Source organism: Engystomops pustulosus, chromosome 7, assembly GCF_040894005.1.
Source record: "Engystomops pustulosus chromosome 7, aEngPut4.maternal, whole genome shotgun sequence".
Lineage (NCBI taxonomy): Eukaryota > Metazoa > Chordata > Amphibia > Anura > Leptodactylidae > Engystomops > Engystomops pustulosus.
In genome coordinates, this window is record NC_092417.1 from 96,721,394 (window position 1) to 96,865,572 (window position 144,179).

Consider the following 144,179-nt stretch of genomic DNA (forward strand, 5'->3'; position numbering starts at 1 on the left):
TAGCGTCAGAAGATGGCAAAAAAAATTTTTTTCTTTTTTGTACACATTCGTTTAATTTTTGAAAATGTATTAAAACACAATAAAACCTATATAAATTTGGTATTGCCGTGATCGCACCGAACCAAAGAATAAAGCAGGCGTGTTATTTGGAGCGAAGAGTGAAAGTCGTAAAAACTGAGCCCACAAGAACGTGACGCATGTGCGTTTTTTTTTTCAATTTTTCCACATTTGGAATTTTTTTTCAGCTTCACAGTACACGGCATGTTAAAATAAATAACATCACGGGAAAGTAAAATTTGTTACGCACAAAATAAGCCCTCACACAGGTCTGTACATGGAAAAATGAAAAAGTTATGGATTTTTGAAGTTGGAAAGCGAGAAATGAGCCGAAAAACCCTCCGTCCTTAAGGGGTTAAACTGTACCATAAATACTCTACAAATGAAGTTCACAGTATATATAATTTATTTTTTCAGTATAAAGCAGCTTAGAGCTGTGACATGGTGTAGACAAGAGCCTCTAACATGTACGTATCAAACATCTTAAAATCAGACAAATCCCAAAAGTTACACAGATGTCCCATTGCCCTGACTTGGTGCAGTTTCCTTCTTGTTGTCTTCTGGCTTCATAGCTGGGAACAAAAGCACCTCCTAAAGAAATTGAAAGAATTGTGTTATACCAGAAATTACACCACTGTAGACTTATGTTAGTATTACCTTACATATGATAATGCCCTGGCCATACCTTTATATTATTGGAATCCGTTAGGAACATTGTCAGCCTATCAATGCCCATCCCCCAGCCAGCAGTAGGTGGCAGGCCATATTCCAATGCAGTACAGAAGTTTTCATCAATGAACATGGCTTCATCATCTCCGGCAGCTTTGGCCTAAGGAAACAAACCACTCATGAAGCAGATTTAGGGTGTTCTATTGATTATTGCTAAGATTATTGCTAAATGTTCAGACCATCAGTCATAAGCAGTGGCCTGCCAGTAGGTAACAGAACCAACATTACTTTAAAAAAAAAATGGTTGTCATAATCCTGGGATGCCATCTGATCAGTTTCCATGGCTATTTCCAGTCATTTTCATGAGAAATGAGAATAAAGCCATAACAGGACATGAAGAAACTTACCTTGGCTTGATCCTCAAAAAGCTCTCTCTGCCTGATGGGGTCATTCAATTCAGTATATGCATTGCAAATTTCTTTCTTCATGACAAACAGCTCAAATCTTTCTGTAAGTCCCTTCTCCGATCGATGCCTTGTGAAAACAAAAAGGTTATAAATCTACAAATAACTAAATAATACAAATATCACAAAGCATGACAGGTCAAGACTTACCATTTAGCAAGGGGGCTCATAATTTGCGGATGGTCACAAATAAAAGTTGGGTTAATGCAAGTTACTTCCAGGAAATCACCAACGAGCTAGGAAATAAATAAATAGCACCATTATACAGACCGTCACTACAAAATAACAAGTGTCACATTGTCTTGCTAATACAATGAATTGAATACCTTATCTAGTAGCCTTGCTGTGGTCCTAGGAGGAGGACACTCAACAGCTTTCTCCACACAGAGATCATCTAGGAACTTACGGGTTTCTGATTAAGAAATATTTAAAATATGAATAAATACCAGAATTTACAGCCTTCTATAAACTATTCGATACAAATCTGTTTTTAAATGGGGTTTTCAGTCCCAAAATAATTTGAAAACATCCATAGGACGGATCATTTATAGTTGGGGAGGGCAACAACGGGCGCCGCCGATACAGTCAGAAATAACACACCTAGGTCAGTAGTGCATCAGCTGTCTGGCCGCACTCCATGTGCTAGCAGTGCAACCAATACCATACAAACAGAACTTTGTAGTGTAGAGTGCTGGGTGGCGCACAGATAAACTATCAATGTGCAGTACTTTGAATAAGTACTTCCTTTACGCAATTTTCAGTTCTTGGGGTTTGGGTTAAAATGGAGATATTCATACATTTTCCCTATTATTTTTACCTTCGGTGTCAAATTGGTCTGTTGCTGGGAGCTTCTTTCCCAGGACCTTTTCTAGTTCATGTACCATGCTGATTCTTCTGAATGGTGGAGAGAAGTCTAATTCTTGTGCCGGTCCTTCTGGACCCTCAGGGTGGTATGTCAGTTTATAGCCACCAGTGATGTGTTTCACCATACCTGCAAAATATAATTAAAATAATACACTTTTTTTTTTTTAAATAAAAAGGAGTTATTTGTTAAACCCTACAATCATGAGTGGATAGACGGGTTGTCCAGCATGACCAAGAATATTTCCAGTCAAGGATACTGAGAAAGGTGCCATATACTTAAAATATATATAGACTTTTTATTTAACTTCGCCATTTCCAAACACATATTTTCCAATAGTACAATGTGTATTACATACCCGATAGAAGCTTCTCTGTGATTTCCATGAGGTCATTATAGTCAGCATAAGCCATGTAAAATTCACAGGTTGTAAACTCTGGATTGTGAGTCAAGTCGATTCCTTCATTTCTGAACTGTCTGCCGACCTCATAAACACGGTCAATCCCCCCGACCACCAGCATCTGCACAAACACACTAGTTAGTTATAGATATAGGGGGTTTACCTCAATCCAAATAGGGAAACCAACAAGATACCTTGTGATACAGCTCTGGTGCAATTCTCATATACAGGTCCATGTCTAGTTCATTGTGATGAGTGACGAACGGTTTGGCTACAGCTCCTCCAGGAATAATATTCATCATTGGAGTCTCAATCTGTTAACATATAACTTGGCTAAATTTCACTTCACCTGGCAATCATAATCTAGATAAGAAAGCTTTACTTACCTCAAGGAATCCCAAATCATCCAAAAATCTGCGAAGGTATGTGATAATTTTTGATCTGACAATAAACTTCTGTCGTACATAGTCATTGAGAATGAGATCAAGATAACGCTGGCGGAAACGGGTCTCCTGTTAAATGGAGCAAGAATGCAAATGAGGTTTATGGTACATTACATTGATGGCTCAGTAACTAAGCAAAACATGTTCTACACCTAGAAGCATTAAGATAATTCTTAAGAGTATACAAATATTGGGAAATTGTTCTTCTATGCTTAGGTCAAATCAACCCTTAAATTGCCCTTTTCTGTTTTTACACAATGCCCTAGTCAGTTCTTTCATAATTAAATTTTTTTTGGAAAGCTATGCAATAGAAATTATGACTAAATACTGTCTTCAGGGGTTTTGAACCAGGTTTTCACTTCCATTCATGGCACAATGCATCCCAGACTTCTATGCATAAGCAGACAATAGCAGCCCTAAAGTTATTTTGCAAACATAGGCTCATTTCCTAACGTGCATTTTAAACAACTAAAATTCCCAGCGCATATGTGAAACAATTCTCTAGGGCAGTAGTGGAAAGCCTATGGCATAGGTGCCAGAGATGGTACTTACGGCCCCCTCTGTGGGTACCCAGGTCATTGTCCCCAAAGAGTTTACCAGACAGGATTTGAAGGCGTGGACATGGCTGGATTATCTTTCTGTACAAAGGGACCCTGGAGAGAATCTATAACGATAGCCTGAATTTGCCCTCCTACTTTCAACTGTTTTGGTGGCCTCAGTGATTGAAAGTTGTGTAAGAAGAGGGAGCAATAAGTTACTGCACAAATTGCTGTGTCGGCACCTTGCGATAAATAAGTGGGTTTTGGTTGTATTTTGGGCACTTGGTCCCTAAAAGGTTCACCAGCACTGTCATAGGGTTTCATTGACCCAACAAATTCCTTTCTGGAATGTGTAGTCTTCTGTGCTATAGTAAAATGGTGATATATGGCAATGTATGATTATATAGTAGTTAAAATATAGACGCATTACCAAAGCTTTATGCTACAGACATGGTCGAACAATGACATTTTTTTGGACAAGATGGACTAAACCCAAATCCATAAATTAGTGTTCTTGTTATCAGCAGCATCCAATCAAATGCATCTTAAACTTTGAGCAAAGACTGCAAAGTGGAAATCAATATTTCACATAGGTCACATCCCTGTGTTTTCTTACCTTGTCTTTCAGGCCGAAGTGCAGATGAGGCAACATATGTAGACAAGGGGACAGAAGACTCATTTCGTTGGGTATGATACTCAGTTCACCCTTTTTGGTCTTGCCAGGGTTTCCCTTTACTCCAATAATATCTCCACGTCGCAACTTGTTGTTTACGGCAAAGAATTCTTCTTCAGATTTGTAAAATCTATAGTAGGTGGCAAATATAAAATGGCCAGATATTTACTTTCATCTTATAGAGAACACTGCATAGTAATGAGAAGCAAGTATTAACATTAAAGGGAACCTGTCAACACATTTGCACATATACAGACAGGGACAGGTTCATAGAGAGCTCCATTAACTGACTGACACCTTTCTTATAGCTAATAATAGTTTCACTTACATCCACATTAATCACCTTTTATCTTATATTATCCGGCATAAGAGGGGCGTGTCCTGCTTATCAGGCCCCTCCCATGTACTCCTGCCCATGCCTTATTGGTCACAGTTCATGTCATGTGACCAGAGTCACATAATCTTGGGTCCTTTAGTCTCTTAAGAATAGCAAGCTGTACCCCATGTATCTGACCACATGAAGTCACAGCAGCCTCCATGGACTTCTACTCTTCTCAATCCTCCATGGAGGCTGCTGTGATCTCATGTAATCACATACATGGTGTACAGTTTGCTATTCTTGGAATAGCTTAGAGGCCTGCAATGATGTCACTCTGGTCACATATCATGAATGTAACACAAGGCACCATGTAAAAATATTGACACAATATTTCCATGGTCATAGAGGTTTATAGGTCTGTAGTTGAATATTAGCAGCCGGTCCCTAGGTACGAGGCGGCAGAGCAGGGATTTTAAGAGACACAGAGCTGTCAGTCAGAATAAGGGGGTGTGGCTCACTGGTATCTCCGACTCTCCTCTCAGGAGAGTCAGGAAAGCTAATTTGCATATCACAAAATTTTAGGTGATATGGGGAGGACTTGTAATTCATAATCAGCAAGCTTTGTTAGTGAGGGGGGCAAAATCTGGTGACAGGTCCTCTTTAAAGAGTCTTTCCACGTGCACTGACTTTTCCTCTCCGAGATGCTGCTTGGGGAGGTGGGTCGGTCGGTAGGGAGGGGGAATTGAACATAATCTGTGCCCTAATGTGCCCCCAAACCATCATCAGCCCACTAAAAAGGACAATAAATTCCTTCTTACTTTCTCAGCTGCTATGCCACTCAAACAAAAAACGTTCTGTGGATAACTTCTTTTTTTCATTAGCATTCAAACATAACTTAAATTTGACATGCCTGTGCAGCGCTGCGTAATCTGTGTGCGCTATATAAATAAAGAATTATTATTATTATTATTAATAAATTTGTATTTTACCACCACGTGGATCCATAAATAGGGAGCTTTGCACATGTACCACCTCCTTCACATGTGGCTTGGCTGGAAGGGGAAAGTCATAGAACCCCAACCCAGAGGTGGCACCCATGCCCATGAGTTATCTATTCCATTCAGGTAAGAAAACTCCTTCAACATCTAATACAAGAGGTTATGTATTAAACACCCATATAAAAAAATAAATATTCAGGGCTTACTTAGAGTTTGCCATAACCTGCAGCTTCATGCCCTCTCCACGAAGATCATAAAAGATGAGCTTGGCCCCAGAAATACGTTTGGCATGGATGCGACCTAAAATAAGACATGAAATACAACAGGTGATCGAAAATGGGAAAATGTTCACAATTCAAATACAGATAAATACTTTATCAACTCTTTACATCCTATTAAAGGTACAAGAGGCGGCCCATAGTCCATTATATTTCAAACCCAGGCTCCCTCACCATTTTCAAAATGGTCAGACTTTGCGCTGCCATGGCATTATTGCCCTCATATTTTATTGACCAGAACATATGCTTTTAAATGTATGCAGACAACTTTTTATTCTTAAAATACGTCCTCTTGGCATCAAACCGATATTTTGGACAGAGGCAGAAGGTTCCATCTATTGTATAGCAATTGTATAGCTTCCTATTCAATTGAATAAAAGTGATATGTATAAATAGGTTTGTATAGATCTGATTTAGGTATATACACGGATACATATATGTCCTTTGCCTGTCCTGACTGGGGAACCTGGTTAGATCATCCTCTTATAAAATATGGGCCACCACATTCTTAGCTCTCCCCTAGCCAGAGGTTCAGGTAATGTCTGTATACGTGTCACAGACCTGCATTCTGGGAGTTTCCCTCCCACAAGTGGTTTCAAAAAAAGCAGTGGGCTGTCTATTCATACTGCAGCCTCCCAACTTGAAGTAGGGTCTTGTAACTGCAGCAGAGTTTATAGAACAGCACTGTTAGAGGGGCCAGATCCATCGGTACGATCGGGCTGCGACGCTGACAGCCCGAACTTGTACTGTGACAGGGGCTGATATCATCAGTCCCATCACAGCAGCCCCTGTATACAGCAAGAGGCATGCAGGGAAGATGCTATGTGCATCTTCTCTGCACGTCTCTGTAGTGAGCTCCCTGATAACAGTCATCCAATGGGCTGTTACGATTAGATAACTGTTATACGTTATCTGCATATAAGAAAAGCAGGAACCACATTTAAAAGTGTGCTTGTAATATTTAACAAGTAAAATAAGTTAAAGCGTTATGCCCCTTGCCCCCACAAAAAAAAATAAAAATTTGTCTGCACTCGCCCCAGTCACACCTGGGAGGTCAGATGCGCCAGCCCCAGTGCAATCTGTAGGTTAAAATTACTGAGGAGATGAAAAAAATGGTTGTGCCCCTTAGTTAATGCACAATATAAAATTACTAGAATGGTCTCAATTAGCTATTTAAGCAAAGAAGAGGAGGGTGTTACAAATTCTTGTATAAATAGACAGTGTCTTTTAACACTATATACGCATAAAAGTTATTTACTTGTATTACTGGAAATGTCACACTCCTCTACGTCTAAAAACACTGTGAGGAGGAGTATTATTACTCTTCTGGAAAATATGTTAGTTCAACCTCTGCCACCAGTGTTCAGATTGTGTGTCTATGAAGCCCAAATCCACACTGAAAGTGTCAAATCAGATACACTCCTGTTCTCTCCAGCCCTTTATTTTAATTTGATTAGATTTTTTTGGTCAATTTATTTTTCCTTTTTGTTATCAGCAAAAACTCACCAGCTACAGTGACTACTTCCTCCAAATGTTCACCGATCTGCAGGCCGTCATATTTCTGGATAAATTCAGTGAGAGACATTTGAACGTGAAACTTGTGTGGATAAGGATCATCCTTGGTCCCCTTCAGCTGTTGAATAGCTTGGGTTCTAATTTTGTAATATTGCTGACAGAGGATAAATAAAAGGGATAAAGATTAGTGAAGGAAAGGTTTCCATCACTTTCTACATCATTATCTAAGAGACACCTCTATTACACAGCCAAGTAAGCAAGTTTTCTTAATGATACTAGTTAAGTGGGTCACTAAAAAATACCTCTTTTGACAACATAAGGTTAAACATATTAAAATCCAAGTGAATACGCCCCCATATACATTTGTTTGATAATTTTGCACACCGTGTACTCAATATGTTTGATCAGCTGACATCTAGGTTAATGGTCTCCAGCTTTTGGAAACCAACAATTCCCAGGCTAGTACAAAATCCACCCTTGGAGAAATATAACCTATTTGATGATTTTCAGATTCAACAACTTACATTGGGGTCAAGTGTCTCCTCATCCACCACTTCTGCTTCTGGTTTCTGAACTTTCTCATTGTGATCTTTTTGCTTTGCTTCTTTTTCCGCTGCCTTTTTGTCGGCTTTCATTCGCCGTTTGAGCTCACTAGAAATCACATCAGAGAATGATTTAATGAAGTAAATAAGTTTTCCATCTTTCTATAGACCCAGGAGGTCTTGATACATCAAGCACAGTAATAAATGTTCTGCCCTAATTCCTCCAAGAGACCACAGAGTGGACGGAGGAATCGGCACACATGAGAATCATGCAGCGGTTGTAGAGTGGCCATACGGAGCAGAATAGCATACACACAGCTTGCTATCAGAGGTTGATCAGTAGAGTATTGGAGAGGTGTCTACAGGAGTTTTCCTTTTTTTTTTTTTGACAGAATTTAAATACCCCTTCAGCTATTGAGCTGCAGGCAGAAAGGGAATCCATTGTTTATCAAACCTTGCGGACTGCAGCAGTCCTTGACTGGAAACCTGTGTTTCATCCCTAGAAAGGCACAAGTTATGGAAACATGTAAACTGGATCCCAATTCTGGATGACTGCAGTGTGAATACAATACCTGCCATGTAAGCCATTACCCATGTGGAACTTTTGTACAGCAGAAGACTGGATTATAAAGCACTAATAGTAGGTATAAGACAGGAGGTTCATGAAGAAAAAAGTTGGTGGGGTGCAAAGAAATAGAACCAACCTTTTTTTCCCATGAAGTGCCTGGTCCTTGTAGAGAGGAGAGAAAGTAGAGACATATTTTCCAAGGATATTCTCTTTAAGTGCTCTCTGTGCCCATATTGGGCTCCTAAGCAGCCCGAGGAGAGCCTGTGCCATCACAGCACATTACTCCTAAACCCCAAACAGCATTACCACCTAACAGGAAAACAAGGCAGAAGACGTTATCGATGAACAAGAACAAAACACCCGCGTCATGCATCACCTCTATAGGTGATTCACACACATCACAAGAAGAGCAGCCATCTGACCTGTAATCTCACCAGAGCAGTCATTTATGTGCGGCTCTCTTCTTTTTTTTTTTTAAATCCAATCTTTTTTTTATTGAACATTTTTCATTTTACAACACACAGTAACATAGAAAAAAGAAAACACAAAACATATGCAGCTCTCTAATAAGCAGTCAGGACATTCTGTTAGTTGTAGTTCTTGAAAAAAGTTGTAGGAGTAGCCACGTATATAGACATGGCAATATGCATGTGTAAACACTTATGGGCTCATGTGCCATAACCAGTTAGCTCTGACCATGAGCAGAATCGTCATCCCTGCACATCAAGTGCATAGGAGTGGCCAGCCAAGGAATATGTTATAGTCTTCAAACACTCAATTCCAGGTTTATGATATACAATGTTTGACTACACTTCTATTTCAACTCCAGCTGTTATATAACAGGACATGCAGATAACTGGAAAGCAGAAGTGGAAATAAACTCCTCTTGTACTTATGTGTGTCAAATGTTCCCAGATTACATGAAATCACATGACCTATTCTGTACTGGGGGAAAAAAAGTGCATCAGAAATACACTAACCTAGGACTGGCCCTAGGAAACAAGTTTCAATAGATGCATTTAATGCCAGGGCAAACAACTACAAAAAGGGCTGTTTGGGACACCTTACCATGAATTTCCATCACAGCAGGTAACACCTGTTGCAATAACCGAAAACCCTCTGCACTGCTTTTCAGTGTGTGTGTGAATAAGATAAAAAAAGAAGATTGGTTTGCTCAACAATTGACTAAACATGCAGTAATAGAAGGAAGTTAGTGTGAATAAGCCTTAACAGTGTTCCTATGGACCTAGACTGAATGCCAGCTAAGTGCCCATGGCCAATTTAGGGGACTAGAAGAATTGGGGATCATCTGATGTAGATGTCCGACAATGGAAAAATCAGATGTAGATATTTACAGGCAGTCTATAAAGTCTCTCTTATTGTACTTGATTATTATTAAGATATAAAAAAAAGCAGACACTCCTCAACTTAAAACACTTTCAGACTACTTGTACAAGGCAGATAAGATGAAAGAATGACATTGCGGCTTATCTCTCTCATACAGATCCAGTTTCCTAAACATCTGGGATCTGCATAAACCATGCTACAACTGTACTGCTGTCTGAACCTATGGACTAATCTGGTGGATAGTTATTATTGGATATATTTTCATACTGTAAATACAGTGCTGTTGATTGACATTCGCAAGTCTTTGCCATAGGTTACACCCACCTAAGGGAAGTCTACCAGCCAAAATTACATAATTAGTGAAACAAGCACTTTATAGATTACTTCCTGAAAAATTGTTCCTGATTCCCATATAGCCAGGGGGGATTTATCATATACTGCCGCCTGTGCAGGTTACTACTACAACCATCATCTCCTGTAAACCATCCTCTGTAAACACAATGAACCAGCACCACAAATCTATGTCCAGATATTTTGTTGCATAGCATTAGCATGGAATATAGTGAGGATTCACTGAGGTGACAGCAGAACTTTGCAATCATTATATAGTACTAAGCATGATCTATAGGAAAGCGCTTGCCCTGAATGGGTTACAAGACCATATACTGCATCTTTCTGTATTCACTCCTTGCCTGACCTCACGTTTCAAATCACTGAACCCCTCTGCTAGTTACATCAGCCATATCTTCGTTCTTGGGAGTTGTAGTCTCCCATGGAAATCTCTTCATTACAGCCTATTGCTTGACATCTCTAAAAAACTACAGTTCCCAGAATCGCTCACTGTACACCTCAGGCATGGAAGCGGAGAACAGATCACATGTTCCTGCGATAAGGGCTCAGAAGGACTCGCTACAGGAGCCGCACCGCGTACGCATCATGAAGACCTCTATATAGCGCCCCGTGCTCACTTTTTGCTCAGTTTTGCCTCACAGTCCCCAGGAGCAGCTGCCTGAACGTCCGCCATGTTCTCAGGCCGGTAGAAAGAAAGCTCTTCCGCCTGCGCGGAGAGAAGCTGCGAAAACTACTTCCGCTACGGGGGTGGGGCTTAGTGACGTGGCGACGTGTCGTTGGCTGCGCTTGTGTTATGCCTTGTGTGGGGGAGTCACGGGGCAGCGAGCATCGGTGACGTATCTAACGTTTATGGTAATTTTATTATGCGGCTACTGGGGCGTGGAGTAGCCGCATCTGAGGTTACACGAGGCGGCTACTCCACGCCCCGGTAGCCTCTTTTCTCCTCCTACTTACCATCTTCGGCGCGCAGCTGCTCGTAGCGCGGTCACTGCCTCGAAGCTGGGGTGACACTTTGTACTTCATGTTAGTTGAAAAATGTTTGAGGTATGTTTCGCATTTATTTATGAGAAAAACAGATCTTTGGTGAAAATTTGGAAAAATTCTCAATTTTTGAAATTCAAAATGTTCTACTTTTTCCACACATAGTCATAACCGCAAAATAAACATAATATCTAACATTCACTAAATGTCTAATTTATGTTATAGGTTTTTTTAGGTGCGATTGTTCACATTTTCATAAAAAATGCAAAATAGCACTTTTGAGGGACCTGCTCAGGTTTCAAGTCACTTCAACAGGCCTAAATAAAAGTAAAACCCCATAAATTACGCCATTATAGAAATGACATCCCTCAACGTATGTAAAACAACTTGCATGAACTATGTTAACCCTTTAATTGTTTTACAGGGGTTAAAACAAAATAGTGTGCAATTTTAACTTTTTTTTTTTTGGCTAATGAATGTGTTTTTCATAAAATGTACAAATTCTCAGTGGATAAAATACCAAGACGCTCCACAAAGTTTGATACCCAATCTCTTCCGAGTATAACAATACCCCTATGTGGTGGTAACCAGCTGTATGGGCACACGCCAGGGCATCGAAGGGAAGCTGCGCCATTCAGAGCAGATTATACATTGCCCCGTTTTAATGGCTATACAATATTTTTTTGGCAATTTGGACATAGCGTATATAAGCCGAGTTTTTCAACACAAAATTTGTGCAGAAAAACCCAAACTCGGCTTATACTCAAGTCAATTAAAAAAATTAACACTGTACTCACCTTTCCGACGGCCCCCATAGGTCCTCTTCTGCTTCCGATGTTCCAGTGCCTCCTCAGGTCCTTTTGGTCCTCTTTGGATTCTTCTGCTCCTCTTTGTGTCCTCTTTAAGTCGTTCCACTCCTCTTCGGGTTATCTTGCGATGCCAGTGGCTCACAAACAATGACGTTGGCAAGCAGCTGACTTCATTATCTGTTTCGGGCGAGCACGTAAACCCGAAGAGGAGCGGAATGAGCTGACGAGGAGCCGAAGAAGACCGAAGGAACCGAAGAGGATCCGAAGCAAGATGTCATTTTGGGGCACTATGAGGATGGCAGGCTATATACTACAATGGGCTGGCAAGCTATATACTACAGAGGCTGGCAGGCTATATACTACAGGGGGCTGGCAGGCTATATACTACAGGGGGCTGGCAGGCTATATACTATAGGGGCTGGCAGGCTATATACTACAGGGGCTGCCAGGCTAAATACTACAGGGGTTGGCAGGCTATATACTACAGGGGCTGCCAGGCTTTAAACTAGGGGGCTGGCAGGCTGTATACTACAGGGGCTAGCAAGCTATATACTACAGGGGCTGAAAGGCTATATACTACAGGGGCTGGCAGGCTATATACTACAGGGGCTGGCAGGCAATATACTACAGGGGCTGGCAGGCTATATACTGGGAGGGCAGGCTATATACTGGGGTGGCTGGCAGGCTATATACTACAAGGGCTGACTGGCTATATACTACAGGGGCTGGCAAGCTATATACTACAGGGGCTGGCAGGCTGTATACTACAGGGGGTGGCAGGCTATATACTACAGGGGCTGGCAGGCTATATACTATAGGGGCTGGCAGGCTATATTCTGGGGGGGCAGGCAGGCTATATACTACAGGGGCTGGCAAGCCATATACTGGGGCCTTGCTGGCTAGATACTACTGGGGGCTGGCTATATACTACAGGGGCTGGCAAGCTATATACTACAGGGGCTGGCAGGCTGTATACTACAGGGGGTGGCAGGCTATATACTACAGGGGCTGGCAGGCTATATACTACAGGGGCTGGCAGGCTATATACTGGGGGGGCAATCAGGCTATATACTACAGGGGCTGGCAGGCCATATACTGGGGCCTTGCTGGCTAGATACTACTGGGGGCTGGCTATATACTATAGGGGCTAGCAGGCTATATACTACAGGGGCTGGCAGGTTTTATACTACAGGGGCTGGCAGGTTATATACTACAGGGGCTGACAGGCTATATACTACAGGGGCTGGCAGGCTATATACTACAGGGGCTGGCAGGATATATACTACAAAGGGTGGCAGGCAATATACTACAGGGGCTGGCAGGCTATATACTACAGGGAAGCTTTTACATGGGACTGCATGTTAGGAGGCTGGTGGAGGGATGTATCTACATGATACTATGTTGGAAAGATTCAGGGAGTGCCTTATGTTAAGCACTGTATGTTGGGCAGGTGAGTTTTTAAAAAAAAATTTGTTGGTGGTTTTAAAGGACACCTGTTATCAGGTCTCTGTCACTAGTCCTGTCACCTCTACCTGTTGGAGCAGCTCACAACGATTCCATCACAGCCTTTATCTAGTCAATTCATACATTAATCATTTTAAAATCATCTTCTCTTTATTATGTAAATGAGGCTGGGCACATGGAGAGAGACAGTGATGTCACCCCAGTTACCCCCCCACCCTCCTTCCCCTGTTCATGTCTGTGTGTAATGTATAGTAAAGCATTGATCGTGTCAGTACTTTACCTGCTGACATGCTGTGTTCTGTTATACACATGTGTGAGACACAGACATCAGCTACACAAGTACCTGAAATGTTCTGCTATACACATGTGTGAGACACAGACATCAGCTACACAAGTACCTGACATGTTCTGCTGTAACATGGCTGCCTGGAGCTGTTGTATCTCTCCTATACACACACATACTGCAGGGGACATGGCCAGCACCAGGAAGCACATGGAACATGGACGAACCATTACACCATTATACCTCACATCATTATACACACTATCAGTCATGTGTATAGGAGTATCTCATACACACAGGCTGCTGGGGGCGCCAGCATCGGGAAGCACATGGAGGAACCATTACATCATTATGCCTCACATCATTATACAGGCTGTTAGTCTTGTGTATAGGAGTATCTCATACACACAGAGGCTGCAGTGGGGTTCGCCTCCAGCACCAGGAAGCACATGGAGGAGTAAGCACCAGGAGTGTCATATCATTATACAGGCTGTCAGTCATGTGTATAGGAGTATCTAATACACACACAGGCTGCAGTGGGTGCCAGCACCAGGAAGCACATGGAGGAGCCATTACACCACTATACCTCACATCATTATACAGACTGTCAGTCAAGAACTATGGGGGGGGGGGAAGCTATGTCTCCCACTCCTGAATAAGCTGGACATCTGAATATGATAATGACTCATTGGACATCTCTCAGGTCATTTGCATACAGCTTTAGTAACTGATTGCTTAAGTTTACAGGTATGTAGAGAGACAATGACCGGATAGGGACAATGCTTTCTAATGGCAGTTTATGGTTCAATAAACTTTATTGCAAGTGAGCGAGAAGCCTACAAGTCAGGCACATGTTCGGGTCGCAGCCCCATATTTAGCTATGACAAGGAATCATAATCAAGTAGGACTCAAGCTCAACCAAGCAAATATAAACGTATCTAACATTAACTAAACATCTAGAAGTGGAAAAATAAGGGGGGTAGGGAAAGAAGGGGGGGGGGGAAAGGGGAAGGGGGAGACAAGGAATCAATCACTACACATCAAGGTTAGGGGGTACCCCCTGTTGCTGAAACAGCGGTGCCCACGATTACGACGTCTATATCCAAGAGGTTAGAGCAGGTGAGTTCCTGAACGTGTCCCATCTGTACCAGGTTTTATGGAAAACATCATATTGATTGTTATCTAATGCTCTCAGTTCCTCCATTCGTCTCAGTCTGTCCATCTCCTCCACCCACAATAGTCTGGTAGGTGGAGAAGTGGATTTCCACAATCTAGGGATTACCTGTCTCATTGCCACTATACAGTGTCGCAGGAGGCCTTTTTTGATGTCTCTAAGCCGCCCTGGGAGCATTGATAACAGAGCAATATCAGGAGAAATGCTCCCTGTGGAGCCGTATAGCTGCTTGTAGAGATCCCAAATGGCGTTCCACACTGCTGCCACCACTCCACAGTCCCACCACACGTGAAGCATGGTGCCCCTGTCCTTGTGACAACGCCAGCAAATAGGAGAAACTGAAGGGAACATGCTATGTAGGCGAGTGGGGGTTCTATACCATCTAGTAAGGATTTTAAAATTAGTCTCCTGGATTTTGTTGGACACCGACATCTTATGGGTTAGAAGGAGGGACTTTTCCCATTGTTCTTTGGTGAAGGTTTTACCCAACTCCGTTTCCCATGCCTTCATATATGGCAGTGGTAGGTCCTCCCCCCCGCAACCCGACAACATCACATAGACTAGAGACACTCCATGAGGAGTCAGATTTCCCAGTAAGTCAATTTTAAGAAATATGTAACGGCCTTCCGTGTCTATCTCCGTGGCCAATATGGTCGGATGGAATGACTTGTGGAAAGCTATGGAAACTCCACAAGCCTTCCTAGAGGGGTGGGGGCAGTGGTGCCATACAGGGTAATACTTATTATGCAATTTGGGAATGCTGTCCACTTTAAAGTGAGTCTCTTGAAACATTGCTACCAGAACTCGTCTCTTATGGAGACGATATAATATTTGGCTTCGTTTCTCCGGTTTATTTAGACCCCTGGCATTGTATGTACAGAAAGTTAATACCGCCATAGTTTAGGTAAAGGAGAGCTTAGATCATGTATAGATGATGTAGTGAGGGGAGGGAGGAGGTTAGACCAGGAAAGAACGGGGAGGGAAGAAAGGGGTAAACAAACATGACAAACATAACATACATGAGAAAATGTACAACCCAGGCCCCTAGTGAGCCTAGTAAATCTAAGATAAGGCATAAAAAGCCAAGGCGATGTCCAGCACCGCAACCCTAAGGGGGAGACGAGGAGACCAATGGGGGGCGAGTCTCCCGGCACATCTCCGCCAAAAAACAATGTATTCATAATACAAGAGAAAATATACTAAGCGCTTCTGAGTTACAATTTCAAATAATTAAAGACTATAAAAGCCCCTGCTAAACTCCCAAAGGTATCGTAACCTGTGATAAATCGAGGAGTACAGGTATTATTATAAAACCACGTGAAAAAAGATTATAACAGCATGGTAAGGAAAGTATAACAGGTAACACCTATCAAATAGAAAAGTATACAAAAAACCGTTCAGGTTCCGGTAGAGTGATTCGTAGCTCGGTCTGAGCCTCTTCTGCGTGCTTCCTGCCACTTCTCTCTCGGCGGTTGAACCGGGGCCGAGTTGATTGTAGGCCACTCAGGTAGGGCTATCTGTGGCAGCTCGAACGTCCCCAGAAATTTCGGGAGGTCTCCGAGGGATCTGAAGACAGCCGACTTCCCATTTTTCTTAGCGATCAGTTGAAACGGGTAGCCCCATCTATACGGGATGTCCCTGGATTGTAATTCCGTCAATAGAGGACACAAGGCCCTTCGCAGTTGAAGGGTTCTCTTCGCTAGGTCTGGGAGAACAATAATTTTGGATCCACGGAACGTGATGTCCTTGAGCTCCCTTGCACGGCGAAGTATCTCCTCTTTTTCCTTGAAAAAAATGGACTCGGCATAGGATGTCTCTAGGGCGCTCAGAAGCCGCCGGCTTAGGGCCCAGTGTGCGATGGATACGATCCAGTTCAATTGGAGAGGCAGAAGGTTGGTTCAAGATCTCTGCAAATAACGCTTGGGCCCACTCCTCAAGTTTAGATGGTTCCACGTCTTCATTTACGCCTCTAATCCTCAGATTGTTACGGCGGTGTCTGTTCTCAATATCTTCCAGATGTGTCAAAATGCTAGAGATATGGGATGCATGTTCCTGTAAAACTTGTGAGTGAGTGTCCAATTGATCTAGAATTTTCTCCTGGGCAGACTCCGCTTCTGCCACCCTGTGGCCAATGTGATGTATTTCTTTTTGCAAACCAGCAATGTCCCTTTTGTGAGATTCCTCCAGCCTTGAAAAAAGGTTATTAATTTCATGCCTGGTAGGCATGGCACGTATATGAGCCTTCCAGTCCCATTCTTGTTGGGAGGCACTTGCCCCCTGGGATGGGGAAACATTGCCCCCCTGGCTTGCAGTGGGGGTGGGAGGTAGGGCCCTGTGAGGAGTGGAAGGCCAGGTTAATGAAGGGGAGGCCTGGGATGGAGGCACTTCTCCTATGCTCCCCGATAGTGGGGGGTAATCTTCATGATGCCCCTCTGAAGGGGCACTCACCGTGGTGCCCGGGGACTGCGGGGCTGACTCCTCCACTTCACTCAGCTCCTGCTGAGAGGGTGGCGCTGCGGTGTGGGGATGACGGGCGGTCGCGGCCGCCATCTTGGAAGCCTCGTGCGCCTCGTCCTCAGGCAGCTCCGCTGTCCTGAGGAATTTAGTTATGGCTCCCGGGTCAGCTGCTGAGGGTGCCGTGGTCCTCCTCGGTCCCCTCCTGTGGACCATGATGTAGTCGGGGCTCTTTGCGCTCTGTGCCGCGGGTGTCTGGCAGGAATGGCCGGGAGCTCGCAGTCAGTGCGACTTACTCCGCCATCGCCAAGCCACGCCCCCCTCTAATGGCAGTTTATGAAAATGGTACTAATCGTCAAATGCCAACCGTGTGCCTTCCTGTGCCACCGAAGCCTGCCTGCACGTTCACTCTCCTCTCCCGGCTCCAGCGGCGGTCTCCACGCTCCCCGCGGGCTGGCTGCCAAGATAAATGCCTGCCCCTTCCTGTGTCCCCTGCCGGATCTTTGTGCTTCTGTGCCTAAGGGAAAGCTTTGTTCCATGCCCTATGTGATTATCCTGATTTCCCGTTGTGACCTTGATTCTGTTCTTGACTCCAATCCCGTGTTGCCTGTCCTGACCTACTGCTACGTCCCCGACTCTGATCCTGTGCTGCCTGTCTCGAACTCCTGCCTGTCCCGACCACAAGTTTGCCTGACGATTCTGTACTATGCCTTGGCCGCCACCGCGAACAAAGTCGCGTCTGTGGTACGACCTGGTGGTACCATGCCGCAACAAGTTGAACCCACTTTGCAGTAGGCTCTGGTGAAAACCGGGTACCACTTACACTCCAGTCCCAGGTGTCGGCTTACGTCATCGTCCACGGTGGTCCAGGGGGTCCACTACCCCTGGTTCCTGACATATATGACTATGACTAGAGGCTAGTCATGGGTGGGAGCAAAATGCTCAAAACGGTTTGACTTTTTATCTGTGAATACAATTTTAAAGGGAACCCATCATCAGACATTTGCCTAGTTACTAACAGAACCAGTAAGTTGTCAAGCAGTTGAGCAGGTTCTATATCATGTTTCTTTTATGGGCCTGCTTGGTGGCATCATTCAGCAAATCAACTTTGAAGTAAGAAATAAGTTAGATGTATAAAGTCAGGAAGGCGGAGAGTTTAACACTGAAGTTAGACTCTGCCTTCCTCTGAACACCTCCTCCCATATGATTGACATCATGTGCCAGACTTCAGGAAGTTGGATCAACAATGTCCCACGAGGCAGTACCATCAATAACAGTGAATGGCACGTTCTAAGGCAGAGAAAGATTGACTTCTGTGTTAAACTCTCCGCCTCCTTGACTTCATAAAACCAATTTACATCTCACTTCAAAGTAGATTTTCTGGAAGATGCCATCACACCAAGCCATGAAAGAAACATTATCTAGAAGCTGCTCAGCTGCTTGACAACCTGGGCACCCCCATCTTGGTGAAGACCATCAAAGGCTGAAAATAACAGACAGCATAGAGTCACTGGGACATATTTATCATACGTCTGCGCTCGTGCACAAGCTTATGATTGGGGATACATCAAGAGGCTACCAGGGCAGGCAGCTGTGCACCGTTTATTCTACGCCAGTCAGCAGCAAATGCACCGGTGTGGGGACAGTAAGCTAGTAAGCAATAAGCTAGCATTTGAGATTATTTCAGGGCATCTATGCCACTGACATGGTGCAAAGGCCCTGATAAAAATGCCCAACTGTGTGACTGCATACAGAGTCTGTTGTAGTTCGTGTCGACCCCAAACCACACAAAGGGGCACATTTACTTACCTGGTCCTGCAGAGTTTATGAATGTGCATTGTCCGTGTATAATGCACTGTGCCGCGATTCACGCAGATTGTGCGCCCGATATCCTGCATGTCACGCTTCCTCACTCAGGTCCGCCGGAGTTCACCTTCTTCCTGGTGCATATAAGTGCTTGATCTTGCGACGCAATTTGAAAGTTAAATCCTGCGCTCAGTCCGAACCAGTTGGATCGTCCGACGACACGGCCCCCAACCCCCGCCCCCCCCGTTTTTGTTGAATGAAAGCCAGCACAGCCGCTCCAAAATCCGATCTTAAGGGGAACCTGTCACCAGGGGCCTCATTTTTCACTAAAGACAGGTTGCAGAAGCTTATTACACCTGAAGTGCAAAACTGCCTTACTGCCTTTTCTATGCATTTGCATTACAATATAATTGTGTACTATAACTTACCTTGCATCCTGACAAAATCCTGGGGTAGTCACAGGGGCTGCACTTTGGTTTAGATGCATTTAAAAAAACATGTGCCTTGTCTGTGTTACTCCTCAGAGCTTAGCCCCCACCTTTGTGCTCCTGTCTAGCTTCTCCTCCTGCTTCTTCACAGAGGTCACAGCCTGGTGAGATGACATCAGTGGGGGAGGGACAAGCAGTACAGGAGCACAAAGATGGAGGCAGCCTGCAGCTCAGACAAGTCACATGTTGTTTTTTGAAATGCATCCAAACCAAAGTCCAGCCCCTGTGACCAACCCAGGATTTTGTCAGGATGCAAGAATAAGTTATAACACACAATTATATTGTAATGCAAATGCTTAGAAAAGGCAGTGAGGCTTTTAGAATCTGTGTTTAATGAGCTCCCTGGTGACAGGTTCCCTTTAAAGTGGAATCTTTATGTAATAATGGTTAGTAATGGTTAGTACTGCTTTATAACATCACTTTTTTATAATCTTGACTATATGCTGAAGTAAAAGTGACAATGTGATTTTTGGCATACAGTTGTCTTTATTAGTATTGCCATATAGCAGATTAGATTGTGATTTAGATTGTAGGGCTTAATGTGTATGTGAGATATTGGGGCACATTTACTTACCCAGTCCTGCAGAATTCATGAAAGTGCATTGTCCGATGATCATGCACTGTGCCGCGATTCACTAAGATTGTTCACCCAATATCCTGCATGTCTTGCTTCCCCGTTCAGGTCTGCCGGAGTTCACCTTCTCCTTCCTGGTTCATGTAAGTGTATTGTCTTGCGACACAATTTGAAAGTCCGACTGCCAGCCCCCCCCCCCCACTTCTGTCGCATGAAAGCCAGCGCAGCTGCACCGCAGTGCCATTGAGTGTGACACAATCCCCAGATAAATACCTGTCCCAGCTGCGTAAATACTGAAAACGTCGGAAAAACCAACGAAAGTGCAGCTGCGAACCCTTAGTAAATAAGCCCCATCCTGTTTGTTATAGCCTTTATCTATTAAATGCTTTTTAATTTGTTGGGACATCTGGATATAACAATCATTGTGTCATGGGTTCTCCTACGACCCATGTCCCGGGTCACAGGCTCACCCGTTTTCCTCCCTGTGCCCCACCACGCCAGCAGCAGCTTCTCTCACCTGTCCTCGGTCCAGCATTGGTCTCCACGCTCCTGCATGCGCGTCCCCGCCTCCTGGGGCTCGCGTGTGCCGTCTTTCTATGGTTTAAAGGTACAGCACGCCGATGATTGGCGCTGGCCAGCCGCCGTCCTGTGTTCTCTGCCGGATCTTTGTGCCTTGTGCCCTAGAGAAAGCTTGTTCCCTATGTCCTATGCTTGTATTGTGATTCCCATTGTAACCCTGATTACGGGTTCCTGACTCCTCTACGACTCTGTATTTTGCCTTGGCCACCACCGCGAGCAAGTCGTGCCTGTGGAGCAAACTGGTGGTATCCCACCACAGCACGGCCATCCCACTTTGCGGCGGGCTGTGATGAAAACCGTGTGCCACTTAGAGTCCGCTCCCAGATGTCGACTTGCTCACGGTGGTACAGTGGGTCCCCTACCCCTGAACCTGACACATTGAGGCTCATTTACTAAGGGTCCGCGGACCACATTTCCGTCGGGTTTCCCGACTATTTCCGATTTGCGCCGCATTTAACAGGGGCCTTTGGTGCACGAGATCGGATTTTGGTGCAATTGCGCTGACTTTCATGCGACACAAATCGGGGGGAGATGCGTCAGACAACCGACTGATTTGAACTAAGCGCGAGATTTAAAATTCAAATTGTGTCGCAAGACATGCACTCACATACACCGGGAAGAAGACAGTGAACTCCGGCAGACTTCAGCGGGGAAGCGACACATGCAGGATATCGACTACACGATCTTGGTGAATAACGCCGGACTTCATTCTCGTCAGACCGCCTGGATCAGGAATTGCGACAGGACTGGGTAAGTAAATTTGCCCCAATGTCAGAACAAAAACATTTAGCATGAATTTACTCCCCGTAAGGCAAATTATAAATTACATAATTACTTTATCTGATGCTGGATGATTAATCTGCTGCAGTATAAACTGTAAGCTGTGAGCTGTACTCTGTTGCTCCTATTAGTTTGTCTATTTTGCTTCCCCATAATATTACATTTTCTGGTGCTAAGGCTGTTTCCTGCTAGGCCATGCCCCCTTTACAAGGGACACATCCCAAGTCAGAAAATTGCCTAAAATGGTCTAAAACCCACAATAAATGTGTAGTACAGCAATTCAAGTGCAAAGTACTCCAGTATTCTGGCATAGACATATTAATAGATCTCCCTCTTTGTGTGCAGGTTTAAAGCATCTTTAAAGGGAACTTGTCATCAGAAATTGGCCTCATAAAACCCAACAAGTATGTTGTCCAGCAGCTGAGCAGCTTCTAGATGTTGTTTCTTTCATGGCCTGGTGTGGTGGCATCATCCAGAAAATCAACTTTGAAGTGAGATGTAAATTTGTTTTAAGAAGTCAAAAGTTTAACACTGTCAGTCAGCTTCCCCTGCCTCAAAATACACCCTTCACTGTAATTCATGTTCTGCGTCCAGGGACATTATTGATCAGATTTCCTGAAGTCTGACGCATGATGTCCATCACATGGGTGTAGGTGTAGGTGTTCAGAGGCACGTAAGCTTGACTTCAATGTTAAACTCCCTGACTTTATACATTTTACTTACATCTAACTTCAATATTGATTTTCTGGATGATGCCATTAAGCTTCGTCATGAAAGAAACAGGATGTGGAAGGTGTTCAACTGCTTGACAACATACAGGTAGCGATTTATTAGGCCAATTTCTGATGACAAGTTCCCTTTAATAGCTAACTTCTAGTTAGTGAACAATGACCATTAGTATTCAACCGTTAGCGTATATACTCGCGTATAAGCCAAGTTTGGCTGGCAGGCTATATACTACAGGGGGCTGGCAGGCTATATACTACAGGGGCTGGCTGTATACTACTGGGGGCTTACTGGCTATATACAGGGAAGCAGTGACCCATACATTTCCCACCCTTGGCTTTTACTTGAATCAATATGTTTTCCCAATTTTTGGTGGTAAAATTAGGCTTATACTCAAGTATATACGGTACATTGTATTTAGTACTGTACAGTTATAAACATCTACATATTACTGCTTTTTTAATATGAATTTTCTTTATTGAAACATATAAAAGTGAGTAAAAAGAGTAGATGTACAAAACAGTGTACGCACATATATGTTATTTATAACAGTGTCCACACTAGTTCCATCTTCAGTTATTTCATCAGTTCTTTTGCATCTGTTGTAGTGAACCTTAACCGGGTATGGAGACTAAACAGAGATAACCTGTAATGAATGTAATTGCACCTGTTCTGTGCATTTGACCACTGCTGTTTTGAATCGCAAAAATACAATAAATATGTCTCCCTTTCTCTCCAAGAAAACATTTAGAAATGAGAAATCCAAGGAAACACAAAACTGTTAATGTGTAAACATTATTAATAATATGAGGCCATTCTCTAATGCAATCCATTTTTCAAGAGGGTGGGTAAAATATTTGATCTATATTGATTAAAAGTGCAGGCTACAACAGGAAATTTTTCCTTAGTTTTGGACTATACAACTACCATATTATATATTAAAATTCAATCACAAGGTTAATAAATACCATGCAACTTTTTGAAAAATCTACTCTACAGGTTGAATTTCATAAAAGTGCAGAAGTAATAAAAATATCTAAAATGTCCTTACATACATATCCCCCCTTATAATTTACTAATACATTTAGTGCCTGCTATAATGAATTCATACATTACCCCCTGTAGGGTATTAGTACAGTTCCCAGTGTACTGAATATATACTGTGCCACCTATAATAAATGGACACAGTGGCCATTGTAATAAATTAATATAAACTTGGCCCACACATTCTTCAATTGGCCAGGTAGATATGTGACTCCATGTACACTCCCACCTGCTCCAAAGAATACTAGAATACATAGAATAGTGTTGTATATTTTTTATTAAACTTGGTGCTGGTACTCTTTCTATATACTAAGCTGGGTTCTGGTGCTGTATTAATGTACTAAGCTTGGTTCTGGTGTTCTTTTATTATAGATTTGCATCCAGTGAAAAAGGATATAGATATAAGAACAAGTAACACAACAATCCTGGTGCAGGACCAGACACAAAATTGTGTGGTGGACATAACTAGCAATATAAATTAATGTCACATTGGATGGACAAGCTACAATATGTACCCGCAAAAAATTATGGGAAGCACTGTATATACTAAAGGGGTTTGCCTATAAAAAAAGATCTCAAAATGTAATCCCTAGTGATGTTTACACAATAAAGATAATTTTAACCCCTTACTGTACAAATGTACTCACTTTTATTTTAGCTCCTATAACTCATAGATGGTCAGTATGTAGGTGGGGTCTCTCCAAGAAGGAAAGTCATGATACCTTTAGTGCTATGAAATGATGTTTGCTGACAATGTGCTTAGATTCTTAGGGTACTGGGGTTATCTACACTTTTATTTAGCTTCTGAACATTCTACTAGTATCTGACACATAGAAAAAGAGAGATGCCACAGAGATAAGAGATCCATGAGTTGGATATAAGGCAAAATGACACTCTCAGCTCTGTTAACTCACCTATAACACACAGTAAGTCTCTGCACATTGTTACTTGCTGATAGGAAGTGTCTGAGCTGGTCTTCTTATGCAGGGGAAGGGGCAGGAGGCAGAGAGCACTGCAGTGTGCAGACAAGAAAAGCTATTCATGAGAGGAATCCGACCATAGTCAGAAGAATTCCAGGGGCAACCAAAACACCAGGACTGATAGATACAAGTCGGAATTATATCTGGGAAATGCTTTATTTTTGTTAATAACAATAAATTAGAGAATGTGTTTTTTTGTTATCCTTAGTATATTTAAGAATCTTGTATTTTTCGGAATACCCCTTTAATGACTTATGAGGAGGAGGCATTCTTTTGAGATTCGCCAGGTAGAGTAAATTTGACAATTTCGTGCCTCCACAACTGTAAATTCACACCGCCCCCTCTCCTTAGTAATGCAGTGAAGGCTCCTGCTCCCGGTACATGTAGCGCTGACAATGTCATTGTGTAGTCGATGACGCCACCTAAGTAATACAGAGGGTCCAGACAGCCATTGATTACTTGAAGTTGGGGTGGGGGACTGTGGGCCACAATTCAGGTAACAGGATGGCGCCCAGGGCTATTGCCTACCCTCGCCTAAATGTCGTCCAAGCCCTGCCTCCATAGACATCATTGAGTGCTCTGTAGACTGTTGCTGACAAAAAAAATCTACAATTACAAAATATAAATAGATTAGAAAAAAAGGATATGTTTCAGATATATGTGATTTTATAGAGCAAAAGGCAAAATTGGTGGCACATTTAAAAAGAATTTAAAAAATTAGCATAAAATTATTTATATCTTGTATTAAATAAATAATATTCTGCCTATATTTATGTATCTATCTTAGTGATAACTTAATAATGCCTTGCTTATCCTTGTAGTTCAAATTTGGAAGGTTTCTCACTAGTCTTTGCCCATTTAGGTATAGGCAGCAATAATTCATAATCCAAATCATTCTGTTCTTCTTTGTTTTTAAGTAATTTGTACCCAAATACTTTCATTGCCCTTGTGCACAAATTTTGTATTTTTTGTACAGATTCAAACTGTAAAGACTTCCGCCATGCCTTAGAAACATTGACTGCATTTCTGGAATTGATAACAAAATTGTTCCCATTTCCTTTTCCATGAGTTAAATTGTGTATCCAGTCTTTAAGCTTGGGGTTGAAGTTAAGATTACTAAATTCATACATCTGCTTAGCTTTCCCAATAGGATTTTGTACTATATCTTCATAACGTAGCATCATATAGCGACTAGCCAAGGCACTATGGCTGCCATTGGTGGCTGAAAGATAAATGTCTGCTTGGCTGTTACAGATAGTTTCCATCAGTTTGTAGGGTACTTCTGATGTTTTGATAGACTGGTTACTTGATAAACCTTTTTTGATGATAGCATTGTCATATGAAAGCTCTGAAGATGCTTTCTCTCGAGACTGAAAGACAGCACGAGGATCCCGCACCAAGTGGAGTACTTTGAGGTTAAGAGATGGATCTTTAAGCAATGGATAAAGACTCTTTAAATCAAAGACTCTAACTTCTTTTATCACAATATGATTGTAGGTTTTACATGATTTTTCAACAATGTCAAATGAATATGATTTACAAAGTGTCCTACAAGCAGTCTGGGAGATGATGTCCCTACGATGAAAAATATGGCACGCAGGCGGAGAACATAAAGCTCTACTGGTTTCCCATTGAAACAAAGTTGATTTAAGCCTTTTCTGTGGCATATAGGCATCAAATACAGACATGTCACATAAAAAGACAGATCGGACCAAATCCCGCACAGCCATTTGTAACACTGTGATTTTATTATTTGGAAGAGTAGACCATATGTGCCATGCAGGTTCCATCATGTAGAAGACATCAGGATGCTGACTGAAGATTTGACCAGTGAAGGAAGAACCCGATCGCCAGGTAGAAAGAATAAGGATATGCATTCGCTCAGGTTTCTTTGCAGGAGAAGGTGGCTTGCCGTACTGCAGTCTCATTATAACAAAGAGGAATCCCATACACTGAGCAATTATCAGGAATAACAGGAAAAACTTGCCTCCTGAAACCTTCATAATCTACATCAGCCCTATATACAGGAAAAAAGGAAAACATTAAAAATGAAGCATAATAGTAGAGATGGGATTATTTTATTACTCCAATAATTGTATTGTATAACTCCTAATAATAATAGGGCTAAACAGCTTTCAATGCTATAAAACAGAATATTAGTTTGGGTGTATTTCCTTCAGTGTCATGGTTTGGAGCTGCTTGAGTGCTGCTGGCTGTGGGGAACTACAGCTTATAATAGTGAAGATCAAGTGAGTTAGTGCAGTGTTGAAAAATAATGGTTGCCACACAAAATATTGACACTTTGGGCACAGTGGGGCAGATTTATCAATATTTGTAGTTGCCCATGGCAACCAATCACAGCTCCTCTTTAAAATATTCACGAGCACTGGTAAAACTAAAGCTGAGCTGGCTCCAGCGGCGGTCTCTGTGGCTCCTGCAATCCAGCATGCGCGGCCCTGTCTCTTAGGGCGCGCGCGCCAGCTCACTGAAATTTAAAGGGCCAACACGCCGATAATTGGTACTGGCCGGCCGCCTTACCTGTTAACGTCCCAACCCCTTCCTGTGTCCACTGCCAGATCTTTTTGCTTCTATGCCTAAGAGAAAGCTGTTTTCTAAGCCCTTTGTGATTATCCTGATTTCCCGTTGTGACCTTCATTCTGTTCCTGACCGATCCCCTGCTGCCTGTCCTGTCCAGTGGGTCCGCTACCCCTTGTTACTGACACCTATATAGCTGGCTTGAATTGGTGAAAAAGAGTCATGCTGAAGGTACCTGAGATAGTGAATGAGCACTTAGTTCTGGGAGTTTTGATGTGTGAGGGAACATCCCGACCTCAAAATACACTTAAAAGAGGGTATGGAGACTATTTTTTAAATTCCTATTTAGTTTAGAAAAAGGTGCAGAAAAATCTGGTTTTGCTCAAAACCAGGGCATAGCAGGGAAGGGTTAAAGTCAGAGCCAATGGGCCCCTCGGGTTTTATCAACTTCGTTGCAAGGTTTCTTGTATGACGCTCACTTAAATTGACTCCAGTCTCCTGCTCATATAGTGTCTCTGTGTTTTTGCCTTATAGATGAGACTCTTATACTCTTATATATCACAAATATTAGGCAAAAACACTGGTATTTATAAATGCCAATGAGATTCTTTAACCCCTTCCACACCTTGAAGTAACTTTACGTCATAGGATGCGGATAGTTCCTGCACCTTGACATAGAGTTATGTGAGAACTTTAAAGTGTCACTGTCGCAGGTGACAATGACACAAAGTTATGATTGCCGCCGAATCTGGTATCATAGCAACCGGCCAAGGGACTGCTACGATAGGTACAGAAATGTATCTGTATGGCCAATCAGACAGCAATCATGTGTGAAGAGGAGGGAAGAGGAAGGTTACAAGCTCCGTTCTCCTCAAACAGTGTTGTGAAAGTGAAGAGATTTGAGCACCAATTTTTAACCCCTTGATCTATGAATAGTCCTCATAATTCCCATACTATAAGGGAGCTTATAGCACCAATTATCGGTCCAACAGAGCCATTGCTGGAACACGGACAGACAGCGTGGGTCCTGGGGAGCAGAGATAGCATAATGACCCATTGATTTCTATGGGTCTGTTCACATGTCCATTTTTTTTTAACTGATGTGCAGATTGTGAGACAAATGTTGCAGCATGCAATATTTTTTTCCCACATATGGACCACTGGCCAAAAATACAAATGGTACATGGATGAAATCCTTATGCGGTCAGTTTTTTTCCTCAAATGTTGCTAGGCAATCAACTGGGCAAGGCAGAAAATTAAAAAAAATCAACCGTCCGCAAAAACATTAATGTCCGCAAAAAAACGAATGCATGTGAAAAATTGTTGCTGATACAATACAGACTGCAACATCTGAATGAGCCTTTCCTTCTAAAATTATGCTAATGAGCCTGAAAGGTGTTACCAGAGCCCCTCAGGTCATAACGCGACGCTAGTGCACAGGGGGAGGTCCTCGGCCCGAACGCACATGCGTTTCCAGAGAAACGCATGCGATCGGCTTAACAATCGCATGTGTTTCCCTGGAAACGCATGTGCGTTCGGGCCGAGGACCTCCCCCTGTGTGCTAGCGTCGCATTATGACGGACGCCTAGCGGATTGTGTGAAACGCATATACAACAGCTGAGGAGGGGTGATTTGCCTAATTACATCACTGTTAACATTTCCGTTTACAAAACGCATCGTAAATGCAATGTTAACGCATGTGTTAACAATGCGTTAACACATGCGTTTTGTTAACGCATGCGTTAACATTGCGTTTACAAACGTAAATGGTAATGTAATTAGGCAAATCACCTCTCATCAGCTGTTGTATATGCGTTTCAAACGCAATGAAAACGTGACCAAAAGGCAACGTGTGAACGCGCCCTAAGATTGAAGACACATGTGGCGTTTTTGGGCCGTTTTTAATTAGTGCGTTTTCAGATAGTTAAAAATGCATCCGTTTTTTTAAAAACACATGCGTTTTTGTCCGGCTTTCCGAATTTGCACAATTAAAAACTGACAAAAACGCATACGTTTTCCAAGAACGCATGCTTTTTTAAAAAAACGGATGCGTTTTTTAAGTTTCTGAAAACACACTAACTAAAAACGGCCTAAAAACGCCACGTGTGTCTTCACCCTCAGGGCGCGTTCACACGTTGCGTTTTGACCTGCGTTTTCATTGCGTTTACAAACGTAAACGGTAATGTAATTAGGCAAATTACCTCACATCAGCTGTTGTATATGCGTTTCAAACGCAATGAAAACGCAACCAAAATGCAACGTGTGAACGCGCCCTCAGGAACAGGTAAGTAAATGGGCCCCAATGTCTCAACCTCCCCCTGCTCTCTCACTACCCCCTCTGTCTGTGTAATCTAGCATCAGCAGGCAGTGCATTTATAAATATATAGGAAAAGATTACAATCTGCAAAAATGTGTGTCTTCAAATGTCCCCATCTGGATTATAAAGGTGTAAAAGGTGCAACACTGAAAAACTCAGGTGCTGCAAACTCTGCTGGGAAAGTGGCCGTTCTTTTCGCAAACGCTGTAAAAAAGTCACAGATATAAGCGTAAAAAAACTAACTATAAATGACCCCCCAAGTGTCCAAGCTTGAATAAAAGAATATACTTCCTATTTACTTCTCTCTGCTCATATAGTTTTTATAAGTTGAAAAATGGCACAGTATCTGAGTCACTTAATCCCACAACTAGTAAAGATCCAGTATATATCACAGTTACTCATCTGTGGCAGATTCACTCCAATCAATGTATCGAGGGTGCAAAGTCTCTCCTTCCTGGACCTCGATTTGAAAATCACTGCAGTGGAGGTTTAGTTTCTCTGAATGCTTAGGGGCGCAATGGTATCCTGTGTCTTTGTTCTGGATGTGATCTTCCCATGGTTCAACCCACCTTTACATCAAGTTCTGGTAACATCTCACTGGGATTATCAAGGTAAGAAGCTTATATAGTGTAAATCCAAACGACCGTTAAATTCATTATATCGTGTTTCAGCCTTTGGCTTTGTTAAAGGAATGCTAGTTATTTACTCCATCTATCCATCACCTTTTCCCCTGATGAAGTCACCTTGAGTGACGTAACGCGTGGGATACGTTTCACACCCTGGCTGCTTTGGATGCCTTGCCTTTAACTACTGAATCCACCCTATTTTTTGGTATAGTGTAGATATGTACACTTTTTAAGTGTTTTTGTCTGTGTATGTTTTCAGGTTTTGAATACTAAGAAACTATTTCCATTAAAAGGAGGCGTATTTATGACACATTGGGGCACATTTACTTTACCAGTCCGTGGAGTTCACAGAAAGTGCATTGTTCAACTATAATGCCGCAATTCACTAAGATCGTGCGCCCGATATCCTGCATGTGTCGCTTCCCTGCTCAGTTTGCGCCGGAGTTCACCTTCTTCTTCCTGGTGCATGTAAGTGCATTGTCTTGCAACACAATTTGATAGCTAAATCAACGCCCCCCCAATTTCTGATGCATGAAAGCCAGCGCAGCTGCGCCAAAAACCAATCACATGCGACACAATCCCAGCGTTGACACCTGTTAAATACCTGTCAAAGCCGTGCAAATCCCGAAAACAGCGCAGGGTCCGACGAAAGTGAGCAGCGCTACCCTTAGTAAATAAGCCCCATTGTCTTTTCTTGTGGTTTATAGTATCTACTCCATCTAAATATTTAAAAGTACTTCCTACTCAGGTGTCCCACATAGTTGCAAGTTCAATTTAAAATAAAATGAAATTTATAGAAATTTATAAAAGTCTCCATGTCGATTTTCTGACAATTGCACTTATAGTGCAGTATTTATTATAAAACAAAGATTTTAGTACTTGTGATACCACGGGAGTTATCTGCATTTGGTTATACTCATGTAGATTGTAGGGAAAACCTGCTTCAAATTGAAGATGGGATTAGGCAAACATTTTTGAATTAGGAGCGGAAAGTCCAATCATTTGCAGTCTCTGCACATAATGATAACTGGATGTAAATCTACAAAAAATGGGGACATACCCCTAACAATAACAACAAAAGAAATCTAAAATATAGTCCATTTATTTGATCAATTAAAAAAACAAACAAATACTTATAGATAAAGTTATTCTAATCAAGAACAGTGAGGGTATGAACTAACACTAAAAAATGGGGGAAATAACACACTTGACCACTAGATGGCAATACATTTCTTTTTTCAATATAAGCACAGTGGTAGATGAGCTGGGCTACTGGTGTAACTAACAAAGATGCGTCTCTGGAGAGGAATAGCGCGGAACACAATTCAATGTCCAAAAAAGAAGAAAACTGAATTGGCCTATTATAGAAATAAATATAGTATGGGCATAAACTAGTGGGACTTCTTCACCCAGTGGAGGTCTGTTTGTATATATCCCCTGCCCTACATAAGTCACTAAAAGGTAATTGGAGGGTGCAAAACAGGGTTAAAACTTCAATCTATCATTTTATTAAAATAAGAACAGAACGCAGCATCCTTTAGATACACACTGACGTGTGGGGAAATATATTGGTGCCATGGATGCAATTCCCTGTGAACAGATGAATACCTCCTAACTGTGCGCGATCCAGCAGAAAAGTCACACGTCTCCATTTCGTTTTTGCAGTATTTTGTTATGCAGTAAAGTGAAGCCTCCTGTTTTTTTACCTCATCAGCCAGACATTCCTGACAATAGAATGGCCACAGTTTGCTGGTCATGTCATCTCTATCACCCTGCCCGGACCTTATGATAGTATTCTTCAGTATAAGATCATGGTCCTGGCAGGAGGATTCAATTTACATATCAATAAAGCGGTGCAGAACTTTTAATAGATGTATATTGGTAAACTACCTAAAATCCTGCCCCCACACCAGAAATCATGAGGTAAGGTGGCCAACCCTTTTAAATCAGACAGAAGCAATACAGGCAGTTCCCTACTTAAGGACACCCGACTTACAGACAACACATAGTTACAGACAGACCCCTCTGACCTCTGGTGAAGCTTTCTGAATGCTTTACTATAGTCCCAGACTGCAATGATCAGCTGTAAGGGGTCTGTAATGATGTTTTATTGATAATCCTTGGTCCCATTACAGCAAAAAATGTTTAAACTCCAATTGTCACTGGCGCCAAATTTGTTTTGGTCTGGATCTATAATTATAAAATATACAGTTTCGACTTACATACAAATTCAACTTAAGAACAAACCTCCGGACCCTATCTTGTACGTAACACGGGGACCGCCTGTACTAGAGTTTTCTGAGCTGCTTTTGGTAGGTGCTGCTGGACCTACAGTAGACAACTGTTTATTTGAAATCAATCATTCAGTGAGCTGTCTACATCTGTTCACTGCAAATTGCATCTGGGCCACCAATATATTTCACCACATTTCAGGCAATATCTAAAGGATTCCTTTTTCTGTTCTTATTTAAAATATAATGATAGATTGAAGTTTTAATCTTATTTTGTAGAATCCCAATATCTCCCAGTGCATACCTCCCAAACGTCCCGGAATCAGTTGCGGTTTTCCAGCTCTGTCCGGCGGGAGGTATGTGCCGGGACATCAGCTTTCTCTGCGTCTTTTGTACCGTTTTCTCTCCTACAAAAGTTTGGAGGTATGCCGGTGACTTATATAGCGGAAGCAGTACCAAAAAATCTGCAAGGCGATGATTTCATTAATTTAAAAAAAATTGCCAAAAAAGAGAGTTAGGGGATTTTAACGTTAGAAAATGTATACTGGTTGGGTTAAATGCAGACTTTAAGGAGAAATAGCTTTTGTATAATGTTAATTTTAGGAATCCAAGGGAAGTGTTCACACATGTCATCTTATTGTGTTTATATTCATACGCACTATAACATTTTTAGGAAAGTTACAGTAATCAGCTATTTAGGAAAATATTCCACTTTATTTGTAATATAAACAAAATGGATAATTTTATATTTTTCTGTATATTTTATTTTAAACTGCCCTTGTAATTATCCATGCTATGTGGGACACCTGAGTAGGTGGCCCAGTGTAATTGGTGGCCCAGGGGTTGAGTACATAACTAACATTCCCATGTCAAAGAAAAACTTGATTGTTGTGTGAATTCATATATGCAGTTTTTAAAAAAATATTTTACAGGCCATTCAAATTTTTATGAGCATAAGTATAATAAATAAAAAAAGAAATCCAATATATTGCTGGCGTGGATTTACACTACTGTATATATGCTTCTTACCTTGAGTCTTCCAGTAAGATGTTACCACCATTTGACAAAAACGTAGGTCAAAACATTGAAAGACTACACCCAGAACAAAAACAGAGGATACTATTGGGCCCTAAGCATTCAGAGAAATTAAACATCTAGTGCAGTGATTTCCAAGCGATCCAGAAAAAAGTTATTTTATACCCTTGCTTCAATGAATAGAGTGACTTTACAATTCAAGAAACAGACGCACAAGGCTGTGCTGTAATACCTTTCAGTGGATTCAGGCACATGTCTGTTATTTTAAAGGACCGTGTGTCCATTGTGTGAAGAGGTAGAGCTTTTCCTAGTCATATCCATATGACGGATCCATTTATCCTATTGAAGTCATTAAGGGATATTTATCATATTCCTTTGCTTGTGCACCAGCATATGATAGCCCCACCGTTGCTTTTTCGCAGAGCAATACAGTACATTTAGAGGCTGTAGGCTCTTGATGTATCCGGGAAAGGGGGGGAACAAATGGATCCAAAAAGGAAGAAAATCTTATGTAAATGGTGTGCGAAAAAAGGACCGTTTTTCACAGCCCATTGTGATCACAGTTGTGTGCAGATAGGCTAAAAATATGTTGGTTCACATTTAAACATTTTTAAAATCCCCACCGGTCTGTAGAGCAAAGGGTTCTGATAGGTGAGCAAGTTTGATATACTGAAACATATAGAGAATGCAATATGAATAGCAATGTCCAATGGTCTCCAAAGAAGGCAAAGTGTTCAATGAATGTCAACACAGGTTGGGATTTTCCTTAGACATTACATGTCACATATAAATGTAAAAAGATACTTCTCTTCCCCCCTGAAAAAAATGCATATTTATATACACATCACGGCAGATTTGCTGCCTGAGGCAAAGATAAAATGCTGCTCCTCCCCAGCAGCCCCTGATTGTCTGCTATATTCCATCTACTGAATTTACAGACCAATATTTCAAAAGCATTTACTAACAATTAATAATATCCCTACCAGTGCCGCTGGCTCACTAACACTCTGTGACTGACACTGCAAATGCTGATACGGTCACCTACACTAGTAGGTTAGTCACAGGCATTGGTGGGATCTAGTACATTGTAGGTGATGATCTGCTTCATTAGGAGGATGACTTTGTTATGACTTCTCCTGGACATGTTTTATGACTGTTGAACATGTGTCCAAATGTCTTCATGTCCTGGCACATCCCCACACTGTGCCCATCAGGGATGGATTTTAGGGAGGGCTTCCTAGGGCCCCCACCACTTTACTCATAAGGCCCCATAGCGATGTCCGATAGTCAGCCTCTCTGCCTCCAACCTATGAGAGTGGCTCACTTGCTCTGTTACTGAGTGTTTCGCTGCGCAGCCTGTCTGGCCCCCCTGAACTCAATCTCATTCTGCATGCAACATTCTTAATTAGGAGCTGAGCTACATGCAGAGTGGCACCTGACACCCCCCATCCCCCCAGGATTTGTGTATAAAGCCTCTGCCTCCCCATTCTCTGTATTAATAGCCTCCCTGTGATTTTATATAATGAATGAGGCCAGTAGTAAAATAATAAAACAGACATCCTGCTAGTCCTTTCTCCTTTGTCTATTGCTATTGCTTTGCTACTCTGTGTATCTGACCTCTGCTATGTTTATTCGACCATTCTCTCGCTATACAATTCTGTGTCTCACCGCCATCTTGGATTTGACCCAGTTCTGTCTAACTTTGCTTGTCGGTCTATTATCTGTTGTGTGTCCCTCAGTGTCTTGTCTATTCTGCATGAACACTACTCTGTCTCTGACTTTGGTTACCTGTCAACTCTGCCATCCAGCAAGTTTTCCCTATTACCTAGAAGGGCCTCTCAGGGTCCATTACTAGTTTCCTGATAGTGGATTCACCTTTATTATGGCGGTTTATCTGCTATAGGAAGGTCCATAGTCTGGAGGAACATTGCAGGGTCAGTTCGACACCACTCACTCATTCTGGCAGCTTGCACCAAGTCTACTTGTAGTTGTAGGTGGTATAACCATCAGCTCCCTGCATCATGCTTGTGCCTCTGCTACTGCCAGCTTCACAGCAGCACATAGCAGTGTTAGTGAGGAGGAGAGGACCACAATGTGAGGAGAAGTGGGTCCACAATGTGAGGGGAGGAGAAGAGGGGCCGCAATGTGAGGGAAGGAGGAGTAGGGCTGCCACAATGTGAGAGGGAGGACCACAACATGAGATGAGATGGAGAGTGGGCTACAATATGAGGAGGGGAAAAGAAAGGGGCCACAACATGAGAAGGGTAACGAGAAGTGGTCACAGTATAAGAGGGGGGAAGGAGAAGGGGCCCCAATATAAAAAAGAGATGGAGAGGGGCCTACCATGTGAGGGGAACAAGGAAAAAGGCCACAACATGAGAAGGAGGAGCGTGAGCAACAATATGAGTGAGAGTTAAGAGGGGGGGGGGGGGGGGAGATGAAGGAGCCACAATGTGAGGGGCCACAATACAGTAAGGCAAAAATATGAGGGGGGCTACAATATGATGGGGCAGCAATGTCATGAGGCCACAATTTGATGTGGCAGCAATGTAATGGAACCAATGTGAGGGGGAGCACAGTGAGGCACAAATTTTTTTAAAAATAACACCAAATAATGCACCTTTCAATAGAAATTGACCTAACAATTCAGCTCGTGGTGAAGCAGCCAAACACATTCCAGAACATGCTTCTTTCATGATCCAGTGTGGTGGCGTCATCCAGATGGTCACTTTGAAGTGAGATGTAAATTGGTTGTATAACATCAGGGAGGCGAAGAGTTTAGCACTGAAGCGCTCAGAATGTTACAGCAATTCAGATGTGAAGGAATAAAAGATTTGTATACAAACATAACTACAATAAATATACATATAAACACCACAGTGAAAGGGTGACGTAATCATCGCAGTCCATGCCTGTGACATAATCCTCAGTCCTGCAGTTCTCTCCTCATCTGGCTCTTTAATCCCACACATCTCAAAACCCACACGTCTACGGACATGGCAACTGCTGTTGGTCCATAGACACCTTCAAGTGTTATGTTATAGCTATAGCTATTTTTAGCAAAAGCATGTATTTTTTTTGCCTACCTATTGTGTTTTTGCACCTTTTACTGGGCACACAACGGACTACTGTGCATTTATTAGAAAATTGATAAATCTATATATAAATGGAACATTTTCTGCTTGTTTAGCTTGACATATTTATTCACTTATTGACCCTGTGCCACACATTAGCACAGGTAATAACACAATGGTGTTCAGTGACCCATTATATCAGATAAGGGCAGAGAACAATGGAAATTGAGGTTCTGCCAGGTAAACAACAATCAAGATGTTATGGTGCATTCATACAACATTAAAGTAGAGGAGACACAACCATAATTTTGTTATTTGGCCCGTGACCCTTTTTTTTTTTTTTTTTTTTTTTTTTTTATAAATCAGAAGGGCAAAGTATAAAAGTAAACTTTTTAATTTACCTAATTAACCCCTAACCACTTTTTTTTGTCTTTTCATTTTCTACTCCCGACAGTCTATGTGTACAGAACTATGTGAATGCTTGTTTTCTGAGTAACAAATTGTACTTTGTAGTGATGCTATTTAACCCCTTAAGGACGGAGGGTTTTTCGCCTCATTTCTCGCTCTCCAACTTCAAAAATCCATAACTTTTTCATTTTTCCGTGTACAGACCTGTGTGAGGGCTTATTTTGTGCGTAACAAATTTTACTTTCCCGTAATGTAATTTATTTTAACATGCCGTGTACTGCGAAGCTGAAAAAAAATTCCAAATGTGGAAAAATTGAAAAAAAAACACACGTGCGTCACGTTCTTGTGGGCTCAGTTTTTACGACTTTCACTCTTCGCTCCAAATAACACGCCTACTTTATTCTTTGGTTCGGTGCGATCGCGGTGATACCAAATTTATACAGGTTTTATTGTGTTTTAATACATTTTCAAAAATTAAACGAATGTGTACAAAAAAGAAAAAAAATGTTTTGCCATCTTCTGACGCTAATAACTTTTTCATACTTTGGCGCACGGAGATGTGTGAGGGGTAATTTTTTGCGAAATGAGGCGACGTTTTCATTGCTACCATTTTGAGGTCTGTGCGACATTTTGATCATTTTTTATTTCATTTTTTATGTTATGTAAAAAGGTGTAAAAGTCGCATTTCGGACATTTGGGCGCCATTTCCCGCCTCGGAGGTCACCGCCGGCCGTAACCGTTTTTATATTTTGATAGATCGGGCATTTTGGGACGCGGCGATACCTAATATGTCTGTGATTTTTACTGTTTGTTATGTTTTATATCCGTTCTAGGGAAAGGGGGGTGATTTTAACTTTTAATATTTTATTAATTTTTTTTTTTTTTTAAACTTTTTTTTTTCTTTTTTTTTTCACTATCTTTTAGACCATCTAGGGTACATTAACCCTAGATGGTCAGATCGCTGCTACCATATACTGCAATACTTCTGTATTGCAATATATGGCATTTTTGCAGCACATTCATTACAATGAGCCACTGGCTCATTGTAACGAATATGCAGCTGCCAGATAGCCTCGTGTCAAAAGAAGACACGAGGCTACCATGGCAACCGATCGCCGCCCCCCGATGACGTTCGGGGGCGTGGCGATCGAAAAAAAGAAGAGGGCTCACGGGCTGAGTCCTCTTCATACAGAGGTGGGGGTTTTTGCATTTTGCACAAAACCCCCACCGCTAATAACCGCGGTCGGTGCTTGCACCGATCGCGGCTATTAACCCCCTAAACGCCGCCGGCAAAGTCGCCGGCGGCGTTTCAAAGACGGCGGCGCGCGGGCGCCGGCGTCTTTTAAACGCCGCCGGCGACTTTGCCGACGGCGTTTAGGGGGTTAATAGCCGCGATCGGTGCAAGCACCGACCGCGGTTATTGGCGGTGGGGGTTTTGTGCAAAATGCAAAAACCCCCACCTCTGTATGAAGAGGACTCAGCCCGTGAGCCCTCTTCATACATCCCTTATACCTCTGCGCCGTAGAGCTACGGCGCAGAGCGTTAAGGGGTTAATGTTCCATGCCGTGTACTGGGGAAAGGGAAATAGGTGAAAACATGCATTTGCACCATTTTCTTGGGGGCTTGGTTTTTACAGTTTTCAGTGTGCACTCTAAATAACACATTGGGGCACATGGACAATACTATGGACTTGGCACCTGTTTTCTATTGGACGTTGCATATTCTTTTATGTTCAAAGTGCTTGCACATGTATTTAAGAAGTGTCACTGCTGCACTATTCTACACGCAACACAAATTTGGTCACTGAAGGGAGCATTCCTGTGCACAATCGGACAGTGCACCACATTTATCAAGCAGAGTCCGACAGAAGTGTGCCGCACACCCCATGGTAAAGGCTCACCAAATGATGCACCATGATGAACGTACGATACAATTCCTGAATCTGGCGCCCTCTGCACACTACATAGGTAAACTGCACATAGTGCAGTTTGTACAATTTTTAGTAAAAGTGCCCCATTTTCTTTATTCTTTGGGTCAGTTCATGGGTGTTAGAGGCCCTTCTACAATTGTAAGGTGATTGCCAAATTTATCTTTGATCCCAGTGCTGGGATATGTAGCACAAAGAATGACACAGACACTTGGTCATAAGCTGTTCTCAAATCACTGCATTTATTTCAAAGGCGGCAGTCGTGTATATCAGAACAATAAAAAAACCTTGCAGAGGGCATGAAAGGGTGATAAAATAATGAAATGCTATTGGTTAGCTTGAATATACCAGAACCTCCCCTTTAAGCCATTTTCCCAAATGAACTTCATGTATAGTTTTTACTGGAATAATACTAGACTATAGGGAAACAGAATTTTACACTAAAGGCCCTTGTGTTGGCTCTGTATAAGTCACAACATGGCCTTCAAGCAGATAAGCTGCAGAAAAAGACAAGGTAAACAATAGTGAGGACAAAGTATTTTTTAAACAGTTTGCACAAAATGATGTTTGAATCATGACAAGGCTTGACAGTGGACAAAATGGTGTCTGGAGAGAAATATGATATCTCTCACATGGGGGTACCAGGTTTTTACAGGTTTTATTGTGTTTAATACATTTTTTAAAAATGTAAAGTTAAAAAATCTATAGTACGATAGAAAAGAGAACCTAGGGTTAAAGTATCCTAGGCGGTATGAAAAATAGTAAAAAAAAAAGAAACCCTAAAAGTTGGAATCTCCTCCCATTTCCCTAGAACTGGTATAAATAAACAAATAAAATTATAAACATATTAGGTTTTGACGCGTCTTGATTAGACTTTGAACCCTGTCATGAAAGACAGCACCCAAAGCGGCACTTTTTCTACATTTTGCAACATATAAAAAGTGATCAAAAGATCGTACAGTCTCCAAAATTGTAATAATGAAAATTTAAGCTCTGTAGACTGAAGTATGAAAAAGATATTATCGCCAGAAGATGACGAAACAAAAAAATGTTTTTGTACAGAAGCTTTTAATTTTTAAATATACATTAAAATGTAATAAAACCTATTTAAATGTAGTATCACAGTGATCATACTGACCAAAAGAATAAAGTAGATGTGTCATTTAGGGCACACAGTAGAGGCCATAAAAATCAAGACCAAAAAAATATCACAAATGCATTTTTTTTACCAATTTCATTGCATTTGGAATTTTGTTCCCACTTCCCAGTCCACGTCATGGAATATTACCGTCTCTTTGAAGTACAATTTAATATGGAAAAACAAGCCCTCACACAGCACTATACAAAATAAAAAAGTTAGATTTTTGAAGGTAGGTAGTGAAAAATGGAAACACAAAAACAAAAAAGGGCCAAGTTGTTAAGGGGTTAAAGCAAAAAGATAGGTGATTAATGAACCCATTGTCATGTTCGGGAATGAATTTTATATTGAGCACAATAGAGTACATTTTCTTTGACAATGATAGATTTGATATCATAGGAGCTGACACCCTATGGCATATAGGGAATGGAGTATACTGCAGTTCTATAAAATAAGGTGTGACTGGTAAACAGTATTATGCGCCCAACAGATGGGCATGTAAAAAGTACAGTTTACATATAACAAACACAGATGGAGTTATGCGGTACTGATTATGTACAGGATATAACATTTTTACCCATCATAAAATACTAATGCGTAAAATGTTTGAATGAGTTATCAGCCCTTCAAAGGACATTGTCACCAGATTTACCCTATAAAACTACTACCCCCCCCCCCCCCCTCTGGACGGGTTTGAATTCTCCTTTCTGGAATTCGCTCTTTTATGTAAAATATTGCCCGAGTACCTAGTCTTAAAAAAACTAGCAGAGAAAAGTCATATATATTTCCTGAGATGAGACTGTAGGTGAAGTGTCACATTAGATGCCCATATCTTTGGGTCTATAGTACCTAGAAACATGGTTTTGTATCATATTAAAGATAAGAATCTCACCTTTCAGATGTTATCAGGTGGTTCATGGAACCACAGCCTGATGTGATCTGTAACAGGAGATTCTTATCTTTAATATGGCACAAAAACATGTTCCTGGGTACTATAGACCCAAAGATATGGGGTGCTTGAAGTGACATTGCAGCCAAATATGACTCTTCTCAGCTGGTCTCATAGGGGTGGTGGGAGTCTCATTTTATTATGTGTGCATTATAAATACTGTGTGTGTGTGTATGTATATATATATATATATATATATCAGTCATGAAAAAGTTTGCACACCCCTATTAATCTTTAATAGTTGTTAGTTATCAAAATTTGGGTTTTTGGAACAGTTACAGTATTTCAGTTTGATATATCTAATAACTGATGGACACAGTAATATTTCAGGATTATATTTGAGGATTATTGTACAGAAAATGTGCAATATGCATTAAAACAAAATTTGACAGGTGCAAAAGTATGGGTACCCTTATCATTTGCTCTATTTGAATACTCCTAACTACTTTGTACTGACTTACTGAAGCACTAAATTGGTTTGGTAACCTCATTGAGCTTTGAACTTCATAGCCCGGTGTATCCAATCATGAGAAAATGTATCTAAGGCAGCCACTTGCAAGTTGTTCTCCTATTTGAATCTCCTCTGAGGAAGCATCATGGGCTCCTCAAAACATCTCTCAAATGATCTGAAAACAAAGCCATTTTCATTTTGGAAAAAGGTCCTATGGACTGTTGAAACAAAGATTGAGTTGTTTTGTCATACAAAAATGCGTTATACATGGCGGCCAAAAAATACCGCATTCCAAGAAAAACACTTGCTACCCACTGTAAACTTTGGTGGAGGTTCCATCATGCTTTGGGGCTGTGTGGCCAATGCCGACACTGGGAGTTTTGTTAAAGTTGAGGGTCGCATGGATTCCTCTCAGTATCACCAGATTCTTGAGAATAATGTTCAAGAATCAGTGACGAAGTTGAAGTTACGCCGTGGATGGATATTTCAGCAAGACAATGGGGCACATTTACTAAGGGAGCGAACAGTGCATTTCCGTCGGGTTTCACGTTTTTCCCTGAATTGCCCAGGTTTTTTTGGTGTATGCGATCGGATTCTGGCACATCGGCGCCTGCTTGCATGCGACACAAATCGGGGGGCGTGGCCGTCGGGCAACCTGACTGATTCGGACACACCGCGGAATTTAAAAAAGCAAATTGTGTCGCTAGATCAGCACTCACATGCACTGGGAAGAAGAAGCTGAACTCCGGCGGACCTCAGCGGGGGAAGCGACACATGCAGGAAATTGGATGCACGGTCTTAGTGAATCATGGAAGACCCGAATCCTCGCCAGAAGAATTTGCCCCAATGGTCCTAAACACCGCTCCAAATCTACCAAGGCATTCATGCAGAGGAACAATTACAATGTTCTGGAATGGCCATCCCAGTCCCTAGACCTGAATATCATTGAACATCTGTGGGATCATTTGAAGCGGCTGTCCATGCTCGGCGACCATCAAACTTAACTGAACTGGAATTGTTTTGTAACGAGGAATGGTCTAAAATACCTTCATCCTGGAAGTCATTAAAATCTACAGGAAGCGACTAGAGGCTGTTATTTTTGCAAAAGAAGGCTCTACTAAATATTAATGTCACTTTTCTGTTGAGGAGCCAATACTTTTGCACCTGCCAAATTTTGTTTTAATGCATATTATACATTTTCTGTAAGTACAAAAGACCTTATTTCGGTTTTTCAATAGACGGATTCGGATTTTTCAGAATCCATCGGGTTTTCGTTCGGCCACGCCCCCCGATTTCCGTCGCGTGCATGCCGGCGCCAATGCGTCACAATCTGATTGCGTGCGCCAAAATCCCGGGGCAATTCAGGGAAAATCGGCGCAAATCGGAAATATTCGGGTAACACGTCGGTAAAACGCGAATCGGGCACTTAGTAAATGACCCCCATTCTGACTTTCAGACAGCTTGATAAATCTGCCCCTATGTGTCTAAAGTGCAAAGTAAATACACATATGACACTAAACACGTATTTATTGCTAATATTCTTTGTTCAGGTTACAGATATATTCTTTTAAATACCAGTGTTAGACTCTATGTATGTTGTTTTAATATGGCTCAAGCAGAACCATTGATTGTAAGTAACATGATTGAATAAAGAAGTATGTATTAATGAAGTTCTGGCAAATTTCTTACACATATTTTTACCTTCTATTTTGTATTTCATCCATTTTCTAGCACTGTAATTATCTCAAAATGATGCCACATATACATTTATCAACAACTTGATTTATATTAGACTACTTTTGTACCTCTCAGAATAACTAGTGCTATACACACATAGGTATATACTGGAGGCAAGTATCCAAGGTTTAGTTTTATGTTTGGGTAATTCAGTTTTTTTTGCTAGTTGAGATGACAGCAGAGGCACTGCTACAAGATTTTGTACTGGGGACCTCAATCTTTAACCTCTTCACGCTCAGCGTCCGATATATCGGACGCTGAGCTCAATGACTTAGCGCTCAGCGTCCGATATATCGGACGCTGAGCTGATGCCGGTTCAGCTCAAGATCTGAGCCGAACCGGCATCGGGAAAGACGGGGTGCCGGCTGTGACTGATAGCCGGCACCCCAGTGTAACACCCGCGATCGGAGTTGTCGCCGATCGCGGGTGCTTAACCCGTTAAATGCCGCGGTCAGCGCGACCGCGGCATCTAACATGTATCTGGGGTGTCTTTCCCCCACGATCGGCCCCCCCGAACCGTTTTCGGGGTGCGCCGATTGTTGCTATAGTAACTCTGGGGTCCGATCTGGACCCCAGAGTTACCTGCAAGAATTGCCAGTAAGATGGCGTCTGTGACGTCATCTTACTGGCACAGTGCCAGCCTATGCAAGTGTATAGGCTGACACTGATAATACTCTGCAATACATGAGTATTGCAGAATATTATCATGAACAAGCAATCAGATGATTGCTTCTTCATGTCCCATGGTATAAAAGTGAAAAAGTAAAAAAAAAAGTTATTCAATAAAAAAATAAAGTCATAAATCACTAAAAATGCCCCAAACCCCCAAAACATATAAAGAGACATATAACTCAAAAAAAAGTCTAAATCATAAGACAAACCCCACATATATAGTATCACCGCGTCCGTAACAACCCGTAGAATAAAAGTAAATCATTATTGAACCCGCACGATAAACGCCGTAAAAAAAACTGTTATAAACCCTCCAAAAATTATGATTTTTACCTTTTCAATCCCACAAAAAATGCTATAAAATGTGATCAAAAAACCATATGTACTCAGACATGATACTGGTGCAAAGTACAACATGTTCCGCAAAAAACAAGCCATCAACCAGCTCCGTAGCCAAAAAAGTAACAATGTTATGCCACTTGGAAGACGGCAATACATAAATGATAGATTTTTCCCCACATTAGGGTTTTGTTTGACAAATTTAGTAAAACGTAAGAAAATATATTCATGTCTGGTATCCCCGTAATCGTATCGACCCATAGAATAAAGATAACAGGATTATTAGTCTATACGGTGAACACCAAAAAAAAAAAAGTAAAAAATCCAGTACAGAATTGATGCTTTTCTACTCCTGTCCTCAAAAAAAGTTCCTAAATTTTCAACAATAGGTGATACAAACCCCAAAATGGTAACACTGGAAAAAGCATCTCATCCCGCAAAAAAAATGCTGGGGGGTCTTTGTACTCAGGAGAAATTGCAGAACAAATTGTATGGTGGGTTTTCTCTTTTTATCTTTTGGAAATGTGTACATTTTAGGGCTAAATGAACGTATAAGGGAACAATATGACCATTCTAAATTTCACCTCCATTTTGATTCAATTACTATGAAGATCTCAAGGGGTTAACAATCTTCGTAAAAGCTGTTTCTGATAGCTTGAGGGGTGCAGATTTGAAAATGGGTTGGTTATATATAAGGGGTTTTGATGCTAAATATGTAAAATTTCATTCAAAACTGTATTTATCCCCAAAATAGTCAATTCTGAAAATCCGGAAAAGCGATATTCTATTTGTAAGCCACGTGACATCAAAATAAATTATCCAGACATTTCAGAAATTATGAAAATGTAAAGTAGACAAATGGGAAATGTTATTCAGCAACTTATTTAGGTGGTAAATCAATCTGCCTGAAAACGCAATGATTTTTTGAATTTCGAAAATGGCAAATTTTTCCAAAAATTTATCATATTTTCTTTTTTTTTGTAAATAAACGCAAAACTTATCTGCCAAAATTTACCACTAAAATGAAGTACAACATGTGGGGAAAAAACAATCTCAGAATCGCTTTGATAAGTAACAGTGTTCAAAAGTTATAACCGTATAAAGAGACGCAAGTCAGAATCCAAAAAATCGGGCTGAGCCTTAAGCTACAAAATGGCTGCGTCCTTAAGGGGTTAAGCATTTGTGGATAGGTATATTTCTGCAGAATAAATATGTTACATGTATGCTTTGCCTCCTAATCAAGATACTTAAATAAAATAATACAAAAACCTGTCTTACCTGTAGACAGTGTCAGACCTGAATCTGATATTCTGCAATCGTATACCCTCTTCTTCCTTTTGCCTTTGTATGTGTTCCAGTGCTACATCTACGCCTTAGCTTTGTAGCAGGTTTGGCACCTGGACATGTGTCACTGGTTCCGCCTCTCTGTACTTTTACAGTTCTACAGTATATATGACTCTCCTTCGTCCTCTCATTTTGTGGGAGGTCCAGTTATAAGTGTTTGTATTTTAAATCAATGACAAAAGTATCCACACAGAACATCCAATTATACGCAGGTGCTGAAATGGGTAAGGTGCTCTAACCATACACCATTTTACAACCTGCATAGTTTCATAAGGATTATGGCAGGTACATATCACAAAGCTTTGCACAAATGTGACAGCAGTTCTGCTGAATGCCAGCACACACAAAGCATTTAATCTCACATTTTACTTCTCAGTCCCCAAACTGAACCTTTATAAGAAGAAAAAAAGTTGTGGCCAGACACTAGGCCACATTACTAGCTCCTTGCCAAACTCCAACCTCTGAAGCTGCACCAAGGCTTCCACCGCTTCTTGGGAACATTTGTAGGGCTTATTCTTGCAACTTTTCTAATGCAGTCATAAGGTTATTGCCCTCAACAGACTTCTTCCTTTGTAAAGGGGAGCAGGGCACCCACATCAGGATTGTTTGCATCTTAATAATATACCCCAGCAAAGTCCCTACCTTTCCAGGCCGAATCATGGCCATAGCAAAGGCATACATTGGGGCCTATTTCCTAAGGGTTTGCGCATCTCATTTTCGTCTGACCTCCCAACGTTTTCGGGACAGGTATTTAGCAAGGGACTGTGTCGCACGTGAACGGATTTTGGCGCAGCTGCGTCTGCTTTCATGCGACAGAAATCGATGGGCGGGCCAACGGACGATCCGACTGATTCGGACTGAGCGCGGAATTTAACATTCAAATTGTGTCACAAGATCAAGCACTTACATACTGGAAGAAAGGTGAACTCCAGCGGACCTGAGCGGGAAGCGGGATGCAGAATATCGGGCGCATGATCTTAGTGAGTCGCAGCACATTGCATTCCAGTCAGACAATGCACTTCTGGTGAACTCTGCCGGCCGGATAAGTAAATGTGCCCCATTGAGTTTTACCTCTTACCATGTTACATGCCTCAGCAAGCCCTTATCTCCCAATCCTACACTGACACAGAGGTTAGGAGTGGTTCATTCTTTATCCCATCTGTTAGGGTAGAAAATTCATATCAGTTCTCGTATATATTTCCCTTCCTGGTGGTACTCTGGTTTAGGTAATGAGTAATGCTAATCTAACCTTTCCTATGCTCTATCCCAAATGTCTGCCATTGCTGTTTATTCTCTGTTATTCCCTCCCTCCATGTTGCACCCTCATAAGGAATCTAGCTCAACACAGTACGTCACTTAAAGGACACCAGTCATCAGGTCTCTGTCACTATTTCTGTCACCTCTACCTGTTGGAGCAGCTCACAATGATCCATCACAGACTTCATCTAGTCACTTCATACATTTATCATTATAAAATCATCTTCTCTTTATTATGTAAATGAGGCTGGTCACATGGTCAGAGGCAGTGATGTCACCCCTGTTACCCCTCCCCTCTCCTCCCCCTGCTCATGTCTGTGTGTAATGTATAGTAAAGCATTGCTAGTGTCTGTATCTGCTGACATGCTATCCCTCCTAATACACATGTGAGAGGCACATACATCAGCTACACAAGTAACTGACATGTTCTGCTATAACACGGCTGCCTGGAGCTGCTGTATCTCTCCTAAACACACACAGGCTGTAGGGGGCGCCAGCACCAGGAAGCGCATCATTATACAGCCTCACACCATTATACAGGCTGTCAGTCAAGCACTGGGGGTGTGGCTGTGCCTCCCATTCATGAATAAGCCGGACAGCTTCAATATGCTAATGACTCATTGGACATTTCAGATTCTTTTGCATACAGCCTTGGGAGCTCATTGCTTCGGTTTACAGGCATCTAGAGGGACAATGAAGGGATAGAGGCAATGCTCTCTAATGGCAGTTTATGAAAATATATTTAGTTTAGGGGGGTTATTTTGCCTGACGGGCTCTTTTGAAGAGGAGAATCTTATTGGCTCATCAGGATTGGAATATAATAGAATAGAATACATTTTAATAGAATAAATTATAAAAATGATAGAGCATAATGATGATTAGATGTACGGGAAATAGTATATAAATAATAGTGCATGATTTTAGGAGTAAATTGAGTGAAAGGAGAATGGAGAAGAGACTGGTGGGAGGGAGATGCACAAAGGAGGGATGTGAGCATTGGTAAAACAGTCAAACTTCACATCGCTCATGTGCAAAGCCCCCAGCAGATTGCAGACAAAAGAAAATATCTAGTAGACAAGATACAAATAAAAAATATAATCAATATATATAATATTTAAATAATTATAATATCATTATAAAAACCTTCGTTAAAGGAGTATTCCCACAAAGACAAGTTTTCAGCACATTTTTTTGTGCTGAAAAACTAGGCTTATATTCGAGTATATATGGTACTATACAAACTACAGATAAGATTAGGTCTTTATCCAGGGGAGGTAGGCACTGTGTGTGTTATAGCTGAGATGTAGCAGGGCTGAGAGTGTGTTATAGCTCAAATATAGCAGGGCTGACTCTCTTTGTAATCGCTGCATCTCATGGATCTCTCATCTCTGATCTGTCTCATCTCTCTTTTCCTAGTAGAATGTTCGGAAGCTAAATAAAAGTGTAGATAAGCCCTGGACCCTGATAATCTAAGCACTTTTTCAGAACACAGCATCTCATAGCACTGGAATTTTACACTGACCATCACTGAGTGATAGGAGCTAAACAGCAATAAAAAAAAGAGTAAAATTGTAAAGTAAGAGGGTTTAAAGGGAAAATGTCAGCAGAAAGTGACCTAATAAATTTCTTCCAGTATGTTGCCAAGCAGCCGAAAACCTTCCAGATTGTGTTTCTTTCATTACCCAGTGTGGTGGAATCATCCAGAAATTCAACTTTGAACTGAGATGTAAATTGGTTGCATAAATTCAAGGGGGTAGAGATTTTAACACTTCCTCAGAAAGCCCCCTCTCATTATTTAATAATCCTGCATCCAGAGACACCGCCAAACAGATCTCATGATGCATGATCTCAATCACAGAGGAGGAGGCGTTCAGATCTTCAGCGACTTCAATGTAAAACTCTCTGCCTAAGTGACTAGATGTCACTTCAAAGTTGATTTTCTGGATGATGTCATCACACTGGATCATGAAAGAAACAAAAAATTGGAGGTGTTACGCTTTTTAAAAATTTACTGGCAGAGGGTTTATTAGACCTGATAACAGGTTGCATTATATGTGTAGACATCCCTATGGGATTCAGATTTGAGAACTTTCTTTCATGGACAAGCCCGTCTAAGGTCTTTTGATGTGAAGTCCTCCAAAGGTCCTGAAACCACTGACTGAAAGCAGGCAGAAAGGACCCATCCTCTATTCCCAAAGAAGCTTGATTCTAGTACGATATGTAGGGTGTGAATTCCAGACTTGTAGGGCCTATGCTATTTATACAGCCTACAGCCCATGGCAGTCTTAATGCTCCCCTGAGCATAATGTCAGAAGCTTACATTGACTTCTATGGGACTTACAGAAACAGCATAGCACAGCAAGTTTTGCTGATAACCACATAGACATTTGAATGCAGCTCAGAAGATTAAAAAAAGGAATGTAATGTTATAAAGTGACAAGACTATTTAGGTTGATAATATTAAAAAAAAAAAGGAAAAATGTTCTGCTAAGGTCAATTCATGATTTATTTCTGTAATACAATACTGTAATCATTGTCCCACCTTGTTGAATCTCATGTTCCTCTTGGTGACTCTAGCTGTTGTCTGCAGAGCATTGCCAGTTTCTTACCCACAGACTGGTAATGTTCCCATTTGCCCAGTCATGCAAGAGATTGTGATTGTCCACATTGTGATTTTCAATAAACAAGCAGTGTCTAACTATTTACTCAGTAACAAGGAGACTTTTATTGAGTTGTGAAATATTTGCACCTTATCCATAATCTCAAGGTGACACTACAATAATTAATTCCTATAAAGACATCGCATTTGACGGAAGTCATTGGGCTTTCATAATTAACTACACCCTGATGGGAAACTTTCAATGCTAAGAGAAGGCATTTTGTTTCTCTAGACAACAAATTCTACATCAAATTGTCGTTAATGCAATGTGAATGTAGAAGCAAAATGAACGTAGACGTGGTGTAAATATAAACCACAATGTACATGCAATGTTAGCACAAATGCCTTGTAAACACTATGGGGCAGATTTACTTACCCAGTCCATTTGTGATCCTGTGTGGAGGATTCGGGTCTTCCGGCGATTCACTAAGGCAGTTCCCCCAATGTCCACTAGGCGTCGCTGCTGCGCTGAAGTTCGTCGGAATGCACTGAAGTCCCCCAAGCCAGGCCGGGTGCAGGTAAGCACGTGTCAAGCGACACTTTTTTTTTTTTTTTTAATGCGGCGGTTTTTCCGAATCCGTCGGGTTTTCATACACATTCATGCACATTCTTCTAGGTGCAAACTGCTTGCACAGGTATTTAAGAAGTGCCCGCGCCACATTTGTGTTTGCACTGTTCTTAGTAAATGTGCCACAATGTGAATACAAATGTGATGTGCCCACTATTTAACTGCAATGTGAACGAAAACATGTAAACACAAACGCTATTTTACCGTAAACATGATGTAAATGCTAAAGTAATGCAAACAAAATGTAAACACAATAGTAACATAAATCTAATTTACAAACAAACATAATGTAAACACAAACTCAATGTAAACATAGAAATTATGTAAACGCAGAAGCATTGTTACCACAAACGAAATGTAAACGCAAAGACATTATTACTGCAAATGCAATGTAAACGCATATGTAAATGTATGGCATTTCAGGTAAAAAAAACAGTTTTCTGGAATAGAAAATTGGTAACCCCTGAGGAAGCGTAGGCGAAACGCATGTTGGGGAGTACCCGGACTACCATATTGCGCTAAGAATTGGGTTGTAACCTTTGATGTAAGATATTTTTCATGAAAGATCACTTATAGCTGGTAGATATACCCTATATCTTGCATATTGCATAATTGGCCCAGTGGGACTATAGCATTGGGTTCTCTGATTGCATCAATTGTACCTATTTTTTAATATACCTAATAAAGTTAGATGAATTTGTATTTTTATATAAAGAACTGTGCAACTCCGTTGTTTTGTGGTAGCAGATTGATACATCTCTCTCACTGTTACCTCAAATATGATATAAATGTGAATGCAATGTAAACGTAGAAGCGATGTAATAGTGGAAGGGGATGTAAGCACAAAACCTTGTAAACATAATGGCCGAAATATCTGAAAAATGGTGCAATCTGTCTTTGTGCACTTTGTGCCACATTATTTATTTGTGTCACACACTCTAACTTAATCTGCTCTGTTTTCAGGATGTGCAAACAGTTGTACCTTTTTTTCTTGATGCGCTAGATCTCCTCTCCCGCCAGCATAACTCGGCGTCCCCGCGCCGGGAATGCGAGGGGGCACAATCTGACCTCAGTCTCTACCACACAGTCCTGGAACTGATCGGCAATGCAAACCCGAGTGAGGAGATTAGTGGCACGGAGGCAGATGTCGATGCCACAGGGGGTAACCCTGGAGACGCAGCACATGGAAGCTGCGGCTCGAGCAACCGTCAGGTAGATGTCCAGAACACTGGAGCTGGGTGGAAAACTGAGCTGTTTGCCGGCAAAGGCTTGCTGGAATACCTCTGGTTAATTTGGTGGATAGTAAGGGAAAGATCATTGGAAGAGCTGCAGGCGACCGGACTTGACATCCGTGATATTCGTGGAATGGGTGACATGCAGTCAATCTGCACAATGTGAGATAGGCAGCTGAGTTACTCTATACGATTATGGCTGGTAAATATGAGCTTGCTGATTTATTCTATCCGATAACAATTAGCTCATATATCATCTTTGACTGGCTTACCACACATTGCTGCTACTCATTATAGCTCATCCATTCTATATGATAACTGGCTCAGACACTGGGTCAATTAGAGACGATGTGAGCAAATTAAAAGATAGATACAAAAATACAGAAAAATAAAGAAAAAAAAATATGAGACCCTAGAGAAAGAGGTTAAGCATATAAAAACTGAGCAAAGGGAAGTTAGAAAGGATAATGCCCAGCTAAAGAAAAAGTTAAATGATATGGAAAACCGCTCTAGAAGATCTAATATCAGGATTGTGGGATTCCCAGAAGGAGGGGGAGCTAGAGACATGTCAAGTAAAATCCAGGTATGGCTGACTGGGATGTATGTGGCAAGGAGATTTTTTCCCTTCTTTAAAATAGAAAGGGTGCATAAGGTACCATTCAAAAAACTCCCTCTGTGTTCACCTCCAAGAGCCATATTGGCAAAATTATTTTGTACGCAGGACAGAGATTCTATACTGCGAAGTTGTAGAGATAAATCTCCCATTATGTATAAGGGGTTAGGTTGTTAGCTGTAGAGGTAAGCATGTTTGGGTCAAAACATAAAAAGATCATAAATGGAGAGGGGAAATGGTCGAGGGGAAGGCATAGAGAGAGTTGAAGAGACCTACATATGAATGAAAGGGGTAGGTCTTAGGTGAGGGGGAGGGGCCTCCACTGGAAAGTTTGGTTTTTTTTTCTCTTTGTTTTCTTTGTTTTGTAAAAAAACTGGGTAATGGCAACAAGAATTGTTACATTTTTTTATTTGATAAACAGGCGCCTTCCAGCGATTTTCTGTTTGCTGGAGACCCATTTAATAAAGGAAACTCTGGGTAGAGTTAGAAGGCGATGGAGCGGAGAAAAATACCACTCCCGGAGTTTCAGTTTTGATTCATAGTGTGGTAAATTACTCTCCAATTAGCCATATAATAGATCAAGATGGATGATTTGTGTTTTTATTTGGCAAACTTGTAGTGTTGGCCTTTGTATATAATCCTCCTCCTTTCACCCCGTCTATTATTAGGCACTTAGAGTTGGACAGAATAAATTTAGAGGGTAGAAAGTATGATAATATTGTGGTAGGACATCATGCCTTGCAGAACTTAGTAAGGAATTGGAGTGGTCAGCTGTATGGAGAGTGAAATATGGAAAAAGAGTTTATTCTTCCATGAGCCGTTCATATAAAACATTGTAATGAATTGACTTAGGTCTTTCCAATTTGGCTATGTTACCCAGAGTTGTGAAAATGACCTATGAACCGATAGTTCTGTCTGATCATGCGTCGTTATTTGTAACCATAGGGGTTAGAGAAAAGCTAATAAGACCAATTAGGCTAAATCCTCATTGGTTAGTTATTTTAGAGCCAACGTTGAACATGAAAATGGAGATTGAATCCTTCTGGTCAGTGAATAAGGGCTCATCCAATCTTTTGGTAGTTTGGGATTCCCTGAAGAGCCACATTAGGGGAACCCTGCATAAAGCCATACAAATGACAAAATCCAGCCACTTCCAACAGGAAGACCATCTTAAGGGAGAACTAGCAGCCGCTGAGCATAGCTTAACCCCTTCCCGACATTTGACGTAATAATACTGCATGGCGGGAGGTGCGTTGCCACATTTTTCAGTATTATTATGTCATGGTTCTGGCACCGTCTCCTTAACAGAGCCGGTGCCAGCTGTATGTTACAGCTGGCACCCGTCTTCAGTACCCGTGATCAGAGTTTCCTCCGATCAGGGCATTAACCCCTTACACGCCACGGTCACCGATCCTCCGCTGGCATCCCCGAGGTCTGCCAGTGCCCCAGGGATGCGCGTCTTCTTCCAGGAGCTGGGTCCTGCCTTCTGGAGCTGCTTGGTGAGCGCCGTAAAAATGAAACCCGAAAAACTCGCCAAAAATGTACATTTTTCATTTAAACTCTTCATAAAATGTTCTAAAAAGTGATCAAAAAAAGTTATGTACGCCAAAATGGTATCACTCAAAAGGGCACTCAACACGCAAAAGATAAGCCCTAAACCAGCTCTGTAAACCAAATCATATTAGCGTTATATCTCCGATATGGCGATACAAAAATAAATGAGATTTTCTCTGTATGAGTTTTTCTTCAGTAAAACTGTAAAAATAAATTAAAAACTATATAAATGAGGTATCACCATAACCGTAGTGATCCATAGAAAAGATAATATGTTATTTTTATGGTACGGTGAATGGCCCCAAAAAGATACAAGAAGAAAGAAAAACAAAATTTATGATTTTTTTTCCTACATACATTTAAGAGTTAATAAGATCTCATCAATGAGCTAATGACCCACTTAAATGAAGTATCTGTAAAGTGTATGTAATGTTGCTTAAAAATAAGCCCTTAATTGTCCAAATTTCCCAAAAAATAATGCCCTGGCATGTGCCCATACAACAGTTTACCAACACATATGGGGTACTGCTACACTTGGGTATCAAACTTTGTGGACCGTTTTGGTATTTTATCAACTGAGAATTTGTACATTTTTTGAAAAACACATTCATTCAGCCAAAAAAAATGAAAATTTCAAAACTGCATCCGATTTTTGTTTTATCCCCTGTACAATAATTAAAGGGTTAAAAAAACTTCATGAAAGTTGTTTTACATACATTAAGGGGTGTAGTTTTTATAATGGAGTAATTTATGGGGTTTTACTTTTATTAAGGCCTCTTGAAGTGACTTGAAATCTAAATACCATATATACTCAAGTATAAGCCTAGTTTTTCAGCACAAAAAAAGTGTTGAAAACCCAAACTCAGCTTATACTTGAGTAAAAAATATATTGGTTTTACCAGATTTTTGTGGTAAAATTAGGGGCGTCTGCTTATACTCGAGTATATATATACGGTAGGTCCTGCAAAAGCAGGATTTTGTGTTTTTTATGAAAATTTGAAAAATCGTACCTAATGTTCAAAGCCCCATAACATCTTACAAAAATGAGAGAATGCATAAAAAACCATGGATACATAAAGCAGACATTCGGTTAATGTTAGTTATCAAGTTTTTTTGCTGTTATGACTACGCATGGAAAAAGTAGAACATTTTCAATTTCAAAAATCGAGACTTTTTCCAAATTTTAATCAAATATCTGTTTTTTTCATAAATAAACTCAACACATACCACCAAAAATTTTCAACTAACATGAAGTACAAAGTGTCACGAGAAAACGATTTCAAAACCACTTGGATATGCTAAAGCGTTCCAAAGTTATAACCTCTTATAGTGACACAGCAGATTTTTTTTAAAAAAGGGCCGTGTCAGGAAGGTGAAAAGTGGCTTCGGCGTTAAGGAGTTAAATGGGAATCCAACTGAGGAATCAAGGATACAAGTAGCGGTGGCAAAAAAAAAAGATATAGCGAGTTCTTGGATACTAAAAATCAACACAAGACTTTTTTTTCAGGGGTATCGCACATTTGTAGAAGTGGGCAAGCCGGGGAAAAATCTGGCCAGTAAGATACAAAATCCACAAAAGAATAGCTATATTTCAACAATTAGAGGCCAGGACAGCCAGGTTAAAAAGGAGCAAGGGCAGATTGAACAACAATTCACTAGTTTTTATGAGGAATTATTTAGATCATGGAGTAAAGGTTCGATTTCAGACTTGCATTTTGACTATGATATATACTGTAAATATATTTGTTAACATTTTAATATTCTGATGGAATTTTGATAAGATTCAATAAAGAGATTAAAAGAAAAATAGTGTAAGTAAAATAAAATCCCACACCTCTCCAGCACTAACTGAGTAGTGGATTATTCCATTTTCTAGTAACAAATGTGCCATTGCATCAGCCACAGTACCACAAATATATAGTGAACCAGAGTCTGAAAATCACACTCAGTCCACAGTACAAGAGCAGCAGAACTTCTGTGTTATGTGATCCGTGCAGACATAAAACAGAAAGAATTCACAAAAGAGGTTCCTGTGGGTAACTAAGTAGATGGAGGGTTCATGTATGTGTAGGAGTGTAAGTGACCCCTAATTAATTAGTGCATTGGCCGGGCCTACTAGAAACATCCCCTGTAAACTACATTTCCAGTCAGGTTGGTGGTCAGGTTGTAACAGGCCAAAGGACAAGATAGGAGCATATTCAAGATTGGAAACAGAAATGGAACAACAGATTCCAGATAAATAATCCACAGACAAAGCTGAAGCAATTTCCAGGGGAAAAAAACTAAGTTAAGATTAGGGTCGATCAGTAGTCAGAATCAGGGCTGATTAAACCAGTAATGAAAACACCAAAAAATAAGAACCAGAAAATAATTAAATAAATCAGCAGTAATTGCAAGTCATTGGAGGCAGATGTCTGACCCCAGGCCTGATGCTGTGCTTGTTGACTGAAAATGTGGAGCCACCATTGAGGTGTGGATAATAGCTGTTAAGGGTGAATGTCATTAACCAGAGCAGTAGCATTTAAGCTTGGACTGGCTAACATAGGTCTAGACTTTTTTAAATGCTCAACATATACGCTGGGAAACCTCCCTGCATATATGCTGAGCACATACATTGACATATAGTGGCAGACAGAGGCACAATTTTTGTCTCTCTGCACAGTATCATACAAACGTTCAGCTGAATCCATTGATGATAATAATAATAATAATAATGATTCTTTATTTATATAGTGCACACAGATTACACAGCGCTGCACAAAGCATGTCAAATTGGTCCCTGTCCCCATGGGGCTCACAATCTAAACAACCTAACAGTATGGAGTGTGGGAGGAAACCAGAGTACCCAGAGGAAACCCACGCAAACACAGAGAGAACATACAAACTCTTTGCAGATGTTGACCTGGGTGGGATTCAAACCCAGACCCCAGCACTGCAAGGCAGAAGTGCTACCCACTCAGCCACCATGCAGCCCTATGATGTTTATAGAGAATGAATGCAGAATATAACTATAGTGGCATCAGTGGGAAAACAACCCGAAGAACAGCAGCCAATCTCTGGCTGCTGCAGAGGCTTACTCCTCCTGCCACATTTCCTTCTCCGTCACAAGGATACATGAAGCTATAAGGGTTCCACTGAATCATATGCTTCATCACTTTTTGCTTCACTTTTTAATATAAATATTTGGACTGCATTGCTTTCTTTACACCACATCTGGTGACACATGAAATACTTCAATTCTCAAAGTGATGCCAATATTTTTTGGGACTGTTGCATCAGTTAAAATGATAACAGAAGCTGTTTCCTGAGAATTACCATAAGCTATGCAGTTTCATCTGAGAATTGTTAAGAGTGAAAAACTTCTACATCTCTCTAAAAATTAGTTTGGAAAGATTTTATTACTGACTTCTAAGTCTGCACCCCTTATTGATGTTCTGACATATATAGAGGGCGATTTATTATCATAGTGTATAAGGCTGGAAAAAGACGCTAGCCCATCAAGTTCAACCCTTAAGAATTAAATAAATGTTTTATCCCCATAACCCGTGATATTTTTTCTCTCCAGAAAGTCATCCAGGCCTCTCTTGAACATGTACATAGAGTCCGCCATAACAACCTCCTGCGGCAGAGAGTTCCATAGTCTCACTGCTCTTACAGTAAAGAACCTTTGTCTATGTTGATGGTAAAATCGCCTCTCCTCTAGGCGTAGAGGATGCCTCCTTGTCCTGGTCACAGGCCTAGGTATAAAAAGATCTTTGGAGAGATCCTTGTACTGTCCGTTCAGGTATTTGTACATTGTAAAGAGGTCTCCCCTCAGTCGTCTTTTTTCTAAACTGAATAACCCCAAGTTTAGTAATTGTCATTGTATTCTAGTTCCCCAATTCCCCTAATCATCTTGGTTGCCCTCTTCTACCCCCTTGCCAGTTCTTGCCATGGAACCAAGGCCTCATGCCCATGTATGTGTTTTCAGAGATATATACTAGCAGTCCATTGAGGTCTGCAAGTCCATTGAGGTGGATTCCATTGCCCATTAATGGATGTACGAAATGAGAAAAAAATTCAGGAAACTGGTAGTACTTAACAAAAGTCCCAAGTCAAGTGGCTGGAATATAGCCCCTTAACCACAAAAATATTAGTTGAATGAGAACAATGTTTTAGACAACCATAAATTAAGCAACAAATTCTCCATAATAATGAATACATTTTTTATTCATAAAAAAACACAATAACTTATTTAATTTACAATAGATATAGATACATAGAGTAGGTAGACTGCATGCAAGTGAGTATGTGATATTTGACATACTACAGTCACATTGTATATAATATTAATATATAGAATATGACATATAATATCATTAGCAAACACAGCATCTTTCACAACTGAAATTTAAGAACCTCTGTAGCCCCCCAGTTCAGAATATTATACATTTTTAAAAAAGCATTTTCTCAATAAAGTGTACTAAATGAACTCTAATATGACTTCCTTTATAACATGCGCTGGGGTTGTGGAACATATTAATCTACACATAACTACATTACAAGTCAGAATTAAGGAGAATTGTGAAAATTGGGTAATAACTCAGGTGCAATATGTAAAGCTGAATATAATGGAAACCAGTTCTCTTTTAGTGATAATAAATAATGGCAATAGAATACTGGAGCAAGTAACCAGAGATACAAAAAGAAAATATTAGAAATAATACAGGTACATTTGTATGTAGACCTTTTCCACATATCTAGACCAAAAATAGTAAATTCTCTGCACCTATGTAGCAAAGATATCATATTCTCATGGTCAACAAGACATACAAAGACTGTAAAGAAAACAAATGGTTTGACATGGAGTATAGCTGGATGTAAGGTGACCATTTGAGGTCAAGGATGTTGAGGTGGAGTTATCAAGGAGTTTCACTCAATGAAGTGGGTTTGTTGCTTATTTGTCACATTCCAGATCCTGAGCGGAATCTCCGCCTTGATAATGCTCTGCGCAGAATTCATGAATGCGTCGGCAGGCCTCAACCATCATCTCCCCAGGAACTGTGAGTACAACCCGGAAGTAGTTGGGATATTCAAAGCACTGTTATGACATAGGAGAAATATTAAGATTGACAATCACCTGACATGGTCTAATATTTATCACCATTCTCGCTGAATTTTTATAGAGTTTACTGTGTCCCGTCCTGTATGCCCACAAGAAGAGAAGCATGAAGGAAGGCAGGTGAATATTGTTGTTTTTTAATAATTCACTGTGTAGGGAATTGGCACATTGAAGGGGCTTTATTTAAGGGTACGTCCATTACTGAGGGGGGGAAACATGTGGGAGACATTCATTGCTGGGGAGGAGGGCATGTGGGGGACATTCATTGCCAGGGGGTATGTGGAGGACATTCAATGCTGGGGGCGCTGTGGGGAACATTCATTGTTGGGGGGTCTGTGGGGAACATTCATTACTGGGGGGCCTGTGGGGGACATTCATTGCTAGGGGGGAATGGGGGGACATTCATTGCTGGGGGGACTTGTGGGGAACATCCATTACTGGAGGGGCTGGGGGGGACATTCATTGTTGGGGGCCAGGGGGGCATCAATTAGTGTGGGTGAGTGGTTGTGGAGGACATTAATTGCTTGGGGGACATTATATACTGGAGTTTGTAGGGGACATTATATTCTGGGGGCTGTGAGGACATTATATTCTGGGGGCTGTGAGGACACTGTGAGGTCTGTGGGGACATCATATACCAGAGGCTGTGGGGAAGATGCATTCTGGAGGATGTGGGAGACATTATATACTGGGGTCTGTGGGGACATTATATACTGGGGGCTGTGGGGGACATTATATACTGGGGGCTGTGGGGGACATTATATACTGGAGGCTGTGGGGACATTATATACTGGAGGCTGTGGGGGACATTATATACTGAGATATGTGGGGACATTATATACTGGGGGCTGTGGGGGACATTATATACTGGGGGCTGTGGGGGACATTATATACTGGGGGCTGTGGGGGACATTATATACTGGGGGCTGTGGGGGACATTATATACTGGAGGCTGTGGGGAAGATGCATTCTGGAGGATGTGGGAGACATTATATACTGGGGGCTGTGGGGGACATTATATACTGGAGGCTGTGGGGACATTATATACTGGAGGCTGTGGGGGACATTATATACTGAGATATGTGGGGGACATTATATACTGGGGGCTGTGGGGGACATTATATACCAGAGGCTGTGGGGAAGATGCATTCTGGAGGATGTGGGAGACATTATATACTGGGGTCTGTGGGGGACATTATATACTGGGGGCTGTGGGGGACATTATATACTGGAGGCTGTGGGGAAGATGCATTCTGGAGGATGTGGGAGACATTATATACTGGGGTCTGTGGGGGACATTATATACTGGAGGCTGTGGGGGACATTATATACTGAGATATGTGGGGACATTATATACTGGAGGCTGTGGGGGACATTATATACTGGAGGCTGTGGGGGACATTATATACTGGAGGCTGTGGGGGACATTATATACTGGGGGCTGTGGGGGACATTATATACTGGGGGCTGTGGGGGACATTATATACCAGAGGCTGTGGGGAAAATGCATTCTGGAGGATGTGGGAGACATTATATACTGGGGTCTGTGGGGGACATTATATACTGGGGGCTGTGGGGGACATTATATACTGGAGGCTGTGGGGAAGATGCATTCTGGAGGATGTGGGAGACATTATATACTGGGGTCTGTGGGGGACATTATATACTGGAGGCTGTGGGGGACATTATATACTGAGATATGTGGGGACATTATATACTGGAGGCTGTGGGGGACATTATATACTGGGGGCTGTGGGGGACATTATATACTGGGGGCTGTGGGGGACATTATATACCAGAGGCTGTGGGGAAAATGCATTCTGGAGGATGTGGGAGACATTATATACTGGAGGCTGTGGGGGACATTATATACTGAGATATGTGGGGACATTATATACCGGAGGCTGTGGGGGGCATTATATACCGGAGGCTGTGGGGGGCATTATATACCGGAGGCTGTGGGGGGCATTATATACCGGAGGCTGTGGGGGGCATTATATACCGGAGGCTGTGGGGGGCATTATATACCGGAGGCTGTGGGGGGCATTATATACCGGAGGCTGTGGGGGGCATTATATACCGGAGGCTGTGGGGGGCATTATATACCGGAGGCTGTGGGGGGCATTATATACCGGAGGCTGTGGGGGGCATTATATACCGGAGGCTGTGGGGGGCATTACTCATTGGTGAGACTTAATTAGTATAGAAGAATTATTCAGTGGGGCAACCTTATAAGGTGGCTTCTTTCACTGCAAATAATTAGAAAGGGGCATTGAGGGGGCCATAATTCGGTGTAGGGTGACATTGAAAGGGCAATAGCAGGGACCCACGTAATAAGTGATTATTATATGTTAGGCAATGTTTAGGGAACATTAGGTGGGTGGCACAATGAGGGGATTGTAATGTAAAGTAAGGGGCCTATGTATTGTGTTGGGGCAGTTATTGTGGGGGACACAATGGGCACAATGTAATATGTGTAAAACAGAATGAGTAGTGTGTATATATGTGGGTTATTCTTGGGGGGGTAGTTTGGATATGGAGGTTGCAAAATCAGGACAGTAAATTGCACATTGCCACAATTTCAAGCATTATAAATTGTGGATTTTCTGTGTAGTTGCAGGATAACAACATTAGGGGACCACAATGTAGAAACAATGTAGAACATACGATGTCTGTGTGTGGTCAACTCCAAAGGGAGGACACGTAGCACGTAGAAGGAGAGGAGACATGGTGATGCTGGACCTCATGGAGAAGATGGACAACAACTACAATCTGAGGACATGCCACCTGCTGTCACTGGATAGAATAGGTGGGGATTTCTCCTATATTTTCAGTTGGTTTTGGCAGAAGCTCATTTGAGGGGGTTATGTACAGGAATGGTGGATGATGCTGATGTAGTTATACAGCAATCTCCGTCAGCTCCATAGAGATGAATGGAGCAGAACGGTCATGAGCGGCCGTCTGCTCCATTACTCTTATGGAGCAACGAGGGTTCCATCTGAGGTACGTGGGACCCCATCAGACCCCTCGTATTTGTGATCTGTGGGGGTCTCATTAGTGAAACCCCTATTGATCAGCAAGTTATCCTGTGGATAGGGCCTAACCTGGATTCGTGGGAAAACCCCTTTAATGTTGAATTTTAATGACAGTTTGATAAGTCTTACCCAAAATGTCACATGCAACTCACAATGTAAGTTTATGTGACCTAGCAAAGAAAAAGAAAATAACTTACTGTAGCAGGGAGGCAGAAGACTGATTGTTCAGAGATCATTCTTTCTGTGAAATCCACATCACTCTCAAATTCTGGAAAATGTTCCATGTCGATGCCAACCTATGGAAGAAGAATATGTTTAATTTAGGTTTCCTAGGCAAATACTATGTTGATTATGACTTTTGTTGAGTAAATATAATATAAAAGGAATAGTGGGAGAGATTCATTATGCCTTCTCTGCCAGTTTCTGGTGGAGGCGACACTTTTCTGGCTTCTACGAGCCATATGCCACTTTGGGCTTGGCGGGCAGTGAGTTGAATACCCAACCCGCCAGATTTATTATAGTCTCCATGGGAAAACCCATCAGAAACTGTAGCAAAACCTCTGCAGTTCAGACCTGGTCTCTTTGCTCTCCTGGGTGCTAGAGAATTCCTCCTATTGATACCAGCCCAGTTTATTTGATGTGAAATAATAGAAATATATTACTTATAATAGGAATAGTGTATTACTAACCACACTTCTGGCCTATGCCAAGACAGATTCTGTTTAGCTTTGGCCATAACATTGATGTGTCCATAGATTTTCGGTACTTTTATGTCTTAAATGTAATATCTTTATTCAATTTGGTGCAGTTGACTCCAGAAGGGTTTTAAAGACCAATGTATAAAACCCCAGTGTTTGTAAATTCTTATGGCCATTTTGGTAGCTCCTGACTGTAAGTTCACTAATAAATGTTACTTCCCGATTATCTTATATATAGATAGGTCAGGATAGACCAAGGCACAAAGAAACATATAGAGAATAATGTTAATAAATGTGTAAGGCCATATGGATCATTGTCATGTTTACTACAGATAATATGAGGCTAGTATGGTGTCCTGTCTGAAATTAATGAAAGTAAAAAGCTTAGATTATGATTTCACAACACATAGCTCCCTGGCCAGTATATTGCGTACCATTAAATACATGGCTCCTGCTGGTCGGACAGGGCAAAGTCCTGGGACAGAAGAGAGGGTATTGTAGCACAGGTCAGAATTGGACTGCAAAAAATACACAATAAAGAATGAATTTCATTTGATGTTCCAGAAAATAGTTGACTCTGAACAAGATGAAGCCAAAGTAAAGACAAAAGTTAGTGCAATGGTGTCAGATAAAACTAGTGCCAAAGCAAAGACGCATATCTTGACGCAACTACCCTACATTACATAACACATTTCTCCACCAGCTTATTATTTACCCTGTGTAAACCCAAGTCAACTTTGTTCAGGAGACCCTGTATCAACTCACCCTACGTATATACTCAAGTATAAGCCAACCCAAGTATAAGCCGAGGCCCCTAATTTTACCACAAAAACCTGGTAAAACCTATATTTTTTTTACTCGAGTATAAGCCGAGTTTGGGTTTTCAGAACATTTTTTTGTGCTGAAAAACTAGGCTTATACTTGAGTATATATGGTAACTTTTTTCATATATAGGGTTTTACACATCTGTCCATTTGTAATCTAGATATTTAACATTTGTTTACCAAGTGGAAGATAGCTGTGTTGCAATTTAGTTAATTATTTGAGATATATTGCTTAACTCTAATTTTGGAGTGATCACAAAAGTCTGGAGCAATACAGTTGAGTATTGCAATAGTTTTAGGTTTTTAAAGGGCAGGTTTTCCCAGTATCAGTAACACACTGTACATCTTAGAATAAACCAACATTTGATAAAATGGTTATTCCACGGTCAGACACACATTGGAGATTTGCTTGTTTGTTTCAAATAGGATTTAGGAGATTACATCCCAGAACCCAAACCTCAGCCAGAAGTTCTGATTTAGTGACTGAGTTAAACCCAGCTTTTAACATCCGCTGGCACTGGCATTTCCTTTTGGTCTATTACCGTTTCACACAGAATAAGTTACTAGGGCTATACTTATTAAGGTCCATCCATTTTTGTGCCAAAACAAGTGGCATCAACATTGTCAATTGCTATTTATGGATCAATGTAGATCTTAATGTTGATGAAGACGCACCTTGATAAAGTTGATGGTGTTTTCATAAAAATGCTGAGGTGTCCTTTTCATAATGTGATCGAGAGCGCCCTGAACAATCGTACAAGGGCCAAGGATCCTTTGACTGAGTCTCACAAGTCCTTCTCGGATCTGAAGCACACAATTAATAGATATAAGACAAATGAAAATGAACCTGAGTCCATTGTGTGTCCAATTTTTATAGTGTCGATAATGAAAATGGCTGTCAAAAAAAATGTTATCTGTTTTGTTGTTCATTTACTGAAATCTGTCTTCTTTTAAGGCCTATTACAGACATTAATAATATTCTTTAACCCAGTATCTCATAGTTCGGAAAATACAGCAGCAGAAGACTCGTTGTCAGCAAACCTCCTGGAGGTTTTACACCCAGTACCTCATCAAATTCCATTATTACAAATGTAATAAGTAAGTATTAGGGCTCTTTCACATTGGCGTTGTGTTTCACATCTGTGATTCAGTGATTTCCATGAATGCCACACACACCCATTGTTTCCTATGGATGTTTTCACATAGGCATATATTTTTACTGATCCATTGTCCATGGAAAAAATTATGAAACATGTCCTATTTTTTTCACGGATGTGGATCATGGAAGACAATAGAAATTTATGGTCTGCAAAAAACCCTGATGAAATGTCCATTTTTTTTCACTGATGAGGCTACGAAACCAAGTGTGATGCTTTCAAAGCAATGTTAAACCTTCAGGTTTTTTTGCGGACATGGAGACAAAAAGGACGAAAAACTGAGACACAACGGAAACAAAACACAATGGATGCACAACTGAAGCTGAGCCCCAACACCAATGTGAAAGAGCCCTAACAGTATTCCAATTATCAGGCATATATTTACCTCCTTGCCAAAAATGTCTTTTCGATCGTGGACCAGGATCCACCCCATTCTCCATCCTGGTACCAGCCAGCGTTTAGCAAGACCACCACATGACAAGATTGGTACATTAGTACTCAGGGGGGCTAAAGCTTGGAATGCCCCATACTCAAACACCTGAAAAAGAGGAAATAGTAATATTGTATTCATCATTTTTATGACTGTTAGCTATTACAATTAATGTTGCACTTTTTGCACATGTCTTTTAAGGAATATTAGTCATTAACCAATTCAAAGTCATAAGATAAGTTATACTGCCTGCAGGTAGAAATTGTAATTTGTTTTAATAGTCCCTTATGAAGGATACATTGCCATCTGTGGCTTGTTTTTCATTACATTTTATTACACTTTTATTTCCAGTTATTGCAACAAGAGCCATTACCATTATTTGTAAAAACCAGAGCAGCAGGACCAAGTGGTGCCCTTAGCTCTCTCATTCTCTCATTGATTGCAATGGACAAGGCGGAATTTATACAAGGACCCTCATGATAGAAGTCTAATCATAGTCCAATGTTTCAAATTATATAAAAGATACATGAAATAATACATATTTTGATTGCACTAATTCACTTTATTTGTATCAGTAGGAATGAGTTAATTTTGTCTATTCCATGCGAGTCACTTCCAGTTTTCTGTGCGATAGACATCTGTAACCATTTAAAAGACCAGACATTGAACTCGTGGCCAACAAAAAACAGACATCAAAAGAACACAAAAACTCTAAAGTCATTGTGACATTTAGAGTGTTAAAGTGACAGGAAAGAGTCAACTGGAGTCAACTCTGACCCGAAGGAGTCAGAATGCAGCCAAATCAGCAGAGGCTTAAAGGGGTTGGCCCCTTTACTTTATGTTTTTGGTAATGTCTATGTAAGTTTGTGGGACGGGATATTAAGTAATTTACCAATGTACATCTATTAAATGTTCTGCATCGCTGTATTGATATGTAAATTGAAGCCTCCTGTCTTTTACCTCATCAGCCAAACATTCCTGACCATAAAATGGCCGCGGATGGAGGGTCATGTGATCTCTAACTGTCCATGAGCTATTGCTCTACCAGGACCTTATGATAGTATTCATGAATATAAGATTAAGAGCAATTGTCAATGGACAGTTAGAGATCAAATGACCCTCCATCTGCAGCCATTTTATGGTCAGTAATGTCTGGCTGATGAGGTAAAGACAGGATATTTCCCTTTACATATGAAGAAAGCAGAGCAGAACTTTTAATATTTTAATAATGTATATTGGTATATTACCTAATATCCTGCCCCCACACTTACATTACAAAAATATGAGGTAAAATGGACAACCCCTTTAAAGGAAATATAGCATCAAAGAACATGCATGATAAACCAGGCACAGTGATTATGGTAATTTTCTTATTTTTGTCATCCATGGCCTCCTCCCTTCAACATTTAAAATATTTTAATGAGCCAGAAGGGCACTGTTACCAGTGTTCCTTCATGCTGCAACCTCACAGGGTGTTACACTGTGCCCCGCTCCCCCTATGCTGCCTCTGCATTTATCCCCTACCTCTGCACTTAACCCCTCATCACAGCAGCCGAGGAAGTTTCAGCACATAGGGGGAGGGGGAAGTACTCTATGCACACTGTGACAATTAGTGAATCTGCAGCATGGAAGGGCTCTGGTAACACCTTCAGGAGCCCTTCTGGCTTATCGCCAAACTTTTAAATGTGATTTTAGAAGGAAGGAGACCATGGATTACAAATATCACAAAATTACCACAGTCATGGTTCCTTGTTCTATGAGTAAGCTCCTAGTTTACTGATTTCCTTTAAGTTTTCCCCCCAACAGCTGTGATTTCCTCCGCAACTTGTTTCTGATTCACAGATGTAAAAGTAGAAGCCCACCCCAAGCTTATCAGGGGTTTATTTTGTAGGTGATGTTGATTGCACTGACATGAACAGTTATAAACCAATGATAATGATAGCAAATGTACATTAGTATCAGCTTCAGAAAAAGAAATATACCCACCATATCGCCATATATTTCATCAGCCAAGATGGGGACACATTGCCTGGAGGCCACTGTGAAAACAAAGGTAACAAGTTAATTAAATGAAGTGAATGATCAGGAGATTACTGAATTGAATCCTTTGTGGGCTAAAAATAATTTCACCGTAAGATTTCCCTAAATAATTTCCCTAAAACATGTTTCTGTGTTTGCCTTCTTGTAGATAGTTCAGGCTAGAGCTTTCCCATTATCAGAGAAATCTGTCAGTGAAATAGCCTGTTGGTCCAGAATCTACACCCATAGAGCCATCTGCATCATTAGACTCAAGGTACGCAAGGGGAAATGGATGACAATTATAACCAACTACTCACCGGCAAGGATTTTTTGCAAATGTTTCTTGCTAAACACTGAACCGCAGGGATTTGATGGATTGTTGATGATGATACAAGCAGTTTTGTCATCCACCAGAGATTCCATGTGTTTCAGATCAATCTCCCAGGACTTCTCTGGCTAAAGAAAAACACAAAATATTAATATTTTGTTCTGTTTTTCTACCAACCATTTCCATTAAGCCAAATCTGCAATCATGGAGGATGTTACATTTTTGCCAAAATAATTTCGTTTTAGAAATTGAATGTTGTCATATTAGGTGATTGAAGTTGATTAAGGGAGTAGCTAGAGGGGGAGCAAGTCATAAGTAGGGTTTGTACTTGCATGTTATAGATTTAAGGGTGGAGAACTTTGGTATTCGTAGAGTGGAAAATGTCAATATTTAATACAACCTTAATATTAATCTTAAAAAGGCTTTCCCATCTGAGACACAGGGCCGGTTTTAGACAAAGTGGGGCCCTGGGCAAAACTGATTTGGCCCCAAAATAAAACTATTTGATGAACAGGCTCCTTTAGCCCTGCACAATAATAACACAAAAAGTACAAACAGTAGTGTGGTAAGGTAATCTGTAATACGGGACTGTATTTTATAGGAGATAGACAGATGATAAGTAGATTGATGATAGAAGATAAGTATGAAAGATGATATTTATGAATAGAGTTATAGATGCGTAAATATAAAGTAGATTACAGATAGCTAGATAGATGATAGAAGAAAGATATGAGAGATAGTAGAAGAGACATAGAAGATCAATTGATAATTATAGGAGATAGATAACTAGACAGATAGATGATAGATATATAGACAGTAGATAGATGATTAGCATCTTCACCCTGGCATTCAACCAAAGGCTATTAATTTAGCAATAAATCCTTTGCCCACAAAAGTCCACATGTAGAGAGCCATGGACAAATGCCCAGTTCGCCGCCCCCTAACGCCAACCCTGCTGAGACATTTATGTCATATCCAAGATATGCAATGACTGTCTTATGTATCCATGCTCCACATTTATGATCTAAAAAAATAGACTTCATTGGCCTCCATTCAATGGGGACTGTAAACATTTTGAAAATCCCTTTAATCTTATCATTAAGCTATTTCTCTAAATGACTAATATCCAATATTTTTTAATGTACAGGCCAATATATTTTCAAATCCTTCTTCAATATCCTAATAGTTCTTTTTTGGAACAGACATATAACAGTAGAATTGTAGTATAAAAATTGAACTTACATTCAAATTGTACAGTTTCACTTCTACTCCCAGAGACAATGCCAGTGTTTTATAGAGCGAAAATCCAGGTCTTGGGACCAGTATGTTCTGTCCAGGATTGGCCAAAACTGCGAGAGCCAGTTCAATAGCCTGGCTGCAGCCACTTGTGAGGATGACATCCTAAAAGAGTAATATAACGTTATCAATGTAATCATAACACAGCTGAAAAAGCCCAATGTTCATCAAACACCTACTTTGGCTTCCAATGGTGCTTCAGGGCAAGTGTAATACTTGGCAATAACCTCACGGCTTGACTGGTATCCTGTAAAGACAAGATTATGATTATTTAGTTCATGGTGTGAGACTGTAATGTACTGAAGACTCCACTATTTATGGGGATTTTGAAATAATTTTTTCTAAGAAAACAGTGATTATTATTATCTTTACACATCTAAAGGACAACTTAACCCAGTTATTAAATAACCATAAAAATATAAAGCTAATAAATTGTAGGTTTATAGTAAGTAGTCTTACCTATGCTTGGAGCATAACCATTATACTTTTGAGAATCAATTGCATCTTTCATAGCTCGAACAACTTCATCATCAGTAGGCAGGTTCCCAAATACTGTTGGGTCACCTATAAATTAAAGTTTCTAATTAGTACTGTATGTTATTTTTAACCATGTAACTCCAATACATATTTCCTGACAACAATACAGAATACACAATACAGAAATATTTTGTAGAAAATATTTGCTTTTAGAAATATATCACCCTAATACTGACCAATAGATAAAGCAATCATTGGCTTATCAGGATGAGGCTTTGCTTTCATAGAATCAACAATGGCTCTTATAGGATTGAACGTCTTCTTTGACATCTCCGATGCTCTCACAGCCCATCTTGGCTTACGATTTTTGATTTTCTCAATGCTATTTTGCCGCTGAATATTTACATGAACATCAAGAACCTTAGGGTGGACAGGAGATCCATTCACCTGGATAACATATGAATCTGTCTGCATTTTCTGGAACATAAAAGGATTCATACGGAGATCAATAAAATGATCATAAACAACTTTATGTTGGTTTATATTTAAAATTTGGTTTTGGAAAGTAAAATTAAACATTGCTTTATAATAAAAATTTTATTTAACCACAAAGGTTAATGCTAATTGCAGCTTAAATTTACTCTATAAAATAAAAAGACTCCTAATCAAATATTTATGTGCATTTAAAACCAACATATATCAAGAGACAGTAGCTGGAGTATTTAATCCAATTAGAATACATCTAATTTTGTTTTGGTAAAAACCATTTTTTGGTACTATTAGTGCTATTAGTACTGGCTTGAATTCACTGCATAATGAGAAACATTACAAATTATAAAAAAGACAATTTAAAAAAAACAGTTTTGTTAAGTTAACAATAAATTAAAAACCGCTATATAAGCGCAAAACATCTCAAACATTCCAAAAACAATACCTAGAATTTTGTAAAGAATTTAAAAAAACTAATTTTGTTAAGTGTTTCTCTTTTGTAATATCTGGTTACCTGTACTTGTCAAATCGATGTTGTTTAGGGATGAGGTTTTCTTTTGTCTCTCAAACTCACGCAGCTGACAGAAGGAATAAAATGACACAGATTAAGCACCAACTGTCCATAAAATAGCCCCAAAAAATGGGTGTTGGACCTATTTCTCTGCTCCTATTGGTGGAAAAGGGAGGGATGTGTTTGACTCCTAGAACATGCCTCCTATCGCTTTATGTACCATATTGAACTGATTTTGAAGGCATTTCTATTAACTGTTTCAGGAATCTTCACTTCAGTTTTAGCAGAAGCTTTGCATGTTATCTGTATGGATGTAAACAATAATGTACAAGCATAAGATAGTAACGAAAATATGTGCGTGCAAAGTACAGGCTGCAAGGGGCAGCATGACAAAGCAAATGGATCAACTTTATAAAAGCAACACATGTTTATATGAACTAATGTATATAAAAGGTTTAATACATATTTTAATTGAATTAAAGAAATGTTTCATTTAACATTCATTTTTATAATACTTAATAAATAGATAATTCCATTTTCATTATATCAAATACAGGAAAAAGAGATGGCAGCAATGTATCAACTTCATGTGATATCATTACAAACTTGTGTGTGTGTGTGTATATATATACATATATATATAAAATATATTTTCATCTGTCTCTTTATAATTGCATTGTTATTTTTTACTTTCATGTTGATACACTATACAGTGGTTGCTAGAAGAGTTCTTGTTTTGTTTTGTCTTTTGCTGCACATGGAGAAGTTTTTTTTTGGGGGGGGGGGGGGGAGGGGAGGCAACACTTCCACCATTGTTTGGTTTCAATAACAGAAAAAGAGAACTAAGCGTAAACTGTGAGATAATCTAAAACATACAATTTTAATAGATATGCATTAAAAAGCCAGTATCACCAGGTATCCAAAGAAACATAGGAGTTGCTCTCACCATTGTGTCATTGTAGACATTCTCCATAGTAGGGTATCAGGAGACAACTCAAGTTCTAGGTATGGTGTATGAAAAGTAACAAATCCAGATGTTGCATCAGCACTTTCCCTGAAATCTGTGAAATTTTTTTGTTATATAGACACGCTTTTAGCACTGGGTCTTCATCTCTAGGAGAACATCTAGGGATCATAATGAACAGGGCCCTTACAGATGAGCCCCTGGCTTCTACATATTAGACCTTCTTGTACTGGATGCCAAATCTAGCACTCATTTTACTCACCCCAGATCTCTATCCCTCATCTGGGGTAAGACAGTTTTATAAATGAATTTTGCGTTCACCGTTAGACCCTTTGAAGACTCCATTAAGTGAAGAAATGCGCCAGGGTGGGGGCAAGCAGGGTGCTGTACAGATTAGCGTAAGACACAAGGTACTGTCCATGTAAGGACGGGAGCTAATCTCACAGTGTTCAGGGAAAGTACTGATGCAACATCTGGTTTTGTCACTTTTCATGGTCCATACCTGGAACGTGAGTTTTCTACTGATACCCTACTACTGAGCATGTCTAATGACGCAACGACAAGACCGGTAAGACGTATTTAACCCAGTTTCACACTGATTGGGAAATTGATTGACCGGCTGCTTGTAGTAACTATCTGGTGGGTTTGACTTCTTTTCATTCATGACTCCTATGTTTCTTTGGATACCCAGTGATGCTGGGTTTTTAATGCATATCTATTAAAATTGTATGTTTTAGATTCTCACTCTTTACACTTAGTTCTCTTTTACTGTTATTGAAAACAAACAATGGTGGAAACAAACGGCAGTGCTACATCTGTTGTATCACTAGGAGCTGCTTACCTATATGGGTGACACATAGCAATGAGACATCTGTCCCTAAATGCAGACAGCAAGCAAATGGCGGACATTATGCGGCATCAGGCATTTATAAGGGGCTGTGACATCACTGGGACTAGCTAACTGCTGAGTGCTATCTGTTATCACATGTGATGTATTTTTTACAAACTTTTTACTTTAGTTTTCTGTGTATGAAAAATTGTTATCTTAACCCTTTTTTTTAATGATCAGGTGAATTGACGCAGCCAATAAGAATCACTCTAGTAGGGAAGTCTCACTTTCCCTTTAATACTTTCAATAGCTGCAATAAACTACACGTCAAAAAGAAGCAAGGTCACATAAGTGTGTTTTTTCTTTAATTTGCAAAGTTCACTGCCCTCCTGTACTATTCCATTGGGCAAACAGAAACTGCAGTAGTAGGATACCAGCTCTTTGGAAACTTAGTGAAAGACATGTAAAGTGCTGAAAGTAAGAAAAGAATACATCATTTTATTCTAATCTGCATTTATTGTCCATTAATACTATGCATGCTTGATCATAGGTGGGGTCATTAAGAAATAAGCTTTACAATAGCATCATGCAAAACTTTGAACTTAAGAGGATTCACATGGGAGATTTACTGTGCAAAATGCATCTGGAATTCTGTTGTATTTTGCACCAAAAAATTCCTTGCACCACATTTATCACAAGTCCATAATCAGGGACGCTAAGCCCTGTGACCAATTTCTTTAGTACTGTTAACAGCCAAAACATACCACTTGAGTACTAAACTAGTAGCTTTCCCTAAAGCGTAATGAAGTAATTGTGCTGTCTGCATCATGTTGTGATTCCACCGCTAGCGCAGAGACAATTCCAGCGCCTACACTCGTAAGATGGAAAGAAATGTTATTATTTTATTCTAGGCCATATTTTATGCAGATTGATCCGGGGGTTGCTACATGGTATCATGATCCTTCCATTGTATATTCAAACAACAAATTCTAATATGTATAAGGTCAAATAGCAAGCATAAAACTGATAAAAACAAAGCACAACCTAACCAATAACGAGCACCCAATACTGAATATACAACTGTTACACAAACACGAATGGACAGATTGTTGTTCTCTCAGCAGCCTTACTGCAAATACTTACAGTATCTGTACAAATGGATTGACAATGCAGAAGTATATATATATATATAATTGATTAATAGGGGCACAGAATATAAAAAATTTATATGACTATAATATTGTGAGTAGAATTATAAATTATGGGGCGGATTTAACAATGCTAGAAGTAGTGAAATAATTGCAGATTCTTGCACAGTGCAAGAATCTGTGATTAACATCGCGAATCCGCCACCCCTCACAACCATGTGGGCGTGGAGGGGGCTAGCAGGGCATGGGCGCTGCTGGAAGGGGCAGGCATGGGGCGTTCCTGTCCCCTGCCTGCATTCTTTTGCAAAACCAACAAACTTTAGTTCGCTGGTTTTTAAGCAAAACTACACCAAGTCCGACCTGGTGTAGCTTTGGTTGCCAACCGCGCCGCCCGACAGATCCATCAAGAGCCCCAAGCCTCTGAAAAATCTCCCCCTATGTGTGTGTAATTCATTAGGGGCATTATATAGGTACAAGCAGTCCCCTACTTACGGACACCCGACTTACAGACAACCCATAGTTACAGACGGACCCCTCTGACCACTGTGACCTCTGGTAAAGCTCTCTGGAAGCTTTACTATATTCCCTGGCAGCAATGATCAGCTGTAAGGGGTCTGTAATGAAGCTTTATTGATAATTCTTGGTCCAATTACAGCAAAAATTTTGAAACTCCAATTGTCACTGGGGCAAAAGAAAAAAAATTGTCTAGAACTTCAATTATACAATATACAGTTTCGACTTACATACAAATTCAACTTAAGAACAAAACTCCGGACCCTATCTTGTATGTAACCCGGGGACTGCCTGTAAAATGAATTATTGGAGGGAGAAATATTGAAAAGAATTCATAGAGAAACCATATATTATCTAATTAATTATGGGGGAGAACCTACAGTAAGCACTGAAGAAGCCATGTTTGTTGTAACCTAGCTCTCTCCAGGATATAACATAAGTAAATGGGGCTGAAAACAATATAAGTGAATTGAGCTTATTGCCCATAAAAGGGAATGGGGGTGAACTGAGAAATAAGTGAATGGAGCTGAAAAGTGATATAAGTAATGGGATGGATGCTAATATAAATCAAAGCGGATATACACAAATATAATTGAATGGGGGAATGGAGATATAAGTAAATGGTGCTGAACAGTAAAATGAAAATGGGGCTGAACGCCAATAGAATTGAATGGGGGTTGAATGAAGATGTAAGTGAATGGGTCCGAATGGTGACATATGTAAGGTACGGTTTTCTTTTCCCCCACCACACTCTAAAGGTTGGTGCAAATCCTAAGGAGCTTCTTTCTTCAGCTATAATATAGTCTAGGTAATGAGGCCTCATGCAGGACCGTATTTAGGTGACGTGAACCTCAAACAGTGACTAACCACGAAATCCCATTGGTTTCTACTGTGCATGTGCCAACAGTCAACACCACAAATTATAGAGCAGGTCCTATACTGCATTGTATTGTGGCGCGGCCGGTCATTTTCTATGGACATGGTTGAGGTGAGCGGCATGTTGTTTGCAGATTGCAGATCATGTGCCTGAGGCCTTTATTAAGACAAAGCACAACCCATTTGTGCTTTATAACTATCAATTATGATTTTCAGTTCCCTTAGTTTTCCACATAGGTTGACCTAATAGCAGAACCTTGCGTCCATTTACCTTTAACTTTTATAGTGAATGCAACTACAGCAATGTTTGTATCCTCTGTTACATTTGGATAAAATCCAACTCTTCCATGTTTGTACAGACAGTAAAGAAACTCTAAAATGTAAATGGGATAAATAAATACTTATTTCTGGAAAACATTACTTTCCATGTGAACCCCTTTAATGTGGACTGGGATTTAACCCCTATGGGACTCAGCCTCTTTTGGCCTTAAGGACGCGGTCCCATTTTTCAAATATGCCCTGTGTCACTATAAGTGGTTATAGCTTTGGAACAATATAAGATATCCAGGGGATTTTGAGATTGTTTTCTCGTGACACATTGTACTTCAAATTAGTTTAATAATTTGGATGAAATCTTTTGTGTTTAGTTATGAAAAAAACCTAAATTTGGCAAATATTTGGAAAAATTCTTTAAATTCTCTACTTTCGAAGCAGATAGTCATAGCACCCAAATAAATTCATAACTTACATTTCCCAAATGTCTGCTTTATGTTGGCATGGATTTTAAAGATTCCACATATTTTACTAGAATGTTATGAGGCTCAGAATTTGGGTGCCATTTTTCAAATTTTTGGGAAAATCACCAAAACTAATATTTAGATGGACCTGCTCAACTTTTAATTGACTGTGAGAGGCCTAAATAATAGCGAGACTCGTAAATGACCCCATTATGGAAACTACACACCTCAACGTATGAAAAACCACTTTTAAGAAGTTTGTTAACCCTTTAGGTGTTTTATGGGGGTTAAAACAAAATGGAGGTGCAGTCTACAAATTGTAATATTTTTTGACAATACATTCATTTTGGGTGGAAAATTAAACATTTGTAATGGATTAAATGAAAAAAGGCTCCACAAAGTTTGATACCCAATTTCTCCCGAGTACACTGATCCCCCATATGTGCTGGTTACCTGCTGTATGGGCGCACGGCCGGGCATAGAAGGGAAGGAGGCGCCATCCGGAACGGATTTGCTATGTCACATTGTAAAGGGTATAATTTTTTTAGTTTTTTTATTGTGAACCTATAGGGGCTTATTTTTTTTGCCATATGAGATGCACTTTTCTGGTACGTAATTTTGGGGCATCTATAGCTAATTGGTGAGATTTTATTAACTCTTTGTTGGAAATGAAAACCATAAATTTTTAGGAAAATTTTTTTGTGTTTTTTTTTTTTTTCGTTTACCATACCGTAAAAATAGTATATTATTTTTATTCTATGGGTCACCACGATTACGAAAAGACCTCATTTATATAGGATTTTAAAAATTTTTTCCCATTGTTACTGAAGAGAAAGTAATTTGGCAAAAATGTTAATTTTAGCATCACCGACTTTCATATGCATAACTTTTTTATTCTTTGGCTTACACATCTGGTTAAGGGCTTATTTTTTGCTAGAAGGATTGTTCTTTTTAGTTGTCTTATTTTAGCGTAACTTTTTTAAATAACTTTTTAGAGCATTTTTTAAAGGGTATTAATTAAAAATCATCTTTTTTCAGAGAGTTTTTTGAAGTTGTTTTTTTACGAGGTTCACTTTGCGGGTCCAATAATGATTCTGTTTTATTATGCAGATTGTCACGGACGTAGCGATACCAAATATGTGGAGGTTTTGTCTATTTTATTTAATTTTACTGAATAAAAACTAATTTGGAGAAAATTTTGTTCATTTTAGCATCACTATCTTTTCATATGCATAACTTTTTTATTTTTCGGCTGACAAATCTGGTTAGGGGCTTATTTTTTGCGAGAAGAGTTGTTCTTTTTAGTGGTCTCATTTTAGAGTGCGTAACTTTTTAAAATCACTTTTTAGAGCATTTTTTTTAAGGTATTAATTAAAAATTATCTTTTTTGAAACGTTTTTTGCGTTTTTTCCCCTGGCGTTTACCGCTCAGGTCCAGTAACGATTCTGTTTTATTATATAGATTGTTATGGATGCGGCAATACCAAATATGTTTTTTATAGTTTACACACACTTGCCCCAAGCCCTCCTCTCCACCCTGCAGCTTCTTCTGTCCTCAGCTTCTTTTCTCTTTGCCACGGCCATGTCGAAATCATAGCGGATAGAGGCAGAGAGTATAGACGTGCCTCTGCCTGCAGTGCCAGGAAGCTGAGAACAGAAGAATCTGGTGTCACAAGGTGAAACGGAGTGCTAGAGGTAAGTATTTTTTTTTCTTCCCCAAGTTTAAGTTTTTGGCTCGTTCTTGGGCCGCAGCCTGAAGGCTGCAGACCACTGCAGTAACGTACCCTGTAGTTGGGTGCAGGACTATAGGAACTGTGTTACAATGCGGCTTAACAGGTACACTATGCAGGGGGCCAGGGTCATCCCTCCTTGAATCAGCACAGGTAGAATGTTCCTTCAGTTGTCAGTCAACTTGATCCCAACCTTGTGAAGACAGAATTGTATTTCCCTTTGAAGCACATGAAACAGGTCCTCCCCTGTGTAACTGCTTTCCTGCAGGCTAGCCAGGTGACAATGCTGTGCTGCACATTGGTGGTATGCCTATTAGTGGCAGTGCCTATGATGGAGGCTGCGGAGGCATTGCAGGAACCACAGCATTAGAATATGGTGGCGGCATTGCCATCTCCTCACCTGCTTGCTGGCATCCTTGCTCCCCAACCTCAATTACCCAGTGGGCGGTAAAGAACCAATATTGCCCTTGGTCATAATTACAGTTCCACACATTGGAAACTGACTGGTCCAAAGAATTTCATAAAACATATACAAGCAGTCCCCCGGGTTACGTACAAGATAGTGTCCATAGGTTTGTTCTTAAATTGAATTTTGTATGTTAGTCGAAACTAACTGTAGATCCAGAAAAAAAAAAATTCTGCCCCAGTGACAATTGAAGTTTTACATTTTTTTACTGTAATGGGACCAAGGATTAGCAATAAAACATCATTACAGACACCTTACAGCTGATCATTGCAGTCTGGGACTATAGTAAAGCATCCAGAGAGCTTCACCAGAGATCACAATGGGCAGAGCGGTCCGTCTTTAACTAGTGGTCGTCTGTAAGTTGGGTGTCCTTAAATAGGGGACCATTTGTAAATATATATTTGGTATTGCTGTACTCATAACGACATGTAGAATAAATGTAATATGTTATTTAAGGCACAATGTGAATGGTACAGTACCATTTTTAAAACACCAACAAGGTTACAATTGTAGTTTTATGTCTGCCATTCCACAAAATAGTTATTCAATAAGCTTCATGTGCCACAAATGGGGTTCCATTTAAAGTCACAATTAACTCTCATCCAGTGACAGCAACAGATAGATAGAGAGATAGATAGATATGAGATAGATAGATAGATATGAGATATATGATGATGATAGATAGATATATGATAGAGAGATAGATAGAGAGATAGATAGATATGAGATATATGATGATGAAAGAGAGATAGATAGATAGTTTATGTTTATGATGGTTTATGTTTCTTCCTTAAGCTTCCCATATGTTTTTATATGGAATTCGTTTAGCCACATTCATCCAATATGTTTTAGTGTTCTCTGTGGAATTTTCATGCGCCTTTGATGTTCCTGAACTCGGGAAATGCCATTGGTGCATTACATGTGCACACACCCCCATGACATCAGCGCTTCAAGGCCAACTTGTACGAGCTACATCCCTATTAACTGTATATGGTGATGACACAAGAGCTATTATTCCCAGAACCGCACACCAGGTTCACCAAAGGGCAGAACAACAACCTGCAATACAAACAGCCATCTTACATCATATCAGTCTTTGTGTGCGACACACTGAGGTGATATGAAATAATAGGCCCATACACACATAGGATGCTCAGCTAAATATAGGTATCATTGCTTTTGTCACAAATATGGGGTGTCTCCAAGCTGTTTGTCCTATCCTTAGTAGATAATTAAACATCAGCATGCTTTTCTACCACAGGGCAGCTGCTGCTATTTGGCGCAGCTACAGATAAGAGTCGTATTAATGTCACACTCTAAGGCCTCATGCACACAAACGTGTAATTTGGCCATGTGCTAGATGTGACAAACACAAGGTCTCATTACTTTCGAGAGGCTTATACCTTTGATGGGTGCATACGCTGTGCTATGGAAGAGCCAACTGAATTATAGAGCCGGGCCTATACCTGCCCATCTTTACAACCAGAAGTGTAACGATAGCAGGTAGCAGCTATAGCAAATGCTACAGGGCCCTTCAGAGTCAGGGGTCCAGCCACTAAACCTGTTTCATTAACCCCTTAATGACGCAAACTGAAAAAGCTATAATGACTGAGGCCTTTTTTAGAGAATTTTCCTACGTAGCGGTTTAACTCCTTTTTTTTGCGTGCTACCTTAAAATGTTTAATAAAAGTTTAAAGATTTTTTTTTTTTAATTTTGGTTTTATACGGGGTTAAAAGTGGAAACTGTCATTTACAGTGCATATTTTTTTTAAATGTTCAATTTTATGTTTTTTGTAGCGAGCGGGATTTTTTTTATATTATATTGGGTATTGTGAATGTATTTTATGAATATTAATATTTTCTGTTCAATAAATTTTTATTGAAATTGGTAAATAACAAGGTTCAAAGTAACAACGGTGAGTCGGGTACTCATCATATCAGCATGTATATCTTAATGTACATAAGACAAATATCATACAACCAATGGTACAACTAACATAATATGGATAGCCGCTTCATGGAAAGCAAAAACATTGTATGAGTGTCACCAAATAGGCCATCCCTCTATGAAGATCTATATTTAAGGGTATTGTAAAAGACCAATTTTGATTAACAAAACTAACAACATTAACAAACAACAAAAAAAAACATAAAACGAACATATACCTGGAAAACACATTAGGAACAATGGGAAGGGAGATAGGAAAGGGTCAGGGGTGGGAATACAATAGGGAAGGGGGGGTGTAAGGGGTACGAGGATTCGCCAACTTGATCCTAACTTTTACCTGTTCAGTCTATACTCCCTCTATCCAAGAAGCAAATTCCATTGAGCTGCGGAACTCTATCCAAGGAGACCAAACCTTGGTGTACCTATCAAATTGTGAGTCCACCAATCCCTCTATAGCTCTCATTTCCTCCATTCTATTATATTGTTCAGGGCTTCTGCCCACTGGGCTCTTGATGGGCACACACTTGACTTCCAGAGCCTGGGAATTATCTGGCGGGTAGCAGCAATGCAGTGTCTCAGAAAGCCTTTCTTCACCGTTGAGATAGAACTAGGAATCATAGACAATAACCCAAGCTCTGGAAGTGGCGCAATAGTATCCGACCACAATTTGTTGTACAGGTCACAAACTCCCTTCCACAGGTCCCGGACCCCAGGACAAGACCACCAGATATGCAGCATGGAACCCTGCTCCCGATTACATCTCCAGCAGATTTCAGGTACCGAGGGGAACATCCTGTGTAACTTTACTGGGGTTCGGTACCACCTAGCCATGATTTTAAAATTTGTCTCTTGAATTTGTGATGATACAGAGAGTTTGTGAGTCAAGATAGCCGCCTTATCCCAATCCTCCTCAGAGAATGTTTTGTTAAGAGCTCTCTCCCATGCTTGTCTATATGGGACAGGCGTTTTCTTAGCCCTTTCCCTCAGCAGCCACCCGTAGACCGTAGAGATCAAGTGTCTAGGCGCGTCTTTATTCGTGAAAATCTGTTCTATAAATGTCAATTCTCGAGTGAGGGATTGTGTAGGGCCTAAAGACTGGATAAAACTACCCAACTGTTTAGTCATAAACCATCTACTACCTCTCATATCTGTGGGGAACCACCCCTCTAGGGACTGCATATCCCGATTGACCAGCGCATGTCTTATTTGCACCACCGTGTTCGGTGGGAGTCCAAATAATTCCGGTGTCATGTCTCTCAAGGGGCATCTAGGATCTAAGAATATTGGTGACATAGGGCCAGGTATGGATGTCAGTGAGTGGCGTTTCCTCATCAAGTCCCAGGTGCTAAGGAGCGATTTATAAAGGGGTGTGTGGACCGTGGATGGACAGCGTGTTGCGGCAGAAAGCCATAGGGACGCCCCCAAATATGTTGAGTTCAAGGAGGCTTCTAACTTCACCCATAACTTAGATGGTGAGCTTAGAACTGCGTCTACTATACAGGCTAATATAGAGGCTTCATAGTATAGACCCATGTCAGGCAAACCCGCTCCTCCTAGTTCTTTAAGTCTGGTAAGAATATTGTGTGACATCCGGGGTCTGGAAGAGTCCCATACAAAACCTGATATTAGCTTTTTGAGTCTACTAAAAAAGGTAGAAGCTATGTGTAGGGGGATTGTTTGGAAAAAATTAAGTATTTTTGGCAATATGTCCATTTTAATTACACTAATCCTTCCAAACCAGGAAAGCGGGAGACGCTTCCATGCGAGAAGATCCTTTTCAATTGTGGTCAGAAGAGGTTGGTAATTAATTTGAAAAAGGCTAGACAAGTCCGTTGGGATTTGGATCCCTAGGTACGTGATAGATTTCTCGGCCCAACGAAAAGGAAATTCGCCTCTTATGTCTCCAACCAAGGTGTCAGGCAAGTTCACATTAAGGATTTCGGATTTAGTGAGATTCACCTTGAAATTGGAGAGTTTGGAAAAGATTTTAAACTCTGCCATAACCGTTGGGAGTGTTATACGTGGTTGTGTGATGAATAATAATAGGTCGTCTGCAAAGATAGCCATTTTATGATGGTAACCGCCGAGATTTAGACCTTTAATGGATTCATTGGTTCTAATGGCATTTGCCAGGGATTCCATTACTAAAATGTAAAGCAGCGGCGAGAGGGGGCACCCTTGGCGTGTCCCATTACTTGTAGTAAACGGTGTAGTAAGGTCCCCATTAACCCTGACCCTCGCCGTCGGGTGGTGATATAGAGCCATTATACGCGCTAGCATGAGTGGGCCAAGACCTATTTGTTTAAGTGTCTGTTCCATGAAATTCCAGCTGACTCTGTCGAATGCCTTTTCGGCATCAACAGAGAGCAAACACATAGGGATCTTGTGTCGGCGGGCAGCATGCATCAGAGAAACTGTTTTAATCGTATTATCTCTGGCTTCTCTATTTGGGACAAAGCCTACCTGTTCCTTATGTATGAGGCCAGGGATCAATTTTTGCAAACGCTGAGCCAACAACTTGGAAAATATTTTTATGTCTATATTTATAAGGGAAATTGGCGCAATGTGTGGTGTCCTTCCCCGGCTTTGGGATTACAGAGATATGTGCCATTAAGGATTGTTTAGGGAAGGAGGCTCCTTTTGCTATTGCATTATAGGAGGCTAAAAGGGGTTCTAATAAATCCGATTTCAGTAATTTATAGAAGCGCGCGGAGAAGCCGTCCGGGCCCGGGCTCTCCATGTGGAACCATTTTCCACATTTATTACCGTACTCAAAAAAGCCAAAACGCAACCGATCTCTTGCGCATAACGTTTTCTGATCCAAAATTTGTAGGATTTGTTGTCTGACAGAGGATAACTCTGCTCTAAGGACTTCTGCTGCTTGTTCGCAGATTCAAGGGAAGTTAAGGTAGATTATAGGGTTTTGAGTTTAAAGGCATTTTGTTTCTTAAGCCTGGCCCCATGGGACATGAATATTCTATGAAGGTCACATTTTAACCCCTCCCACATAATCGGGGCATTGTTGTGGTCAATTGTATTATCTGTCCTAAATCTCTCTATAGCCTCCCTGATCTCAGTCAAACATAAGGCGTCTTTAAGCAAATGATCATTCAGTCGCCAAGAGAATGTCTTCCTCCTCTGAGGAAAAGGCCTGATCTCACCCAGCACTGGCGCATGGTCGGACCATAGAATAGAATCAATGGAACATGTGGGACCGAGATCAAGAAGGGAATGAGAGACCAGAATAAAGTCAATTCGGCTATATGTGTTGTGAACACTAGAGTAATGACTATAATCCCTTAGTGTTGGATGCAGTATTCTCCAAAGGTCCACTAGATTCAATTTGGCTATTTCTTGTTTTAGTCTACGGGTAGCTGCAAATGAGATCGAGGACCTACCCTCAGAAGTATCAAGGTCCGGGTCAAGTGGTGTATTCAGATCACCGCCAAGTATGATGGCCGAACCCCCAGCAAAGTCTGCTAGATTCTCCAAGAGACGGATGCCATATGCAATTTGCCCTGTATTTGGGAAATACACGTTAGCCAGAGTGAATACAGAACCTGCTACAGATATCTTAAGAAAGAGGAACCTGCCCTCCTGATCCAACCTTGAGTCCAGGACCTGTGGAGAAAAGGAAGAGTGAAATGCCACCGAGACCCCTTTAGACTTCTGTACTGGATTTGGAGCGTGGAACCAGACATTATAGAACTTATTGCGACATACAGGTATACAGGATGTTTTAAAATGAGTTTCTTGAAACATGACTATTTGGACACGCTGTTTATTTGTATAGAATTTGCCCCCTCTTTCCTGGGCTGTTCAGGCCCCTAGCGTTGAACGTGGCAAAGGATAGGTTGGACATATTAGAAGAAGATCACTCGTACCAAAGGAGGAAGAAGAAGAGGAAAAAAAAGGAAGGGGGGGGGGGGGAGAGAGGATTGAGACGAACAAAGACCTGACAAAGACTTACCGGGTAAACAAGGACAGACAGGGGATTTCAAATGATAAACTTCCAACCAAGAAAGAAGAGAAAAAGCAAACAAACAAGCAAGCCGTAAACTAGGTTCCTATTTCCCGAGGGAGCCAGGAAGCCAGCACAGACCATGCAAAATATTATTCTATACTGAGTGCTATGCACTAAGCAACACTAATTGTTGCTAACCCTACTTGGGAACTGGGCAAACTTGTGGCGTTTGTGCATTAGCACCCACCCCTAAGAGAAAACATGGCCCATCAGGCCGGATATATGGCAGCAGGCGAAACAGTTCCTATATCGAGCACCAATATTACTCTCTAAGGCGCCCCAGCTGGACGTTACAAGCGGAAGATCCACAATAAAACTAGATTAGTGGTTACTTCAGGGGCAGCCTCCAAGCAGATTTTATCTCAGGGTGAACCCATAGAGGCAGCGCTTCTGGGTCTCTTGGGATCTCTTTGCTGTTTTGGCGGGACCCTATTCCATTGTTCCCTCGGGGGGGACACGGGTAGAGAGATCGGACTTGGCCAATCCGGCAGTGACACCATTGGTAACTCAAAAGTTCCTAGGAACTTAGGTAGATCTCCTAAGCGTCTGAAGGAGGCACTCTTCCCATCCTTTCTGGCCAGCAATTGAAAGGGGTACCCCCAACGGTAGGGGATATCACGGTCCCGTAAGAGCTGCAAAAGAGGTTTAAGAGCTTTCCTGAGGAACAACGCACGTCTGGCTAGGTCTGGAAGGATCAAAATGGATGAATCACCATGCTGTAGTCCCCCAGAGTCTCGAACACGCTGCAAAATACGTTCTTTTTCCTTGTAAAAATGGACACGCCAAATGACATCACGTGTACGTTTGGGATCCGAAGAGCGTGGACCAAGTGTGCGATGAATCCTATCTATCTCTATCTTCTTGTTGGGAGACATTTGCAACAGGTTACCAAAGAATTTCTGAGCCCAGTTCTCTAGTTGCTCTGGCAAAACCTCCTCTGGGAGGCCACGTATTCTCAGATTGTTCCTCCTATGACGGTTTTCAATGTCGTCAATATGATCCATAATATCAGCTATTTGGGATGTGTGCTGCAAAATGACCTCTTTATGAGAATGAATAATATCACGCAGGCCTTCCTGCTGGTCCTCCAGCTCCAGGACCCTGTGTCCCACATGCTTAATCTCTGATTTAATGTCCTCCATATCTTTCCTATGTGAGGCTTCCATCTTTCCCAAAAGGGCCTGGAGATCTTCTCTTGTGGGTAGCGCCATTATATGGGCCTTCCAGTCCCACTGGTCACTTAAATGTGAAGCAGGCGAGGATGCGCCAGGCCAATGCCCCTCATCGCCTGCAGCAGAGGGTTGTACAGGAGGGTTGGGGCTGTGTGGAGATGCCCAGCATGGAGAGGCTCCCAGTGAAGCAGAATGGGCCCCAGGACTTGCTGAATATATGTTGGTGTGAGCACCCACCTTTACCCCTGTTGATCTTGGGGAGGGGGGAGCATCTTGCTGTGGCCGGGGGCTATAAGCCTGTAAGCTCTCTGGGGAGTCGTGAGGCTGGCTTCCTCCCGATAATGGTGGGGCCACCATGACTGCCCACGTGGCGCGTGTGCGCTGAGCTGGAACAGACACTGATGCCGCCTCCGTTCCCTCGCCTACCTGGACTGTGGTGGCGTGCAGTGCCTCCTTACACTGCCCGGTCTCGGCTACCCCCGCTCCAACTGCCGCTCGACCGGGTGGAGATGCTGTAGTGGGCGCCTGATGGGACACCTTCTCTCTCCCCTGTGTCTCTGGGAAGGAAGCGCTGTGTCTCACAGTGCCGGCGGCCATCTTGGGTGATGCTGGCCTTTTGCTGACGGAGCCCGCTCAAAGAAACCTGCCAGGCTCCCGGATTCTTTCTTCTGGCGGGATCTCCCGGTACTCCTGCCGCCTTTGCCCACCATCATGGCTGGGGTGGTAAGTGTTAGATGCCTGCTGCCACGTAAATAGCCGGGTTATGGAGCGGAGCACTCAGCCCGTGCGACTTAACCCGCCATTCGTTAGCCACGCCCCCCTTGAATATTAATATTTTTCCTTTTACAATCAATAAGAGTCCCGGTTACAGGGGAAAGCGACCCCATGTGACTACTTATGTTGATCAGAGTTTGAGTACCGACCCAGCATCTCTGATTAACCCCTGAAGACCCGTCCGTCACATGACCTTTACAGCCAGCTGTAGTGTAAGTTCTGCTCCTTTCTTCATTGTGCTACTTCAGCACAGTAGCAGTAATAGCAGGAAATAGAGACCTGGCCCTGCTCCTGCGTCTACTGCGGGAGCAGTAGAAAACTGCAACGATGTCTAAAGTTGCACCAACCCAAACAATAAAGGGGAGGTGTCATTTGGAGCACACAGTGAAAGCTAATGAAACTGGGTCCACAAGAAAATGGTGCAAAAGCATTTTTTGTCAAGTTCAAGTGTATTTGGAATTTTTTTCTCACTTCCCAGTATACTTATAACAACAAACATTTCCCAAATGGCATGGTTTTTTATGCATCCTCTGATTTTTCTAGGATGTTATGGGGCTTAGAATTTTTGGTGCAATTTTTCAGATTTTTATTAAAATCGCCAAAACCTATATTTGGAGGCACCTGTTCATCGGTTCTCTGAACTCAGTGGTTTTGCTGAAAAAACTATTATAAAATTCAGGACCTCGGGAAAGCTGGGTGCCTACATAAAAACATTACACACAGAGCTTCCTGAACTGTGCAGATAGAACTAATCAACCTGAGCTGGATCACTCATACACAGCAGCTGGGGGATGGTGCAGCAATTGATTACTTCTGCCTCTCAGGGATAACAGAGTGATTACAAAATTCTCTGGTGCAGTGCATAACTAATGTGTGAGGAAAAGTGTTGAGCCAGGCAAAGGAGCGACAGAGCTTCATTATCATAATGTTATAATTGTTTTTTCAGCAAAACCATTCAGCACAGGGATTAAAGAGGACCTGTCACCTATAAAAACGGCACTAGGAGCTGCTTGCTAAGGTAAGCAGCTCCTAGTGCTAAAACAAACGCAGCAGTGTTAGAGTGATAGCATTATCAGAAACCTCCAATAACGCTAGTGCAACATCCCCCACCGGGGGAGTCAGCCGGGGCCCGCAGTACCTGAGTGGCTGGCGGTTGCGGTCTAGGCACGCTAGTGTCACGATGCTTGGTATGGGGAACCGGAGGGCTGTCCTACAGCCTGGCAGGTCTCCAGCAGGGTGGTGTTGGCAAGAAATGATGAGGGAGAGGCTGCTATTGCGGTTCTCCCTGGGGTAACCCTTTGGGGTCTGGAGTATGAGTCCCTGTGTAGTGGATAGGGTGCCCGTGATGGTGACAGCCGTAGTAGCAGGGACCAGATGGAGGCAGACGTTGAACAAAAATAACTTACAGTTCTTTATTGGAACCGACAGGAACAGTAGCAACGTGCCTTGACAAAATGGTAGAATGCTGGAGATGCAGTTGGAGGAAGCCACGGGATGTAGATCATCAGCCTGGATGCAATGGCAGGCTGGAAGATAGCTGTGTCCTGGAAGGATGCTTCAGCTTGTCCTGGGTTGCTTCAGGTATCACCCTTGAAGGCAGGATGATACCCCTTTCCTCACTCTGACTAACTCACTACACTCAGGCAGGGAGCTGGGCTCACCTGCTCTGGTGTGCTGGCTGCACAGACTCCTCTGAGTCTCTAATCTGATCTGTTCAGACTCCTTGGTCTGACTGAACTAGATTAACTCCAGTCTTTTTCTGAACTCTAGAAGTTTCCTGACCAGGGGTTTTGTTACTCCCACTGGTTAGGTGGTGGCTACTCCTCCAATTACATCTCAGCTCACAGACATACAGTATAACACATGAGATTGGTTGCTGGAATTACATCACACAAAGCAATTAACTCCTGCCTTACCAGGCAGGTTCTACCTCTGCAGTGTTCCCCTGTGTTGTGTAGTGACATGCTGTGGGGCTGATCAGACCCTTCACAGGCTGCAAACTACATGATGGGACGTATTCGCAACAACGCTTCTGCCTTGCGAATCGGCGAGGGTGTTGCACTAGCAGACACTGCCGCAATCCACACTGGAAACGCCGGACCCAGCTGGAAGCGGTCCAGCGTATTCATGAGGTTCCCACTCCATAGGCCAGCAATGACCGCCCAAAAACCCACCCCCCTCTATTGTACATTGTGGCAGTGTCTGCTAGCGTTATTGGAGGTTTCCGATAGGGCTAGCAGTGTAACACTGCTCTGTCTGTTTTAGCACTAGGATCTGCTTACTTTAGTAAGCCTGGTAAATTAAATCATTATAGAAACTACAACTGTTATTGTATGAAAAACCAACTTTAAAAAGTGTGTTAACCCTTAAGGTGTTTCACAGGGGTTTAAAGAAAATGGAGGTGGAGTTTATACTTTGTAATTTTTTTCGACAATTAATTAATTATGGTCCAAACATTAAACATTCACAAGGAATAAAATAAATAAAATCTTCACAAAGTTTGATACCCAATTTCTCCCAAGTATGCCGATACCCCATATGTGTTGATAATCTGCTGTATAGCAACATGGCCGAGTATAGAATGGAAGGAGGCGCCATTTAGAACACATTTGCATTGCCACATTATACAGGCTTTTTAAATGTCGATTGACATATAGGGGTTTTATTTTTTCTGGGATGAGATCCACTTTTCATGTACATCATTTAGGGGGTTCAATAGCTAATTAATTAGATTTTATTTACTCTTCAATGGTGGGGATAAAAAAAATTCTTCAATCTGGTTTAGGGTGTTTAATTTTATTGTTGGCCGTTTACCGTAGCATATCATTCTATGGATCACAATTACAGCGATACCCCATTTATATAGCTCTTTATGGTTGACTTGTTTTGCAGAATATAGAACTCATTTGGTGGGAAATTAGCTTTTTTTCACATTGTTCTAAGAGGCATAACATTTTTATGTTGGATGGATAGGTTGGATGTGAAAATATTGTAATTTTTGTGTTTTCTACGGTGTTCAGTTCATATGAGTGGTTGCTGATGATATCCAACAAACAAACAATTGTTTATTAATACATTACATGTTTGTGCTAAATTATCTTGTGAGATGTGGTCTCTATAGAATTTCCTTTTCTTCTTTTCTCTGATTTTTTAACCTCTTGGTAATACAAGCTGTTAAATTTATTACCTTGGGATAATCTTTATGTGGTCATTTCTCTTTAACCCCTTAACGCCAAAGCCACTTTTCACCTTCCTGACACGGCCCATTTTTTAAATTTAGTAAATTTATTTTGGCTAAATTAATGTGTTTTTCAAAAAATGTACAAATTCTCAGTGGATAAAATACCAAAACGCTCCACAAAATTTGATACCCAATCTCTTCCGTGTATAACAATACCCCTATGTGGTGTTACCTGCTCACTATGGGCACACGCCAGGGCATCGAAGGGAAGCTGCGCCATTCAGAGCAGATTATGCAGTCACTTTTTATTGGCAATTTGGACATATAAGGGCTTATTTTTTGCAACATGAGATGCACTTTACAAATATTTCATGTTAGTGGGTCATTAGCTTATTGATGAGATTTTGTTAACTCTTGATTGTTACAGACACGGGGATACCAAATATGTGTTTTTTTTCCCCTTTATTACATGTGTATAGGGAATGTTTGTGCTTAGGGGACTTTAACTTTAATTCTTTTTATTAAAAAATGTTTTTATCTAATGTTTTTAACCGTTTTTATTCACTTTTACAGGTTAGCTTGAACAAGCAATCCACTGATCGCTTGTTCAAGCTATTCTTCACCTTACACAATGTAATACAGGTATATTACACTGTGTAATGTAACACACTGAGCATGCTGCGCATGTTCAGTGTGTTACAGCCGGGTCCTGCCAGTCCCAGGGCTGCGATCGGAACCACGGCCCCCCTGGTAAGCGCCGATTCTTGTGAAATGCCCCTAACACGCCGACACCCGCAACTTCTAGCGCAAAACGCGTTGTTCAAAATATCCTTTATTACCTTCTTTTTTTTTATTGTATATATATTTTTTAAACATCATTCCTTTTTATGTATTATAATGTACAAATAAATCGAGTTTTTTTTAAACTAAAAACTATGTCATCCAATGCCTGATCGAACGCTCGAAACCACAGCCCATAGGAACGAACAAAGAAATATTTCTTGTGAGGAGTGTGGCAGCAGGAAGACAGAACCCAAAGAGGAAAAATACAAACTATATCAGGTGTTGTGCCTCATTGCACAACCCTGCCAGGTTAGTAGTTCTAATACTGCTACAAACTATCCCTGGACAAAAGGGTGTTACACTATGGGAACGCCCCTTGTCTTCTCCACCTTTTATCTTTCCTAAATAGAGCAATGATATATTTACTTATTTTTGTCAAATTGCAGGATTTTACATGAAAAGTTGATCCATATACCATTATACCACCTCCCACAAAAATTATACATATACTATAAAATATGTACTGACTTGTCACACAAAAGGTAATCATGGAATAATGTGCTTGTGCAAAAACAATCTATGTAAGTCGCAGTATAAGAGCCCTACAGGTTCATATGGGCAAACATGTTCCAAATATTGCGAAAGCTTTTGGGGGACACCCCTTCTCCAAGTATTTTAAGTAGAAAACCAGTCATCGTTTAAGTGATCTTCCTTCTTTGGGACTGAACATATAAAATGATTTTGGACAAAATGAAAATGGATATTTAAACTATGCAGAACTAGTTCACCCGCTCTAGTTCATTGCACAGTACTCTTACCCTGCTATTATTTCACTTATCTCGTAGACTCCCGTTTTATGTCCTGCAGGTAACTGAAACAGTAGTAATAGGTGGTGGAGTAATTAAAAAGGAAATTCAGAATTCCCTCTGTAAGTACGGTATGTGGATGTATCTTATATGTACTTTACAACTATTACAACGGAAATAAGATCCTTCTCATCCTCCGCCATAACTGAACAAGCAAGTAAGACATTTATTGTATATTTTTCTGCAAGGTTTAATATCAAATGGAGGGTTGTGCTTTTCCCCTGCTCCCATTGTTCTTTGATACAATACTTTGCTACTCAGACCAGTGTGTTTCATATGTGGTACAAATAGGATTTTTTCAGGGTATTGTATATAATCCTGATATAGATCCATGCCATATGCTCACATATTGTTTTTACTAATGAGTGAGGACTAGTGCAGGTCGATTACTGGATTACCAATTGTTTGGTTCATGCTTTAGAGCGCCGAGATAGGGAGCAGCCGTGCGAACCAGGGTGAGAACCAGCGCTCCCGAGGAATCCCACCCCGCAGTATTCTGTGGTGCAGGCGGGGGGTCCACCAACAATTGCCCCCCCCCCTTTAGCCATAGTGCCTAGTGGCAAATACGGACCACGGTAAAACCACATTGTCTCCTATGGGCCAGTATCACTGAAGCACTGTATACAGGGTGCTAGACAGCTGAAAGTGTCTACTATTTCAATTCAGTCTCCAATTTTCTTGAAAAAATATCCTGGGGCTCTGATGGGTTCCTTAGATATTAGGTGAAAGAAAGTGCACGTCCCACAAGTCCCCTAGAAGTGAATGTCGGGAAGGTTGAGTATGCCCACCCGTGCTTCATTCTGTATGGAGCACTTCAGTGGACTTTCAGTTCTTGATTATCCAGATCATTGGGGTTCCCAGGTTTGGACCTCAGTATTCAGATACTTAGCCCTGTACCCCAGCAGTGACATAACGTTAAAGAAATACCAATAGAAATAAGACATATTTAGTAATATGCAGAAGGACAGGGGTAAGATTTTTCTTATTTTTATATAGGTTGCCAGAGTAAATATTTTATTTATTTATTTTTTTTTAATCTTTGATATGCCGCAGAAAATATAGCCCCAATTTATTTCCCTCCCTTCTTAGTTTTCCGCTTTCTTATTTTTAGTTCTATTACTTTCTTTTCCTGCATCTCATTTTTTCCCTTAAAGGTTTAACCTCTTCACACTCTGCTCCGTACATGTACAGAGCACACCTGCTACCTGTATGAAGAAGGCTCACGGGTTGAGCCCTTGTGGTTCATTAGGCCAATTTCTGATGACAGGTTTCCCTTAAGAAAGGCATTGTAACCAATGCTTCATTGCTAATGTGAGGAATATAAAGTGCCCACAACACATCAGTCATCAGGTGCAAAGTTGGAGCAAATTTATCCTAATGGCCCAGATGTACTAAAGGACCTGCACAAGTTTTCTGTCGGAATTTGCACATTCTTTCATTTGCAAACTGCTTGTACATGTATTTAAAAAGTGTCCATGCCACATTTTGTGTCCCAGCTGGACTATTCCTCATATGAAACAAATTTCTGCACCGAAATAGGCATTCTGGTGCACAGTTGGATTGTGCGCCACATTTAACATGCAAAGTCTGACATGCAAAGTGTGTTGCACACTCTCATGCTTGAGAATGGCTGCTTAGAGTCAGCCGAAACGTCGCTGTATCCACTTGTGAAATAAAGACACCTTTTTCCACGGAGTGCTGCTCGCCTGCCTTTTCCTCTGTTAAAGGTGCACCAATAAAATGATGTGTATTCTGTCGGAGCAGTGCAGGGGGCGCCAGATTCATGAAGAACATGTGCCAGAAATCCTGAATCTGGCGCCCCCTGCACACTACACAGGCAAACTGCATATAGTGCAATAGCTATCATGCATATAGTAAAATAGCTATTTTTTTTTTACTAGAGGTCTGTACATTTTATATAGGTTTCAAAGGAATTTTAATATAAAAAAAAAAAAAGGAGGGGGGAATTGTATTATTGAGCAGGTGTCTTGCACCAGTTTTTTTTTTTTTTTACAATGTATTAGAACAGGGGTCTCAAACTCAATTTACCTGGGGGCCGTTGGAGGTAGATTCTGGGTAAGGCTGGGCCGCATCAAGTTTTCCACACAAAATATCATTATTCAGATTCAAATGTCATGGCGTCTCCCAGTGCAAGGAAAGCCCCAAGCTGGGAGACGTGTTTTCTCTATGAACGCGTCCTGTGTACCGAGGGGTCCCTTTAGGACTGTGCGACCTTTTGATCACCTTTTATAGATTTTTTTTAAATGTTTTCAAAATGGCAAAAAAGTGCTATTTTCAATTTTGGGCACTATTTTCCGTTACGGCTTAAGCGCAGTGAAAAACCGTTAATATATTTCGATAGATCGGGCATTTTCGGATGCGGTGATACCTAATGTGTATATGATTTTTACTGTTTATTTATATTTATATCAGTTCTAGGGAAAGCGAGGTGATTAGAATTTTTAGGGTTTTTTATTATAATTTTTTTAAAACTTTTTTTATTTTTACTATTTTTCAAACTCCCTAGGGTACTTTAACCCTAGGTTGTCTGATCAATCCTATCATATACTGCCATAGGTGGGGATTTCCCTCCTCATTCATTACAATGTGCTATCAGCACATTGCAATGAAGGGGTTAAAACGAAACAGCCTCTTCATTCTTCGGAAGACCCGAGGCTGGCGACGGATCGCCGCTCCTCGATGACGGGGAGCGACGATCCTAGGCATGGGCGCCAACATCTTTTTGAAGCTGCTGGTTGCTTTGCCGGCAGCGATCACTGTGAAAACACCCGCGATTGGTGTTAGCACAGATTGCGGGTGTTACTTTGAAGGGTGATGTCAGACGTGGCGCTTTGTCTGCGCTTGCAAATGCAGACAAAGCCGTGACCCCCGGGGCGGCCTGCGGCCCAATCGCATCTGCGTTTCTATTAAATTAACGCAAACCACCGGCGACTCATTCCCGATCGCAGGTGTTTCCATAGAAACGCCAATGCGATTGGTCCGCAGGCCGCCCCGGGGGGCGCGGCTTTGTCTGCTTTTGCAAGCGCAGACAAAGCGCCACGTCTGACATCACCCTAAGTCTTTGCTGCAATATGCAGCAAAGACTTACTGGCTATGGAGAGGGTTCAGCCCGTGGGCCCTCTCCATGCAGTAGGACCCGCTGCGCGCCGTGAACCAGTTAATTATTTCATATGCTTCCCCCCCCCACAATGAATTATATTATATCCTCCCCAACAATGAATTATATAATATGCTGCCCCCCACAATGAATTATATTATATCCTCCCCAACAATGAATTATATAATATGCTGCCCCCCACAATGAATTATATTACACCCCCCCCCCCCCCACAATGAATTATATGATACCCTCCCCCACAATGAATTATATAATATGCTGCCCCCCACAATAAATTACTTCATGTTCTGCCCACCGATCCCCTCTCTCCACCAATGAATGATTTTATACAATAAGCCCCCACCATGTTTTTACTGCTGTTTGATGAAAAAAAAAAAAACCCTCATACTCACCTCTGGCTCCCGCGGCTTCTTTCCTCGTCCTGCGTCCGGACAGGAAAGGGTGCGCGGCCGCGTGATGACGTCATCGCGCGGTCGCGCATCCCAGTTCATGGAGCGATGTGCGCCGGGGTGGTTTTCCGGCCACATCGCTCCAGTAATAGTGCTCGAGCGGCCGTTTCCGGCCGCACCGAGCACTATACAGTGACGGGCAGGAGTTCCTGTCCGGACGGACGGATGCTCCTGCCCGACTGCCAAGGCGAGCCCTCTCCATGCAGCGCGACCAGGTGGGGGCCACAAAATATTGTCCCGCGGGCCGCAGTTGGCCCGCGAGTTTGAGACCCCTGTATTAGAAGATTTTTGTATAACAGATTGGACGGTTTGATAAATCTGGCATACAAGGTGTTAATGTCCACAATGGATTGGTGACTTTTTGGTGAAAAGTTACACATTTTTGCATAACTACATTCCTAAGTATTTTCTACACCAGGTGGGGGCTACAGGGGTTTTGGAGTTACATTTGCACATTTGTTTTGCACATTGTGGGACAGCAAATGTCACAAAATACACACAAAAATGCCAGTGACAATTGTGTGACATTTCTACACCTGGAAAATTCCTCAAAATAAAAATTATTAAAATCGCCCTAGTGTGACAAAAGAGGTTTATTTACACTTAAAAAACACACGCAACAGGTTTTATTGAATAAAATTCATTAAACATAAACACCCCCCAAAAATATACATTTGGTATTTGCTTTTACCGTTAAGGGCCTACATTAAATAGAAGTTACTTATTGCAACCAACCCTTAGGCCTCTTTCAGAATGTATATAGAAATATATTGGCAGCTAGCATACGGCCTCCACAGAAATACATTGTGCTTAGCACAGTACATTGAGCACACGCGTGTGTCACTGTACTGTGCCGTCTCCGGAAAAAAGACAGAGCACGCTCTACTTTTCGCTGTATGTACGGCCAAGCAGGACACCGCTCTACGGAGAGGGGAGTGGTGAGCAGCACTCTTACCTCCATCTCTCCAGCAAAACGTAAGCTACCCTTGGGTCCCGGCCCGGGCATTGCATACGTCCGTGTGAAAAAAGTCTTATATTAATAACTCTTTATTTATATAACGCCTACAGATTATGCATAACTGCACAAATCATGGCAAATTGGTCCCTGTCCCCATGGGGCTCACAATCTAAACAACCTAACAGTACATTTTGGAGGGAGTGTTGGTGGAAACCGGTGTACCCGGAGGAAACCCACGCAAACACGGAGAGAACATACAAACTCTTTGCAGATGTTGACCGGGTGGGACTTAAATCCTGGTCCCCAGCGCTGCAAGGCAGAAGTGCTACCCACTCAGCCACCGTGCTGCCCTACATTTGTCAAAATTTTCTGTTGTAAGGCTGTTTTTTTTACCCATAAGAACCAATCAGAGCTCGTCTTACATTTTTTATAGAGCAGTTTAAGAATGAAAGCAGAATTTTAAGTAAGACATTATTATATCAACAATAACACAGGGTTTTCAAAACAGATAGAAACACCACTCAACAGTTCATTGTCCATGTGTAAAAGCAAATCCGGGAAATGATCCCAATAAAGATAATTTTTATGATATTTAAATAAGGCCTGATCCCACAAGGTAAACAATTGCTTTTGGGTGTGACTTTACTACATGGTATCCCATCCCTATCCCAACATTCTTTGTATCTATTTTTCATTAGGAAACTGCCAAAATCTTTCAGGTCAATCACTACACGTATGCCCAGCCTATGCCCGTCACCTCACATCCACATTCTAATACAATCCCCCTCATACAGAAAGATCTCCACAGAGGTGCAACTCCCAACATCTCCTCCCATGGCCGCAGTTATTCATTTTTTTAATAAAGCATGGCTTGACCGTTGTACAAGCACCGTCACCCCCTCACAGACTGTAAGCTCTTGTGAGCAGGGCTTCTCTCCTATATCAGCCCAATATTACTGAATTTTGTAATTCTGTATATGTACCCTTTAAATTGTAAAGTGTTGTGATGTAGTCTTAATGTCTTAGTTGGAATCTATGAACAATGTCTCTACCCTGTAGTTCAGGTGTAGCTGTGAGTAGGACATACTCAATCTGCACAGCTACATAGCCTGGTTCCAGCATGCACATTAGCTTGTTGCACATATGGAAGACATTGGGATGTTTGTCTATTCTCTGTAGCTCCCTCTGAGAGCCTCTCATAGAGGTACAGATCTGTGGCGTGATCAGAGTACACACTAGGGAAAGGACAAAGTGTACAGCTTCCTGCTGTAAGAAAATAACCCAGCGCCCAACAATCACATGCAAGTTGCAACATTTTCCTGACTAGACAGAATTTTAAGTTAAAAAAAAAGACAAGATTCTAGAAACCTTTCTGCATTGACTCAGATAAGGTTAATAAAGCATCAACCAGCATCTGGTCCTAATTTCTTAATACATATATAGCTCAACACATAGCACTTCTAGGAGTTTTCCAGGAGTGATAAACATTTCACATTTCTAGGAATTTATAAAAAATAATAATAATAATAATAATAATAATAATAATAATATCGATCAGTGAGTGAGAACAACATCCCTACAGACTAGGAGGCAGTTCCCGGTCTCGGTTGGTTCAGCACAGACTTTTAGCCTTTATGTTGTAAAGTACCATACAATGACAGCGATCAGAGGTTTTTAGGTTAGAAGTAAAACATGCTGCATATTAGAAAGTTGAAAGAGTGTGACCCTGGTTAATAAGCCTGACATGCATTTATATGAATAGGTTCCCTAACATGTGAGGTAGGCCAAGATGATCCGGGAGCTAAATCCCTGGAAATCCATTGTGCAACTATACAAGGAAGGTGCTCTCGTTTGTTAAGCCTTACCTGTACTTCAATTTACCTCTGAATCTACAAGATATATACACGTTAGTATATAAATATATTGCAGATATTAAAGTAAAGCTCTGCATTCTTCTACGAACAGATCATAACATGTAAACCTCCACCTGTCCCATTGCACAAGTTTATCTCTGGACCATCCCTCTCCAACATTTTACAGACCAGTTACATACTCTTATTGCAGTGAGGATAAGCGGAGTCCTCTTCTTGGTTGAATTCTTCTTAATTGCTCTCCAACATGATGGAAGAAGCTGTGCTGTGGGAGATAGTCAGGATCACAGCTGTCATTGTCTGTAGGCTCAGAACACAACCAGAACCAACTACCAGAATCTTCTATGCTCTCACTTTGGGATTCCTGTGAGTCGGCTGCTTGGTCTTGATACATGTTAATAATATTCAGAGGTAGTTTTGTGAGGTGGACTCTCGGTTGGTATCTCCATGACATTAGTTCATGAGCCAAAGTCTTACTTTGTCCTTCATGTCTAGACACATCATGTGGAGAGTTTTCTTCACCACTGGATATTGGAGAGTGGTTTGTCAGTGCTACATCTGTAATCTGTATGTCAGTATGTCTATTCTGTGGATCTGAAACACAATCAGGGTTTAGACTTTGAGACTGTAATGGATCTGGAGGGGAAAGGTTTCTACAATGATTCACTTTAGAACTTTGGCTGCAGTCAAATCCAAAAATCTCAAAATATGGCGGCAGGGGTTCATACTCTCCATTTCCAGAAGCAGTGGGACTATTGGTGAAGTGTAGCGTCCTTGTAATGTCAGTTTCCTCCATCAAGTCTTGCGATATGCTCTGTCCGGTGTCTTCACACCTGCCTTGTCTATTCTTTGGATGATTTTGTTGTTCCTTATACTGAGCTTGAACGGTGTTGAGGTTTTCTTCTTGTCTTTCATTAGCAGTTACATTATGGGTTCTTGGATTTTCTTTCTTTTCCTTTGGATTCCACATTTTCTTGGTATTAATGACACCAGAAACTTCTGAAAAATCTATAAAAAAAAAAAAAGAAAAAACATGTATACGGCCAGGGGAGTCTTTTACAGTAATTTTGCCCAAGATGTGAAGGCCCAACTAGCAAATTTTGAGACCAAGACATCTCACTCTGCTCCCGTCATGGAATTTGCTAGGGCTCAGGGCCATTCTCATTAAAGAGATGTCACAATGTGTGTTGCACCTGATTAAGGGCCACAAAATATTAATGTGCGCTATCCATTTTTTTTCCTGCTGGCACACTGACACATTCATTTCAATAAACCCATGCACATGAACCCACACATTCATGTGGAGGATGTAGAAAACTGCTACGTTAATGGCTCAGGCCTTACCACAAAATCTTTAAGAATATAAAGATTATGGACGTCCCACAGCAGTCATCTGTATACAGTTCATATTTGCAGATCAGGTGATTCTCCAAGTAATTGGGACAAGCTCCTTACATCACTTACCAGACTTCTGTTTTTGGGAGGGGGGATCCAGAAAAACAGATGAACTACAGATGGCATACGGACCACTTTTGTGGACATACAGGTCAGCAGTGAATTACACATGGATGACATGCAAGCCGCATAAAAAATGGCATTGTGTACGTAGAGCCAACATGTCTATACACAGGACGGCCATTAAAAGAAGTGATAACATGAAAAAATTCACATAACTAATGTCAAAATGCAAGCTTTTATTACATAAACAGGTAAATCTACAGAGCAAAGAAATACAAACAAACTATAAATCCTAAACAGGGATTATTTAATAAAAAGAGCAGATCTCAAAATGAGAGCAAAAGATTACACCTCTTAGAGGTAATAAGATGCAGCAGTCAATAGGGGTTAGTTTTCAGAAACTCTGGCCATGGAGAAGTCCTCCAGAGCTGAGCCTTAACTTACTCAGTCCAGAACTGGGGTGGATGGGGGTGCTGGAGAGATTGTCCTCATCTACAAGAAGCAGCAGTCTCGTTTGTGGGACCTGTTTCAGGACAAACAGATTAGAACTCATGTGTAGAGAACTTCTAAACATTCCTACTTCCAAGCAGTCAAGCATTTCATCCCCACAAAAGGGGTTGTCCGACCATTAGAAAGAATTGGCAGGTCGGCTGCTACAGTGCTGGGACATGGGGACAGGTGGGTGTAACAGGTGCCCAGAAGCAGTTGGAGCAGAGCTGCAAGGGACCGTGGTGCATGATACAGGGAGAGCTGGAAGAGGTGAATAAAGCTATATTTTTTTTTTTTTTTTAAAAAAGCCCACCCCGGTCCTTCTGCAATTATTTCTAATAGTCGGATAACCCCCTTTAAGGATTAAGCCACTTAAAGAGGACCTAGAGTTTCAATTTCAGAGTAAATTTCAGGGTTTTTTCCATAACTAAACGCAAATTTTTCAGCTTATTTGAAGAACAACATTTGAGGAGAAAACAGTGTTAAAATCCCTTGGACATATAAAAGCATGCGAAGGTTAAAACCTCTTATAGTGATACAGGGAAGATTTTAAAAACCGGGCTTTGTCTTGAAGCCCTTAAAGAGGACCTGTCACCCCATTTATCGGCACTAGGAGCTGCTTACTAAAGTAAGCAGCTCCTAGTGCTTGAACAAACGCCGCAGTGTTAGAGTGATAGCGTTACCGGAAACCTCCGGTAACGCTATCAAACACTGCGGCGGGGTATAGTGTAATCATCGGACAGCTCGCTCCATAGGCCGGCATTGACTGTCGCGCGCCCCAACCCTCCCCCTCATGAATACGTTGGACAGCTTTGCGAGCTGTCCGACAATTACACTATACCCTGCCGCAGTGTTAGATAGCGTTACCAGAGGTTTCCAGTAATGCTATCGCTCTAACACTGCGGCGTTTGTTCAAGCACTAGGAGCTGCTTACATTAGTAAGCAGCTCCTAGTGCCGATAAATGGGGTGACAGGTCCTCTTTAAGGGCTTCAAGACAAAGCCCGGTTTTTAAAATCTTCCCTGTATCACTATAAGAGGTTTTAACCTTCGCATGCTTTTATATGTCCAAGGGATTTTAACACTGTTTTCTCCTCAAATGTTGTTCTTCAAATAAGCTGAAAAATTTGCGTTTAGTTATGGAAAAAACCCTGAAATTTACGAAATTATTTTTATTAAATTCTCCATTTTCTAAGTTCTAAATTCTCTGCTTTTCAGGCAGATCGTCATAGCACCCAAATAACTTCATAACTAACATTTCCCAAATGTCTGATTTACATTTGCATGGTTTTTTATGCCTCCTCTAATTTTTCTAGGATGTTATGAGGCTTTAAAATTTTAGGGTGCAATTTTTACATTTTTATGGACCGCTAAAACCTATATTTATAGGGACATTCTTAGCTTTCAAGTCACCAAGAGGCCTAAATAATAGTAAAAACCCCATAACTTACCCTATTATAAAAACAACAACCCTCGATGTATGAAAAACTAAACTTTAAGATATCGGTTAACCCTCTAGGTCAGTGGTGGTGAACCTATGGCATGGGTGCCATAGGTCGCATTCACAGCCATCTCTGTGGACACGCAGACAGTTACTCAAAGCCTCCTCCTACAGTCCTTGCTAGCCCAGGATGTGCTGTGCTCAGTGCCATTTTAAAGCAACACCTCCTGGGCTTCCTGGGATAGCACAAGGAGCAAGGAAGTTTGTACAGGGCTGGATTATCATTGGAGCTCCTGCCCTGCAATTCTTTTATTTAAGGGAATCCTGCAGGGAAACTACAATGTTCCGGATTTCCCCTCCACATATTGGCGACATCAAGATGCCAACACAATTATAAGTTGTGGCTGTAGGGAGCAATACGTTTCTGATTAAATTGGAACTTTATGATACACAAGAGGGTTTTTAGCCATAATTTTTTTGGACAATACATTCATTTTGGACAAAAAAAAAAACCCATTCACAATAGATTAAATGATGAAAAGTGCCATAAAAGTTTGATACCCGAGCTGGCCAATTCCCCATATGTGTTGGTAAACTGTTGTAAGGGCACACGGCCGGGCAAAGAAGGGAAGGAGGCGCCAGAACAGATTTGCATTGTCTCGTTTTACAGGCTACAAAATGTTTACTTTTTTTTGTAATAATGACATATGGGGGATTATTTTTCCCGGGATGAGATCTTCCTTTTTAATAGCTAACTGATGAGATTTTATTACCTCTCTCTTGTTGGGGATAAGAAATATCATTTAATCTGGTTTAGGATGCCTTTTTCCTATTTTTTTGTTCACTGTTCACCATACTATAAAAAAACCAAATCTTTATTCCATGTGTCACCACGATTACGGCGACACACTAATATTATATATATATATATATATATATATATATATATATATATATATATATATTATTCTCATTGACTTGTTTTGCAGAATAGAGAATTTTAACATTTAAATTCTTTTGTTTTAGGGTTTGTTTTTATGTTGGAAAAGCTGTAATTTTAACCCCTTATGGACGCAGGTTTTTTTTGCTCATTTCTCGCTCTCCACCTTCAAAAATCCCTAACTTTTTCATTTTTACGTGTACAGACTTGTGTGAGGGCTTATTTTGTGCGTAACAAATTTTACTTTCCCTTAATGTTATTTATTTTAACATGCCGTGTACTGCGAGGCTGAAAAAAAATTACAAATGTGGGCTCAGTTTTTACGACTTTGACTGTGTACTCAAAATAACACCTCTGCTTTATTCTTTGGTTCGGTGCGATCGCAGTGATACCAAATTTATATAGGTTTTATTGTGTTTTAATACATTTTCAAAAATTAAATGAATGTGTACAAACAAGAAAAAACATTTTTTGCCATCTTCTGAAGCTAATAACTTTTTCATACTTTTGCGCACGGAGCTGTGTGAGGTGTCATTTTTTGCGAAATGAGCCGACGTTGGCAATGCTACCATTTTGAGGTCTGTGCGACATTTTGATAATTTTTTATTCCATTTTTAATGTGATTATTTGGGCCCCATTTCCTGTCTCGGAGGTCACCACCGGCCGTAACCGTTTTTATATTTTGATAGATCGGGCATTTTGGGACGCGGCGATACCTAATGTGTCTGTGATTTTTACTGTTTATTATGTTTTATATCAATTCTAGCGAAAGGGAAGGTGATTTGAAATTTTATTAATTTTTTAATCTTTTTTTTAACTTTTTTTCCCCCACTAATTGTTAGACCATCTAGGGTACATTAACCCTAGATGGTCAGATCGTTCCTACCATATACTGCAATACTTCTGTATTGCAATATATGGCATTTTTTGCAGCTCATTGTAACGAATCTGCAGAAGCTAGATAGCCTCGGATCAAACGAAGACCCGAGGCTACCATGGCAACCGATCGCCGCCCCCCCCCCCCCAATGACGTTCGGGGACGCGGCGATCGGAATAAAGATGGCGGCGCCCGCACGCCACTGTCTTTGCCGGCGACAATCAAAGGGTTAATAGCCACGATCGGTGCAAGCACCGACCGCGGTTATTAGCGGTGGGGGTTTGCTGCAATATGCAACAACCCCCACCTTTGTATGAAGAGGACTCAGCCCGTGAGCCCTCTTCATACATTCCCTGTACCTCTGCGCCGTAGAGCTACGGCGCAGAGCGTTAAGGGGTTAATCTGTATCATGTCAGGGTAAGTTATACTTTTGGACACTTTTTATCCTGTTTTTATGGATGTGAAAATATCGTAATATTTTTATGTCATTCACCATACAGGTTCAGTTACAATTATGAAGAGGTTTTTGTGGAGATTTCTGTTTTTTTTGTTTTTTTTTTAATGTTCTCTGTGTTTTAACATGTTTTATTAATTTTTTTTTTTTTTAATTATTTGTACTCCCCCCCCCCCCCCTTACTTAACGATTTGATTTTATTCCATTTTATCACTTGTTAAATGTAATCTACTGCAATACTGATTTATTGGAGCACATTACATCTAACAGGCATCTACTAGAGGCAGACCTACGATGATGATAATAATTTTTATTTATATAGTGCCATCATACACCATAGCACTTCACAAACCATATTATTCAAAGGACCCAGTGCCTGGCACAGACAATGTCGATTGGCCAGGTAAGTACCTGGTACTGCCATATAGATGCTGCGGTTACCATGACTAGAGCATCTATAGGGTTAAACATCTGGGATCGTATTGCAATCCCAGCAGTTCGTGCGGAAGCCTGGCTCTCTCAAACAGCCTAGCTCCTGCAGCGATTGCATGTTGTGATGTGGCAATAGACCCCATTTCCTGATGTACATGTACGTTGGAATGCTCAAGGAAAATGGAGTTCCTTTAGAAAGTTACTCAGAAAACCATGCCGTTTTCTGAATGCGGTGTTAGTAGTAGCAGGACTGTGAAAGATCCATGTATATTGTTGGATGGTAGCTGTATTCAGATCACTCTGGTGCACAGCATTATACTAAAGTTCTCCAAACCCAAAGGCAATCTTGGCTATAAATGCATTTTTCACAGTCGTGCAGCTACTAACAAAAAACACAAAGGCATGCTTTTATTGATGACCAGGGCCAATAGCTTTGCCTCAATTACCTGCTGGTTAAGGACAGTCTGCAGTCTGCACAAGAATTCCCAAAGAAGCTTCTCAAGAACAGCCATATACTTGTCTCCATATTCTAAATGCAGTGTATTCTGTTAAGGGAAAAGTTACATTTCATTTTAGATTGCGTGTTGTATAAAACCCAAAACCTTGACACACAACTCTTATTTTATGTTAATGAGCTGGCACAGCACCGCCATTGCCATGTATAGATGAGAGATACTGTAGGACATAGGTATTTCACACTTACCTTTACGTAATTTTTCCGAAATGCTTCATCTCGAATCATGCGAAGCACTAGTTTCCGAAAATGTATTTTACAATGGCGGACCTTAAGTGCCTTTCGCTGGGCCTGAGGAAGCATCAAAATATATACTGACAATATTCAATGAAAATGCCTTTCTTTAAAGGTGTACATTCTGCTTTGTTACCATTATCAGTTGTAGCTATAGGGAATGCAAAGTAGTTGCACATGGGCACTGGCATTGTAAATGCTACATAGATGTAGGACCCTGGTGTGGATCTTGAGCTGGGGACCTTTAGGTTGTTAGACTGCCATCAAAATTGTCTATGGAGAGCTAGGACTCCTGATTTTGGAGTAAAAAGTTGTAGAATCAAAACATCTGAATTGTGATCAGTGGGAGAATGTCCTTTAGGATATTGTAGTTCCCTGTAACAGAGGAGCATTGAACATGTGACGTTTGAATATTTCCCCTATGTGAACACTTCTCGCTTTATTTTACATCAAGGCTCAACTTACATGAATCTATAGTGTTTTGTTATATGCATTCTATTTATTAGTACTGTATCTGTATAGACTAGTAGAAAGGGTTAATGAACATCGAGACTAAAGAGTTCTACAACTTAAGAGAAGTTAGTCATTTTCCTGCTATATTTTATAGAGATTGTTTTGCAGAAGAAAACAGACTGGTTTACCAGAACTGAGAGTTGCTGCCATAGAGTATTATGGGGACTCAATGCAAGTCTATGGGAGAATGCTTTGTCATTGTTTTTGTGCTGAAATGTATTCACTCCTTGCCGGGTACAAGGTATATAAGGAGACAAGTCCCTAGTGTCTGGCAGTTATGGAACAGCTTGGAGGAGAGGCCTGCCAGTGTACCTGAGCAATCAGCAGTAGTTGAGATGGGGATACTCTGCCATAGACCCTGGGCTTTTAGCCTGTGACCGGGGTACAAGGACAGCTAGCCAAGGCCTTTCCTCAGCATAGGAACCTTCTACTGCCGGGGAGGAGAAATCAGAAGGAAACTGTTCACTGCAGACCCGGCTTGACTTATTTTCCATTGGGGTGCACCACACCTTACCATCCCTTCCAGAGAGAAGCACTTCGTGCATAGCTTTGTGGTCACCCCTAACACGGGCACAGCAATATTACGGTACAGAAAATCACATAAGTAATGCTTGAGCTGAGAAATTCTAAAACTACAGAGCAAACTATTTAGCAAAAGTGAGCTTCTGCATGATTATTTTAGAGGTCATTACTAAATCTGGGTCAGGATTGAGTGCTCTATGGAATATTCTAATACCTGTTAGAGATCTAGAGCACTTGTAGTTCACTAGTAATTGTTGGCTCGGGTGCAACCAAACCTTATGGCCACCAAACATGAATTCTCTATTAGCATTTTATGGGATTTAATGTAGAAAATGATTTAAAAAAAAAAAAAAAAAAACAGGCATCCTATGGGTCATCCTTAGTACAGAATGAGCTGACTCACTGAGGAATATGTTTATGACCAGTTGTGATGAAAACTAACTGAAAACAGGAGAGGTGTGTGTTTTTCAGAGGGAGGCGTCAGGAGGAAAGAACTTTACTTGGAAAATTGATAGCGCATCTCGGTAAATAAAATTAAAAAACAGAAGACTAAAGCCATCTAGTGGTCATGTTTATAATGCTACCACCCTATAGCTGCATAGGCCAGAATCTTACCCACCCTATAAAGCATAGGTGCCATGTAATACAACAGTATGAGAAGGACTACAGGTTCACCAGCGCTGATCGCCGGGCCTTTTGGCGATTACTTACCACGGCTTCATCATCAGGAAGAACAGCAGGAAAGTGATAATTCAGAGCTGTGAGAATATCTAGCAGAGGTTGCTTTTCTTCAATCATCTGGAGCACAATCTGTGTAAATGTGAAAAGTATCAATGACTCTCCCCAGACATATGCATCTAAGTGCAATTCTGCTGCTCCAATTATCTAAGAATACTGGATACATAGAAAAGCATTATTATCGTATTCATATGTGGGTCTAAAATACATCTACTGCAGGGCTGCAATGCAAAAGTGCAGAGTCCTACATGTAATATAAATAAGTCTGTAATATGGGAAGTCCACCATCATCCCCCTAAAATAAGGCCGGACACGGTGGATGACCCTCAGGCAGGAGCAGCTGATTGATATACTTTGGTGGAGAAAAGGTTCAATGTGACTTTATAAAATGAACCCATAATGACATGGGGCTTTGTTTAATGCATTTCCATTTTTCACTCCTGCCCTTCCAAAAGCAGACACTTGTCCCATTTCTAAATTGCACAAAGGAGTTTATATACAAAGGCCCCTGCATGCACTTCACTGTTTGTGCTGCCATCCTTTTTAATATTTTTATTATTTTTTCCAGAGGTCAGCAGAGTTTATTCCTACTGCGGTACAATGTGTTTGATCTGGTGATCAAACCAGAGTGTCACTAGGTTTGTTTTTTTACCAGTTCATCATAAACACCTTAAATCTATGCAAATACCTAAACATACCTTAAAAATGATAGCAGCACAAATGAAAATATTTTCTGTACAAACGTAGCACAAAGTTTGACACCAGTTTTGTTTGATTCGGTTAAAATGGGGGGGGGGGGGGGTTAGGAGGCGCTGGCTGACTTTTTACCTTTACAATTTTGTTAATATACCTTATATACTCAAGTATAAGCCTAGTTTTTCAGCACAAAATTTGTGCTCAAAAACCCTAACTCGGCTTATACTCGAGTCAACTAAAAACATAAAGACAAAACTCACCTTTCTGACGTCACCCATAGGTCCTCTTCTGTCTGAGACAGTCTGAGACAGAAGAGGACCTATGGGGGACGTCGGAAAGATGAGTACAGTGTTATTTTTTTTTCCTACTACAGGAGCTGGGCAGGCTGTATGCTACAGGGGTTGGGCAGACTGTATGCTACAGGGGCTGGCAGACTATATACTGGGAGGCTGTAACCAATGCATTTCCCACCCTCGGCTTATACTCGAGTCAATAGGTTTTCCCAGTTTTTGTGTTGAAATTAGGGGTCTCGGCTTATACTCGGGTCGGCTTATACTCGAGTATATACGGTATTCAAAACCAAAGCAGCACAAACAGAAGTTTGAGCAGGATGAGCATCAATTTTTGTTTAATCTGGATAAGGTGGTGGTGGTGGGGTTGTTTGGCAGGGTTGACCTCTGAACTTAACATCTTAAGAAACAATAGCGGCATAAACGAATATTTCTGGTGCACAAACCAGCAAAAACGTCAATTTTGTTCGATTTTTACAAGGTGTTGGGTGGGGTGGCAAATTCACTCAGGTTGAAGATTGTACACCCAAATTTCTCTTTAACTGTGATTCTAGGTGCCACCAATCCAAATTTACTAGCCATAGTTATGTCCTTGGCCACCGAGATGCCACCCTGTGAGATATAGGTAAAGGTTAAAAGCCAAGAATCCTCTAACTTATTGTATCAGGCTTGTGCTTTTGTGATTTACAGAACCAGAGTTAAAGGCAGTTAAAGACATGTTGAAAATGTGAACTGCAAATAAAATATATTGGGGAGATTTATCAGAAGTGGCAGAGCAGAACTGTTCTGGTTTCCCTTGGCAACCAGAGTTCAGCTTTTAATTTATAAACAACTGTGGACAATTGAAAGCTGGGCTCTGAGGGTAGAACTGTTCTAATTGACAACCAGACACTTTTAATTGACACCAGACACTCCAGTTCTGTCCCACAGAGAACAAGTCTAACGCCTAAGGACATTCAAAAGGGAGGGGGGGGCTAATAATTAAATGGGGTAAATCTAGTGACGGTGTCCCATTTAGTTATGAACAGGACCTTACAACGTGAGAGCGGTCTAGAGCTCACCTTCCCTCTTAAACCAGTGCTGAGCTTAGCATGGTGCATGTAGCAGAGCAGTCCAGGAACCTGGTTGTGAGTTAGTTCCAGGAATTCTAAAATTTTCCCAAAGTTCTGAATATCCCTCCTTTTCATCACCAGCCATACGGCTTTGACCAGCACAGGAAGGCAAGTTTCAGTGTCCACAGGTTGTCCTACAACATGAGAAAGGAACACAACACCACATCAGTGATATCACTAGGATAACATACACTGGGTACAGAAACTCCTTTACATTTTTTACTCTTTGTTTCATTAAAGCCGATTGGTAAGATCAAAAAAGTTATTTTGTTTGCTTATTAATGCACAAACTGCATCCCACATTGACAGAAAAAAACTGAAATGTAAATATTTTTTGCTAATTTATTAAACAATAAAAACTGAATTATTACATGGTAATTAGACCCTTTTCTCAGTACTGAGTAGAAGCAGTTTTTGAGCTAGTACAGTCATGAGTCTTCTTGGGGATGAAGGTACAAGTTTCTCACACCTGGATTTGGGGATCCTCTCCAGTTCCCTCAGGTTGGATGGTGGACATTGGTGGACGCCATTTTCAACTCTCTCCAGAGATGCTCTATGGGGTTTAGGTCAGGGCTCTGGCTGGTCCAGTCAAGAATGGTCACAGAGTTGTTCTGATGCACTATTTTGTTATTTTAGCTGCTTGCTTAGATTTTTTTTAAAAACCTCTACTTTATTCTATGGTTCGGTAGGAGCCATTGCTCGGAACGTTTACATTGCTACCATTTTGAGGTCTGTGCGACATTTTGATTTTATTCCATTTTTATGTGATGTAAAATGGCGTAAAAGTTGGTGATTTTTACTGTTTATTACCTCAGTTTTAGGGAGGGGGGGGGGGTGATTTGACATTTTAGGTTTTTAGAACATTTAAAACTTTTTTTTTTTTAGAACCTCTAGGGTACATTAACCCTAGATGGTCTGATAGTTTCTACCATATACTTCTGCATTGGAGTATACAGCATTTTTGTCACTGGCTCATTGTAACGAAACTGCAGAACCCAGACATCCTCAGGTCTGACGAAGACCCAAGGCTGTCATTGCAACCGATCACCGCCCCCTGATGAGATTTGGGGGAGTGATAATCGGATCCAAGATGGCAGTGCCAACTTCCACGGCCTGTCTTTTAAATGCCAGCGGCATCGGAAGAGTTAATACGCGCAATTGGGCAAGCACCGACCACAGTTATTAGCAGTGGGAGTTTGCTGCAATGTGCAACAAACCCCACAGGTGTATGAAGAGGGCTAACCTAAATTTTAAATCTCCTAACATTCTAGTAAAATATGTTGAATCTTACAAAACCTTGCCAACATAAAGCAGACATCTAGAAAATATAAGTTATAAATGAATTTGGGTGCTATGACCATCTCCCTATTCATACACCACCTGTACCTCTGCTCCATAAAAAAGGGGTTAACATATCCAGGGGATTTTGAGATTGCTTTCCCGTGACATATTGTACTTCACATTAGTTTAAAAATTTGGATATCATCTTTTGTGTTTAGTTATGAAAACAGCTGAAATTTTGCAAAATATTAAAAAAAATGTTTATTTTCAAAGTTCTAAATTCTCTACTTTGATGCAGATAGTCATAGCACCCGAATAAATTCATAACTTACCCAAATGTCTGCTTTGTATTGGCAAGGTTTTGTAAGATTCAACATATTTTGCTAGAATGTTATGAGACCTAAAATTTGGGTGCCATTTTTTTTTCACATTTCTTAGAAAATCACCAAAACCTGTATTTAGAAGAACCTGCTCAACTTTCAATTGACTGAGAGGCCTAAATAATATTAAACGTTTTAAGGGTTAAAATAAAATGGAGTTGTGAATGGATCGGACTGCCTGGAACATCGAGCAGCCCCAGGGCACTTGGCAGACCTCGGTAAGCAGCACGGGGGAATCAAATCCCCAGAGGAAAGACCCTCACACACCTCGGCTCCTTTCGTACGCCAGTGCCAGAAGTTGGACATAACAGAACGTCCCGTTGTGGGAAGCATCTTCCCGCAGTGACGTGCGTTTAGGGGTTAATCAGAATACAGTGTGGTTATATCAGGCCAATAATAATAATCTTTATATAGCACCATCAAATTCCGTAGTGCTTTACAAATCATAAATAACAAACCAACAATGAGTCTGGATGCATCAAACACAATATCAAGAGAAGTTACCAAACAAGGAGGATAGGGTTGATACCAAATGGGAATCACACCACCTATGCCAGATTGGCAAATTTCTCAGTATGGCATTAACTAGTTTTTCCATTGGGAACATTTGGGTGGATGTGGATCCATCCATCTGATGGTTATAGCCTGAAGGGCCATAAGTAAAGTCTGATGTAGGAGAATTCTCACATAGTGAGGCCATAGTTCTTCATCTAATAAACCAAAAAGGCATTTTGCAGGATTAAAGTGTATAGGAATCTACACAATGTCCTATAGGGGAGGATATGACATCAATCCAAGACATTTGCAGCAGTGGACATTCCCACATCATATGCCAAAAGGTAGCAGGGGTGACCCTACATCTATGACGACTGGGATCTGGAACACGACCCATTTTTCAAATGCCCAAGGGGGTGAGGTAGCATTGGTGAATGATGTACAAGTGTATAAGCTTATTATTAACAGCAGGTGACACTTCGGTGGCACTTGAGAGTTGGATTTGTCCTGAATTAGAAATGAGTAAGTTATAGATATAAGGCTACCAGTGTCTTGTGAGTGAACCACACCTGTGAGAAGACATGTGGAAAATACAAGGGTGTCACTGGGGAACTGTGACTGCTATGCGTGGAGTAGCTGGAGGAACCTTTAGAAACCTTGTCTGGGAATATCGAACGCTTATGATAAACAAGTCTGGACATCCCTAACGTCTCCCACGATCTTTACATCATGAGACCGACAAATTGAGGATCCAAGTCTGGTTCCAAGTGTGTTAAACTGGGGTTATTCCATAGGGGAGTTTCCAAGGGGATACCAGTGTAGGAGGTAAAAAAAAAACATCTCTCCACACCAGGCACATCATCCTTGTGGGCAGTTAGTAGTCTAGGACCTGACAAGAGGCAAGAGACAATACATGCCAAAGGCTAGTAGCACCAATACTGGAAGCCAGCAGCAGTTCAGAGGGTTCCAGTTAGTCAGGAGACAACCAGGATCTAAGAAAACTGAGCTGTCCAGCAAAAAAACAGAGGTAAAAGTCAGAGAGGGCCATCCCAACCAGCATTATAGCCCTTTGTAACGAGGAGAAATCTGAACACCAAATGAAGGGAATACCTAGGTATTGAAAACTAGATACTACAGATAGGCCACCAATAATTACACTAGGGAAACCAGACGGCTTCTCTTTTAGAAACAACACACTGGATTTGTCCTAGAGACCGGCCTCTATAAATTATAATTAGCTCAATAGCTCTATTTAGCAATGGTTCAGGGTTGGCTAGGCTCCACTGGCACAAATCAAAAAGTAGCCAAAGGGCAGCTGTGTGTTTAGGATTATTGTCTTGTTAGAAGGTGAATTTTTGGCCCAATCTGAGGTCCTGAGCACTCTGGAGAGGCTTTCATCCAGGATATCTATGTACTTGGCCACACATCTTTTCCTAAAAAGCAACCAGTCGTCCTGTCCCTGTCGCTGAAAAACACCCCCATAGTATGATGCTACCACCATGTTTCACTGGGATTATGTTGGGATTGTATTTGGCAGGTGATGAGCACTGTCTGGTTTTCTCCACACATAGCGCTTAGATTTAACACCAAAAAATTCAATCTTCATCTCATCAGACCAGAGAATCTTATTTCTAGTGTGATGAAACACGCCAGAGGGTGTCAGAAACGCATCGCTTAGTTGTAACTCACGTAATGCCCTGGATGCAATATGAATAAAGACCAATAACTTTAGAAGCAAGAGCTGGATCTTTTTGTTTGTTTGGTTTCATATGTCTTGCGTTGAGGAGAGGCTTCCGTCATCACACTCTGCCATAAAGCGCCAACTGGTAGCTTTGGTGATGGTGGACTTTGTAACTTTCTTTCATCTCCCTACTGTATCTCTGGTACTCAGCCACAGTGACCTTGAGGTTCTCCTATTCCTCTATCAGCAAGACTCTTCTCCCACGATTGCTTAGTTTGGCAGGACAGTCAGGTTAAAGGAAAAGTTGTGGTGGTCCCACACAAATCTGTCTCCGATCTCCTTGAGCAGTTCCTTAGACCTCACGAATCTCATGTGCTCTGACATGCACTGTGAGGTCTTATAGACAGGTGTGTGCCTTTCCCAATTAGACACAGCTGGACTCCAATAAAGGAGTAGAACCATCTTAAGTAGCATCAGCAGGATATGGACAGTATCACAGCAAAGGAGTGTCTACTTATAACTATGAGATATTTCAGTTTTTTTGTCTAATAAATTAGCCAAAATATCAACATTTCTGTAGTTTTTATTTCTGTCAAGATGGGGTGCAGAGTGTACATTAATGAGCAAAAAAAAAAATGGTTTTGATCTTATTGTTGCACACGCAGATACAGTGGTGACAGCTGGCCCATCTTCTGCGCATATGCCAAATCTTGCACCAGGTTTCTAGGCAGTGTAAACAACTCACTACAGAGTTTGCATACTTGCCAGCGCCTCAAAGTCTGGCAACCAAGCGGTATCTGCGCAGTATTCCCTTGTTCCCTTTAGAGACAGATTCACAGAGTATGTCATAAAAGCTGGATCCCACCTTTCCTAATAATAAGGGTCCACAGCCTATAGAGGGCCCCTCATATACCTCCTTGACCAGCAGCCTATAGAGGGCCCCATATACCTCCTTGACCAGCAGCCTATAGAGCAGTGATGGCTAACCTATGGCACTGGTGCCAGAGGTGGCACTCAGAGCCCTTTCCGTGGGCACTCATGCCATCACCAGAGATGACTCCAGGTATCTTCCTGCAGTCCCAGACAGCCCAGGACTTGCTGTGCACAGAGCTATTTTAAAGTGACAGCTCTACCTGGGACTATTTTCTGCTTTATTGGTGTCCTCTGGGTGCTGGTATCAATGAAAACTGTGACAGAGAAGGGAGTATAAATCACAAATTAAATTTCTGTGTTGGCACTTTGCGATAAATAAGTGGGTCTTTGTTGTAGTTTGGGCACTCGGTCTCTAAAAGGTTCGCCATCACTGCTATAGAGGGCCCCTCATATACCTCATTGACCAGCAGCCTATAGAGGGCCCCCATACACCCCCCTGACCAGCAGCCTATAGAGGGCCCCTCATATACCTTCATGACCAGCAGCCTACAGTGGCCGCTCATATACCTCCCTGACCAGCAGCCTATAGAGGGCCCCTCATATACCTCACTGACCAGCAGCCTATAGAGGGCCCCTCATATACCTCCCTGACCAGCAGCCTATAGAGGGCCCCTCATATACCTCCCTGACCAGCAGCCTATAGAGGGCCCCTCATATACCTCCCTGACCAGCAGCCTATAGAGGGCCCCTCATATACCTCCCTGACCAGCAGTCTATAGAGGGCCCCTTATATACCTCCCTGACCAGCAGCCTATAGAGGGCCCCTCATATACCTCCCTGACCAGCAGCCTATAGAGGGCCCCATATACCTCCTTGACCAGCAGCCTACAGTGGCCGCTCATATACCTCCCTGACCAGCAGCCCATAGAGGGCCCCTCATATACCTCCCTGACCAGCAGCCCATAGAGGGCCCCTCATATACCTCCCTGACCAGCAGCCCATAGAGGTCCCCTCATATACCTCCCTGACCAGCAGCCTATAGAGGTCCCCTCATATACCTCCCTGACCAGCAGCCTATAGAGGTCCCCTCATATACCTCCCTGACCAGCAGCCTATAGAGGGCCCCTCATATACCCCCCTGACCAGCAGCCTATAGAGGGCCCCTCATATACCCCCCTGACCAGCAGCCTATAGAGGGCCCCTCATATACCCCCCTGACCAGCAGCCTACAGTGGCCGCTCATATACCTCCCTGACCAGCAGCCTATAGAGGGCCCCTCATATACCTCCCTGACCAGCAGCCTACAGTGGCCGCTCATATACCTCCCTGACCAGCAGCCTACAGTGGCCGCTCATATACCTCCCTGACCAGCAGCCTATAGAGGGCCCCTCATATACCCCCCTGACCAGCAGCCTATAGAGGGCCCCTCATATACCCCCCTGACCAGCAGCCTACAGTGGCCGTTCATATATCTCCCTGACCAGCAGCCTATAGAGGGCTCCTCATATACCTCCCTGACCAGCAGCCTATAGAGGGCTCCTCATATACCTCCTTGACCAGCAGCCTATAGAGGGCCCCTCATACACTTCCCTGACCAGCAGCCTATAGAGGGCCCCTCATACACCTCCCTGACCAGCAGCCTATAGAGGGCCCCTCATACACCCCCCTGACCAGCAGCCTATAGAGGGCCCCTCATACACCCCCCTGACCAGCAGCCTATAGAGGGCCCCTCATACACCCCCCTGACCAGCAGCCTATAGAGGGCCCCTCATACACCCCCCTGACCAGCAGCCTATAGAGGGCCCCTCATACACCCCCCTGACCAGCAGCCTATAGAGGGCCCCTCATACACCCCCCTGACCAGCAGCCTATAGAGGGCCCCTCATACACCCCCCTGACCAGCAGCCTATAGAGGGCCCCTCATACACCCCCCTGACCAGCAGCCTATAGAGGGCCCCTCATACACCCCCCTGACCAGCAGCCTATAGAGGGCCCCTCATACACCCCCCTGACCAGCAGCCTATAGAGGGCCCCTCATACACCCCCCTGACCAGCAGCCTATAGAGGGCCCCTCATACACCCCCCTGACCAGCAGCCTATAGAGGGCCCCTCATACACCCCCCTGACCAGCAGCCTATAGAGGGCCCCTCATACACCCCCCTGACCAGCAGCCTATAGAGGGCCCCTCATACACCCCCCTGACCAGCAGCCTATAGAGGGCCCCTCATACACCCCCCTGACCAGCAGCCTATAGAGGGCCCCTCATACACCCCCCTGACCAGCAGCCTATAGAGGGCCCCTCATACACCCCCCTGACCAGCAGCCTATAGAGGGCCCCTCATACACCCCCCTGACCAGCAGCCTATAGAGGGCCCCTCATACACCCCCCTGACCAGCAGCCTATAGAGGGCCCCTCATACACCCCCCTGACCAGCAGCCTATAGAGGGCCCCTCATACACCCCCCTGACCAGCAGCCTATAGAGGGCCCCTCATACACCCCCCTGACCAGCAGCCTATAGAGGGCCCCTCATACACCCCCCTGACCAGCAGCCTATAGAGGGCCCCTCATACACCCCCCTGACCAGCAGCCTATAGAGGGCCCCTCATACACCCCCCTGACCAGCAGCCTATAGAGGGCCCCTCATACACCCCCCTGACCAGCAGCCTATAGAGGGCCCCTCATACACCCCCCTGACCAGCAGCCTATAGAGGGCCCCTCATACACCCCCCTGACCAGCAGCCTATAGAGGGCCCCTCATACACCCCCCTGACCAGCAGCCTATAGAGGGCCCCTCATACACCCCCCTGACCAGCAGCCTATAGAGGGCCCCTCATACACCCCCCTGACCAGCAGCCTATAGAGGGCCCCTCATACACCCCCCTGACCAGCAGCCTATAGAGGGCCCCTCATACACCCCCCTGACCAGCAGCCTATAGAGGGCCCCTCATACACCCCCCTGACCAGCAGCCTATAGAGGGCCCCTCATACACCCCCCTGACCAGCAGCCTATAGAGGGCCCCTCATACACCCCCCTGACCAGCAGCCTATAGAGGGCCCCTCATACACCCCCCTGACCAGCAGCCTATAGAGGGCCCCTCATACACCCCCCTGACCAGCAGCCTATAGAGGGCCCCTCATACACCCCCCTGACCAGCAGCCTATAGAGGGCCCCTCATACACCCCCCTGACCAGCAGCCTATAGAGGGCCCCTCATACACCCCCCTGACCAGCAGCCTATAGAGGGCCCCTCATACACCCCCCTGACCAGCAGCCTATAGAGGGCCCCTCATACACCCCCCTGACCAGCAGCCTATAGAGGGCCCCTCATACACCCCCCTGACCAGCAGCCTATAGAGGGCCCCTCATACACCCCCCTGACCAGCAGCCTATAGAGGGCCCCTCATACACCCCCCTGACCAGCAGCCTATAGAGGGCCCCTCATACACCCCCCTGACCAGCAGCCTATAGAGGGCCCCTCATACACCCCCCTGACCAGCAGCCTATAGAGGGCCCCTCATACACCCCCCTGACCAGCAGCCTATAGAGGGCCCCTCATACACCCCCCTGAACAGCAGCCTATAGAGGGCCCCTCATACACCCCCCTGACCAGCAGCCTATAGAGGGCCCCTCATACACCCCCCTGACCAGCAGCCTATAGAGGGCCCCTCATACACCCCCCTGACCAGCAGCCTATAGAGGGCCCCTCATACACCCCCCTGACCAGCAGCCTATAGAGGGCCCCTCATACACCCCCCTGACCAGCAGCCTATAGAGGGCCCCTCATACACCCCCCTGACCAGCAGCCTATAGAGGGCCCCTCATACACCCCCCTGACCAGCAGCCTATAGAGGGCCCCTCATACACCCCCCTGACCAGCAGCCTATAGAGGGCCCCTCATACACCCCCCTGACCAGCAGCCTATAGAGGGCCCCTCATACACCCCCCTGACCAGCAGCCTATAGAGGGCCCCTCATACACCCCCCTGACCAGCAGCCTATAGAGGGCCCCTCATATACTTCCCTGACCAGCAGCCTATAGAGGGCCCCTCATATACCTCCCTGACCAGCAGCCTATAGAGGGCCCCTCATATAGCTCCCTGACCAGCAGCCTATAGAGGGCCCCTCATACACCCCCCTGACCAGCAGCCTATAGAGGGCCCCTCATATACCTCCCTGACCAGCAGCCTACAGAGGCCCCTCATATACCTCCCTGACCAGCAGCCTATAGTGGCCCCTTATACACCCCCCTGACCAGCAGCCTATAGAGGACCCTCATATCCCGTATAAGCCCTTATGTACAACTACAAACTGCATAGTCTTCGCAGGCCACAGCTATCAATAGGAGGATCATCTACTAATAAGAAACTACACGAAACATCCCGTATAACCCGGCAATACTCACCTGACGTTACAGAACTTCGCTCACTCATTTTCAAGGCCTCCAGTACATGTCCAAACTCATCTCCACAAACCAACCAATCGCAGAGCTGCTTGAGAGCTCTGACCAACCATAGCACAGTCAGTTATCGCAGACCAATCACATCCCACTAGTGTTCCCACACCAATCACTTTTCATCCGCCTTTATCATTATGCCCAATCAGTTAAGCGTCTGTACGCGCGTCCCCTTGTGCGTTCCAAAGGAAATTCTTTTGCGGTTCAGCTGCCGGAGGCGCGCAATCAGCGGCGCGCCTGCAACCTACAGGTGTGTTTCGTCGGGGGCGCGCTTTCGGGCTGGAGTTTCGGTTCCGGCTATTTCTTTTGCTGCGCAGAGACCATAAGAAGAGAATTTTGGTGAGTAAAGGAATATACAAGGAACTAATATAAAAGTTCGAGGAGTTCTGATAAATCCAAAGCTCACAGTGGTGCTGCAGGGTCTGTAGCATGCACATAGGGGGATAATGATGGGGGGCTGGTGATGAAAATATAAGGCTGATGGACATAAAATACTAATTTGTCACATAGATAATTATTCTGTCTTTATTCAGTTATTGCAAGCAAAAGTGCAAACATATTTTACTCTGCTGCTGGTCACCGCCATCATAGCAATGGATTGTATCAGATTACACACTGTCAATTATACATACCTGCACTTTATCATTTTCTTATGTTTTAATAATTCAATGGAATAACACTCACCTTATCACAGAATGACAGCGCTGATACACTGTGACAAAACCTTCATCAGACTTTTATCAGCTGAGAGTAATCTTTTCAGCCTCCCTGTTTTCATTCATTGACAGCAAGCAACTTGTATATTTCCTTTAACCCTGTGTACTACTTTATTGAAACTTAATCACGTGTTTCTAATTGTTTCTTTGTTAATTTTATTTAGTTTTATATTATGTAAGTACTTGGTAATGCTGAATCGTTTAATAATGAAATCGTAAACTACACAGAACTGATGCTACTGCAGGTCATTTTGACAATTTGGACATTTGGGAATGAAATAGATTTTCAGAGGTAGAAATCTACCTCTCAATTGTGCCAGTGTGGCTTTAAGACACTGGTGCAAATGATCACTTTCTGGCTCTTCCTGTTTTCTACAGAATCCAATACACACCTTTCCTCGCTCCCTCAAAACTGCCCTCCACCAGGGCCGATTGTAGCATATTTGCTGCCTATAAGGCGAAAACTACAATACTAATATGTTTCCCCCATATTTGGATCCCCCCTCTGTTTTACTATATACAGCCTGCTATATAGCCCCCCCCCCCTGATTAATTATTAACTTGCCCCATATATAAATTCCCCCACCCCAGTTTTATTACATTCAGAAGCCCCCTCACAGTATATGTATATATATATATATATATATATCCAGTTCATTTATATTATGCTGAACCATATGGAAATCCCCCATCAAGCCTAACTGCCAGTATAAGGAGTATCATATTAATATCTCCAGTTTAATACATCTTTGCCAATAAAAATAATAATACTTATACTTACATACAGTCCATTTGCTCCCACGCCGTGCAGCTCCCGTCTTTTCCCGACACACATGATGATGTCAGCACATCAAGTGTGCTGGCTTCAGAGCCTGCAAGTGGAATGGGTACATGCCGAAGAAAGAAGGCAGCTGCTTGGAGGGAGCGAGGAAAGGTGCCTAGATTTTTTTTCTGTGTGTGTGTCTGAATGAGGACAGTGTGGCTACCGGGAAAACGGAGGAATAATGACACTGTGGCTTATGGAGGAGAAAGGAGGACACTTGTGGCTACTGGGGTGGGGGGTGGATGAGGACACTGTGGCTACCGGGGTGCGTATGAGGGCAGTGTGGCTACAGGGGGGAGATAAGGACACTATGGCTACTTGGGGGAGGGGTGGATGGGGACATTGTGGCTACTGGAGTAGGGGGGGCAGTGTGGCTACCTTGACAGTGTGGCTACTGGGGGGGGGGGGGGGGGAACAGTGTGGCTTCTAGGGGGACAGTGTGGACTAGGACATGAGTTTACTGAAAAGGGGCCCACTAATGCTCTGTCACTCAGGGCCTACTTAAACCTGGAGCTGGCCCTGCTGGGTTGTCTCCTGATCCTGCTGCGGCTCTGCCCAAGGTCCTTATGCTGGCGCCTACAGCCAGAAGGGGACACAGAGCTAAATGGCACATGTAGGAGAGAAGAAGTTGCAGTGTTGCACAAAGAACAGAAGAGGAGCCAGGAAAGGAGAGTATTAATTTTTTTGTCTGGTCTGGGCTCCAGTATTATTTTTATCTGGTCTGGGGTCTGCACTATTATTTCTGCCCTGAATTGGTTGCTAGATTTATTGCTGTACTGTAGTATTTATAATTTCTGGGGTGGCATTTTGTGCTGTACTGTGTTTGTTATATAACTGTATACAATATACAGTTTCGACTTGCATACAAATTCAACTTAAGAACAAACCAATGGAACCTATCTTGTACATAACCCGGGGACTGCCTGTACAACATTTCGTGCAGTCCTAAATCCGTGGAACAAACAGACACACAGAACTAAAACACATGCATGAACTATATTACAATCAGACCTATTTGTATTGTGCATTTCTTATTACTAGAATAAACCTTGCACTATGTAAATATACTGTTATGATAAATATACAAACCTCCACTTGTTTGCTATCAGTACATTCAGATACAGTTTGCTGTTTGCTGATAACCTGTATTGTCACATTTCTCTCTAGCACCTCCTGCTTCCTCACCACTGTTTATATATCAGGCATTCAGGCTTATGAACACGGTATCGGTTGTCTAGAATGTTAGTCACTAATAGAAAGTTTAAAAAACAGGCATTTGGATAAATTGTATTGTCCTTTCAGAAAACTTCAGATGGAGCGACAATAGGGAAATTTACCTGAATTAGTGAAAAGGATAGAGTGGAGCAGTTAGTTACCCGTAACAACCGTTCCAAATTCTACTGTTTTAAAACAATAATTAGTCATTCAACTAAAATCTAACTAAAACTTTGCAGCATTTCTTAATTTACAGGAATGAATGTATCAGGTAATAATAGTAAACCCTGTAATTTACTTCATTACTTCCAATGTAGACTTTATCACATAGTCACAGGATGCTTGAAACACTCTCCATTGAGCCCCGCTATGGAAAAGAGGTCGGAAGACCTCTATTTCCAAGATAGATGTGTGTCCCAGGGCTAGGACCTGCACCTATAATCTATCCTGTCGATATGCCAAAAAAAAGTCTTGGTGAGAAAACCCTTAAGGAAACCACATTCTTTACCTCCTGCCTTTTTTATGCTTCTTTCTTCCACTTCAAAGAGATAAGGAAAGGATATTTTACTCTTTCCACACCTAGAAACTTGATGATGAAGCTCTGTGAGGGGAATAGACTATCTGGGCCTCATGAACACCACCCTGTGCAGAGGCTGCAAACTGGCCACACAAATTGTGGCTAGCTCATGGTCTCCATTCACTGCTCATGAAATGCCTATATATCTTCTTATCAGCGAAGTGCTAAGCTGTGAACTTTATTACTTAGAAACAGTGCCACTCTACCTGGTATTGCAGCTTAGTCCCAGTCACTGAAGTTGGATAATTTCTGTGAAACATATCCCTTTTTTTTTTCTAATCTGTTTTTATTTTGTTATAGTTGATTTTTATTCTATTTTCTGTCCATGTTTATGAGGGCTGCCATAACAGCATTTTGTGATATGGTTTACAGCAGTGCCATGATCATAGGCAGCAATGGTTTGGAGTTGACTGGTGTTATTTTACTTTAAGTATTATATAATCCCTTTCTTATAGATCTCAAAATGGGGGATCCTGGGCCATATCTAAGTGATGGGGAACGCCGAGTGCCAAGAAAATACAATTATGAGCATCGCAGCAGTCGTCCCAATACTCGTGACAGTCATTCCGATGTTCAGAATGGGTATAACGATGAAAGGATTCCTAGCAGGAGCCACCACGGGCCTAGTCAGAATCGGCATCAAGAAAAAGACAAACAAGACAAATGGCAACATAGGCAAAGAGAAGACAAGAGTCGTGGCCAGTACCAAGATAGGGAGAAGCACTATAGGGACAAGGATCAGAATAGGAGTAGGGACGGTTATAAGGAGCGGGACAAGCACTACGATGATAGAGGACACTGCAGATATGATGCAGATAGGAGCCGAAGTCGCAACGAGGAAGGAGATGGTTATTACAAAGAGAGCAGTTCAAGCATGTATCTAGAAAAAGACAGTCACCACAAAGAGAGGAGCCGTAACCGATATGATGAACGAGAAAGGTATCAAGAAAGTTACTTGCAAAGTGTGGATCGACATGGACTCTCAATGAACAAAAAAGAGGCAGAACATTACTACCCATCTGAGAGGTTAGTGCAGAGATTGAAAGCCTCTGAAAGTAGTATCGTAGTCATATTCATGTAGAGCTGGAGCAGTATTAGAATTTATATACTTGTACATAGGGGGCAGTACTATAGCATTTATATACTCGTACATAGCAGGAATATTATAGCATTTATATACTTTATATTTATATTAAATATGAGGTTCTATTATAGCAGGTATATTCTTGTACATGGGGCAGTATTATAGTAGTTATATTCCTGTACATAGGGGCAGTATTATAGTAGTTATATTCTTGTACATGGGGCAGTATTATAGTAGTTATATTCCTGTACATAGGGGGCAGTATTATACGAGTTATATTCCTTTACATAGGGGACAGTATTATAGTAGTTTTATTTTTGTACATAGAGAGCAGTATTATAGTAGTTCTATTTTTTTACATAGGAGGCAGTATTATAGTAGTTATATTTTTGTCCATTGGGGGTAGTATTATAGTTATATTCTTGTACATAGGGGCAGTATTATAGTACAGTAAGAAAAGATCCAAGCAGCACTATCAAAACAGAAAATGAAAAGCGGGTGCACGCCTACGCCTCAGGTCCTTCAAGGGGTAGTATTATAGTTATATTCTTGTACATAGGGGCAGTATTATAGTACAGTAAGAAAAGATCCAAGCAGCACTATCAAAACAAAAATAAAAAGCGGGTGCACGCCTACGCCTCAGGTCCTTCAATTGTAAAGACAAAGGAAAAAAAGTCAGCACACCAGATTGTAGTGAAAAAATACCTTAGTGGATTTATTCCATGTGAAAGAGCAACGTTTCGGCTCCAAACAGTGAGCCTTTCTCAAGCTGAATATCCATGATTGTGTACAGATATATAAACAAAATCTGATCAAGAGGTCATCAAAAGAGGAAAATGGTTAAATACTAACATACATATGGTCATTACGCATCTTTTTACTTGCTCACGGTTCCAGTGATGCGATCCTCTATATATATTTTTTGTCTATTGACATCAGCTGCTGTCGGTCTTTTGATTGGCAGTGGTTCTGCCCATAGACTTACAATGTGCCAATCCGTACACCCGCGGTCGCCATTCCTGGTGTGCGTTTGACCATGCGAGCCAGCCCAGTGCGATGGTGTATACAGCTATCAATAGCTCTTCTTTTGATATAAGGTGGTGAGACGATGGGGACTTTGTTTATGGCTTGTTAGCTATGGATTTTTTTAAAGAATTTTTTTCACTTTTACTATGTCAGTGTTCACACAAATCAATGGATGTTCACGTTGTATTCTAAAGTTATATTTGTATACATATACCATGTTGAGAGACATGCACATGCACTTTAATCTAATGATGTATCTATTTGATATTTGCATTTTAGTACATTTTATCAGCATTATGATTGTTTGAACTTGCTTGCACTTTGCACTTTGTCTGTACTGGTCAATAATGATCACATGACCTCCTCCATTTTGTTTATATATCTGTACACAATCATGGATATTCAGCTTGAGAAAGGCTCACTGTTTGGAGCCGAAACATGGCAGTATTATATTAGTTATATTCTTGTACTTAGAGGGCAGTATTATAACAGTTATATTATTGTACATAGGGGGTAGTATTATAGTAGTTATTTCCTGATCGTCCTTAAGGCAGCACAAGAACAATGAGATTATGGTCCCTAGGCATAATCACATAGAGACAGGTTAGCACAACAATGACTAATCACCATGGGGTGGAGCTAACCCCACCCATATAAGCTCCCATAGGAGCATGGGCACTTTGTATTTTATTTTCTCTAGGTCTCCCAAGAGACAAGACGTAAGACGCAGTCTTGCGCAGGGTTTCGAGCCCTAACACCCGGATTGTATACGCTGTGTAGTAGCGTCCCTCGCTCCGAAGGTGTGCTCCTCCTTTCCTCCCTTATCCGGCTGCGGTGGTCGCATGCCGTGGGAGTCCTGATACCAATCCGGATGTGGGCTGGCCTTCGGGGACATCGGCATCTCTCTGGCGCCAGGCTGGATGGTATCCCGGGCAGACCGGAAGTGACGTCACGCGGCCCCGCGCGACTTCCGGTTTCGGCAGCTATGTGCATCTCCCCTTGTGTTCCCCTGCAGACAATGCAGAAAGGAAGTAAGGGGAGGAGCGGTAAGTTTAAAAACTCACCTGAGCTTAGTCTCAGGTTGCACTCTGCCATTAAGCCCGGACCCCTCTGCTACTGTGGTTAGTACATGGTGAGGGGCTATGCACCTTTCTAGTGGTGAATGTGTGCATATTGATCTCTGCTTGTATTATCTGTTTTTTCCTGTTAGATGTCAGCCTCTAACTCAGGAACAAGCCGCAAGAGATCTCGCAAGTCTCATCATAGACTCTGCTCTAGCTGCCAGCAACCCCTGTCAGATGACATGGATGGCGATCTGTGTAACGGCTGTATTTCTCCACCTCCTCCTACCAATAACCCATCAGTAGATTTCTTTGCAGGGTTTAAGCATCAACTGGCGAACGCATTCAATGATGCAAAAAGGGAGAAGGTAACGGGGAGATCCCGCTCTTGTTCAGTTGTTTTATATGATTCATCTGATAATGATTCTGATATGAATGTATCTTCCTATGATGCGGAAGATCCAGAGGACTTTTACTTATTAAATAAGGATAAGTTCCCAGCTTTGCTTAAAGCCGTTAAGGATACAATTGAATCTGACAGAAATGTAGATCATATATCCAAAAAAGAACAACTGTTTTATTTTCCTGTGTCTAAAAACAAAGTTCTCCCTAGTCACCCCGTTCTATTAGACTGGATGAAAAGGGACTGGTCTAAGCCAGATAAGAGGATGGACTTAGGTCCTAGGTTTAAGAGCCTCTACAAGCTTGAAGAGTCTGTATATAAAGATTATCCCCAAAGTGGGTTTAGCAGTTGCTCAATTATCCAAGAAAGCTATCTTCCCTACAGAAGATTCTTCTCTCTTGTCGGATCCAATGGACCGCAAGGCAGATTCTAGTTTGAAAAAGTCAGATACATCTACAGTGGGCGCTTGTAAAGCTTCCCTGGCTTCCATTCCAGTAGCCAGAGCCCTCAAGGTCTGGCTAAGTGATCTTACCACTAGTATTGATGAAGGTACCCCCAGAGAGGTGTTATCAGACAGTATGCCGATACTGAAATCCGCAGTAGAATTTCTTGCTGATGCTCATCTTGAGGTCCTCAAGTGCTCATCCAGATCCCTAGCAACCTCAAATTCAGCAAGAAGAGCCATGTGGCTCAAAATGTGGAATGGTGATGTAGTATCCAAGATAAATTTTTGCAATTTACCCTTTCAGCCGGCCTCGATGTTTGGTCCTCAGCTATCCACAATATTGGAATCGCTAGAAGGAAACAAAGGAGCAAAATTCCCTGAAAAGAAGAAACAAACGTTCGCAAAGGAGAAAATCTCCAAAAGCCAAATCAGGGAAGATTCCTCCTAAGCAACCCTCCTTCAGAAGGGGAAAGGAACCCTTCTTGGGTAAGAAAGGCGTTTTTGCCTCAAAGTCGGGCCTTTGACGCCAGGAGTCCCTTACCGAAGGTGGGGGCAAGGTTGGGAAACTTTTGGCGTCAATGGTCAGAAACATTGTCAGACGCCTGGGTTTCCTCAGTGATACGCAGAGGGTATCAACTGGAGTTCAAACAGTTCCCTCCGAACAGGTTTGTGTACAACACACGATCCAATCAAGTCCTTTGGCAGCTGATCCAAGAGTTCATCCACAAATCAGCCCTGGAGCCAGTCCCCGCCGATCAAAGGGGACAAGGCTTTTATTCTCATGTGTTTCCAGTTCCAAAGCCAGAAGGCAAATGGAGACTAGTGATCAACCTGTCATTCCTCAACAGCTTCCTGGTCCAGAAGACCTTTCGCATGGAAACCATTCGTTTAGTAATGACGACTTTACAGAAAAAGGGATTTTATGGCCAAAATCAACCTCCGGGATGCATATCTACACATTCCTATCTTTCCTCCTCACAGGAAGTACCTGAGATTTGCCATCAAAGATGGACTGGGGATTCATCATTTTCAATTCACGTGCCTCCCATTCGGAATCTCGTCGGCTCCGAGAGTATTCAACAAGGTGGCAATAGTGCTAACTTCAGTCCTAAGACTACAGAATATATGCATGATCCCATACCTGGATGACTGGCTGGTCAAGGCCTCATCCCAAGCTCTTCTGGAGTCTCAACTCCAGAGAACCTTACAGACACTGCTAGATCACGGTTTTCTCATAAACCATCAGAAGTCTCACCTCACACCCTCTCGCAACATAATGTTTCTAGGGTTCATCGTAGATTCTGTCAACTGGAGAATCACGTTATCTCCAGAAAGAATACAGTCTATCCAACAAATAGTTTCCAATCTCAAAAGTCAGCGGACAGTGACTATCAGATTCGCTATGAAAGTCCTGGGGAAGATGACCTCGACAATCGACGCAGTGCCTTGGGCCAGAGCAAGAATGAAGTCCCTCCAAAGAGATCTTTTGAGGGCTTGGCGACGGGGCAAAAAGGATCTGCAATCATATCTAACAGTCTCTCCACAGACTATCACAGATCTCTCCTGGTGGCAGACGCCGTCCTCTCTTCTCAAAGGGGTGTCCTTGGTTCCCCGGCCACAGAAGGTCCTCACTACGGATGCATCCTCCTGGGGTTGGGGTGCCCATGTAGATCATCTCTAGTTCCGGGCCAAGTGGAAGAAGAAAGATTCTTACCTATCCTCAAATCTCAAAGAGCTGAAGGCGGTCAGATTGGCCCTCTTACATTTCCAGCCAATATTACGCGGTTTCAAGATTCTGGTGCAGTCAGACAATCTAGCCACGGTTTATTATATAAACAAACAAGGCAGCACCATGATGAAGGAGTGCAACCAGCACATGTCCCGTCCATCACAGCAGTCCACATCAAAGGTCGTCTGAATCATTTGGCAGACAGCCTCAGCAGGAATTGTCTTCCACAAACGGAATGGTCACGAAATCATCAGATTTTTTCCCTATTGACAAGCAGATGGGGTACACCACAGATAGATGTGATGGCGACGGAGGAGAACTCAAAATGCATTCACTTCTGCACGATATTTCGCTCCCCGAAAGCCCTGGCTCTGGACGGTTTATCAATCAGTTGGTCACATCACCTGATATATGTATTTCCTCCGGTGGTTCTCGTCCCGAGGGTCCTGAAGAAAATCAGAGAGGACAAGGTGGAAGTCATAGCCATCCTTCCTTTTCGCCCACGCAGGGCCTGGTTCTCACTCGCGTGGTCGCTTTCGGAAGAAGATCCAATCAAACTTCCGGTTTTCCACAACTTACTCTCGCAGAGAGGTCAGGTTCACCCGAACCCAGGAATGCTTCAACTAGCGGCCTGTAGACTGACAGGGAAAACTTGAAAAATGTTGGATTTTCAAAGGAAGTCATAAACACTCTGCTATTATCAAGAAGACCCTCTACAGTGAAAGTCTACAATAGAGTCTGGTCTCTGTTTAAGTCATGGTGTGCTCAAAATACCGCTACTCCTGATTCCTTGAATTCAGTACTTCAGTTCCTTCAAGAAGGATATCAAAAAGGCTTCAAGATCAATACTCTTAAGGTCCAATTTAATGCGATAAATGCACAATTGCAGAATATCTTCTCAGGTAAACCCTTGATAAGAAATTTTTTCAAGGCTCTCTCAAGAATGGATCCAAATCCTCATCCTCCAACCCCTTCCTGGGACTTACCTACGGTTCTGGAACAACTGGTAGGTGCACCATTTGAACCTTTGCAAAAGGCTCCAATCAAGTGGTTGTCAGTGAAAACTCTCTTGCTAGTGGCTATCTCTTCAGCAAGGCGTGTTAGCGAGCTACAATCCTTGTCCCATAGGGATCCATACCTAAGGGACTTAGGAGAATGCCTTATCCTAAGAACCATGCCAGGATTTCTTCTTAAAGTTCCATCTTTCAAGAACATTACACAAGAAATATATCTACCAGTTTTGTTTCCAAATCCACAAGATGAGGAACAGAGAAAAGTGCATCTGCTGGATTTCAGAAGAGCAATTCTGATATATATCCAAAGAACGAACGTCTTCCGTAAGTCCGAAGCACTCTTTTTACAGCTAAGAGGCCCCAACAAAGGGGAAAAAGCCAGCAAAGCTACGCTAGCAAGGTGGATTAGATCTGCCATTGAAAAATGTTATCTTCTAGCGAAACTTCCATCTCCCTTGAAGATCAGGGCCCATTCCACAAGGTCAACAGCGACCTCATGGGCTGAGATGGGCCATATTCCTCCGGAAGACATTTGCAAGGCTGCAACCTGTTCAAACTCCTCTACATTTATTCGTCACTACAGGCTTGACTCATTAGTGGCAGAAGGGTCTAAGTTTGGCAAAAGAGTGTTGCAGTTGGCGTGCTTGACCCACCCTTCACAGTAGGTATTGCTGGTAAGTCTCATTGTTCTTGTGCTGCCTTAAGGACGATCAGGAATGATAGAATTTACTCACCAAATTCTCTTTTCCTGGAGTCCAAAGGCAGCACAAGGCTCCCTCCCTTCTTAATGTGTTTGAAATTATTGCTATTTAATATTACAAAGTGCCCATGCTCCTATGGGAGCTTATATGGGTGGGGTTAGCTCCACCCCATGGTGATTAGTCATTGCTGTGCTAACCTGTCTCTATGTGATTATGCCTAGGGACCATAATCTCATAATTGTTCTTGTGCTGCCTTTGGACTCCAGGAAAAGAGAATTTAGTGAGTAAATTCTATCAATTCTTGTACATAGGGGCAGTATTATAGTAGTTATATTCTTGTACATAGGGGGTAGTATTATAGTAGTTAATAGTTATAGATCAGGGTTTGTAAGGTCATGTCTTAATTAATGTGTATAGGATATATGATATCTGCAGAATAAGCCATCAGTGTTGGATAGGCAGGTGGACCTGCCACAGCTGTAGTTATGGCTTCCGGCTCTTACATAGGGCACCAGAGCCAAATGCTTCCGGTTCTGTGCTGAACAGCTGATCATTGCAGGTCTCTACTGACCCATGAAACATTGATGGCTATCAATAATAATTATGAGATTTAGATTTTGTGTTGCCCTTTTTTCCCCTCTTTCTTTGGGTTTTTTCTAATTTTGTCCTTTTCCAGAATTGGTAAGAATAAATCTTAATACCATTTACATTTTAGGCCATTGCCACCTAATGGTTCTGAGCTGGATGGCATGGAATTTTATGAAGCAGAAGGTGGAATCTTGGATTGTCACAAGTGCAAGTATTTGTGCACTGGACGTGGTGAGTAATATACTATATTTTAACTTTGCATATACTTTATTGAAGTTATTGTATACTGATCTGGTGTCATATCATGTCTAATACTCCATTCACATCCTGAGCTGCGTTCAGAGTTTTGTTGAGAGCCCTACCCCTTAGCACTAAGCATTGTCTATGCTTAACTTCTTAACGCTCAGCGTCCGATATATCGGACGCTGAGCTCAGTGACTTAACGCTCAGCGTCCGATATATCGGACGCTGAGCCGATGCCGGTTCAGCTCAAGATTTGAGCCGAACCGACATCGGGAAACACGGGGTGCCGGCTATCAGTCACAGCCGGCACCCCGTGTTTCCCGATGTCAGTGTAACACCCGCGATCAGAGTTGTCTCTGATCGCGGGTGATTAACCCGTTAAATGCCGCGGTCATCGCGACCGCGGCATCTAACATGCATCTGGGGGGTCTTTCCCCCACGATCGGCCCCCCCGAATCATTTTCGGGGGGCACCGATCATTGCTACGGTATCACTGGGGTCCGATTTGGACCCCAGTGTTACCTGCAGGAACTGCCGGTAAGATGGCATCTGTGACGTCATCTTACTGGCAGAGTGCCAGCCTATGCAAGTGCATAGGCTGACACTGATAATGCCCTGCAATACATAAGTATTGCAGGGTATTATTATGAACAAGCAATCAGATTATTGCTTGTTCATTTCCCATGGTGGAAAAAGTGAAAAAGTAAAAAAAAAAATTATTCAATAAAAAAATAAAGTAATAAATCACCAAAAATGCCCAAAAGCCCCAAAACATATAAAGAGACATATAACTGAAAAAAAAGTCTAAATCATAACACAAACCCCACATATATAGTATCACCGCGTCCGTAACAACCCGTAGAATAAAAATAAATAATTATTGAACCCGCACGATGAACGCCGTAAAAGAAAACTGTTATAAACCCTCCAAAAATTATGATTTTTACCTATTCAATCCCACAAAAAATGCTATAAAAAGTGATCAAAAAAACATATGTACTCTAGAATGATACTGGTGCAAAGTACAACGTGTCCCGCAAAAAACAAGCCATCAACCAGCTCCGTAGCCAAAAACGTAACAAAGTTATGCCACTTGGAAGATGGCAATACAAAAATGATAGATTTTTCCCCACAATAGGGTTTTATTTTACAAATTTAGTAAAACGCAAGAAAATATATTCGTGTCTGGTATCCCCGTTATCGTATCGACCCATAGAATGAAGATAATATGATAATTAGTCTATGTGGTGAACACCACAAAAAAAAAAAAAAAGTAAAAAAACCAGTAGAGAATTGATGCTTTTCTACTCCTGCTCTCAAAAAGAAGTTCCTAAATTTTCAACAATAGGTGATACCAACCCCAAAATGGTAACATTGGAAAAAGCATCTCATCCCGCAAAAAAAATGGCATCACATGGCCCTAATAGCGCAAAAGCGAAAATTTTACAGCCTTCAAAAGAGGCCAATGAGGAAAGTAAAATCCTGGCAGCTGTAGGGTGCTCCTTCCCTTCTGCGCCTCACTGTGTGCCCATAAAACAAGTCACGGCCACATGTGGGGGGTCTCTGTACTCGGGAGAAATTGTAGAACAAATTGTATGGTGGGTTTTGTATTTTTATCTTTTGGAAATGTGTACATTTTAGGGCTAAATGAACGTATAACCGGCACAATTTGACTATTCTAAATTTCGCCTCCATTTTGATGTAATTACTATGAAGATCTCAAGGGGTTAACAATCTTCGTAAAATCTGTTTCTGATAGCTTGAGGGGTGCAGATTTGAAATTGGGTTGATTATATAGGGGGGTTTTGATGCTAAATATGTAAATTTTCATTCAAAACTGTATTTATCCCCAAAATAGTCAATTCTGAAAATCCGGAAAAGCGCTATTCGATTTGTAAGCCGCGTGACATCAAAATAAATTATCCAGACATTTCAAAAATGGTGAAAATGTAAAGTAGACAAATGGGAAATGTTATTCAGCAATTTATTTAGGTGGTACATCTATCTGCCTGAAAACGCAATGATTTCAAATTTCAAAAATGGCAAATTTTTCAGAAAATTCATCATATTTTCTTTTTTTTTTGTAAATAAACGCAAAACTTATCAGCCAAAATTTACCACTAAAATGAAGTACAACATGTGGGTAAAAAACAATCTCAGAATCGTTTTGATAAGTAACAGTGTTCAAAAGTTATAACCATATAAAGCGACGCAGGTCAGAATCTAAAAAATGGGACTGAGCCTTAAGCTGTAAAATGGCTGCGTCCTTAAGGGGTTAATAGAGCGTAATAGAAACATTACATCTCAGCATTGCACCGCAGCATAAATGCTCAGTACAGTACCTTGTGAATGTGATGAATTTTGAACACAGCTGTGGATGTGAATGAAATATAGTAGATAACATGAACGTCATTCATTAGATTGATTCTGTAAAATGCTTTGTAACTCATGCACCACTCTACTTCAGACACACATAATAATTTGTGTTAAGGTATAATATAACTTGGCGGCCATCTCAGAAACCAAAACATGAGAGAATTGTCCATTTAAAGTTGCCTTTCCTGTTCCTCAAGAAGAGTTGAAAAAGTCCGACTGAGTAAGAAAACAATAAGAGTCTTGTTCCTGCAGCATGATCTTTCTTTATTCTACATTGTTCTCCTAGTGAAAAATAACACACATTTCCGGGGGCAAGGATACAGCTTCACTCTTATCTGTGTGGAACCGACGGTCCTGCTCCTCCCAAGACAAAATGTCCTGCTGAGCTTATAATGTAGTTACATAATATTAAATTTCTATAATGACCTTGTGCCCCTTCTGGATTTTTACTCTTACTAAGACCAAGTGCACACAAATGTATGCATATCATGGGCCACAAATAATGAGTCCGTGGCATATGTGTCATTTGTGTGTGACTGATTGTCACACACAGACAGGAATAGAACCTGCTCTGAGTATTGCAGCTTGGGAAGTCGGCTCAAACACAGGGCCATAGAAATGAAGTAAATAGAAACGTGTCCCAGTCATTGGAACAATGATTAGAACATGTTCAGAAAATATGTTCATGCTCATAAAGACTAAAACTGTGACATTTTTGTTATCATTGCCCCTCTGTTATTTGTTATTGTAAGTAATAGTTGACACTGAAGTTATTCCACTTAATCCCAGTAATATGGGGAATAAATTGGAATCATTTCATAATGAGCAAGTACTTAGTTGTAAAAACCATTATTCTATCATGAACTAAGCTATTTGTAAGGAATCACTGGGGCTGGGGCAAGTGTAAGAAAAAAGAAAAAAAAACAAGCTTGACTTGCTTCCACTCAATGCTGGAATAAAAGAGAGAAGATTAACTTTTTACAGTTGTTTAAATATAAGGAGTGTGGGCTATTATGCTCACCTTGTGGAGTTGTGCTGATGGCACAACTCATATATGCATGAAAGAATATACGTTGTAGCGCTGCCTCTAGGGAGTGTATTCTTCGGTGTAGACCCTGACCAAAAATAGTAGATAGATGCACTTTTCCTGAAGTTTTTGGAAAGGTGATGATGACACTCTCCCGTGGGTACAACAGAAGTAGGACCCGGCGGGGTACATAAAAGGATTTATTTAGTATATAAAACAATAAAAGCAAAACGCGTTTCGGACCCGGGGTGGATCCTTCATCAGTTGCATAAATCTGTTGACATACATGTGGCTTTTAAAAAAGCGGTTTTGGCGCGGTATGATCACCGGTTATGGAGACCGGGCAGACCAATTAATGGATAGCAGAGATAAATTTCAAATATTTACTCAGATACAATAAATCAATAAATAATGAAATGCATAACTTATATATATGACCTATTTATAATGGTACCTTTATATTGCGTCCTGAATGTAATTAATTTATAGTGTTATAGCTGGACGGTAAGGACCGGGATGTGGAGAAATCCTCGTCCTTGGTGACTAGCGGTGGATTGGAGAAAAACTACAAAGATGGCTGTCATTGCCGCACACGTCGTAGTTGTAGTCATGACCCCTGCCAGCATCCGTAGTTGTAGTCGTGTGCGGCAATAGTTTTTCTCCAATCCACCGGTCTTTAACCTCCCTTTCATTTTCAAACTCCTGGAATGCCTACTTTTTTTCTCAACTAACCCTCTATCTCTCAGCTAACTCCCTCCTTGACCCCCTACAGTCTGGTTTTCATACCATGCACTATCCACTTAAACTACTCTTACTAAAGTCTCCAATGATTTTCCCACTGCTAAATCCAAAGGTGACTATTCTCTTCTCATTTTTATGGATCTCTCAGAGCATTTGATACTGTGGACCCCCAGCTCCTCCTCAGGATGTTTCACTCCATTGGCCTAAAGGACACTGCACTCTCATGGTTTTCTTCCTATCTTTCTGACTGCACTTTCAGTGTCTCCTTTTCTGTATCTTTCTCTTCTCATCTTCCTCTCACTCAGGGCTCAGGTCCTCTTTTCCCTCTATACTGCCCCTATCGGACCATCAGCAGATTTGGTTTCCAGCATCTCTATGCTGATGATACCCAGCTATATACTTCTGCACGTAACATCACCCCTGCTTTCTCCAACGTGTATGAGAACTCACCATCTTTATGGTGAGTCTAGTCACTTTTTGTAGTATCTTAAAGGGAACCTGTCACCAGAGACCCTTTTTTTAGCCATCCCCATCCATAGGCAATTATTAGCATATGCTTAAAGGGAACCTGTCACATCTTTTTAAAAAAAAAGAATGCACATGCCCATTGGCCGCTCTCAGCTGTCATTGCTAATAAGTGAGCAGGAAGCCACACATGTGCAGTGAGAGCGGCCGCATGTGCGGGGACTCGACCAGGGGGCCGCGTGACGTCAGAAAGATGGAGGCATGTGCTGGCTGACATGCCGAGAGGAGGGCGAGGACTCGAGCCGAGGTGATCCGCCCACCTTGACTCGCTGGGTTTTCCCTAAGTACCAGTTAAAGAATAAAACTTGATTTTCTGCTTTTGTAAGCATCAGTGGTGTTAAAAAAAAATGTATTTTTTTGAAACAGCGGTGACAGGTTCCCTTTAAACTTTACCTGGCTCCCTGCCAGCTGTCCCGCCTGTGTGTGTGCATCACAGAGCCGTGTCCCCTGACCCTCCTGTATTAAATGCTTCTCTTGCTTCATTCTGAAAAAACACTCTCCTCCCTCCTGACTGTGTGGAGTTTGTTTTCAAAGTGAAGGAAGAGGGGCCCTTTACACAGGAGGGGTTAGCTCTGTGATGAACACGCCCAGGGGACACAGCTGGCAGAGAGCCAGCTAAAGTTTAATGTAAGTTATCATTTGATCCACAAATGACAGAATTTTGATAAAAACTGTTTGGGGATATGGTATTAGTTGTCTGTGGGAGCAGGGGAGAGGCTAAAAAATGGTCCCTGGTTAGAGGTTCCCTTTAAAACCAAGGAAAGTCTTATGTAAATCACAGGGCCCCTCTTATCTGAGCTGACCATACAGGAGCCTACCTTCTCTCTACCTATACTAAATAAGAGACTTTTTCTTTTAGATGATGAGCAGCAATTGTGAGAATAATCAACCTTGTTACCTATTGCTCCCAAGTGCTTTGGGAAAATTTTAACTGAGCAGGAGTTGGTTGCTATTAGCCAGAGGTCTAGTCCTAAGGTTTGCTCACACTAGCTTCTTGGCTTCGGGTTCCTAAGAAAGCCATGAATCCATATGACTTCTGATTCTATTAGATTAGATTAAATTATAATGGGGTCTATAAGGTTTTCATTCTTTTGCCAGCAAGAATTGAGCAGTCAACGAAGCTATTTTTGTTAACTGTATCCAATGGTAATCCAGCAGAATAGAGAGTGGAACCAATGTGAACAGGGCCTAAGTCAGTTGTGACAATTGAGGCCCAGTGTACGTGTTTGGCATGTAACTAATCCTCCCAGCATGACGCTCTTCACCTTAGTTGTTTCCTTTCTTGCTGTAAATGGAGTCAGCTGACTCCTAATGCATTGATATCTGCAAGTTCTGCACTTTGCACCCTGGGAATTTCAATCTCTGGTTGTTGCATGCCCTTCAGTATTTTTATTTGCTTGTTGACTTATAATTTTTCTTGTTGTAAACTTGTGAAACTGGAGACAATAATTACCTAACCATAGATAAGATAACAGCTTATGTATGTATGCCAGGTTTAAAGCTACAACTTTCATTGTGCCCTTAAAGCTGCAGGCTGTCAAATTCATGATTGGATGGGCGCTTAGGCACATTGTCTTGGCTATTTTGCTTAGATTGCCAGATGCATAAAAATGTAAATGATCCTGTCATGAAGATTAAGGCCCACAAACTCCAACCATTATCCATGATGGTGGCAGGATAATGTCATACTATACTTTACTTGTATGTTACTAGAAAAATTACACAGAAGGACAGAAGGTTTAGTTACTGTCCCTTAGGCCTTATACACACGAGGTAGCTGAGCCTGTCTGACTCGCCCTGCTGTTGTCCGTAGGCAATGACTGAAATCCATACAGGAATAGGACCTGCTCTATAATTTGCAGCATGGCCACACGGCACGTTCACAACATAGTGAAACATGATGCAAGCACTGTGCCTTACCACGCTGTGAATGTGGCCAATGGAAGTCTATGGGGACGTGAGTTAGCTGCAGTTTGCGCAGCTAGTTAGGCAAGCTAGGCTTATGATTAAGTGCTCATTTTATCGGACATAAGTCTAGCCAGAAAGGATAAGTCTATTTTGACTCTTCTTCATCCCTGTTACTCCTTAGGTCATTGAATGCAACCTTAAAAAGAAATCTATGATCAAAATCAATAATGAAAAACCAGGGCACTTGCTCATAGATCCAGGCACCATGATTGTCAATCTTCTTATATTTCTTATCCATGGCCTCCTTCCTTCTCAAATCAACTTTTAAAGTTAATGAGCCTGAAGGACTCCTGTGAGTGTTATCGGAGCCCCTCCATGCTGCACATTCCCAGGCTGTATCACTGTGCAAAGAGCACTCCGGCTCCCACTGTGTGCCATTACAGCTGGCATGGCAAGGAGGCCATGGATATCAAATATAAGAAGATTAACTCATAGACTGACTGTGGTAGTGTTCCTGGTTTATCCTGGATTTTTATGGTAGATTCAAAGCTGATCTGTCATGGTGATTTAGGATACTAAACCAATCTTAGGTCCGGTGGTGTAGTGTCCCAAATTGCCCTTCAAATAGTTCCTCTGTGGCCGCTAGTAAAATAAATAGAACGTTATACTTACCTTGGTCCAGTGCAATGGAGCGGAGAGCACAAGAGATGAGTCAGATGAGCCTCATCGAAATTGTCTCTAGGTAACTATGATGTTTTATTTCCCATTGAAGCCACAGATCGACTTGGAAAACGTTGATTTGGGACACTAACCCACCGCTCCTGTGGGTGGTTTAGTGGCTCAAATTGCCATGACAGGACCTCTTAAAGTTTTTTTTTTTTTTTGCATAATGTGGAATATTAGAAGGGCATCATTGAGAATATAGATAACATGTTGATTAAGGGTTATGAGCCCTTTTCATTACTGCACCCCTGCTGATTGTCATACTCTGCATGTTTTTACGTATTGTGTTTTTACTTACAGCATTTCAACCTATTCTCCATTTCTGGTCCGCCACCATCTTGAATATTTAATGTTAGCCTGCTATCATTCTGTATCTTCCTCTCTGCTTTGCTATTCATCCCATGATAACGCAAGACAGCATCACATGAGAATTTAGAGCTTGTGGAGGCAGTCTGAGTATCCTGTCAAACTATATCCTTAAATACTATGGCCACCAATTGTATACAGTCATCACAAGCTGTATGCAGGTAAACAGGAGGGCCAACATAGGCAGTCTGTCTTCTTACGGCGGAATATGAGGGCAGTGGGCATATCTCTGTGACTACTCAGATTTGCCATTCAGGATTAAAGGGTGGCCCTAGGATTGAAAGTAAAGTACCCACAGGAATATTCATCAATGCTTCCTACATCCCAAAACAAAATGTACACACTGAAAAATAGCACAATATGATATTTGGCTTAAAGGGGTTTTCCAGCCAAATTCTCAGTATACGCCATCAATAACTGATTGGTGGGTGGGCCAACACTGTCTAAATAACTGTTAAAGGAAAGCTTTTGAATAGGTCTACTGCCCTTTTAAAAATACATTGAATTGGATTAGAGTTGCCCCTCCCCCCCAATAATATGTCAATAGTAAAATCAGGTAATGTAGCTGTGAAAGATGGGATAGCAGTGGTTTGCTTTAATGTGTGTTCATTCTCCCTAACTTGTGATTGTCTACTCTCCCTCTTTTCAGCTTGCTGTCAGCTTGTCGAAGTTCTCCTCAACATGTTAATCCTGATATGCTGCTCTGTGTCCTACAACTCCACAGGGGGCTTCACTGGGATCACTAATTTGGGAGGAATTTATTATTACCAATTTGGTGGGGCCTACAGTGGCTTTAGCGGTGCAGATGGACAGAGGGCTCAGGAGCTAGATGTCCAGTTTTACAATCTAAAGCTTCCCACCGTAACTGCTTCCATGGCCTTTGGTGGCGCGATCATGGCTTTTAGCTGCCTTATGGTCCTTATTGGTGTGCTGCGGGTCCCATGGCGCTGGCCTATATGGCTGCTGGTGGAGTGCATGTTAGACATTTCCATTGCTGTGGGATACATGCCAGCGCTTTATTTCTACTTCAAGAACCTACAGGATGCTTACAATTCTCAGATTTGCAAAGACCGTGAGGCATTGTATAGTAGCAAAGGTTACCAAGGCTTCACATGTGCCTTACATGGGGCTGACATCGCTGCCGCTCTGTTTGCCTGCATGTCCATTATAGCCTTCTTTATGAGTGCTATGTTCGCCATTAAGGGTTTCCGAACTGTCCGCCGCCAGAAAAAGAAGCCGCCAATCACTGTTGAATTCTAGCCTGTGCACCCAACGCCTGGTCCACAACTTGTAAATACATGTAACATGGTATACTATGCATTGTGAAGCTTTTTTTTAAAAAAATAATTTGTACAAAATAAAAAATGTCATTAAAAAGATTGTTCAACTTAAATGTGAAAACTGCAGTTCAAAGGATTTGTCTTTTTCCTAAGGTCTAATATTAATTGATCCTTCTGAAGACAACCTGTCATCTAAGATAATTGTCAGAACTTCATGCACCCATATTATTATCTAGTAGGTTTCCCTGAGAATTTCAATGCTTTAGGATTCTTAACTGTACTTTATATCTGTTTTATATACAGGGTTTTACAAATCATATTACTTTCTCTGCTACACCCTTACCCTTTTCTATGATCATGGTGTCTCTACGTGAAAGAAATGGAAAGCGGGTTCTCAGCCTCTTCTCTTTCTCACCTAGGTGTTCTGCAGATGTTGGAGGTGATCCTCAACGTTCTGGTTCTGATTTGTGTAATCGCCTCCCATTTTGCTCTATCTGGGTTCAGTGCTGGCATGGCAAGTGGTGGCTTTGGAGGGGGATATTTTCCCTTTGAGGGTCAAGAGCTGCAAGAGGCGCGTCAGTTGGACCAGGAATTCACACTACTGCGGGCTCCATTGATATACGGAGGTGTGACAGTATGCTTGCTGATAGGGACCTTGACACTTGCCATCCTGGCTCACGGATCCAGACATCTACTGGATCTGTCTAAGAAATGGCTCCTGATTGAGGCCACTTTCAGTGCAGTGGCATCACTGGGTTATGGAGCTGCGGTGGGGGTGTTCTTACATTTTGCTCTCCAAATTAATTCTACTGATGTGTGTAAAAGGAGAGAGAGGTTGTATGCCAGAAATGGACTGACGTGGATGAACTGTGATCTTGCTGGGACCGACGGAGGGGCAGCAACCTTTGTTATATTACTGATTATATTACATGGAGCCAGTGTTGTCCTAGCGATCAAGGCATACAAGGAAAGAAGGGCTCTACACCAGTGATCAGCAATACATTCATTACTTTTATATCACCAGTTGGCACTCCAAATCCTGGCATAAGGATGCATCCTACTGATATGAACTATATCTCTTATATTTACGGATCTCATAGAAAAATGCAGCCATTAATTTTATAGAAGTATAATGTATGTGTGTATGAACAGTGTCCTGAATCTTTCAGAATCATTTTTTAACCAAAAAATGTATTATTAAATTAATTAAAAGTACTGCCTGTACCACCTGTATAAAAACGGTAAAGGAACAATCCATACTTGACACATAGTCAGTGATTTGGCTGCAGTGGTGCTAAGGCCTGGTATAACAGCATCATCAACATTGGATCAGAACGTGCCAAGCAGTATCAAGGGATCCATGATATGAATGTGGCTTTGTATTTTTTATTCAGGGGAAGGGACTTTTTATTGTTATTTTAATGGTAATTCCTTTTAAAAGGGTGATGACAAAATGTTGTCTCTTAAAGGAAACCTACCACTTGAAGTGGCAGGTTTCAGATGGAAATACCGAGCACCAGCTCAGGGTGAGCTGGTGCCGGAGCTTATTTTTGTTAGTGTTTTAAACCTCGGTATCGCGGTTTAAAACACTTTTTAAACTTTATAGCCGGCGCAGGGAGGTACGTGCTCGGCGCTTACCATGTACGTGGCAACATAGGAAGTGAAGGAGAGCCGCGCGTATGGTAAGCGCCGAGCGCGTACCTCCCTGCGCCGGCTATAAAGTTTAAAAAGTGTTTTAAACCGCGATACCGCGGTTTAAAACACTAACAAAAATAAGCTCCGGCACCAGCTCACCCTGAGCTGGTGCTCGGTATTTCCATCTGAAACCTGCCACTTCAAGTGGTAGGTTTCCTTTAAATGTCACACCCATCATACCCTGCACTTTATGCAGGGAGCACTTTCTACTGTATTCTTTCGGTCCCTTGCTTAGTAATGGAAACTCTTTGTAAAGTACATTTCAGTCATAAGAAAATTTCATAAATCGGCACTAAATAATACAATACTGCCCTCTATGGACAATTGTATAACTACTATAATACTGCTGCTATAGACAGTTATTAGATAAAAGTGAATATACTTCATAAGTAAACATACACATTTCAGTGCTCCTGCTTATACAATTACTTACATCATGCACACAACTTTATTTCTATAGGCTCACAAACACGACTGGTTTCTATGGCCCCGTTTGAACCAACTGCCCGAGCCACAGACTCGGAGCAGAGCCTATTCCTGTCTGTATTTGCAGCTGCAGCTATTTTCTGAAACCAGGACCATAAACCCCTTGCTTGCAGGCGGAGCATCCAAGCCCGGATTCAATTTTACAATGCACATATAAAGAATGGATCTATTCAGGAAAGATAACTGGACGCATGAAACATCAGACGGCAGGTTCTGTTTTAATAACATAAATCCGAAGATATTTTTCTAGAACAGAATTCACAGCAGTTTGCTTTTGGGGACAGATCAGATATTTGACATTTCATGGAAAACCAGGGATTTTTTTTTAATACACCAGCAAAGCCTAAAATCAAGAACCGTTTCAATGCAAACTTGTACATATATACAATATTATTGCTTTTGCTAAAATAAAAATGTATAAATAATGGCTTTAGAGGCTGTCATTTCTTTGGCTTCCCCTAGGAGGGGGGCAGTGTCCATAAAATTTACCCCAGCAGTGCAAGACCAGACAATTCATAATATATTTCCAGTATGAAATCAACAATATTGTTCGGAAGGGATTCAGGATGCTTATAAAGCTGGGTTGTAGAACATTGGTGAAATCATGGTTGGTGCAACAGGTAAGACCACTCTATGCCTATCCAATGATATTATGTTGAAATGGTGGGGTACAGTAACATGCCCAAGTCCTCTACTTCTTGCCTACTGGGGGGAGGATGGTTGAGCATCCAAGAACAGTCTGCATCCTGACACCTAAAGTCTACCAGTGAAAGTACTTAAGGGTGCTTCGACCTGTGAAATCAGATTCCACCTAGTTAAACCAAAGCAAAAGGGAAATGGCCTGATTTCTGCCATAGCAGCACCATTTTATTAAAGGGGTTGGCCAATTTACCTCATGTTTTAGCTATTGTGTGGGCAAGATATTAGGTTATTTACCAATATACATCTAATAACATTTCTGCACCACTTTCTTGATATGTAAATTGAAGCCTCCTCTTTTTTACTTCATCAGCCAGACACTCCCGTCCATAAAATGGGTCATGTGATCTCTATTGGCCCATGAACAATCTACCTGCCAGGACCTTTATCTTAGGCTGCATCCATACGAACATGTGATTTTTCCCAGTCCCGTATTTCCGTGCCATATGATACCGTATATACGTGACGGTTTTCATCCATATGCAGCATCTTGTATGTAACCCGGGGACTGCCTGTACATCCAAGGGCATACGGAACTGAAATACAGGAGAAAATAGGACATGCTCTATATTTTGATATGGCTAGTATATGGTACGGTGTTACCGGCAATATAAATGGTTGGACGTATTGTCCATTGAAATGAATGTAGCCATAAGTAACCTGTTAAAAAACGGTGTTCTACGGGTAGCATATGGCCATTTTCATACGGTCGTGTGAATGCGGCCTTAAATCCATGAATACTATCATAAAGTCCTGGCGGTGCAAATGCTCATGGATAGACAAGGTCACATGACCCTTCGTCTAGGGCCATTTCATGGAGGGGAATGTGAGGTAAAAGGCAAAAGTCTTCGCTTTACACATCAAGAAAGTGGTGCAGAACTTTTAGTTGAAGTCTATTGGTACATTACCTAATATCCTGCCCCTCACACTTACAAAAACATAAGGTAAAGTGACCAGCCCCTTTAATGGCTCTTTCACACTGACATTGTTTTTCATATTCATGGTTCTGTAGTTTTCACTAAAACCTTACTGAGCCATTGTTTTCTATGGGTGTTTTATTTCAGTTTTTTCCACTGATCCATTGTCCATGAAAAAAAAAAGAACCTGTCCTATTTTTTTTTTTCATGCATATGGATAACAGAAGCTAATAGATGTAGATGTAGACAAAAACTGAAGCAAAGCAACACACATTGTAACTAGCCCGTGTAAATCCACCCTAATGTCTTGTACCCACCCCTAAGAAAGTGCAAAGATGCTTTTATGTTCAAACAGTTTTGTTTGCTTTTGTCATCATTAGACCTTTTTATTATAGAAAAGATTTAAGGATGACAACAACTGGGACACAAGGAAAGCTAAAATGTGAACAAAGTATAGAATTTTCAGTACAAGCTTAGCATAAAGAAGAATGCACAGAGAATATAGATTATGGTGACAATTCACATTAGATGTCAGTAGCACCCCCCACCCCCTTCCCAGATTTCATATTCAGTGTATCCCAACTCAATATGCATCCAAACTGAAAGGTGAAAACTATCATGCCCAGTATACAATTCAGGATTGCATATAAGCGGTGTTGTCTGGGGGAATAACAATCCATTAGTTCTGCTATCCAATGTGTATGGGCAGCTCTATGCTTTACTAATATCTTCCCTGTACATTCATTTGGAGTAACCGGCAAGGATGACAATGGAGGGGGAACGGAATTTTATGTGGCTAAAACCTTTCATGTGAATGAATTAAAATATGGAGATAAAAGTGGAAATGGAAGTACACATCTAATTCACGCATGAACTATATACTGATGCTCAAGACGGGAGAATATGGCATCCAAAAGAATTTGATATTGGAAACCTATATATGTGAAGAAAAAAAAAAAAAGGAAGATAATCAGAAGCTTGCCGCATCCTGTTAAAAAAAAAAGCTGGAAATTTACTTTAATGTTAGTGATACTTAAACATCTGATTTGTAGGGCTTTGAGTAAAGTCAGCTTTTCAATATCATTACAGTGCGATCGGTTGGGTATCTTGCCAGAGAACACCTAGGTCCAAGTAGTTCACATTTTAGTAAGAAGTAAGCAGGGGTCCCCAGTAGTGGCACTAAATAGACACAATAGCAAAGTGCAAATTCACCAGGAGCGAGGCACAAAGTGACTCATGTCTTAGTAACCTCACTAGACTGCCTTTATGATGCCCAGATCTATGGTTCCTAGAGATGCATTTACACATTCAAATATCAAAACCCATAAAGGGAAAGACAGGCGCTGCTCCTGGATCCTGAACATTTAAATGCATCCTCACAGCATGAATATAACCTGAAAAAGTAAAATTCCTTAAACCTTGTGGCAGGGAAAAATAAGGAATTCCTGTGACAGCAAGTGTGTCTCCCCCATTGGCGACATTTTCTTGTAGTAACATGGCAATCATTGCAAAATAAGAAACAACAATAGAAGTAGTGTCAACTCCATTCAAATCAGGGACATCCCTGAGTGTGGAGTCCAAGTACTAAATGTCCAATCCATGCCAAGGTTCCTAGGTTTTCATAAAGTAAGTTGGTTCATTCACAACCAAATATCTGTGAAGCTGATGGGAGGAGGACACAGACTGGTAAAGCAATGCAATCTGCAGCATCACAAAGCGGAATTTATAAAGCATTTAGTGCAAATTGGACAGAAATCTAGCAATATCAGACGTGGACCAGGCCACAGGATATCTACAGTTTCTTGTTGCATCAGACGGAGTCTCTGCTCCCTTCCAGGTACCATGACCCAACATCAAAGTGCATATAAAAACAAATTGGCTCATGTCCATTGGTCATAAAACTTGCCCCTTCCACTGGAAACATTCGCCAAGTGGGAGCTTCTACAGTAGGATTATTCATTTGATCATTTAGTCCTTATCTATATAAAAAAAATCCCTTTCCACAACAGAGTCTCAAGAATGTAATGGGAATGTAAGAGTCCTCATTCTTCGTCTACAAACTAGGACTATCCTCAAGGATGTCTCTGCTAAATCAGATGCAAATCAATGTACAAGGTACATAAAAGTCCGAACAATTTGAAAGTGCTAAAGGTATAGTACAAGTTGCTCCAGTTTGATCAAGAATTGGTCATGATAAGCGGCCATGATGGGAAAATTCCCACGAACATACTTCATTTTAAGCGAATTAGTCATTCAAAGTGCATCAATCGCTGCAAATTCTAAAGATTCATTTATTACTATGCAAATCAGCTACTCCGTGTCTGGGGCATTAGCTTCTGGGTATATCAATTACCCACAGGGTATTAAAATAATGACATTGGTGGGCCAATGCTACAATAGGGCAGAAACACTGCTTGGTCCATGTTAGGACTCCACAGGGTTTCCTGCTTTCTATGATCAGAGGTATAAAAAAGATTACCCAATAGTCCATAGCAAATCCATAGAGTCGCTCAATTTAGGGTAACCAATCTTCCCCTGCTCTACTCCCAATTACCTTGAAGTATCTGAATTGAATAATTCACCCTAGAGAATCTCCACTTGATCAAGTCCCAAGTGAGTGGTTGTACCTTTGTTAGGACCAAGTGGTAAAAAATATAAATATATGGATTAAATTCACATTTGTTCATTGGCTCAACAATCAGGAATTGAAAATTCATCAATAAATTAAAAACAAACAAACATTTGGCTTCAGATGAAGGAGGGTAAAAGAGGTATGCTGTGATTGGCAAATCCCCCTGCTGCACATTACAAGATATAAGGAGTGAAAATTGTAAAATGTGCAATTCTGGGACCAAGTGATTATGTGATCCCTAAAGTTCTTCGAGTTTTCAAGGTCACAAAGCAGTGTCAAATTCTTCATGGGTACTAGCTCTATCTTCAGCTCCAGATTCTAAGTCATTTAACTGTTGCCGAACTTCATTCTCCAGATGTGGTGGAACAATAAAGTGATCCTCTGGTTCCAGCTGTGAAGGTGCAGAAAAGTAACCAGTTTTTTTCTTAGGAGCATCAGAAGCAACCTCAATAAGGTTAAGAATTTCTTCCAGTGGCACAACAGACCCGTTGGAGTGTTTCTTCCTATAGAGAGAAGGCCCAGAGGATGAGGATGGCAGGTCATCTTTTTCTTGGCTTGATGATGGGTTATGATTGATGGTGTTTTGCTGCAGAATCTGCACTGAAATTTCACTGCAATCCTCCTCCAGTCCCTGAAACATGCCTAAGGCAGAAGGTTCTGGTGAGTGCTGCCTACTACAGTGAATATCCACTTCTACTTCCACCCTGCTACCAGTATTGAGACCCTCAGCCTGCAGATCATCATCACTGTCCAGTCCATTTTCTGATTGGTTGCTAGAGAAAGTGGCACATGATGGTTGCCGCTGAAAAGTGCTGGCTGAAGGAACTGGATGGAGACTGCATCTTCGATCTGGCCGAAGGATGAGGCTTCCATCTAATCCGGTAACAGCATGTTCATCAGAAGCTGTGGAACCTACCTCACTACTCACCTCAGACACAGACATCTCACTACTGAACTCTGAGGCAATACCACTACTAGAAGATGGAGTCACCGAATCTGGTGATTCCTTTGTGGCACCTGTGGAGGTCAGGCCAGATGGACTGGGTAAAGTCAGAGTATGCATTTCACAAGTACAGGTATCCTCTCCAATATTAAGACAGACCACTAGGGCAGCAACATTATCCGGACAACCATAGCTTTGTGCTAAAGTGCACAGTCTTTTAGCAGCTGAAAGTGGATCTGGTAAGTGACGAATAGCTTGTACAGCTTCTGCCACTGGCACATACTCCCACAATGCTTTGTTCCCTAGAATCAACATCTCGTCCTGCACTGTAAGTGGTAACTTTGTGATATGAGGTTCTGGAAGCACCCATGGGTGTAGATATGTACAGCCAAGCATACGTGTGCAGCAGGTTACTCCATTCACTTTATTATCCTGCAATACAAAAAGACAGAATAGACATAATGTGCAGTGTTATATGTGGTAACAATACTATTAACGCAGTATGATAGACCTTATTAGAGAAACAGAATATTCACCACTCACTTCTGTGATAATCGCCTTTTGCTCCTTGATCCTCAGAAGATCTTCACGGCAGTGCTCAATGCTGAACATGCGGGATAAAACCAGTGGCTGTCCGTTCCTACACAATACCATTTGGCTAGTTCCAACGTTGGCTACAGTCAAGGAGAAGTTGTTGCTGTGCTCTGGTGCAGTGTGTCCAATATAGCACAAGAGGGCAG

General features: G+C 41.8%; 6 protein-coding genes and 1 long non-coding RNA gene across 13 annotated transcripts in view; 2 read left to right on the plus strand and 5 right to left on the minus strand.

The window, feature by feature from the left end:
- Positions 1 to 445: 445 nt before the first annotated feature.
- KARS1 (lysyl-tRNA synthetase 1) lies at positions 446 to 10,802 on the minus strand. Of its 2 annotated transcripts, XM_072117299.1 has the most exons (15): positions 10,643 to 10,778; positions 8,464 to 8,636; positions 7,742 to 7,868; positions 7,209 to 7,371; positions 5,631 to 5,724; positions 4,051 to 4,237; positions 2,839 to 2,964; positions 2,647 to 2,766; positions 2,411 to 2,573; positions 2,008 to 2,181; positions 1,517 to 1,602; positions 1,341 to 1,426; positions 1,134 to 1,260; positions 743 to 886; positions 446 to 648 (listed from the first exon to the last, which is right to left on the minus strand). In XM_072117299.1, exons 2-15 carry the CDS (start codon positions 8,595 to 8,597, stop codon positions 565 to 567), a joined length of 1,815 nt encoding a protein of 604 aa, XP_071973400.1. In that variant the 5' UTR covers positions 8,598 to 8,636; positions 10,643 to 10,778; the 3' UTR covers positions 446 to 564. The 2 variants fall into 2 exon arrangements, with proteins under 2 accessions (XP_071973400.1, XP_071973401.1); XM_072117300.1 differs by lacking the exon at positions 8,464 to 8,636 and having other exon boundaries at positions 10,643 to 10,802.
- Positions 10,803 to 23,733: 12,931 nt separating this feature from the next.
- Positions 23,734 to 45,018, minus strand: LOC140070609 (carbohydrate sulfotransferase 4-like). 2 transcript variants are annotated; one of them, XM_072117301.1, is made up of 2 exons: positions 44,885 to 45,018; positions 23,734 to 26,184 (listed from the first exon to the last, which is right to left on the minus strand). In XM_072117301.1, the coding sequence occupies exon 2, from the start codon at positions 26,168 to 26,170 to the stop codon at positions 24,977 to 24,979; it is 1,194 nt and encodes a 397-aa protein (XP_071973402.1). In that variant the 5' UTR covers positions 26,171 to 26,184; positions 44,885 to 45,018; the 3' UTR covers positions 23,734 to 24,976. The 2 variants fall into 2 exon arrangements, with proteins under 2 accessions (XP_071973402.1, XP_071973403.1); XM_072117302.1 differs by lacking the exon at positions 44,885 to 45,018 and adding an exon at positions 29,978 to 30,105.
- Positions 45,019 to 57,014: 11,996 nt separating this feature from the next.
- On the minus strand, positions 57,015 to 69,346 carry TAT (tyrosine aminotransferase). The gene is made up of 12 exons (XM_072117304.1): positions 69,202 to 69,346; positions 68,435 to 68,675; positions 68,181 to 68,285; positions 67,901 to 67,968; positions 67,668 to 67,826; positions 66,415 to 66,553; positions 66,065 to 66,117; positions 64,034 to 64,186; positions 63,167 to 63,295; positions 62,102 to 62,185; positions 61,167 to 61,265; positions 57,015 to 57,913 (listed from the first exon to the last, which is right to left on the minus strand). The coding sequence occupies exons 2-12, from the start codon at positions 68,670 to 68,672 to the stop codon at positions 57,770 to 57,772; spliced, it is 1,371 nt and encodes a 456-aa protein (XP_071973405.1). The 5' UTR covers positions 68,673 to 68,675; positions 69,202 to 69,346; the 3' UTR covers positions 57,015 to 57,769.
- On the plus strand, positions 57,999 to 61,266 carry LOC140070611 (uncharacterized). Its single transcript, XR_011848958.1, has 2 exons — positions 57,999 to 58,054; positions 60,549 to 61,266. It is a non-coding gene; the product is annotated as an uncharacterized lncRNA (long non-coding RNA).
- A 27,953-nt stretch (positions 69,347 to 97,299) lies between the features above and the next one.
- On the minus strand, positions 97,300 to 116,261 carry TINF2 (TERF1 interacting nuclear factor 2). Its single transcript, XM_072117311.1, has 7 exons — positions 116,182 to 116,261; positions 115,447 to 115,806; positions 106,283 to 106,467; positions 104,209 to 104,307; positions 102,418 to 102,519; positions 102,161 to 102,259; positions 97,300 to 97,606 (listed from the first exon to the last, which is right to left on the minus strand). Exons 2-7 carry the CDS (start codon positions 115,472 to 115,474, stop codon positions 97,478 to 97,480), a joined length of 642 nt encoding a protein of 213 aa, XP_071973412.1. The 5' UTR covers positions 115,475 to 115,806; positions 116,182 to 116,261; the 3' UTR covers positions 97,300 to 97,477.
- On the plus strand, positions 115,656 to 137,568 carry MARVELD3 (MARVEL domain containing 3). Of its 3 annotated transcripts, none has more exons than XM_072117310.1 (4): positions 115,656 to 115,836; positions 119,284 to 119,854; positions 127,006 to 127,109; positions 135,437 to 136,450. In XM_072117310.1, exons 2-4 carry the CDS (start codon positions 119,292 to 119,294, stop codon positions 136,045 to 136,047), a joined length of 1,278 nt encoding a protein of 425 aa, XP_071973411.1. In that variant the 5' UTR covers positions 115,656 to 115,836; positions 119,284 to 119,291; the 3' UTR covers positions 136,048 to 136,450. The 3 variants fall into 3 exon arrangements, with proteins under 3 accessions (XP_071973411.1, XP_071973410.1, XP_071973409.1); XM_072117309.1 differs by lacking the exons at positions 115,656 to 115,836; positions 135,437 to 136,450 and adding exons at positions 117,097 to 117,147; positions 136,487 to 137,568; XM_072117308.1 differs by lacking the exon at positions 115,656 to 115,836 and adding an exon at positions 117,097 to 117,147 and having other exon boundaries at positions 135,437 to 136,452.
- An 877-nt stretch (positions 137,569 to 138,445) lies between these two features.
- The window catches only part of PHLPP2 (PH domain and leucine rich repeat protein phosphatase 2), a 17,451-nt gene continuing 11,717 nt past the window's right edge, over positions 138,446 to 144,179 (minus strand). For 2 of the 3 annotated variants that reach the window (XM_072117305.1, XM_072117306.1), the window contains exons 18-19: positions 143,983 to 144,179; positions 138,446 to 143,871 (exon numbers count right to left, since the gene is read on the minus strand). The exon at positions 143,983 to 144,179 is cut by the window's right edge and continues 35 nt beyond it. In XM_072117305.1, the coding sequence (XP_071973406.1) occupies positions 142,759 to 143,871; positions 143,983 to 144,179 (1,310 nt within the window). In that variant the 3' untranslated portion in view covers positions 138,446 to 142,758. Of the gene's footprint in view, positions 143,872 to 143,982 lie in introns of those variants that run through there. The other variant, XM_072117307.1, reaches the window with a different exon arrangement.

Coding starts and splice junctions, on each gene's coding strand:
- KARS1 (XM_072117299.1), bottom strand. CDS start 8,597: ATGGCACAGGCTCTCCTCGGGCTGCTTAGGAGCCCAATATGGGCACAG. Junction 4,238..5,630: donor CAGGTTATGGCAAACTCTAA/GTAAGCCCTGAA, acceptor CACCTACTATAG/ATTTTACAAATCTGAAGAAG. Junction 1,427..1,516: donor CAGCAAGGCTACTAGATAAG/GTATTCAATTCA, acceptor TTTATTTCCTAG/CTCGTTGGTGATTTCCTGGA.
- LOC140070609 (XM_072117301.1), bottom strand. CDS start 26,170: ATGAAGGTTTCAGGAGGCAAGTTTTTCCTGTTATTCCTGATAATTGCT.
- TAT (XM_072117304.1), bottom strand. CDS start 68,672: ATGCAGACAGATTCATATGTTATCCAGGTGAATGGATCTCCTGTCCAC. Junction 66,118..66,414: donor TTTGCAAAAAATCCTTGCCG/GTGAGTAGTTGG, acceptor TTGTTTTCACAG/TGGCCTCCAGGCAATGTGTC. Junction 64,187..66,064: donor ATGAAATATATGGCGATATG/GTGGGTATATTT, acceptor CCTCTTTTTCAG/GTGTTTGAGTATGGGGCATT.
- TINF2 (XM_072117311.1), bottom strand. CDS start 115,474: ATGAGTGAGCGAAGTTCTGTAACGTCAG. Junction 106,468..115,446: donor GCGAAGTTCTGTAACGTCAG/GTGAGTATTGCC, acceptor CTCATGTTGTAG/GACAACCTGTGGACACTGAA. Junction 102,520..104,208: donor TTCCTGATGATGAAGCCGTG/GTAAGTAATCGC, acceptor ATGCTTCCTCAG/GCCCAGCGAAAGGCACTTAA.
- MARVELD3 (XM_072117308.1), top strand. CDS start 117,105: ATGCCGAAGAAAGAAGGCAGCTGCTTGGAGGGAGCGAGGAAAG. Junction 117,148..119,283: donor CTTGGAGGGAGCGAGGAAAG/GTGCCTAGATTT, acceptor CCTTTCTTATAG/ATCTCAAAATGGGGGATCCT. Junction 119,855..127,005: donor CATTACTACCCATCTGAGAG/GTTAGTGCAGAG, acceptor TTTACATTTTAG/GCCATTGCCACCTAATGGTT.